Here is a 139,027-nt window from a genome sequence, read left to right on the forward strand (position 1 = left end):
GCTTTACGTTGTATTGATTCGATCCGTGCTACTGGTTGGGTAGCATTTGGCCACCAAACCTCAGATGCATACTCAAGCACCGGTCTGACCAAGGAACAGTAAATCATTTTCACAGTGGTTGGGTCACGAAGTTCTCGAGTAAGCTTAGCAAGCAGACCAACCAGCTGGTTTCCTCTAGAAACGACGTTGTTCAATTGTTTGTCATAATTAAGTTTTTGGTCGAGAAGAACTCCAAGATCGCACACGCAATCTTTACGGGTCAGGGTTGTACCGTTCAATGTGTAGTCGTAGAGACGAGGTTCACGAGATCGGCTGAAGGTTATGGTGACGCATTTCTCTGTGCTGAGATGGAGGCAGTTTCTGGAGCACCAGGAAGAAAAAGTATCCAAGATTCTTTGGAGCCGAACTTGATCGGTTGTATCTTTTACAGGAATGAATAATTTTGCATCATCAGCGTAAAGCAGGTGACATTTAGCGGGAAGGACAAGCGACAAATCATTCATGTACAGGATGAACAGCAACGGCCCTAGGTTGCTGCCCTGTGGTACACCTGATGTAACTTTAATACGGCGAGACAGGCTATCTCCTAATTTTACCAAGTATGCGCGGTCACAAAGATAGGATCTTAACCAGTCCATCATCAGATTGGGAAGCCCGAGGGTGTCAAGCTTTCTGAGAAGGATGGAATGTGGGATGCTGTCGAATGCTGCTTTGATGTCGGTGTAGATTGCATCCATCTGCATTCCGGCATCAATTGAGGTGTGCACGAGATTGGTGAATTCTAATAGGTTCGTTGTCGTTGATCTCTTGGGGAAAAATCCGTGTTGATTTGCAGAGATGTAATTCTTAGCGCTGGCAAGCAGTGGGTCGTATATCAGTAGTTCAAAAGCTTTGGCGCAGGCGCATAAGGACGTTATGCCACGGTAGTTTTTCGCATCAGTTTTATCCTCTTTTTTGTGTGTAGGCGTCAACCAAGACACTTTCCATGAAGCAGGGTACACCCCTATGCGGAATGAAGCGTCGAAAATTTTGCAGAGAATGGGGGCAAAAACATCACGACAGCTCTTCAATATGACCGATGGGATTCCGTCTGGACCAGGTGTGTGCGAGGGTTTTATTTTGTCGATAGCTTTTATGACCGAGTCAGAATTGAAGATAGGGATGCCTGGATTGACTGCGGTAATTGGCGTATTTGTGAGGGCTGCTGTGATTACGGTCTGGTCTGTTACGTCAGGAAGGAAGGAGTCTTGGAACCTTGTGGCAAAAATTTCGCACATTTCGGGCATTGTGTTTCCAATCACGCCGTTGTATGAGACAGAACCAGGAAGGCTTGGCGATTTTCGCTTACAGTTGACAAAGTTCCAGAGAGCACGAGGGCAGCGACGAAACTTGAGCTCCATTCGTCGAGCGTAGTTTTGGTAGCATATCCTATTGTAGCGTCGGTATAACGAGTGGACGGCGTTGTAATAGAATCGTGTATCCATAGTATGGTGTTGCTGGTGGCGGCGGTAAGCAGCACGTTTGTCCCTTTTCAGTAGACGGAGTGTTCTATCACCCCACACGGGCCCGCGGGAGGGCTGCACAATTGGGGTGCAAGTGCGTAAGGCGTTACGTGTAAAGCTTAGGAACGCTTCAACAGCATGATCAACCGATGGAAAGTCAGAGCAGTGAAAAGTAGCATTGAATGAAGAAAGCATCTGCCCGAGTATATTCGTATCAGTCCGTGCAAAATTTAGCCGTGGCTCCATATGTGAACTGATATGCGTGTAGGGGTCTGCGGCGGCTATCAATTCCATAATAAGTGGAGGATGATGAGTGTCAACGGGTAGCAGCGGTGTATCACATGTTGTTATGACAGAAGATAGTTCCGCTATGTTGTAGTTTGCCATTACGAGATCGAGAACGCGACCAGATGAATTTGTCACGCTGTTCAACTGGAAGAGAGCATTTTGCGTCAAGCCATCAATGAGTCGATTAGAACTTGAGCATCGCGAATGAGGATTTAGATACTGAAAGGGAATGTCTGGACATTCGGGAGGTACAGACCAAGCGATCGCGGGCTGGTTGAAATCACCTAGTATGAGTATCCCGTCCCCTGGGAGCATAGTTGTACAGATGCCGTTTATGCAGTCAAGAATTTCTTCAATGACTTGTTCATTTCTGCTCATATCGGGCGGGAGGTATGCGGCTATCCCTACTACCAATTTTGAATGAACTCAGGCCTATCCCCGTGGATCGGAGCGAGACGCAGCGACTGACTTATGCTCCGTCGCATTCGCGCTGCAGGGCCGACAATTTTCGACCCGCCCGCGAGCGTAACTTACCCTACTACCAATTTTGAATGAACTCAGGCCTATCCCCGTGGATCGGAGCGAGACGCAGCGACTAACTTATGCTCCGTCGCATTCGCGCTGTAGGGCCGACAATTTTCGACCCGCCCGCGAGCGTAACTTATATGAAGAGTGAGCAAAACTTGTATGAAGCCTGAGCACGCGTGGATACAAACAAGTGCGAAGCCCTCAAAGAGCGCAATTCGCTCCATACAATTACACGCTCTCCACCGTACGGCAGTGCAGAGAGTGTACGCGAAGACCCCGCGAGAGCCTTAAATGGCCTGCTCTTGGTTGAGGCCTACGCTAGCGATCGCTAACGATGCATGCAAACGCATGTAGCTAGATATATATTGTACATTTAGCGCGCCATTCTCAAGCAAGAGCGCCGGTCTAGTGGTTAGCGTACACAGACCGGAGTTGGAGAGGTTGGGTTCGAATCCCGCTGTGTGCTCGAGGCATGAGAGTGCTGTAGAAGGCAGAAGAGAGAAGGGGGCCCATCAGGGCTCTCCTCTTTTTGTTTTTGCCGGCTTTGCTCCGAATGAATTATCCCGGTTTAACTGGACGATCGTTGAGAGAACCGTTGACAAAACCGGGACCCATTTTGTATGGAGAAATGTTCATTTTGTGTTGGATGGGTATATGAAGAGTGAGCAAAACTTGTATGAAGCCTGAGCACGCGTGGATACAAACAAGTGCGAAGCCCTCAAAGAGCGCAATTCGCTCCATACAATTACACGCTCTCCACCGTACGGCAGTGCAGAGAGTGTACGCGAAGACCTCGCGAGAGCCTTAAATGGCCTGCTCTTGGTTGAGGCCTACGCTAGCGATCGCTAACGATGCATGCAAACGCATGTAGCTAGATATATATTGTACATTTAGCGCGCCATTCTCAAGCAAGAGCGCCGGTCTAGTGGTTAGCGTACACAGACCGGAGTTGGAGAGGTTGGGTTCGAATCCCGCTGTGTGCTCGAGGCATGAGAGTGTTGTAGAAGGCAGAAGAGAGAAGGGGGCCCATCAGGGCTCTCCTCTTTTTCGTTTTTGCCGGCTTTGCTCCGAATGAATTATCCCGGTTTAACTGGACGATCGTTGAGAGAACCGTTGACAAAACCGGGACCCATTTTGTATGGAGAAATGTTCATTTTGTGTTGGATGGGTATTACGTAGAGGCGTGAATTCGAGAGTTTAATGCAAACGCACAGTATCTCAATAGATGAGTGGCACGTAAGGTGTTCATGAGACGGCAGACAATGAGAGCAGGCGATGAGCACTCCTCCCCCGCGAGCGTGAGCGCTGTTGTTGCTATTTCTATCACGGCGGTAGACTCGAAATTCATCGCCAAATACCAGCGAAGATGGCAGACTTGGGTCGAGCCAGGTCTCCGTGAGAACTATGATATCGAACTCACATTCAGATACTGAAAGACGTAGTTCGTTTGTCTTAGTGCGCAGTCCGCGTACATTCTGATAGTAAACAGAGATATTAGAACGATGCGGAGCTGACGGAGTAGTGACTAATGGCGGTAGCGTGCGTGTTTGTCCGGAGAAAGAATGAGATGAGTTAATCGGCGTTTGTGTTGACACTGTTGGGTCAGCTAGGCTGAGCTAGGCGATTGCATTATTTGGTGTTGAGGCCGGCCTGATAGGATCTGGGATAGTAGAGATGATGTTCTGTGTCCCCTGGTGAAATTGGATGGAATCATGCGATACGTTTGTGCTGTTGGAGACAGATGGATTGATGTTCTGCATATTGCTCTGCATCTCATCATGGTTTTGGATGCGCGGGGCTCGAATGTTTGCGTGTGGTGAACGGTGGTCGGTGAATTCTCTGAAACCCACACCGGGTGGCCAGGTCGACGGATCGAGTGCTTTTTCACGAAGCGAGAGCGACAAGCTTACCTTAAATGAAATGAAGGTAGCGGTGCTCTGTGATCGACCCAGTCGAAGTAGCTTGTGCATTCGTACGTCGTTAGTGTTCAGCCTTTGCTTTATGCATGATTCAACCTCTTCGTCTGAAGCCGACGGGGCGATCCTTGTTAGGTAGAGCCAAAATCGTGGTTCATCTATGGGAACTGTTGGTATTGTGGTTGTGTTATCATCGTTGGAAGATGTTCCGAAGAGCATCGGTGGTAGGGTTTGATCCATTGGACGGGGTTTCGGCATGTTACTAGTGTTGTGATTTCGCGAAGCATGAGTTATGGTGGGATTTGCGTGTGTTATGTGAAATGCAGGTGGTTCAGTGTTCGTGTTCAGTAGTGCATCACTTGATGGTCCGGGAAGCTGCGCATTCTGTAATACGGAGCCCACAACCGGGCTTAGCGACCTGCTGGGTTTTGGTAGGTTGCGCTTGATGCCCGCGATCGCAGAAATCAAACGCTGTTCCAAATCGGCGGATAGGTCTCGCTTTAACTCGGCAATGGTCGAAGTGAGAAGATCGCGATAACCGGCCCAGCCACTGCGGTACGAGTCTCGGCATTCGGTACACATCCAGATAATATGCGTGTCAGGACGTCCCAGTGCTTTCACTACACCACTCGCAACACCCAGACATGGACCGTGATACACAGCCCTACAGGATCCTCCGCAGGTGTAGGTGTTGTCGCTGGAGACGATCGCCGACGAGCAGGAGCGGCACACGAGAGCCATTATTGATGTTTGTCACGAAACTCAGTAAATTCACCCGTAATACTGCACTAATATGGATGAACGGTGATGATGAGATTGCGCTCAACAATTGTGACGGTTTAGACCAAGGGAATGTGCCCGATTCGGACTTTATACGGCAGAAAATTAGGGTAAATCGCGGAGTACCGTTGTGCACAACCTTACTGCTTGAGCGTCACGTCAATTAAAAATTACTAGAAATATTTTAATATAAATAGTCAATAAAAATTTAAGGCTGTTAAATACAAGGATACTATTGAACGATAGAACATGTATTGAAAAGACGTATTTCTTCTTCAGCTTGTTTGACTTTTTTTCTTTGTCTATGTGAATACTCTGTTCTCCCGTGCAGGAGAAGGTTAATTCGGTTTTGGGAAGTAAACGCACGCCACCGAGGGTGACTCGTTGGACAATTTTTATCCGTCGTAAGTACCGCATGCGTTAAAATGTTTGCACTATCGTACTAATATGGTTCCGGTTTTCTCTGGGTATACAAATCTTTTGCATTCTTTGCATCCACTTAATCCTTAACTCGTACCAAAATAGGTTGTGAACGAAAAACCACGTTTTACTTAGTTTAGCACTTGCACATAACCAAGTAGCAGTGTTTTCGCGATTTATCTCACGCGCAACTATCGCAAAAACATATTGTCGATGCCATAGAAATATCCCGGTGGAACGTGGGAAAGGTCTTGGGCAGGAGATAAGGTTGGATAACTATCCATGAGACTCCATCCCATCCCTCGAAACGCACTCAATACTAGAAGCAGGAACAGCTTATGTTCTGCTGGAAAGATATGTGGCCACCATGATGGATACCGGGTTACTCAATATGGCGCTTTATGAAGGTTAAGGCTTACTATAAACGCCACATGACAAGCCTCCGGAAAACATTGACCAGTTTTTGGAGAGAATCCGATCTATTTTGAATTTTTAGGACCTGCAGTGCATTCAGCAAGCGCATGGAGACTATAATGACCACATATGGCAACACAATCGAAGACTTACATGTTTAACAACATTGACAAACACGTCACTTTAGAATAAATGAAAAACTACATCCTAAAATGTTTGAGGATATTTCAAATTTTGTTATTGCTAAATGGTGAAACCCTTATCACACATACGGTACACGGTTGCCTCGGAACAGGAGGAACTTTTCACGCAAGGAAACTTTCGGCTGAAGAAAACAGTGGGTTTGGTTAATATGCTGCGGTTCGATTTGATTGTTTGTCCAAGCCATATTACAAAGATTCCAGTGAATTAGACACAAAACGATACGTACCCTAAAAGGTTTAAACTATACAAACGGTTGCATAACTGCAATGCAAACACAAAGAAACAATTTTGATTCTTTTGTTCATTTTTCGTAGCATCACTATATTTATACTTACCTTAGAATATTAAGAATTTTTTGTTTTCTTATGTTGTCAAAGTTTTCATTATTTCATCAAACTGCACCAAAACTATTTGGCTATGACCTATCAAGTCCCAGTTATTATCTCATTCAACGTTTCATATGCGTTCCTATCGTATGATAGCGTTTATTTCAACTATACAAAATAATTTTTAGAGTAATTTATTAATTTATTTACAATGGCAGCACCCCCTTTTATGTTACAGGAAAAAATTCGTTTATATGCGCAAGATCGACGGTGTGGTTTCGAATCCCAACCGAGACCAGACCTTCCCCTGTACGAAAGGACTGACTATCCACGTACACAATGGGGCAAAGTCTAGTAAGGCCTTATCGGGTAGGCATGATCAAGATGGCCGTTACGTCAAGAAGAAGCTTATTTTAAAATTTAAAATAAAAAACAACCAATATTTAACCATGCTGTGTTATAATGCGTTGAAAGATACAATTGATCATTTAATGGCAGCTGCTCATAAGTGAACAAACGCGCCGCAAACCAGATGAAATCAAGTAGATTATTAAAACGTGACTTTAATGCCACCTAGCGTCACACTGCCAACTCTATTAATTTATATTGACGGCTTAACATGGTCCAGTAGGATTTCTACCTTGGCATTGAAATGTGTTACCATTTCCATGTTTTCGCACACGGAGGTTGTTTGAGCTCCGGGTCCTCAACGATGATTTCTGGTGCATATATCGTCTGGTACGGTTACGTAACGCCCAGTAGACCGTTACCGAGCCTTTCACCAAACGAGAGCAAGCCGGTCAAACTGGTAAGATATATTTTGGCAATATCGAGTCATGCGTATCGTGATATTGGATTGAAGTCTCTTCTCGTTAAAATATGAGACCCGCATTTTGCTACTTCGCTTTGCACAATACTTTTCTCCTTTCACTTGGAAACGAATTGGTATAAAAGAGCTCTGAAGTAACCCCTCTGGATTAGACACCTACTGCACCTGCGAGTAACAGGATCATTTCGCTACCGTAACGAAAAGTTTTACAATGTTCAAGGTACTTAATAATTCTAAAATTAATGGCCAGCCAGGAGAAAATCTATACAACATTTTCAATTTGGTTCTTAAGATTCTAGCTGTACTAGCTGTTATCGCCGCCGTGAGCGCGCAAAGTCACTATGGCCACCAAGAACACCACCAGCCTCAGCACTACCACCATGAGGAGGAGCACCATGGTCCCGTCCACTACGAATACCATTACGATGTGCACGATGACCACACCGGAGATGTGCACGGACAACGTGAGGCTCGTAAGGACGAATCCACCCAGGGCGAGTACTACCTGATCGATGCCGATGGCCACAAGCGCACCGTCAAGTACCACGTCGAGGGAAAGAGCGGATTCATCGCCGAAGTCCACCGTGAACCCATCAAGGGATACCAGGCTCCTCAGCCGCAGCATCACTACCAGCCCCAGCACCACCACGAGGCTCCTGCCCACCATAACTACCACCATTAAAAACCTACAATTATAGGTTTAGCGATAGTAGATCAATTCTTTAAAATAAATACAATACTAAAACAAACACCATCAGCTTTTGTTATCAAGAGACAATAGTATCTCTTTCTGTGATAATTTAACATTCTTTGTTTCAATTTTCACGAAAAATAACTGATTTACGACGGTTCATGCCAGTTCTGAACATCTGGTAGATATATCTACCATTTAATTTAATCTCGATTATCGTTCAAGTTTTGCTGGGTTAGCGCAAAAATCACAAATTTGTTCCACCAATTTATGCATGCACCTTCAAATTTTTATGCTGTACAACAAACAATTGTTACCTGCTTATTGTTTTATGGCTTCCGTTTCACTTTGTCAAATGAAAAACATATTAAAAAACGGAAAATGGATGTTCCGTCCGTCTTTTGTATTTAAGAGCGTTTTCTTAATCCAAATTCTGTCCACAATGTAACATGATACATACAAATATGAAATATATTACCAAAATTCATCGCATGTCAATTTCCTATCTTTGAAACTACTGTCGAAATCTTATTAAAAAAAACGGTATTTATGTACAAATGATGCGAATAATAACTCAATTTTTCTACGGAAATTAGAAAACCATGAAGAGAACCAAAACCAAAATAACCATACAAATGACAAACAGGCCATCGAATTTCTCTTTGATATTTAAATGTCCGTTGATACTACTTATTTATTAACTGAAATGATTATCTCTGGTCAACCATATGACTGATTAAGATTTGCATACATGTTCAATCCGAATACATGGGATTCAAATAACAAAAAGATTACAAAAGGTATCCGTACAGAATACTAGTTATTCAACTATTCCGTACGACACTATACGATACGTGTCTTATTTAGTTTTTTTGTCATATTTGAATTCGTTTCACAAATAGCAACATTCCAAGACTCATCCAAATAATTCCTTTGGCCTTTACATCCCATTGAAATCAACCCTAGCAAGTAGACATTTTTCTTACAGTCATAGAGGGACATCTACACATTCTAGAAACTGTAAGCAAAGTACAATGACTTTACGGAACTTTTCAAGTAAGTGGTCCACTAGACATCCTATAGCTATGAAGGGGATCTAGAGCAGTTTAGAGTTGTGAAAAATAACAAAGTATACACATAGTAGGATAAACATCCTAGCATGCTAGAGGTTGCTTTTAACAGTTAAAAAGATTTATAATGTATCAACCAACAAACGAATGCCTAATACTCTGTACAAGTTATTATAGTGGAATAACTTTTAATGATTTTTATTCCAAAACCACCGACTTATAAAAATGCGAAATATTTTGCCTGAAAAAAATAGAATCCTTTTACTTGTAGACAACCACCATTGTGTGACAGTTTTTTCACCATAAAAAAATCCGGTTTTCATTAAATAGCCTAAATCAACGATTGACAATCCCGTCACTACAATTAGAGCGATCTGGTTCAACCGGTTGAAAAATTTGGCAAACCAAAGCAACATTACATCCCTTCTTTTGGTTTCCATTATCACGCTGGCTATTCGTTTTTCAGTCAACTTTCTAGATGCATACATTCCAAGTTAAAGCCTTTTCGTTTGTATATAAGGAAAGGAATCAGTTTCTTGCCAGCATCATAAGCCATTTGCCGATCATTCGAGCAACACAACAACAGTGCTCCAATTGATTCTTTTTCTCAAAATGTACACCAAGGTAAGGATTAAATTGTGAATATTGTACTAAACATATGCTAACTGAATATTCTGCCTCAACAGATCTATGTTGTCCTTGCCGTCATTGCCGCCGTGAGCGCACAAAGTCACTATGGCCACCAAGAACACCACCAGCCTCAGCACTATCACCATGAGGAGGAGCACCATGGTCCCGTCCACTACGAATACCATTACGATGTGCACGATGACCACACCGGAGATGTGCACGGACAGCGCGAGGCTCGTAAGGACGATGCAACCCAGGGCGAGTACTACCTGATCGATGCCGATGGCCACAAGCGCACCGTCAAGTACCACGTCGAGGGAAAGAGCGGATTCATCGCCGAAGTCCACCGTGAACCCATCAAGGGATACCAGGCTCCTCAGCCGCAGCATCACTACCAGCCCCAGCACCACCACGAGGCTCCTGCCCACCATAACTACCATCACTAGGATGTAATCATCAAACACAATAATAATACAATAGTAATATTATTATTTTAACATTAAAAATTTCAAACCAAACAAAACTGATTCCGCTCGCCTCAATTTAGCATGGAATGGCCATAAAGTTTATTCATTCGATACACTTATGAAGTTATGGTTTCTCATCACCATTTTTCTTCACTAATAGGTTTGCATGATTATGCAAGGATTACTAAATGTTTTTGCAACGGTTTTGACAACCGTTGACAAGTTTGAACTATCCGGTCTACAATTAAGCTCGGGTCAACTTAATCTTCATAACTACAGATGCATTTGTTTTTTTTACAAAATACGTGGGGGGACCCAAAAGTAACGGGAATCGGGTTGTAGGGAGACGAGGGGGAAAAGGGGATCGGGTTCAATATTTTATTTTAAAAGCTTAACATGTTTTTGATCAGTATGCAAAGTTTAGTTTCTGTAAGTGCATCCACTAGTCTTTGAGAATTTTTTCAGTGTAACTGTTGGAAACGGTTCCAACGTTGTGCAATAGCAAATAAAGAAAAGAATTCCTTAGGGACCGCTGTGGTGCGGAACCAAAAAATTAGTCTTTTATTAAACGCTTATGTTTGCACCATTCGCTCATTGCGCCCAAACGTGCCCTATTTATAGCCTCCTGCCGGCGAAGCCGACGCCAAGGGTCATCGCTCCTCTCGATCAGCCGATCCGTCAGCTGATCGATGAAGTTCCCTTTTGGCTTATCACTATCATCAGGCTGTCTGTTCTAAGCCGAATTGACAGCTGGCGTTAGAAGCAAAGTGTTTCTAACATTCTCTTCCCCGAGTTAGACACATAGTTGTCTCACTCTTTCTCCAGCTGTCAATTCGGCTCTATGTGCTAACTAATCTTTTGTTATAACCGAATGTTTTGAAACTAATGTTTTGTGTTAACGAAAGCCCTGTCTGCTGGTAAGTATCCATCGCAGATTACTTTTTCTAATCTAAACCTTTTTAAACAGGACGATCGCAAATCGATGCGTTTAAACACGCAAGTGATCCTATGGATCTGGCCGGACAAACAACCACCTCGAACGACGATTCGATGGCTACGGCAACGGACAGCGGAGCTCCATAGCTGGCTATCCTTCGAGGGATCCTCGGTCATCATTGGCGTACGACTGGAGACCTCGGACAGCAACAAAGCGAAGAATCGTTTCCGATGATTTCCGCCGTGAAACCAGGACCGCAAACGCTGCGCATTCCTTTCGCGCTGCCGACGATCGATGCTCTCCGGAGCAGTGCGTTCGTTGTGGGTGTGGAACGGCTGAATGTGTCGCCGATCGCGAAAGGACGCCGGCAGAACCAGACCGCAGTGATCGGGCATCAAATATAGCCCTCCGATGCTGTATCGTTCACCTAGCTCAGCAGACACTAGCAAAATACTGATTTCCACTCGTTTATCCACAGACCGCAACGCTGGGAAACGTAATCGATGAGACGCCGTGTGCCACCAGTCCTGTCGTCGAAGCGCATCCAGTTCACGCTGCCGATGCTCAACGTTTCGCGATGCCACCAATGTTGGAACGGGGGGGTGTGCAGCACAAGTCGTCAACTGAGCACGGAAGCGCCGATAGTGTATCTGGATGGTCCGGATTGCACCGATCTTCCTTTGATAGATCGCTCGCTGCTTACGCATTGCAATCGTTGACCTCCAGTGAGCTTGAATGGCTATCGTTGCTTCCCGGAGCCGGAGGTATTGTCCCCTTTCCTGGATCCCAGCAGCGTAGACTCGAAAGCGCTGCTGGATCGCAATTGCTGCTTGCCGAACGGTTACAAACCGATCGCGTTCTTCGATCATAACACGGTGACCACGGAACCAGCGCTGAATGACGACAGCAGCTATTTTCTTCTGCTTGTACTCCCCCCTATGCAGCTCCATCAACCGTTTTGCTCGAAACCGTCTCTGGATTGAGATGGTAACCTCACGCAACCGCACGCTCGTCGCCCAATCAGACATTGGCTCGTCCTTCATCTGCGGGACGCTGGATGTAAGATGGAAAGTGTACGCTTCTGTGCCGTTCTGTGGTGAAGTGTTTTCTGGTTTCGAGGAGTGTGTCGTTGCAACTATTTGCGAAGAAAGTATCGTGTGCGTAGAAAGTGCCGTGTGTCCTGTGTTTGGAGCGTAGTTCGTGGGTGCCGTAGATCCGAAAGGTGCTGGGTGTGCCGTTCCTGGTGCGTGTCCTTTTTCCGTGGCGTGGTTTTCCGATGATAAATATGAATACGCCATCGCGGGCGTAGTTGAGGTGTCCGCCATCGCAGTGTGCCTCCTTTTATAATCAATGGCGTAACGCCATTGTTCGAACGCGGCCATTTCGTCGCGGCCGTGCTCGTTGCCTGAATAATGTACAGGTGGTTCGCTGGGTCGCAGCTCTTCCCCGTGAGAGCCTGCCATACAGTAGTGGGATGTTTGCATCCTCGCCTTTATCTGCATCGCTTCCAGCTCCAATAGCTCCATCTCCATTTCAATGGCCTTCCTCCTTAAGAGGATCTCCTTCTGCCGCGCCGTGCGATACATTCCGCTACGGTTCCGCGTGTCTCCTTCGTGTCCTTCAGCGAAACGGATGTCCTGGGCCGCCAGTCCAGCTTTTTGCACCAGTGTAGTGCCTTGTGGAGGGACGACCATCCTGTCGCTACGCACCCATTCCGGGACCCAACTCGTGGTGGTATACGCCGATAGGGTAGTGCTGTGCGACGAACTTGGCGTGGGAAATTGACCGCTTTGACCCCGGCGCGGTGTTACGCCACCGATTGTGGCTGCCGCTGCGTGGGTATTCGGCCACACTTGCCCGCCAGTCCCGTGGGGGTACAGCCCCCAAACGGGCATCTCCTTCATCCGAAGTGACGCTGCTTCCATCACTCACTCGCGAACACGAAACGCGGATTACTTACGACCCGAAATGATGGATTTTTCGAAATCCTTTACCGTAACTGAGTTTTATTCATAAAACTCGAAAGACTATAATTTTTTGGAATGTTGGAAACGGTTCCAACGTTGTGCAATAGCAAATAAAGAAAAGAATTCCTTAGGGACCGCTGTGGTGCGGAACCAAAAAATTAGTCTTTTATTAAACGCTTATGTTTGCACCATTCGCTCATTGCGCCCAAACGTGCCCTATTTATAGCCTCCTGCCGGCGAAGCCGACGCCAAGGGTCATCGCTCCTCTCGATCAGCCGATCCGTCAGCTGATCGATGAAGTTCCCTTTTGGCTTATCACTATCATCAGGCTGTCTGTTCTAAGCCGAATTGACAGCTGGCGTTAGAAGCAAAGTGTTTCTAACAGTAACGGTTTTAGTGTTTTCGGCGATTTTGTGAGATGACCAAGTGATACTGAGGTCAACCTCGTTCTGAGCTCCCCACAGCTTCAAAAGCGGACGAAAATGTTTCAGAAATCAACAATCTTGTTCAGCATTTGTTTATCCAGGATGGAGGATAAACTAAAAAAATCCACCAGGCAGATTTGAAAATGTTGAGGGAAAACTGGTTCTTCCACGAAACTGAGACCACGACAACGCACCTGCCCACAAAGCGCTGTCCGTGAGGCAGTTTTTGACCGAAAATGGCATGATACCGATTTTTCCATCCTGGAGGAACACATTCTGAACAAGGTTGTTGATTTTTGAAACATTTTCGTCCGCTTTTGAAGCTGTGGGGAGCTCAGAACGAGGTTGACCTCAGTTTCACTTGGTCATCTCACAAAATCGCCGAAAACACTAAAACCGTTACACTGAAAAAATTCTCAAAGACTAGCGGATGCACTTACAGAAACTAAACTTTGCATACTGATCAAGAACATGTTAAGCTTTTAAAATAAAATATTGAACCCGATCCCCTTTTCCCCCTCGTCTCCCTACAACCCGATTCCCGTTACTTTTGGGTCCCCCCACGTATTCCGCTACATTTTTATTTTAGTTTAAGCTAACCCGTCTGAAAAACTCAGGTAGAGGTATCTATTAAGCCTTGATCGAATATGTTTTCGTTTGTCTTGTTGCCTTCTAAGCTTTCCGATTCACGGACCATCAGCAAAAGTGTGTATTGTTTTTTATTCAAATTATTTTCCTCATCGCTATCCACACTGATAAAGGAATTTAATCATTTGAGATCGGTTTCAATTATGTTGAGTTACCATAAAAAGTTAAAATACCACATGGCAACTTTTGGCACTTTGGGCAATTTGCACTAAAAGAATCCTCTTTTAACAGTAGAATTTGAATTTATTGAAAGAAAAATAAAAGCAAGACATATATAGAAGATAGGTATTAAAATAAGTAGTTTAGAATCGATCTGCTACTTTCAAGATTTTTAGGCCAAATTTAACTGATTAAAGGGAACTTATTTAATTTCATATTATTTATATGTTTAGATTGCTTAAATGATTATGATGAATTTGTAAAATTTGTTTCGTAAAAATATGCAACTACTTAAACAGGAAATGTAAATTAACTAACACATTAGATCGTTGTGTCTGAATCGAAGTCCAGGCAAAAATTGTAAAATAAATCAAAGCTCTTTTGAACTTTAGCATTATTTTTGATTTGTCTATTATAATTTCTCAAGTAGAATCAATTACCACGCGATTTACGACAAGACTAATATTGAGCATTACCCAATATATTGATATTGAATGATTGAATGAATGAAGATATAGAAAGATTTTCATTCAGATTCATGAATTTGAATTACTCTTTGAATGACGTTTTACTGCAAGGTTCATCTAGGATCCCATAGATTCAAAATAACAGAGGACAGGGGCACAAAACTTCACAAAAATACGACAAGAAACCCCGGATTGTCGGTTAATCCACTCTAGTGAACAATCATGAACATTCGTGAAAGATTCATGAAAAATGTATGAAGATACATCAATTTTTCGAACAATTTGTCAATGTTTTAAGAATTGGGACAGAAGATTTAAAAATCAATCTAAATTAATTTTGGATGAAAGAATCATGTGAAAACATCTTGCGTTAAAATTCATAAAGCACAACTCTAATTGATAGGCAATCAAATTTGAATGAAATGCCTTCTACCCTGAATTTAATTAGTTCATATACTCACTTTGAAAAATATATTTATTATACACTCTCATTATATTAGTTCATCACTCACTTTGAAAAATATATTTATTATACAATTACATTTTTCCGTGAAATTTCTTTTTGTAAAAAGTATTATTAAAACTTGATAAAACCAGAAAGATAAAACAACCAACGAAAGAAAGGATGACGCTAAATGATCAATCATTACAGAAAACATATTTCACCCCAAAAGAAACTAATCATCACATGAAAAAATGTTATAACTTTAAATAAATAGAGCGTGAAAGGTTAGATTTGGTGATAAAACATTTTATTTTTCATTTTCAGCACTTGCTTTACTTCATTACAATGTTTTTTATGATAGGGGATGAATGATGATGATGGCTTTATGACTTCCTATTATCTTGATTGATAACTTCATTATCGACAGAACAGAAAGAAAAAAGGTTTTGCTAATTATCTAATGGAAATAATTGCTCTAAAACAAAGGCTCTAGTGATACGACAACTGCTGCGGAGCCTGGTGGCCTTTAACCGGTTCGCGGTGAACTTCAGCAATGAAACCGCTCTTGCCATCAACGTGGTAAGTCACCGTACGCTTGTGGCCATCGGCATCGATCAGATAGTACTGTCCTTCAGTCTTATCTCCCTGGCGAGCTTCCTGCTGCCCATGGAAATCTCCTGTATGGTGATCCTGCACATCGTAATGGTACTCGTAATGTGCGGGACCATAATGCTCCTCCTCGTGGTGGTAGGGCTGATAATGGTTCTGCCCATACTGGCTTTGTGCACTGACAACAATGATCAACGCGCATACAGCAAATACCTGCACCAAGTAAAAACTCTTTATCAATATCTTTTACGACTCGGAAGCCGTTCGTAGTTTTACCTTGATGAACATCTTAAAATCGCGGTTATGTATCCAGCTGTGGTCCTAGACAGTACTGCTCAAACTGATCTCGTTTCAACGTGTGATAGCCAACTCAGACACAATTCACATTTTATACTAAACTGCCCCTCCTTCACATACTTCGCGTCCTTTGAAAAACGAAAATCTCAAAACCAACGAACAACCCCTTTTCCATGCAACCCGACTGTGGCAAACCTTGCCTGGCGAAAGGTGTACACTATCGAAATCTTTCTCTTCCTACTTTCGCAGCTTTAATAACAGTCCATATGGCAAGTATATAATTGCCTCAAGTCGTATGGACTTACAGACACGGAGGTTGTCCTTGACAGGAGCAGGTTATTTTAAGTTTTAAATGTACCAAAAATCAGATCGTGCAACCCAGCCTGGAAAACTATACCTTACATGAACTAGTGCAACCATCATACCTGCTTCTCTGGTGGAAAAGATAATCTAGTTTTTGCCTCAAGAGAAAGTACAGAATAAATTGCTTGTTTTAAAACTAACCTTCTGGTAGCCAGAATGAAATGTATATCCCAGAATATATCAATAGATAAAAAAACACAGTAACATGAACGCTAACTTCCTTAATAAGACATTGCACCAGGTTAAGTGATGTCAATATGAATGATTTGGTAGTTTTTTTTTAATGAACAATAATGTCTAATTATTGTTACCATGAACAGAGAAGATGCTCGTTGTTTTGAATAATTTTTTGATGAATTGCAATCAATCATTCATCGGATAATTCAACTAAAGATGAGATTCAGAATAGTGTTCATCGACCGGCATAGGCTTACATGAATTCGAATATGATTATTCAACCATACATCACGTATAATAAGAAGTAATACATCGTGAGAAACCACTAAACTCAGATGCGAATCTACTTATGAGCGGACTGAGCGGCTGTAGAAGGCACCGAGCCTAAGGGGCATGATAAAAACCCCAGACCGCAAAAGTAACTACCGATTTTGTTTAGTCTCGTAGTGGTACACATACTTTCATCAAAGTTGTTATAGATATACTTTGATATTACTAAACCATTGTTAACTTAACCCTAAATCCTGGGCAGAATATGTTTTCAACAATCTTTTTTCCATATGATATTTCCGTTTTACTTAAAATGCTCCCAATTTACGGACCAACAGCCAAAGGCTGCATTGTTAAAATTTCAAATTGTTTTCCTCGGCACTGTTCAAATTGTTGAAAAGATTTAATAATTTGATAGCGATTTGAAAAACTCTGACCTTGAAAAATGAAGTTATCACACGGCAATTATTTGCACACATAAGAAACTAACTTCAATTGTATTTAATTAAAAAATTTATCGCAGAAAATTATAAAAATGAGTAGTCAATAGATCTGGTTGGTTTAGGATTAGGAGGCCATAACTAACAGAACGAAAGCACTTGTTCATATCATATTCATTCATTGCGATTATATTCAAATAATGGAGGTTTCAATATCTGATTTCCTAAAACATGCAAAATGTGCGAAAGGAAATGCAATTTGTCTATCACATTATTATTTTGATGGATTTATTTATTTATTTTTAATTCTTCTCCTGAATTTATATTTACTATAAGATATGTAACGAAGTTATGGCAAGATTTGTAGAATTTATTCTCATTGAACAGAATGGAGACTATATGCTGAAAACATGTATAAAGGATTGCAAGCTGTTATAAACAAAAAGTCCAATTTTGATCACAGGTATTGAAACATTTAGAGCAATGGAAATGTCTAGTCGATCCCGATTATCCAACCGCTTGGGGCCCCCGAACGTATTGATCTGCTTGTGACTAAAGTACTAGGTTTATCGCAATAATAATTTGATCAAAGTGCATTATTTTATTGCAAAAATTTACGATCAAATTGAAGATTCCCAAGATAACCAAGATAATAACCCATGCGGTATGACCTAAATCACTGTTGGATTCACCTACCTGCACGCTTATGATTTCACCACAACTGTATATTTTTATCAGCGTCACCCAAACGGTTATAATTTAACCACAAACTGTGTAGTTTTACTAATGTTTATGCACGGCTTGTTTTTTTACACATACGTTTTAAGCAGCAGTCTTTCGCGCATTGAAATTTAAAACAACTGAACACGCCACATACATTGAACACTTGTTAGATTATGAAAGATCTTTTTTTTTTCTTTGCTTTTTTTCTTTTCAATTTTATTGCAAACATGACTAAATATTTTGGCTTGAACAATACCACAGATTCGAATAAAACTGAATACACACACTAGTTATCTCAAACACAGCGTACCAGTAGCTATAATCTGTCTACACCACTTGACAAATATACCAAACCCACATTTGAACACGTCTCGCCGGTGCACAGGAGGAGACTGTAAATCGAGTATCTTCAACAGCCACAATTAGCTCGAATCGTACTCTAAATCCCACTGCGTAGTACTGTGAACAGGCTGATGCAATATTTGATCCTCCACAGTCAGCCAAACTTGACCAAAGCCGTACCGTCTACAGAACCGATCCCAAAAATACGTAAGTGAACCTGCTTGCACCTAGCAGCAGCTGCTGTGTACTACATGGTTGGCCCTTTTTCTTTCTGCCCTACTCGCCGTCGATTTTTGGTCGACTTAAATGTCAGGCAGGTTCATGACCGAAATGAAGACTTTCTGTTTACTTTTAATCAGCTGTACATTCTAAAGATTTTATTACTGCTCTTTTAGCCAGGTGTGGTACTGTCGTTCATCTGTCACCAAAGTGCAAATCAGTTACTGATGATATTAAAAAAATTTAAAACCAACTTCATCATGTGACTCTTTTTTAAGTTTATAGTTTTAAGAACTATTGCGCAACACACTTATTAAGGATTTTTTTTTTCATTCAATAGACTATATTTGCCCGGTAACTTCAACTACCTTCGAGTTATAAAATCATAACAAATCTGATCTTGATCTAAATTGAACGAAGCAATCAAAACATGATAGATGGCATTACGTGCGGTTCAGAACCGGACGAGCATTTAGAACCTAGGCTAATGCAAACCACAGCCTACCGTTAAGCTGTAGTCAAGGCTGTTGCAAAGGTTGTCTTTGGTTTGGTAATTTGATACAAGCGATGATACTTGTTAGACATTCGCAGACACAAATGCTACTGGTAAGCAAAAACCACGCATCAATCGCTCCTAGGTGTTACCTTACCAAACATCATTAGCCGAGAGATGGGCGGATGAGCAGAGCTAGGAAATGATAGTCACTATAAAAGTCTGTCACTTCTAGTCCAACAGTATCAGTTTGATCGCAGCTCAAAGATTGTACATTTCTGTAGTTCTGTTTTCACCATCGGCACTGGGATGGCGTTAAAGGTAGGAATAGTTATGGTGAAAAACGTTCACGTACTCATCGTTTAATCCATCGCATTCCAGTTTACCCTCTTCCTGATAGCGGCAGTCAGTGCTGCGAGCCTACAGGACTACCAGCAGCACCAATCCCAACAACACCAACAGCCACAACATCAACAGCACAATCAAGCGGACCCCTGGGAACTGAAGCGATACGCAGCCGAGGCACAGAGCCAGAATGAAGATTCAGTCGGTTATGACTTTGCCTACTCCGTACACGACCCAGTGACCGGCGATCAGAAGAGCCAGGAAGAGTCGCGTCGCAATGGACACGTCCGGGGTCAATATTCGTGGGTCGATGCGGACGGCATACGCCAGATTGTTAACTACCGTGCCGACGATCGCAACGGTTTCAACGCCGAGCAGCGGCGCGAGCCCGCTAACCGACCAAGGTTGAACCGTGTGTTCCAGTTTATTCCGGCTCAAACGGTGGCGCCACTGTACACGATCGATACCATCATTGCACCTGCGTACACCTCCGTCTCCCGAGTTGACCAGCTGCGCCGACGCGATCAGGCACCTCGCGATGGACGAGATGAAACCGGCGATAACAATCGAGAGGACCGTGGCAACCGTCGGGACGAGCTAACCGAACAGCGCGATGAGAAGCGCGAGGATCGTCACGATGACGTGCGTGACGAACGCCGTCGAGGTGATCGGCGTGAGGAAAGCCGGGAAGAGCGACAGGACGATCGTCAGGATGGACGCCGGGAGGAGCACCGTGAGGACCGACAGGAGGAGCGCCGGGACGATCACCGCGAGGAACGTCGTGAAGATCAGCATCAGGACGAACGCCGAGAGAATCAACGAGAGGATCGTCGAGAGGATCGCCGTGACGATCGCCGAGAGGGACGCCATGAGGAACGTCGCGACGAACGTCGTGAGGAACGCCGCGAGGAACGTAGGGACGAAAACCGTGATGACACCCGTGACAATCAGGACAACCGTCGCGATGACCGAGAGAACAGCGAAGGACGCCGCGAAGATGCGCGGGATGAGCGTCGTGAAAACAATCGTGACGAACGTCGTCAAGATGGCTTTCAAGCTGGTGCACAGTCCGAAGTTCGATTCAATGCTCCCTCGGTAACCTATCAGTACAGTAACTGAAATGTCACGCAACTGCCAAGATGAAATGAACAGCATACTCCTTAAACAAGGCATCAACCCGAGACATTCTTCACCCGAGACATACTCGTGAAACATTTGCTACAACTCTACAAGTGTTGCCAATGTTTATTTAAAGAAAATAAAGCAAATTAATTTCAAAAGAAATTACAAAAAGCAAAAAACTCGTTCTTTTTATTTCGATAAACACAACTGAAACGACAAAATATTCTATTCAAACCCAGATATAGGGCAAGTGCACCAAGTGTCCAGGTTTAGTAAAATTCACCCGATTCGATAAGAAGGTTCACACAATGTAAAAATACATCAAGAAACTGAATTTAAAAAAAAATGAGTAACATTAATTGAATTCTCATCGAGGGACCGTAAAACATATTTTAATGGTTACAAACATTTCATATCACAAGTCAGTAACAAACCCACAATAAGAATAAATTTAACCAGAGATGTACAATAAAGTTAGTAAAAACTGTTGCCAGGCAACAAGAAACAGTCACCAATAAAAAAAAACTTCTGAAAATAGTCGAATAAACCACGCATTTACGTTTGCCTGGCGAAATTATGACCTTTTGCACTTTTTTTTCTAGTTTTGCACATGCTTCGTAGAAAAACAGACAAAGAACATATGATAAGCGAATTTCATTGTTATGAATTCTACATACTCTAAAATTGACCGGCGTTTGTGGGGCAGACTGAACTGGCGTAGGTGAGAGTTAAAAAAATAGTTATTTTTCCTGTACTTTTTAATATAACACTAACTACATTAACTCAAAGTTATACATATACTGCGAAGCCCAATTGTTTTCCCCGTAAGTTACTTCATTCAGGTTTAAAGGATTTTTGAACTACATATTGAAGACCTATCATATTAATATATCATGTTCCAGTTCTTTAAAAGTTTTATTGTATCCTGAAAAACTCTAATTCTAGACGACATTCATTTCTTCTTTGTACTTTTTAGGCTGCCAAAAGATTTACTTTTAAAAACGAGCATACCGATACCAAACATGTTTATTTATGGTTGTGTAAAATTGCTCTTCTTAGTATTCAAGTAATTCGGCTAATTGACTAGATACTACATAAATGATAAAAACGTAAAAACGATTCCCAAAAATTTAATTTGATTATTGCCGACTAACCTCGAACAATTTTCTCTTAGAATATTACTTGATCTTTGAGGCAAAATTAATACTCTGTAATGAACGCCTAGTTTACTTAAAAACTTTGTGTATATTGTGATCATCTGACGAACTTTGCATCTCCAATTAGTTTAATATGTATCGCCAATTCCCCTTTAAGCGTTTCAATTGGTAGAATATGCATCGAAGATCGTGTATGTAATCTGTAAGTTAAATTCACCGTAAACCCACAAGTGCATTGCATAAATACATATTTCAGCATGAAAGCCTGCAAAAAGCTGCTGGTGAGAAATTCGCCAAGAACAAGTGCAGCGCAGAAGAAAGCCATGCGAAAAGTGAAAGCCAATCGGAGCCGTTCGGGTCCGTTAAACCGGTTAACCATTGGCGACGACCTTGGTGTGCAGCCAACCGGACTGCCTGCGCCCGCTGTCCCGGAAAGGCACCATTTCTCTGTTCTCATTCTGTCCGTCCCCCTACCCGGCGATGCGATGCTCCAGCACAGCCCAGTTTGCAGTTGGGGCAGGTATTGGGCGACTTAAATGGATACTTCCTTCCACTTGCACTTGGCACTTCCATCAATGTTCGACTGTGCGTGAAAGGGAAAGTACATGCACGGCTCGCGTTCGCTCGGCTGCTGCTGGTCGGCATCGTCCAACCGACATGTTGCACCGCTTTTATGGTTGTTTAATTCTCACCTTTTCGGCTCCCTCCTTTCCCATCGCTCTCCTCTGGTGAGAAGGGATGGATGCAAAAGTAAACAGTGAAACCCTGCGAGCAAAAGCCAACCACAAAAAAAGTGCTCCCCTCAGTCGGGCCGAGCATAAAAATGTTCCCCTGGGGCGGTTTATTCGCACGGTTATGCAACATCTGAACTTGTATCTTGAAACGCGAAACCGGCCGGGTAGTGGACGGGCTGCTGCACGGTTCGCTGACGTTAACAATAACAGCTTAAGAGGAAGAAGATATAACAAGCTTCAGCAAACCAGCCGAAACCGACCGTGTGAGCCGCACTCGGTGGGAGAGCAGAATTTATTTATTTTTCCCTCTTCACATTGTGGGGATGAAACAGTGGGAGAAATAAAATAGCAAAACTCAAATTGAATAGCGCAGACTCGACAGTCGACATGCAAAAAGAACGGCTAATGGCGGTGGAGAGAAATTGCCAGACGCCCTGGTCCGGGGTCCACGGGGTGCCAGGACACGGCTGCTGAGGACCCTCTCGGGTGTGACAGGCGGCGAAGCAATCGATCATGCGACTAGTCAGCCTGGAAAGCGTATAAAAGCGTCGAGTCAATCAACTTAAGTCATCAGTTTAGGTTGGATCTTCAGGTCTAGTACACTTGGCACAAGCTCACGCAATGGCATTCAAAGTAGGTGTTTGTGCTGAAGTCCGAGCTGCAAGCTGCAGGGAACCGATACGAAACGTTCTGCCAACTAACTCTTCGCCTCGTCCGCTTGATTCTTTGCCAACTTTCCACAGTTTGTCGCACTTTTCGCCCTCCTGGCCGTCGCCAGTGCCGGCGTGATCCCGATCGAGGAAGTCCACTCGGCCTACCAGCCGGCTACCTACTCGGCCCATCTGGCCCACCAGCCCACCCTGATCAAGACCGTCGCCCAGCCGACCATCGTCAAGACCATCGCTCAGCCCACGATCGTCAAGACCATTGCCCAGCCGACGCTCGTCAAGCACCTGGATGAGGATCACGATGCCCACTACGACTTCTCCTATGGCGTGCACGATGACCACACCGGTGACATCAAGGAGCAGCGCGAGTCCCGCCAGGGTGACCAGGTGCACGGCCAGTACAGCCTGATCGACTCCGATGGCCACAAGCGCACCGTCGAGTACACCGCCGACGACCACAACGGTTTCAACGCCGTCGTGCACCGCGAGCCGACCGACATCAAGATCCCGCAGCCCCAGGCCATCCACAAGATCATCGCCCAGCCCGCCATTACCAAAGTCATCGCCCAGCCGGCCAAGATCATCGCTGCCCAGCCGACCTACTACCACCAGCCGGCCCCGGCCGTGATCAAGACCGTCGGACTCTCCCACTACTAAGCCGGATGTCACTGACGCAGATCGCTGATTTAGGTTAACATCTTCCAAGTGCACTTCACCCTTCACCCTATCTCATACTCTACACACACCCCCGTCATCTATGAAACTATGTTTAATGCTCGTAGGATTACAGTACAAATACACGTGACGATTTTAAAAGATGAACTAAGGCTCTTTTATTAATTTCCATACAATTTATTTAAGGTTGGAAGCGGCGAATGTTTAATAACTTTAGCTTTTTTTATCATGCAACTATTAAGTGCAGTGGAAGGAAAGAAATGAATATTGTAACAGAATCTTTTTCTTCATTTTCCTTCCGTTTATGTCATTTTGCTCTCTTAAGATGGATAATTATCCATGTAAAAGAGCATATCCAGTTTGGTCAAGATTCTTGTGTTAGGCGATAGAACATGTTGGAGAAAAGGAAAAATTCTTCTCCCACCTTCATTTTTTCGATATTACAACAAAATACTCTGCATGCCCTACCGCGGTGTTTTTAATCCAAATTTGGTGTAATAAATTGTTTGCTTTCTCGTTTTGTTTATTTATCGTCCTTTATGTGGTTTTTTTTTTTAAATATTTACTTTACTCCCTTTTTTTGCTAGTGCTTGTTGCTAGGATGATACCGTTATTACCTTTGTCAATATAACTTACATCGTAAGTTCGATAACCTATTGAGGGACTCCTACAATTAGAGTATGGACAAGGTTCCAACAAATTCTAAATTTACAACAGGTTTTCCAAGACGCCAAAGGTCATTAGAAAAGAAAAATTATGGTATTCAAATTCTCCCGACATTTCCATAAGTTTTACACAGAAAGAACATAAGACATGGCTTTATTTTTATTCTATGCGCAATAAATTGCGAACTCCAACGATTATAACAGGTTTTTTAAGATCGAACCGCTCCAAATGTCAATGTATTTTTTATTACATCAAGAACAGTAGGTATCATATCTGATCTCTTACAATCATTCTTATCGTGAAATCATTGTAATTTTAAGACGAATCGATGCAAATAACAAAATTATTTAAGTACCACGTACTTTCCCAACGATGACTCACAAACATCATTCGCGCGCGTGTGATCTTGACGTGAAAGAAAATTGCTTACCAATGTTCGCACCCGTCGACTGACACGACGCCAACATAAACGCCACCAACCCTTTGATCGTATCGCCTACGAACGCGTGAGAGAAACAATCAGCGTATGCTCCGTCAGCTTCGTCCAGCGCAAATCGAATCAATCCCAAAAACAGCGCGATCCAATCAAGCATGCGTTGCAACGCGCGATACTGCTGTTGGCACCCGCTCGGGTAGTCGCGGCGGCCCCAAACGGCTTTTGGCTGCCCTTGAAGACAAACTGCTCTGTTTTATGCGAGATTGCTTTCGACTTCCGAAAATACGGTACCTTCGTTCTGGTGCTGCGACCGAAGGGGCCCCCGGAGATAGCGGAGACGCTGCTCATGGTTGTCCTCGTTCCCACTCCAGCCGGAACAGAGCTGTTCGCCGCTGCGTACAAGCCGCGTGCAAGGACCTTCCCAGCGCTCGACGCTCGGGAGGAAACGTTTCAAGGAGCTTCAGCGACGCGCGAGTAGTGGGACGCATATATAAAGACTGTGCCGGTTTCAAGAACGGTGTCATTCGCTGGATTTCTCTTGATTCGAACGGTGACACTGGTGAAATCCCATCTGGACACTATGGCTTTCAAAGTAAGTAACCTTTTCCCTTGCTCTTACACTGCATTGCAACGAGCTCGTTTTGAATAAGTGGTTCATGTGTACGTATGTTCTTCCTTCTTGCAGTTCCTGGCAGCTTGTGCCCTGTTTGCCGTTGCCAATGCCGGCCTGCAGCAACCGATAAACCCCGTCTACCATGCGGCACCCATCAACTTTGCCCAGCCGGCTCTGTTCAAACCGGCGCAGCAGCAGCAACAGTACTACGCGCAGCCCACCCTACTCAAGCAGGTAGCGCAACCGGCGCTAGTCCAGACCTATGCTCAGCCGGCCCTCGTCAAGACCTACGCCCAACCGACCGTCGTGAAGAGCTACGCACAGCCCACCGTCGTGAAGAGCTACGCACAGCCAACCTACGTGAAGCAGGTCGAAGAGTACGCACCGGCTAACTACGAGTTCTCGTACTCCGTCCATGACGAGCACACCGGCGATGTGAAGAGCCAGCACGAGACGCGCCACGGTGATCAGGTGCAGGGACAGTACTCGCTGTTGGACTCCGATGGCCACCAGCGCATCGTCGACTACACCGCTGACGAACATAACGGATTCAACGCCGTCGTCCGCCGCGAACCGACTAACGTCAAGATCGCCCAGCCTGTCCAGAAGGTCATTGCGCAGCCGGCATACGTTGGACATTATTGAGTGTGGCACAAAACATCGTGTCAGTGAATTGTACTGAAGCTAATGTAGTTAATTTATATGATACTTTGTTGAAAATTATAATTGTAGCGATAATCTTATGATTCAATGAATTTATGGTAGTGTTTCCTTACTGAGCAGTGCTCAGTGAACACGCATAATCCCCCGCTTATGCGTTTGCAATAGAACTCTACAAACAAATCAGTTAAGTTTACCTCATCAGCAGCGTTTATAACCGAGCTCATGGTAATCCCATCCTTGTTGAGATACGTTACCAAAGCTAATTGCGAACACATTGTCAAAGCTTATTGCCGCTCGATTGTACCTTTTTATCCTATCTTTACTTAAGCGTCATCGTTATCTCGTTAGTAGCGATTTTTAGCAAAGTCGCTATCTTATCGCAACAATTTTCGTGAATTGGAATGAAAGTGAAATCGAGCAACAGGAAGGAGCACGCTTAGTATTGTCCAGACTGCCGAACAATGAACAACGCTATCGAGCCATTGCGTCCAGCTACGCCGGCCGAAATTGATCAGCTAGTGAACATCTACGAACAGCTGCTACCCGAGTCAGTTCAGTTTGTTTCCCTCCTACAAAACATTGTGCGAATTAAAGCAGCACTTCAAGGGACGGCGCTAGAGCAAGCCTCGCACCGCTTTCGGAAAACGATTTACGTCCCGAACAAGACAAATCCTATCCAGTTTGCTACATTTTTGGCCATTGGCATGGACAAGGTACTCACATACAAGATATTTGCAGTAGTACGGTTCTATATTGATGTATGGTGTTTCGACAGACTATATTCGTGGCATTAAACACCCTGGAACAACCGCCCAGTGAGCTCGAGGACGCGATACGAAAAACCAGCTACATCAAGTGGCACCACAACCCAAGGATCGTTGTAGGTGGCGATAATGGAATTCGCGAGAGTTTATACAAAGTAGTTGGTGAGCGTGGTATCCTTGACAGCATCAACCTGAGTTCAGATTCCATAAATTACTGGATGCATCGCGAAAAAGGAGCCACCTTTAGCTACGAGTACAAAACCTTAGAAGCATCGGCAACTCCTGATCTTATTAATTACATTTTTTTGTTATTTCAGCGTACCTGATGATGTCGAACTGAAACCACTGCTCGTAGAGCATGCGAAAGTTATCGACGATTTGTGGCCATATAAGTCCAATGAATCCTTACGGTACTTCGAAACTGTTATACAGCATAATGGAAGCCTTGGACTATTCGACAAAAGAGATGGTCAACTTGTAGCCTGTGTGATCAAAACTGATCACGATGGAATCGGGTTAGTACTTCTTTAATCAATGATCAAATAAGTTTGTTGTCTTACCTCACAATTTTTTTTCCTTTGAGGCATCTATACACTTTGTCTGAACGTAACAACAGAGGCTATGGAACAACGCTAGCGAAAGCCATGGCAAAGGCAGCGCTCTGTGAGCTATCGAACAAGACAAACACGACAAACACGACAAAAAAAAAACGATCAAACCCATGCAATCATATGGAGGTGCTCTGTCAACCTGCATCGAACATGTCAGACAAACACGACACAGAACAAAACAGTTTGATTTTGTCGTGCAGGGCTGTATCCCACTGTGAAACTGTTATACCTTGTGTATTCTGCTACCTTGCTGCTTGGATGAGTGACAGTTCTTCACGACAATTCGCAGAGCACCTTTCCGACAGTGTCGTGTTTGTCTGGTTTGTTGGACTGTTCACAGAGCGCTGCCAAAGTTGATTGCGGCTGAGCACAAACAACACGTCCACACGTTCATTGAACGCACTAACAACCGTTCGATAAAGTTGTTTGAAAAACTTGGGTTCGTGCCAGTTAACCAAGCGCAATGGTTTAAAATTGGTCAAAATCAATAATACAACCATAAAAAGAAAGTATCAGTTACTGCAAATAAGGCAGCGCTCTGTGAACAGTCCAACAAACCAGACAAACACGACACTGTCGGAAAGGTGCTCTGCGAATTGTCGTGAAGAACTGTCACTCATCCAAGCAGCAAGGTAGCAGAATACACAAGGTATAACAGTTTCACAGTGGGATACAGCCCTGCACGACAAAATCAAACTGTTTTGTTCTGTGTCGTGTTTGTCTGACATGTTCGATGCAGGTTGACAGAGCACCTCCATATGATTGCATGGATTTGATCGTTTTTTTTTTGTCGTGTTTGTCGTGTTTGTCTTGTTCGATAGCTCACAGAGCGCTGCCTAAATTGACTGTCAGTCTTATTGGTATAGCTTCTTCTTCCAATGTGAAACAAAGGCATTCATTGCTTGCTATTCAACTAAATTAAAATTAAATTTGCTTATGTTGAAACACATTACTCTCATACACGGGTGAGTTTGGTCTTGTTTGGGATTCGAACCCATGCCACCGAAAACGTGCTACAGGGAGGTGGCCTGATTTTTTAACCAGCGTCTCATTAGTCTATTCTTCGGTATGCTGCGCCGGTCTGGCATACAGGCACTGAGAGCCCACAATGGTACCGACTTCTTGAGGGCGTACAGAAGAGGTGCACCATAAAGATGGCAACCTCATTTAGATTGGTGAGCTATAAGCTTGTGCTGTCCAGTACAATTCCCATCTCATCGACCAAAGTCATCACTGCTCGTTAACCGATGAAACCAGTCGTATCTATCTGAATATCCCGCTTGTTGTATGCTTATCAAAAGCATAAACAACTTAATCATTGTCATCCCTCCCTGGTTCAGATACGTCCAAAACACGTTGCCAAAGACACCATTGTACTTTTTCTCTTCTATGATTACTTGAGCGTCGTCTTTATCTCGTTAGTCGCGATTTTTTGCAAAGTACTCTGAAGGGAACAATAATAGCACCGCCCTGATTTTGGCAAATATATTTTTAATTTTCTATAATATTTTAGCTTTATCCAGATTGAAATTTTATTGTATTCAGTTTCGTAAATGTTCAGTAGGTTTCGATTGTATTCATATTTATGCTGAATAACTTATAAGCAATGTAGGAGTGGAAATAAAAATAGCACCACTCTGGGTTTTTGTTTAGCGATTGCATATAACTCAACAATTAACAAATTGAAATGGGTTTTTAAGATATCAATGTTAATATAAGACTCAAAAATAGATTTTATTAACCGTGAATTCATTGTTCTTTTAACTAATTTAGCATAAATGGGTTAGATACATCATCACTTCGTCAAAAATAAGCTAAGCATTGAAACTGAAATTAATGAAAACCGTTCTAAAAATCTTCCGATCAGTTATCATAACAATACATTTCATGAAAAATGCCGGTAACGATGGCCACAAGGACCAACGAGGGAGCAAACCCCCATTAACGGTGATAGATAGGCGAATAATTTATGAACAAGTAGAGAACTGGAGAAGAACAGCATCGCAAATTCATGCGGAATTCAACTTAAGGTGTCAACACGGCACATACAGCCAATTCTATTAAGCGTTGAAGACTACAAAGATCCACAAACTACAAAGATCCATAGCCACAAAGATTTCACAAGCCCAAAATGACATGGCGACATGCACTGAATAAGTTCAAATTTGCTGTAAGGTATATTTTCTGGTGTGACACATGGAAAAGTTCTTTTCCAACGAAATAAAGTTTATTCTTCTTTTTCTTAATGTTTGACAACAATTAACTGATGATGTGAGAAGTTTTGCCATTGCTACAAAAGCTTAACTTGGATCTCATTGAAAATGAAGTCCAATACACTAGAACCAAATTTACTTGAACAAAACAAATGTTTGACGGGCTTAAACTATATTTTCCAGCAGAATAATCCGGTTCATGATGACTATAAATAGGATCCCAGACAAAAACTTGATATTTCAAAGTGACCAGCAGACACTCTGTATCCTAATCGCATAGAAAACATTTGAACTGTTGCTGATTATCGTGGTTGTTTTCAAATGTTAACAGTAATTAGACTATGATATTGTGCTATGCTAGTTGTGAATGCTGGGAGCGTATATACATACGTATTTATACATACAATCGACGGCGTGGGTTCGAATCTCAACCGAGACCGGACCCTCCCCTGTACGAGAGGACTGACTATCCACGTACAACACGGAAACAAGTTTCGTGAGCCGGCGCAGCCGGCGTAACGGGCAGGCATGGCCAAGAGGTCGTTACGCCAAGAAGAAGACATACAATCGCTGCATTTTGCAGAGATTATTTACAAATACTCCTTTACTTAGTACTCACATCATTAAATCGTATAATTGAGTATTCGTTATACTATCATCAATTGATTACTAAAAAAAACCGAAGTTTACATAAATACGATGTTTCGTATTATTTCGATGTTTCGTATTATCGTAATGTTTTACAAACCAGAAAAAGCTAAAATTTAAAGGAAATAAAAAACAATAACGGCAAAAACAGACTAGTGCTATTCTTCTTTGCATCAGTGTATACTATCTTATCGCTGTAATTTGAGTCAGTTGGAATGAAAGTGAGCTGTTTGAGAATACCATAGCAACACGAAAAGAGCACGCTTAGTATTGTCCAGACTGCCGAACAATGAACAACGTTATTGAGCCATTGCGTCCAGCGACGTCGGTCGAAATTGATCAGCTAGTGAACATCTACGAACAGTTGCTACCCGAGTCAGTTCAGTTTGTTTCCCTCCTACAAAACATTGTGCGAATCAAAGCAGCACTTCAAGGTACGGCGCTGGAGAAAGCCTCGCACCGCTTTCGAAAAACGATTTACGTCCCGAACAAGGCAAATCCTATCCAGTTTGCTACATTTTTGGCCATTGGCATGGACAAGGTACTCACATACAAGATACTTGCAGTAGTACGGTTCTGTATTGGAGTATGGTGTTTCGACAGGATATATTCGTGATGGTAAACACCTTGGAACAACCGCCCAATGAGCTCGAGGACGCGATTCGAAAAACCAGCTACATCAAGTGGCACCACAACCCAATGTTCGTTGTAGGAGGCGATAGTGGAATTCGCGAAAGTTTATACAAAGTAGTTGGTGAGCGTGGTATCCTAGACAGCATCCAGCTGGAATCAGATTGCAAAAATTACTGGATGCATCGCGAAAAAGCAGCCACCTTTAGCTACGAGTACGAAACAAATGAATCATCAGTAACTCCTCATCTAATAACATTTTTCTTGTTATTTCAGTGTGCCTGACGATGTCGAACTGAAACCACTGCTTGTAGCACATGCGAAAGTTATCGACGATTTGTGGCCACATAAGTACAATGAATCCTTACGGTACTTCGAAACTGTTATACAGCATAATGGTGGCCTTGGACTATTCGACAAAAACGATGGGCAACTTGTAGCCTGTGTAATCAAAAATGACCACGATGGAATCGGGTTAGTACTTCCATCAATACCAAAGTGCGTTTGTTGTCTTACCACACAATTTGTTTTATTTTTAGGCATCTGTACACTTTGTCTGAACGAAACAATAGAGGTTACGGAACCACGTTAGCGAAAGCCATGGCGAAAATGATTGCAGCTGAGCACAAACAACACGTCCACACTCACATCGGTCTTACTAATACCCGCTCGATAAAGTTGTTTGAAAAACTTGGGTTCGTGCCAGTTAACCAAACGCAATGGCTTCAAATTGGGCAAAAATTATAATTCAATCACTTCAATGGAAATTTTGAGTTATATTCAAATATTTTTTAAACGACTGCGTTAATTGCACATTTTTCCAATTTTCCATTGTTTTATTTTCCATGTAGAAAAATTCAAATTTTATTCGTCCGCGAATTTCGGGTTAATAAAACAAACCGTCCCGAGACCTTTCCCCTGTCGCTTCCACCTTGTACGGTCGTCGGTGCTATGATCTCCATAATTTGTTATGGCGAATCTAATACTAATCGAATGCCATTCGCCTTAGCAAACGACGAAGTTAATTGCACGGACGACTATACAAGATGGTAGCGAATGTAACTGCAGGATATTTTATCTAATGCAAATTAGAAAATCAAAACAGATCATAGGTTGCCAAAAGAGGTCCGCGACAGCCGAGCGGTAGCGCCGGATAGAAAATCGGCCCATGAGTGTCGAGGCTCAGCACCTCGACGGCGTGGGTTCGAATCCCAACCGAGACCAGACCGTCCCCTGTACGAGAGGACTGACTATCCACGTACAACAGGGAAACAAATCTCGTAAGCCCTTAACGGGCAGGCATGACCAAGAGGTCGTTACGCCAAGAAGAAGAAGAAGGTTGCCAAAAATCAAGCTGCTGTAAGCTTTTGAAAACCAATACACTGTTTTTAGGGCCAGTTTGTCCGCATCAAGCTGCTCTTTGCCAGTAGTAGGCTGTGAATTGCACGCGCAAGGTTTTTGTTTGGCATCGTTAGGAACCAGTTTGGGTTTGTTAAGTTTAACTTTGCCGTTATCGGTAGCAACATTGGCGCGACAGCAACGCGACCTTTTCTCGACGCGCCAATGTTGCTACCGATAACGGCAAAGTTAAACTTGACAAGCCCAAAGTGCTATCTAACGATACCAAACAAAAGTCTTGTGCGTGCAATTCACTGCCTACTGCCGGCAAAGAGCAGCTTGATGCGGACGAACTGGCCCTGAAAACAGTGTAATTAAATATTGTGTACCCGCTGATTGAAAAATACACTTACGCGGATTTTGACGGCATTTTGTGTGTGCCAAAGATTGCATGCGCTTCTTGTAAACCTAGCGTAAAACTGTACAGTTTTTATACTTTTGTTTTTCTCGAACAGTCTAATAATACTAATTTCCCAACTCATACTGCAGCACCAATTAACCACATGTCCGGCTATAGACTATACATACATGTTTCAATATTTTTGGGTAATGTGTAAGATTTTTACTAAATCCATCCTTCTAAACTAAACCCGTAAGGCGCTTGCATTGGCATTTAGGGTAACGATCCTTTCACCAGTACTCAATTTATAAACCGTCTGTTAGTAATTTGTGGATTACAAATACAACAAACATTTAAAACTTTTTTCGTAGCCTAGCGCTCTCTCCAAATCGGTTGCCTTCGATACCCGGATTACAACGAGTGCAAAAAAGTAAAACCAAACATAATTTTCATGCATGTATTTGTAATCTACTCCTTTGAACTATACAACACACTATACTAGATCCATTCCGGAACATTTAGTAATGATGATGGCTCAGATGGCTGGCTCCATGAACGATGCTGGAGGAAGAGTGCGCGATCGGAGCGGCATGATGTGCGATCGGGGCAACATGGTGGGCGATCGGGGCAACATGGTGGGCGATCGGGGCAGCATGATGATGCTGGATGGTGGCGTGAGCTACCGGAGCATGGGCGTAGCTGGAGACATGGACGGGCTGAGCGATCACCTTGTGCACTGGCTGGGCGATCTTCACTCCAGTGGGTTCACGACGGACGACGGCGTTGAATCCGGAGTGGTGGTCGGCGTGGTAGTCGACGACGCGGTGGTGGCCGTCGGAGTCCAACAGCGAGTACTGGCCATGGACCTCATCTCCGTGGCGCGTCTCGTGCTGGCTCTTGATGTCTCCGGTGTGCTCGTCATGGACGGAGTACGAGAACTCGTAGTTGGCCGGAGCATGGTGCTCGTAGTGGTCATCATGATGTCCATAGGACTTCAGGATCGTGGGCTGAGCGATGGTCTTGACGATGGTGGGCTGGTGATGGTACACAGCCGGGGCGGCGTGGATGGCTCCGACGTGGTGGACGGCGGGGGCAACATGATGTTGGATGGTGGAGTGCGACGTGGCAATGCCATGGTGAGCAGCCGGAAGCAGACCAGCGCTGGCAGCAGCAACCAAAGTGGCAAGGAGAACGAACTGAAATATGGGAGGGTGACGTTAAATATGTTTCCGATGTTTACGCATACGTTATTCTTGGAAGAAAATTTGACGATTCTTACTTTGAACGCCATTTTTGTAGCTGCAATGTTTTCAAGTCGACGAACTGTGTGACTATGCCTCCAAAAGCCCCGCGTCAAGCCTTTTATACTCAGGATATTCCCAAAACGTTGTTTTCAAAATTCAGGAATAAGTCAGTCGTCCTTGGAGGGCGCGACTACATATTTGAACTACTTTTACTTTCTGAAAACTGATCTACATCAATGGAAAGCAAGAATGAACCAGTGCAGCGTGCAGTGCAATGCACTCCACATACATGATAAGAAAAACAACAATCCAGAGATGAAGCAGTCGATTTACCGCACCAATCCAATCAGCAGCTCGCTCGCCTTGGTCACACCCCCTCGTACAGCTTTGCTATCGATTCGAATTTGTATTGAGATCACAGCAGCGATGGTTGAAACCAATTGCAAAGAAAAGTATTTACAGCAGTATTATTTAAATAATTACAGCAGGGCAATTGCAATAACAACATAAAACATTTCGTTTATTCGTACATTTTAAAGTACAGTTGTACTGAGTTTAACAATCCGGAGCATGCAAAATAAAATGTTTCATTGCGGCGTTACAACCTATCCATTCACAAGGATAAAGCACACGTGCTTTATCATGGTCGTGGTCATTGGGATAAATCACACGATCGTTTCCAACCATGTGGATGATGTAGTTGGCGAAATAAACAAGCACCGCGATGCGCGTGCTGATACTCATTTCGGACAGCACTGACCAACTTAGATCCGTATGTGATTGCACACTGGTGCTTCACTGTGTATCAGTCTTGGCAGCAGGACACAGAGTAAATGTGTGCCAATTCGGGGCATGTCGTACACGTATCTGAGAATATACGTCTCATTTGGTTCAGCAGTACCGAAAGGTGTAGATTTTCGTTTGGCTACAGATATAAGATAGATCTCCGATGTCACGGGAGTCTTCTGTTTGTCAGCAATAGTTGCCCAAGTCCTCCACGGTGTCGTGGTAGATCCAATTGAGTTAGCGGCACGCGCAGGCCCCTGGCTCAGCTCCAGAGAAGGGAACCTATCATATGATATACCTTCGCTATATCCAGCGCTCGGGCGCCACATACTGAAGCGATGTACCAAAGTTGTGGCAGCAGAAAGGTGTTCTAAACAACAATCTTTTGCGTTAAATTAAGTTGTTTCACCCGATTAATCCAGATAAGTTTTTCATACCCGCATTCCAATTGTGTTCCACGGATATTGCTAGAGAACAGTATCCCGAGTAACCGAAGGCGCTCCACGGTGCGCAGTCATGGGACACGGATCTTGTTGGTAGCGTTATGGCCGATATCGAGGGTGACAGTCTTCCACCCGTACAGCCGTTCTCCCTAAGCATATGCCAAATGCCTCTATCGCATCTCTAACTCGCTCTATTTTAGAATGGAAGGTAGTCATCTCTGAGATGTCGTCGGCATATGCACTGATCAAGTCATCCTGGTCGCAGCAAATGTCTTCGATTATCATGATGAGAGGATGTAAGTCGAGTCCAAACAGATGCATGGAAAGAGGGTCGCCCTGTCGGACGGATCGTTGGATAGAAAAGGAGGAGGAGAGCTGACCATTGACCAGGTAACGAGATGAGGAACGCTCTTCTGAACAAACTTACCAGCTGCTGATTTAAACCCAGAGGCGCTAGTTTCTGAAGAAGTATCTGTCGGTTCGATCAAAGTTCTATTACAGGTCGAAGCAACCGAGCTTGCCACTAAACTTCTTCCTCTTTAAATCCCGCAAACTCTCCATAATCGAGAGAACAGCTTCAAGTATATTTTATGTCTTTTACTGCACTTTTGCTGTGCAAATGTTATTTGCAACTTGTCTTGGATAGCCAGTGGTGGATCTACCTAAGAGCGGACTAAGGCCCTGTGATGAAAACCCCAGACCGCAAAAGTAACTACCGATTTTGTTTAGTCTCGCAGTGGTACACATACTTTGATCAAAGTTATTATTGATATACTGTGATAATACTTAGCCAATGTTAATTTTCACCTAAAGCCTTGGCGGAATATGTTTTCATCAATCTTCTTTCCATCTAATATTTCTGTTTGACTTAAAATGCTCTCGATTTACGGGACACTAGCAAAAATCTGCATTTTTACCCTTTTTAAATGCTTAAATTATCACACGGCCACTATTTGTCGTACACATTTAAAAAAAAACATCTGTTAACAGTAAAATTCATTTGTATTTACTTGAAAAAAGGAAAAACGTGACATTTATTGCAGAAAAATATTAAAATGCGTATTTTCAATAGGTCTGGTCGGTTTAGAATGTGGAGGCATTAATTAACAGAACGAAAGGAATTTTATTAACTTGTTCAGATTGCTTAAATTAGAGTGATTATATCCAGATAAATAAAATTTAATACCTGATTTCCTAAAACGAGTGAATTGTGAGAAAGGAAATGTAAGTTATCTATCATATTATATCGTTGACGAATTTATTTATTTATTTTAGATTTAGATTTGAATTAATATTTACTATAAGATATTTATGATTTTTAACGAAGATATTTAACGAACTATTAGATATTTAACAAAGTTACGGATAGTAACGGAAAGATGTGTAGAATTTATTCCTATTGAAAATCATGATGTATATAAAGGATTGCAAGCTGTTATAAAAAATAAGTCCAATCTTGGGCATAAGTATAGAGAACTTGAAAGCAATGGAAATTTCTGAAGTGATTCCCAAACTGGGATTCGAATCACAACTTGGGATTCGAATCGCTATGGCGACTAGCGACACTTTTCCCAACTCGTTCATTCTTTTGGGATTCGAATCCCAGTTAAGGATTCAAATCAAAGGGAGTCACAAAAACTATCTGTTAGGATTTAAATCGTTCATTTAATATTAAGATTCGAATCGCTCACTCAGAACGCACATCACTAGTGTCCAGTAAGCTGAAAGTATCCGTTTCTGTGTTTCGCTAATAGAAGTTTCGCCAGTACGATTACAATCCCTCCGATTCGAATATTTTGCGAGAATGAAAAAGTCCTTCGGACAAATATCCGATACTTTCTATTTCCAAAACAGTTATCTATTACAAATTTATATTCGGATTCCAAGAAGAACTGGGCTAAATTTTTTACTTTTGTTTTAATTGATTGATGCTTCTATTTCTTAACTAATGTTTGCACTATAACCACACTACACTGGCACTGTTCCATAACGCTGCTTAGTAATGATGATGACTAAGGTGGCTGGCTCCATGGACGATGCTGGAGGAAGAGTGCGCGATCGGAGCGGCATGATGCGCGATGGGGGCAACATGATGAGCGATGGGGGCAACATGGTGGGCGATCGGGGCAACATGGTGGGCGATCGGGGCAGCATGATGATGCTGGATGGTGGCGTGAGCTACCGGAGCATGGGCGTAGCTGGAGACATGGACGGGCTGAGCGATCACCTTGTGCACTGGCTGGGCGATCTTCACTCCAGTGGGTTCACGACGGACGACGGCGTTGAATCCGGAGTGGTGGTCGGCGTGGTAGTCGACGACGCGGTGGTGGCCGTCGGAGTCCAACAGCGAGTACTGGCCATGGACCTCATCTCCGTGGCGCGTCTCGTGCTGGCTCTTGATGTCTCCGGTGTGCTCGTCATGGACGGAGTACGAGAACTCGTAGTTGGCCGGAGCATGGTGCTCGTAGTGGTCATCATGATGTCCATAGGACTTCAGGATCGTGGGCTGAGCGATGGTCTTGACGATGGTGGGCTGGTGATGGTACACAGCCGGGGCGGCGTGGATGGCTCCGACGTGGTGGACGGCGGGGGCAGCATGATGTTGGATGGTGGAGTGCGACGTGGCAATGCCATGGTGAGCAGCCGGAAGCAGACCAGCGCTGGCAGCAGCGACCAAAGTGGCAAGGAGAACGAACTGAAATATGGGAGAACGAGGATTAACAAATTTCCTATGTTTACCAAAATACTATTCTCCAAAGACATTTGATGATTCTTACTTTGAACGCCATTTTTGTAGCTGCAATGTTTACAAGTCGACGAACTGTGTGACTATGTCTCCACAGGCCACGCGTCAAGCCTTTTATAAAATATAAGGCCAGGATATTCCCAAAACATTGTTTTCAAAATTCAGGAATAAGTCGGTCGTCCTTGGAGGGTGCGTCTATTTGAACTACTTTTACTTTCCAAAAACTGATCTACATCAATTGAAAGCCAGAATGAACCAGTGCAGCGTGCAGTGCAATGCACTCCACATACATGATAAGAAAAACAACAATCCAGAGATGAAGCAGTCGACTTACCACACCAATCCAATCAGCAGCTCGCTCGCCTTGGTCACACCCCCTCGTACAGCTTTGTTATCGAATCGAATTTATATTAAGATGGGGGAAATCGCTTGCCAAAAAAATAGCGTGAAATTATTTTTTTTAAGTTATATAGCTTTTCCATGTATAAAAATAGGTTATAGTGCTGATTAGAAACATTCATCAAATGATGAGTTTATTATTCTAGAATAATCTTCACGCATTTTTACTGAATTCTTTTACAAAATTTTCATAAACTCATGCAAGTAATGTATATGGGAGTTCACGTTGTACATCCTGTCCAGTATAACCATAGTTTTCAATTTAACGAGACATTCAATTCAAACGGTTCACACAACGGCATTTTTTCGCTCATTGCATACATTTTTGATACATCCGCTTACGAATAGTGTAACCACGACAGTAACTTTGGCTAGAGTGACTTCATTTGGGTACCCTGATCTTAATTGACAACTGGCGTTATGAACGAAAGGTGATTCAAACCTACATATTTTTCCGATTCACGATAGACTCTTGTCAATCACTTCAAATAAATTGATTATTTTAGCCTTATCAGCAGCGTTTATAATCGGGTTCATGGTAATCCCACCCTTGTTGAGATACGTCTAAAACACGTTGTCAAAGATAATTGCCGCTCTATTGTACCATTTTTATCCTATCTTTACTTAAGCGTCATCTTTATCTCTTCGCATTTTTTTTTTGCAAAGTATACTATCTTATCGCTGCAATGTTCGTGAATAGGGATGTAAGTGTATCCGAAGTTTGAGAATGCTCTAGCAACATGAGAAGAGCACACTTAGTACTATCCCGATTCCCGAACAATGAACAACGCTATCGAGCCATTGCGTCCGGCTACCCCGGCTGAAATCGATCAGCTAGTGAACATCTACGAACAGTTGCTACCCGAGTCAGTTCAGTTTGTTTCCCTCCTACAAAACATTGTGCGAATTAAAGCAGCACTTCAAGGGACGGCGCTAGAGCAAGCCTCGCACCGCTTTCGGAAAACGATTTACGTCCCGAACAAGGCAAATCCTATCCAGTTTGCTACATTTTTGGCCATTGGCATGGACAAAGTACTCACATACAAGATACTTGCAGTAGTAGGGTTCTATATTGGAGTGTAGCATACGCTATGCACAATCTTAACCAGACACACTTTAATTGATCGATGCCACTCTATTCATACTTGATTCAACCGAAATTATAAAGATGCAGCATAAGCAAATTCCGATCAACGCGTCGAAACACCGCAACTCGTAAACAAGTTGCGACTCGATTGTGCGCGAGCATTGCACCCTAGTAATATGACCCATGGCAAGCCGGCGTCAGGGCATTCGAGCCAAGTAAGCATGACCCACAGCAGGCCGGATGTTATGAAACAGACAGGGAACGATGCGCGCAAAAACCTTTGCGCGATCGAAGTCAACAACCTAACTATTCTTGAAAAACATCAATATATCCAATCAGCATTTATAGAACCGATAAACAACTTTTGTAAAGTAGGTCAGCCTCATTACCAACACTTATTCAACCACCTGTAAACTAGCCCTAAGAAACCGTATAAATAAATCGATACCGAATAGACCAGAGAATCATTCGGTGGACACTGATCGGACGTGGTCGTAATGCCCGTCGCGCATCCAGTAACTAAAAATCTCTGAGTTTTCATCTAAGTCCAAGTTGTACACGATGACAAACCCTTCGCTTCGATAAGTCCGCGACCGCGAGTGGTTTCACGCAGTATGCGTTGATACAAGGTGACCACGAATTATGGATACCGAATATCCACCACATGGCGACCGTGACAGGACAGGATGTGCAAAATAATCCAGTGGAACTGAGTGAGAAACAATAGGTCCCGAAACCATCGAAACAAAAGACAAATGTTCCTGAAGAAAAATTATTACAGTGAAACTTCTAAAGAAAGTTGATCCAAAAAAATGATTGCAGTGAGTAAATCGATGCAGCGAGTGGACTAAGTGATCTTAGGTGCTCCATATGGTTCAGGACATGAAAATAAAAACCGTGGTAATTATATTGGTAGCAATCTTTGTTACGGATAGATTGTTAAAATACACCTATAAACTACTGGTAGCCCAGGAAAGTCGCTCTGTACGACTTTTGACGCTTCCCAAATAAAACAGTGAAATGGACACAAGATGCCAAAGTGAAGCTAAAACGATGAAAAACTGAAGAAAAAAAATCAATTCAAATAATGGTGTGCGAAAAAGACAGTGTCAAAGAACTTGGTAAACGAAGCAGTGTCAAGTTCACTATAAAAACAGTTTTGACATGAAGTAGGTTACGCAAAGCACAGTTATCGACAGCAACGATTCGAATGGTTACCGAAAAGGCATAAGCACCGATGGAAATTGTAGACAGCGACAAGAATTTGATCGAATTACTCGAGTAATCGCAACGGCACTCGTATCGAGGGAAAAGATGCACACGCAGCGACATTGAGGCAGTGTCAACCGTAGCAGAGAAGGATGACATCGTAGAACGACAAGGCCAGCCCCCGGCGCAACAACATAAGACGTCGAAATGAAAGATAAGTTTACATTTTTTTAAAATAAGAATACTACTAAATAGAAATCATACGAAATGAAATATTGAGAGAATGAAATATTGATTAGACACCTGGTATGGAACAGGACAAATTTTTCGTATTGCAAATATCGAGATTAGATAAAATCGGAGCTAACTTAAAGAAAACTCCTTATAGAAGGTATAGACCTCAAACAATAATAAATAAGCTGATCAAAGCTAAAGATATCTATAACGAAACTATTGCGCATTTGAAAGACGCTTTTGCATACGAAAAAAAGTTGACAGACAAATTACTGGTATTAAGAACGAGATATTTCGAAGTTAAAAGGTTACTAGAAGAAAGAGTTGGAGAACCAAAGCTGTTCTCATTAAAAACCATATCTACTGTTATTATTGCCTTATTGAGACTAAGAGATACCATAAGAAAAACAAAAATGGCAAGTATACTAGAAGCAATTAAGACAGTTTCATCTGTCATGCCACATTTCGATGGAGATGAGAAGAAGCTAGACGGAGTTGTAAAATCCATCGAGGTATTGAATGCAATTGTTGATGATGGCAACAGAACGATTATCATTAAGAGCATTCTATCAAAACTTGAAGGAATTGCAAAGGAAGCAGTTGGAAACGATCCCAGCAGCTTAGAGGAAATAATAGACAAACTGACAACAAGATGTAGGAAGAAGAGAACACCTGAAATGGTAGTAGAACAGCTCAACGCAGCAAGACAAAAAGGTTCCATGGAGGAGTTCGGAAATGAGATAGAGAGGCTTACTAATATGCTTGAAGCAGCATATATATCGGAGGACATTCCAAAGCCATTGGCTCACAAAAAGGCCACGAAAACAGGGCTTAAAGCATTGGCCGATGGAATAATTGACATCGAAACACGTTGTGTTATTCGATCAAGACAATTCGAAAAGATCGCTGATGCAATTGTAGCAGCAGTCGAATTGGACAATTGAAAGTCAAATACATACGTATTGGAGGCTCGGTAGTCTAGCGATTGCCAACGCTCACAACAAATTTAACAGAAGAAACGAAGCCAATATTAATAGTCAATACAAGAACCATGACGAGAAAAAAACAAGTTTCAGGGCAGACGAAACCAAATAAGCAAACAGGGATTGATCACCCCACAGTTTGGGAAACGGATAGGCCATCCGAGGTTAGAAAACTCTTGAAATTAAAACAATGGTAGTAAAAAAAGAAAATTGAGCTCACGGTGTACAATCAGAATTATAACAAAGCGCTAGGAAAAGAGGAATTATCGATGATTAATAATGCGAAGCCAAGCCAAACACTAGAGTTTGCGCTGCATAATGTATGCCTAATCGCAAAGAATTGAACAAGAAGGGAAAGAAAAAGAGGAAATATCAATGAATAGTAATGCGAAGTCAAGCCAAACACTAGAGTTTGTGCTGCATAAAGTATGCCTAATCGCAAAGAAAATGAACATAAAATGAATTGAATTATCAAATGAAAGACAAAATATTATTCCCTAAAGACAATCAAAGAAGTAGCTAACAAAACTATTTCCGATACTGAAATTGTCATATTTACTCCAACTAGATGGATTAAAAGTCAGGAAGAATGAGAAAAAATTATAAGAGATTACCATATGAGAACACAAAAGATCAGTAAAGATTATACGCTAAATTGCGAAAAAGATACCAAGGGAAGCTAATGACGAAGGATATCCGCAATTACATCAAAAATTGCAAAGCATGTGTTGTTAACAAGACTTTAGTACACACTAAAGAGAAGGCAGTCGTGACGACGACACCTTCAAAATCGTTTATTATAATTTTAATAGATAGTCAGGATACAAATTGCGTTATCAAACACGACATAACAAACAAAACATCAACCATACACAAAAACAGATTGAAGTTACGAGGTTAAAGAATAATGTTACTCTTTCCAATCCTAACATTATTCTCATTAGGAGGGGAGGTGTAGCATACGCTATGCACAATCTTAACCAGACACACTTTAATTGATCGATGCCACTCTATTCATACTTGATTCAACCGAAATTATAAAGATGCAGCATAAGCAAATTCCGATCAACGCATCGAAACACCGCAACTCGTAAACAAGTTGCGACTCGATTGTGCGCGAGCATTGCACCCTAGTAATATGACCCATGGCAAGCCGGCGTCGGGCATTCGAGCCAAGTAAGCATGACCCTCAGCGGGCCGGATGTTATGAAACAGACAGGGAACGATGCGCGCAAAAACCTTTGCGCGATCGAAGTCAACAACCTAACTATTCTTGAAAAACATCAATATATCCAATCAGCATTTATAGAACCGATAAACAACTTTTGTAAAGTAGGTCAGCCTCATTACCAACACTTATTCAACCACCTGTAAACTAGCCCTAAAAAACCGTATAAATAAATCGATACCGAATAGACCAGAGAATCATTCGGTGGACACTGATCGGACGTGGTCGTAATGCCCGTCGCGCATCCAGTAACTAAAAATCTCTGAGTTTTCATCTAAGTCCAAGTTGTACACGATGACAAACCCTTCGCTTCGATAAGTCCGCGACCGCGAGTGGTTTCACGCAGTATGCGTTGATACAAGGTGACCACGAATTATGGATACCGAATATCCACCACAGGAGTATGGTGTTTCGACAGGATATATTCGTGATGGTAAACACCCTGGAACAACCGCCCAGTGAGCTCGAGGACGCGATTCGAAAAACCAGCTTCATCAAGTGGCACCTCAACCCAATATTCGTTGTAGGAGGCGAAAGTGGAATTCGCGAAAGTTTATACAAAGTAGTTGATGAACGGGGTATTCTTGACAGCATCAAGCTGAGATCGGATTGCAAAGATTACTGGGTGCATCACGATAAAGCAGCTACTTTCAGCTACGGGTTCGGAACAAATGGGGCATCGGTAACTCCTCATCTAATTACATTTTTCTTGTTATTTCAGTGTGCCTGATGATGTCGAACTGAAACCACTGCTTGTAGATCATGCGAAAGTTATCGACGATTTGTGGCCATATAAGTACAAACAATCCTTACGGTACTTCGAAACTGTTATACAACACAATGGAGGCCTTGGACTATTCGACAAAAACGATGGGCAACTTGTAGCCTGTGTTATCAAGAATGACCACGATGCAATCGGGTTAGTACGTATTAATCTGTACAGATGTTTGACGTCTACAGCTTTTCCTTTGCTCTTTCCAACATCCCTCGAGATATTCGGGATATCTGGAGGGATGTTGATGACAGACGATGGCGAGGAGAGAACAAAGGAAAGCTGTAAACGTCAAAGATCTCCACAGATTAATATGTGACGTCTACAGCCAGCATTACCTCACAATTTGCTTTACTTTTAGGCATCTGTACACTATTTCTGAACGAAACAATAGAGGTTACGGAACCACGTTAGCGAAAGCCATGGCGAAGATGATTGCGACTGAGCACAAACAACACGTCCATGCCCACATCGGCCATACTAATAGTCGTTCGATAAAGTTGTTTGAAAAACTTGGGTTCGTGCCAGTTAGCCAAACACAATGGATTCAAATCGGCCAAAAATAATTATTCAAGCACTTTGATTGAATTTTTTACATATGACTTTTCCAATTACTACTACAATTTTTCATTGATATAAAGAAATTTAAATTTCATACGTCCTTGAATCTTGTGTTATTATTAAAACCGTTCCGCAATTTAACCCTCCGCTGCAGCAAAGGAATACACATAATGGAAATGTTTGGTAAACCCTTGGCAAGCCATGTGTACATGATCGAACAAGATCGTTACAAGAAAGGACAAAATGAAAAGTGTTTAACCTTCAGATCTACAACCGCCTACGTGGGTAAGTTTTGCCCTTTTATTTTGCAATTACTTCGAATTGCACAGTAATATCGACTCGAAATTCCTGGAATGCCTCAAGCAACATGATTTCTATCATTCTACCGAAAACCGACTTTTTATTTTTATTCTAAGTATTTTTTTACACCATTTTTCTATTTATACCCCTTAAATCTACAACCGCCTACCCGGGTAAGTCATACGTTTTGTACGAGAGTTTTTATTTTTCTGTACCAAGACAAACCACCAGTAGGTGAAAGGAGGAGCCCCTCGGGTATTTCTTTTTATATTTATATTGAAAACAATCCAAATTTATCTAAGACACACTATGAAAGACTGTTTTACTCCTCGAACTCCTCGAGCAATAAGTAATGAGATAAACTCGAAGACGATCTACAAATATGCAAATTATGCTACATTTTGGTCCACACAGCGGCATCGAAAGCATTCTAGGTGAACTTTCATCATTTGTTACACAAAATAATAATTTATTAATTGCAAGAAAATCATGATGCAACGGGTTGAATTAAATACAAAAGAAACTGTTATCATTTGAAATAAAACGATCGAATTTATGTATATGAGCTAAGTTTTAAAATGTTAAGGCTTAAATATCAGATGTAACAATGTATAATGAAGAATTTCCTCCAGATATGCCACTGAATTTACTGAGGAACATGAACATTTCCAAAACGTAAAATTTAGTAGAAAAATATTCCTAAATCTTTAAAATTTCACTTTATAAGCAAAAATGTTGAAAGGCACCTAGAAGTTACTTCACCAGAAACTTAAGAAGTATAAACAAACACAATTACTTATTGAAAATGTATGGTTTACAGAGTTAGCGATTGTAGATCTATGGGAAAAAATATATTTAAATGAAAAAATTACTTACTTATCGAATTTTTAATATTATTATTTGAATGGGATGTGTTAGAAAACATTCTTAAGTATCATCACTGAAAATTTCAACTCACTACGGCATCTAGAACAAAACATATTAGCTTTGAAGCACAGCAAAATGCAAACCCCCATACAAAACGTATGGCCTACCCAGGTAGGCGGTCGTATGTTAACGTAGGTATTTTTGGTCGTAGACCTGAAGGTTAAGCTTTAAAAACCCGTGCCAAAGCAACAAATCTAATCAACAATTTACACCCCGTTTGTTAGGAATTTGTGGATTACAAATACAACAAACATTTAAAACTTTTTTCGTAGCCTAGCGCTCTCTCCAAATCGGTTGCCTTCGATACCCGGATTACAACGAGTGCAAAAAAGTAAAACCAAACATAATTTTCATGCATGTATTTGTAATCTACTCCTTTGAACTATACAACACACTATACTAGATCCATTCCGGATCATTTAGTAATGATGATGGCTCAGATGGCTGGCTCCATGGACGATGCTGGAAGATGAGTGCGAGATCGGAGCGGCATGATGCGCGATGGGGGCAACATGGTGGGCGATCGGGGCAACATGGTGGGCGATAGGGGCAACATGGTGGGCGATCGGGGCAGCATGATGATGCTGGATGGTGGCGTGAGCTACCGGAGCATGGGCGTAGCTGGAGACATGGACGGGCTGAGCGATCACCTTGTGCACTGGCTGGGCGATCTTCACTCCAGTGGGTTCACGACGGACGACGGCGTTGAATCCGGAGTGGTGGTCGGCGTGGTAGTCGACGACGCGGTGGTGGCCGTCGGAGTCCAACAGCGAGTACTGGCCATGGACCTCATCTCCGTGGCGCGTCTCGTGCTGGCTCTTGATGTCTCCGGTGTGCTCGTCATGGACGGAGTACGAGAACTCGTAGTTGGCCGGAGCATGGTGCTCGTAGTGGTCATCATGATGTCCATAGGACTTCAGGATCGTGGGCTGAGCGATGGTCTTGACGATGGTGGGCTGGTGATGGTACACAGCCGGGGCGGCGTGGATGGCTCCGACGTGGTGGACGGCGGGGGCAGCATGATGTTGGATGGTGGAGTGCGACGTGGCAATGCCATGGTGAGCAGCCGGAAGCAGACCAGCGCTGGCAGCAGCGACCAAAGTGGCCAGGAGAACGAACTAAAATATGGGAGGGTGACGTTAAATATGTTTCCGATGTTTACGCATACGTTATTCTTGGAAGAAAATTAGACGATTCTTACTTTGAACGCCATTTTTGTAGCTGCAATGTTTACAAGTCGACGAACTATGTGACTATGCCTCCAAAAGCCCCGCGTCAAGCCTTTTATACTCAGGATATTCCCAAAACGTTGTTTTCAAAATTCAGGAATAAGTCAGTCGTCCTTGGAGGGCGCGACTACATATTTGAACTACTTTTACTTTCCGAAAACTGATCTACATCAATGGAAAGCAAGAATGAACCAGTGCAGCGTGCAGTGCAATGCACTCCACATACATGATAAGAAAAACAACAATCCAGAGATGAAGCAGTCGATTTACCGCACCAATCCAATCAGCAGCTCGCTCGCCTTGGTCACACCCCCTCGTACAGCTTTGCTATCGATTCGAATTTGTATTGAGATCACAGCAGCGATGGTTGAAACCAATTGCAAAGAAAAGTATTTACAGCAGTATTATTTAAATAATTACAGCAGGGCAATTGCAATAACAACATAAAACATTTCGTTTATTCGTACATTTTAAAGTACAGTTGTACTGAGTTTAACAATCCGGAGCATGCAAAATAAAATGTTTCATTGCGGCGTTACAACCTATCCATTCACAAGGATAAAGCACACGTGCTTTATCATGGTCGTGGTCATTGGGATAAATCACACGATCGATTCCAACCATGTGGATGATGTAGTTGGCGAAATAAACAAGCACCGCGATGCGCGTGCTGATACTCATTTCGGTCAGCACTGACCAACTTAGATCCGTATATGTGATTGAACACTGTTGCTTCACTATGTGTTCCAATTCGGGGCATGTCGTACACGTATCTGAGAATATACGTCTCATTTGGTTCAGCAGTACCGAAAGGTGTAGATTTTCGTTTGGCTACAGATATAAGATAGATCTCCGATCTCACGGGAGTCTTCTGTTTGTCAGCAATAGTTGCCCAAGTCCTCCACGGTGTCGTGGTAGATCCAATTGAGTTAGCGGCACGCGCAGGCCCCTGGCTCAGCTCCAGAGAAGGGAACCTATCACATGATATACCTTCGCTATATCCAGCGCTCGGGAGCCACATACTGAAGCGATGTACCAAAGTTGTGGCAGCAGAAAGGTGTTCTAAACAACAATCTTTTGCGTTAAATTAAGTTGTATCACCCAATTAATCCAGATAAGTTTTGCATACCCGCGTTCCAATTGTGTTCCACGGATATTGGTAGAGAACAGTATCCCGAGTAACCGAAGGCGCTCCACGGTGCGCAGTCATGGGACACGGATCTTGTTGGTAGCGTTATGGCCGATATCGAGGGTGACAGTCTTCCACCCGTACAGCCGTTCTCCCTAAGCATATGCCAAATGCCTCTATCGCATCTCTAACTCGCTCTATTTTAGAATGGAAGGTAGTCATCTCTGAGATGTCGTCGGCATATGCACTGATCAAGTCATCCTGGTCGCAGCAAATGTCTTCGATTATCATGATGAGAGGATGTAAGTCGAGTCCAAACAGATGCATGGAAAGAGGGTCGCCCTGTCGGACGGATCGTTGGATAGAAAAGGAGGAGGAGAGCTGACCATTGACCAGGTAACGAGATGAGGAACGCTCTTCTGAACAAACTTACCAGCTGCTGATTTAAACCCAGAGGCGCTAGTTTCTGAAGAAGTATCTGTCGGTTCGATCAAAGTTCTATTACAGGTCGAAGCAACCGAGCTTGCCACTAAACTTCTTCCTCTTTAAATCCCGCAAACTCTCCATAATCGAGAGAACAGCTTCAAGTATATTTTATGTCTTTTACTGCACTTTTGCTGTGCAAATGTTATTTGCAACTTGTCTTGGATAGCCAGTGGTGGATCTACCTAAGAGCGGACTAAGGCCCTGTGATGAAAACCCCAGACCGCAAAAGTAACTACCGATTTTGTTTAGTCTCGCAGTGGTACACATACTTTGATCAAAGTTATTATTGATATACTGTGATAATACTTAGCCAATGTTAATTTTCACCTAAAGCCTTGGCGGAATATGTTTTCATCAATCTTCTTTCCATCTAATATTTCTGTTTGACTTAAAATGCTCTCGATTTACGGGACACTAGCAAAAATCTGCATTTTTACCCTTTTTAAATGCTTAAATTATCACACGGCCACTATTTGTCGTACACATTTAAAAAAAAACATCTGTTAACAGTAAAATTCATTTGTATTTACTTGAAAAAAGGAAAAACGTGACATTTATTGCAGAAAAATATTAAAATGCGTATTTTCAATAGGTCTGGTCGGTTTAGAATGTGGAGGCATTAATTAACAGAACGAAAGGAATTTTATTAACTTGTTCATATTGCTTAAATTAGAGTGATTATATCCAGATAAATAAAATTTAATACCTGATTTCCTAAAACGAGTGAATTGTGAGAAAGGAAATGTAAGTTATCTATCATATTATATCGTTGACGAATTTATTTATTTATTTTAGATTTAGATTTGAATTAATATTTACTATAAGATATTTATGATTTTCAACGAAGATATTTAACGAACTATTAGATATTTAACGAAGTTACGGATAGTAACGGAAAGATGTGTAGAATTTATTCCTATTGAAAATCATGATGTATATAAAGGATTGCAAGCTGTTATAAAAAATAAGTCCAATCTTGGGCATAAGTATAGAGAACTTGAAAGCAATGGAAATTTCTGAAGTGATTCCCAAACTGGGATTCGAATCACAACTTGGGATTCGAATCGCTATGGCGACTAGCGACACTTTTCCCAACTCGTTCATTCTTTTGGGATTCGAATCCCAGTTAAGGATTCAAATCAAAGGGAGTCACAAAAACTATCTGTTAGGATTTAAATCGTTCATTTAATATTAAGATTCGAATCGCTCACTCAGAACGCACATCACTAGTGTCCAGTAAGCTGAAAGTATCCGTTTCTGTGTTTCGCTAATAGAAGTTTCGCCAGTACGATTACAATCCCTCCGATTCGAATATTTTGCGAGAATGAAAAAGTCCTTCGGCCAAATATCCGATACTTTCTATTTCCAAAACAGTTATCTATTACAAATTTATATTCGGATTCCAAGAAGAACTGGGCAAAATTTTTTACTTTTGTTTTAATTGATTGATGCTTCTATTTCTTAACTAATGTTTGCACTATAACCACACTACACTGGCACTGTTCCATAACGCTGCTTAGTAATGATGATGACTAAGGTGGCTGGCTCCATGGACGATGCTGGAGGAAGAGTGCGCGATTGGAGCGGCATGATGTGCGATCGGAGCAACATGGTGGGCGATCGGAGCAACATGGTGGGCGATCGGGGCAACATGGTGGGCGATAGGGGCAACATGGTGGGCGATCGGGGCAGCATGATGATGCTGGATGGTGGCGTGAGCTACCGGAGCATAGGCGTAGCTGGAGACATGGACGGGCTGAGCGATCACCTTGTGCACTGGCTGGGCGATCTTCACTCCAGTGGGTTCACGACGGACGACGGCGTTGAATCCGGAGTGGTGGTCGGCGTGGTAGTCGACGACGCGGTGGTGGCCGTCGGAGTCCAACAGCGAGTACTGGCCATGGACCTCATCTCCGTGGCGCGTCTCGTGCTGGCTCTTGATGTCTCCGGTGTGCTCGTCATGGACGGAGTACGAGAACTCGTAGTTGGCCGGAGCATGGTGCTCGTAGTGGTCATCATGATGTCCATAGGACTTCAGGATCGTGGGCTGAGCGATGGTCTTGACGATGGTGGGCTGGTGATGGTACACAGCCGGGGCGGCGTGGATGGCTCCGACGTGGTGGACGGCGGGGGCAGCATGATGTTGGATGGTGGAGTGCGACGTGGCAATGCCATGGTGAGCAGCCGGAAGCAGACCAGCGCTGGCAGCAGCGACCAAAGTGGCAAGGAGAACGAACTGAAATATGGGAGAACGAGGATTAACAAATTTCCTATGTTTACCAAAATACTATTCTCCAAAGACATTTGATGATTCTTACTTTGAACGCCATTTTTGTAGCTGCAATGTTTACAAGTCGACGAACTGTGTGACTATGTCTCCACAGGCCACGCGTCAAGCCTTTTATACCCAGGATATTCCCAAAACATTGTTTTCAAAATTCAGGAATAAGTCAGTCGTCCTTGGAGGGTGCGTCTATTTGAACTACTTTTACTTTCCAAAAACTGATCTACATCAATTGAAAGCCAGAATGAACCAGTGCAGCGTGCAGTGCAATGCACTCCACATACATGATAAGAAAAACAACAATCCAGAGATGAAGCAGTCGACTTACCACACCAATCCAATCAGCAGCTCGCTCGCCTTGGTCACACCCCCTCGTACAGCTTTGTTATCGAATCGAATTTATATTAAGATGGGGGAAATCGCTTGCCAAAAAAATAGCGTGAAATTATTTTTTTTAAGTTATATAGCTTTTCCATGTATAAAAATAGGTTATAGTGCTGATTAGAAACATTCATCAAATGATGAGTTTATTATTCTAGAATAATCTTCAAGCATTTTTACTGAATTCTTTTACAAAATTTTCATAAACTCATGCAAGTAATGTATATGGGAGTTCACGTTGTACATCCTGTCCAGTATAACCATAGTTTTCAATTTAACGAGACATTCAATTCAAACGGTTCACACAACGGCATTTTTTCGCTCATTGCATACATTTTTGATACATCCGCTTACGAATAGTGTAACCACGACAGTAACTTTGGCTAGAGTGACTTCATTTGGGTACCCTGATCTTAATTGACAACTGGCGTTATGAACGAAAGGTGATTCAAACCTACATATTTTTCCGATTCACGATAGACTCTTGTCAATCACTTCAAATAAATTGATTATTTTAGCCTTATCAGCAGCGTTTATAATCGGGTTCATGGTAATCCCACCCTTGTTGAGATACGTCTAAAACACGTTGTCAAAGATAATTGCCGCTCTATTGTACCATTTTTATCCTATCTTTACTTAAGCGTCATCTTTATCTCTTCGCATTTTTTTTTGCAAAGTATACTATCTTATCGCTGCAATGTTCGTGAATAGGGATGTAAGTGTATCCGAAGTTTGAGAATGCTCTAGCAACATGAGAAGAGCACACTTAGTACTATCCCGATTCCCGAACAATGAACAACGCTATCGAGCCATTGCGTCCGGCTACCCCGGCTGAAATCGATCAGCTGATGAACATCTACGAACAGCTGCTACCCGAGTCAGTTCAGTTTGTTTCCCTCCTACAAAACATTGTTCGAATCAAAGCAGCACTTCAGGGAACGGCGCTGGAACAAGCCTCGCACCGCTTTCGGAAAACGATTTACGTCCCGAACAAGACAAATCCTATCCAGTTTGCTACATTTTTGGCCATTGGCATGGACAAGGTACTCACATACAAGATACTTGCAGTAGTACGGTTCTATATTGGTGTATGGTGTTTCGACAGGATATATTCGTGATGGTAAACACCCTGGAACAACCGCCCAGTGAGCTCGAGGACGCGGTTCGGAAAACCAGCTTCATCAAGTGGCACCTCAACCCAATATTCGTTGTAGGAGGCGAAAGTGGAATTCGCGAAAGTTTATACAAAGTAGTTGATGAACGGGGTATTCTTGACAGCATCAAGCTGAGATCGGATTGCAAAGATTACTGGGTGCATCACGATAAAGCAGCTACTTTCAGCTACGGGTTCGGAACAAATGGGGCATCGGTAACTCCTCATCTAATTACATTTTTCTTGTTATTTCAGTGTGCCTGATGATGTCGAACTGAAACCACTGCTTGTAGATCATGCGAAAGTTATCGACGATTTGTGGCCATATAAGTACAAACAATCCTTACGGTACTTCGAAACTGTTATACAACACAATGGAGGCCTTGGACTATTCGACAAAAACGATGGGCAACTTGTAGCCTGTGTTATCAAGAATGACCACGATGCAATCGGGTTAGTACGTATTAATCTGTACAGATGTTTGACATCTACAGCTTTTCCTTTGCTCTTTCCAACATCCCTCGAGATATTCGGGATATCTGGAGGGATGTTGATGACAGACGATGGCGAGGAGAGAACAAAGGAAAGCTGTAAACGTCAAAGATCTCCACAGATTAATATGTGACGTCTACAGCCAGCATTACCTCACAATTTGCTTTACTTTTAGGCATCTGTACACTATTTCTGAACGAAACAATAGAGGTTACGGAACCACGTTAGCGAAAGCCATGGCGAAGATGATTGCGACTGAGCACAAACAACACGTCCATGCCCACATCGGCCATACTAATAGTCGTTCGATAAAGTTGTTTGAAAAACTTGGGTTCGTGCCAGTTAGCCAAACACAATGGATTCAAATCGGCCAAAAATAATTATTCAAGCACTTTGATTGAATTTTTTACATATGACTTTTCCAATTACTACTACAATTTTTCATTGATATAAAGAAATTTAAATTTCATACGTCCTTGAATCTTGTGTTATTAATTAAAACTGTTCCGCGATTTAACCCTCCGCTGCAACAAAGGAATGCACATAATGGAAATGTTTGGTAAACCCTTGGCAAGCCATGTATACATGATCGAACAAGATCGTTACAAGAAAGGACAAAATGAAAAGTGTTTAAGCTTTAAAAACCCGTGCCAAAGCAACAAATCTAATCAACAATTTACACCCCGTTTGTTAGGAATTTGTGGATTACAAATACAACAAACATTTAAAACTTTTTTCGTAGCCTAGCGCTCTCTCCAAATCGGTTGCCTTCGATACCCGGATTACAACGAGTGCAAAAAAGTAAAACCAAACATAATTTTCATGCATGTATTTGTAATCTACTCCTTTGAACTATACAACACACTATACTAGATCCATTCCGGATCATTTAGTAATGATGATGGCTCAGATGGCTGGCTCCATGGACGATGCTGGAGGAAGAGTGCGCGATCGGAGCGGCATGATGTGCGATCGGGGCAACATGGTGGGCGATCGGGGCAACATGGTGGGCGATCGGGGCAGCATGATGATGCTGGATGGTGGCGTGAGCTACCGGAGCATGGGCGTAGCTGGAGACATGGACGGGCTGAGCGATCACCTTGTGCACTGGCTGGGCGATCTTCACTCCAGTGGGTTCACGACGGACGACGGCGTTGAATCCGGAGTGGTGGTCGGCGTGGTAGTCGACGACGCGGTGGTGGCCGTCGGAGTCCAACAGCGAGTACTGGCCATGGACCTCATCTCCGTGGCGCGTCTCGTGCTGGCTCTTGATGTCTCCGGTGTGCTCGTCATGGACGGAGTACGAGAACTCGTAGTTGGCCGGAGCATGGTGGTCGTAGTGGTCATCATGATGTCCATAGGACTTCAGGATCGTGGGCTGAGCGATGGTCTTGACGATGGTGGGTTGATGATGGTACACAGCCGGGGCGGCGTGGATGGCTCCGACGTGGTGGACGGAGGGGGCAGCATGATGCTGGATGGTGGAGTGCGACGTGGCAATGCCATGGTGAGCAGCCGGAAGCAGACCAGCGCTGGCAGCAGCGACCAAAGTGGCCAGGAGAACGAACTAAAATATGGGAGGGTGACGTTAAATATGTTTCCGATGTATACGCATACGTTATTCTTAGAAGAAAATTTGACGATTCTTACTTTGAACGCCATTTTTGTAGCTGCAATGTTTACAAGTCGATGAACTGTGAGAATATGCTTTTAAAAAAGTCGACCGCGGTCCTTTTATACACAGGACTTTAGCGACAAATTTAACAACATTGCGTCCTTGAAAAAACTCCTTTCGCTTTGAAGTTTTTGAGTAAAATCGCGTAAACACTTAAAAAAACTAGCTGGTAAACCAGTTTTTTTTTTATTTGTTTAAATAGTTAGGGAACCTACCTTCTTCGCGCAATCTGTACTTCAAATACATGTTGTGTTTGTGTCTGTCAATTATTTAGTTGGTCATCAAGCACCCCAGAAGAGGCTAGCATACTTTTATCAAAAATGGTTGGTTTTATTCTAATCTAACAAACTAACGCAAATCAGCGAGATAATAATGCCTGCTATACCTTTCTATACATTGTTTACAGTTAGAATATTAACCAGAAAACACATCAACGCCGTAACAACTGTTTCAATTGTCTAATGTTACGCTGATCTATCACAGATAGTTTCCTAGACAGAACGAGAACAAAAGGCTACAATGCAACGCAACGTGAGGCCTGCATAAAGTGTGCCGATCCTTTATTTGCTCAGGTACTTGGCGGCCCAATCTGTCCGTCCGGTGTGATCATTCCCGGTTCCGACGTACGCCAATACTCCTGCAACAGGGAAAAGGGTTAAAATGATGCCGGGTGCGTGACTGTTGTGTGGCGTTCAAAAGATGAGCGCCGTACTCACCACCCTCCGGTACCCATTGCTTCTTTTCGCCCGCGTTTTTCGGCGCTATATCGTCCCAGGGGAACAGCTTGAAGGATGCATTAATGCCGGTAAACTCGTTGCTGCCCAGATTGCTGTGGGATACCCATGCAAGCATTAATCCTTCCGGCGTGCATAGTTAAGAAGTAAATTCCATATACCATACCCATTGTTGGAAACGAAGATCTGCTGCGGGTTTTTCCTCCGCGGCGCAACGTTTGCACTTGAGTGCGACGGTTTCGCCGCCGAGTTATCGAAAATATCCGCCATCGTTCCGCCAGCACCGACGTTCTTCGTACTTCCCTTTGCAAATGGAACCGTGTTCGGGTACTTGGAGGTGGTCGTGTCCTTGCTGAACGACATGGTGCCAAATAGGTCCTCCAGTTTGAAGTCGTTCGTGGTTTTCTTGTTGGTCGCTTTAACTCGGCTCCTGGAATTGTTATTTACGTCCTTAATTTATCAATTTGCAACTTTCATGGAAAATTAATTACTAGATTTTAAATTTCTCCTTCATTAGTTTCTTGATACATCCAACAAACTTCTGATAGATTGTGATTGAAACAATGAATTTCTGAGTAATGAAACTGTTTTAAAACAATATGGCTCGTAGGTAATGGCTCCTAGGTAATTAATAAGGAAGTTTTTCAGTCCCGTTTTCAATCGTTTTTGTTTTTGTAACACACTTTAATATTTGGATAAAATACTTGTTTGGAACCATGTTTAACGTTTGGAAAAACACATTTGAAAACAATTCCAATTCGATCTATTTTTGCTGTAAGCCAAGCTACTGGAAAGATGTAGAGGTACCTCAAAAAACAAACAAACTCAATAAAAAAGGTCATCAAATATACTAAAAAGTATTCATTTACGAATTGAAAAATTCTTCACAATTGACAAAGTCATAACGTGTTATAGAGAGCGTGCAAAATAAAAGCAATAAAGCAATGTTTTCTAGAACTAAGCAATTATCATGGAGATTCTTATTTAATGTTTATCTCTTTTGTGATTTTGAAAATGGGAAAAAAGATATTCAACGACACAGATATATTAATGGTAAGCAAGGATTCGAATCTCCAAAGAATCAATGAGTACATGAAAGATCTGCTAGTTGGCACAATGATTCAAACGCACATCAGGGGTTTTCAATAGAAAGCAATAAATATTCGCGATGATTTAAATGTTAATCTCTCGCTCATAAGGAAAATATACACGATTACTCAATATATACATTCCAATAAAAACACATTTTCTCACATTCACAAAGAATTAACTTTTGGTTGGTTTAGCTACAACAAAGCAAGTGTTCATTGATTTGCTAACGACAACAGGACGTCTCACTTTATATGGCTTAAAAGTCTGTTCAATCATACATGTTGCTACAGTAATTTCTAGATGTCTAGCTTATGTACGAGAATAAACCTAAAACATACCCCAGAATGTCCTCTAGCGCATCGTCCTCAAAGCTGCCACCCTGCTGGTTCGTGGGCTCCCAGCTTTTGCTGAAGTGGCCATGAATCGCGCGGTTCATTGTCCCATTGCGGTTCCGATACAGCTTCAGGTCTTCGTCCGTCTTCCGCGACATCAGCATCGGTTGCTTCGAGAACGCATTGTACACCTTGCCATCCTGAGCAAAACCGTCGCGAAACATTCCACTCCCACCGGTGCGCCCCGTACCACCCAGCGCACCATCGCTACCACCCCCGACACTGGCGGCACTGGTGCCCGTTTTCCCCGTCGGGACCGAGTTTTTCTTGTGCAGGTAAAAGCCACTTCCGAAGAAGCTCGAATCGTCACTGTCTAGCACCGGAAGGACCCGCGCCACGCCTGGCTTCGAAGCACCCTGCTGATGATGGTAGTCGGGGTTTCGTGTCACGAAGATATCGTTCACCTTTTCCTTCCGCCCGCTGGCCACCCCCACCGGTACTACCGGCAACTCCGTCGCACCCCGTTCGGCCACGCTCACTATCGCGGGTTTGATGATGGAGTAGCTGACCACCGATCCGACCCCGTTCGTGTTCGTGGTGTGACCAACGTCGGTCCCCTGGGCAACACTGTTCGGCTCGGTTGCCACGATCGGCTTGCTGAAAGGAGCTACTCCATCGCTCCGGAATTGTCTGCCCTGCGCCGGAACGCCGAGGCCCGCGTTGTAGCTGTTGAGCATCTCGTTCAGCACACTGTAGTTGATGCCACTCTGGAACCGTGTTGCTTTACCCCCGCCGTCAGTGGCGTAGGGTGCTTGCGACTGCTGGGACGTCACGTTGGACGGTACCTCGGATACGCGCGACAGGCTCAGCATCGAGTTCAGCTCGTTCAGCTCGCTGTTGCTGATCGGTTTGTAGTTGCCATTGCTCGCATCGGCGTCCCGCGGGTGCTTGGCGTTGGGAGCCAGCTCCATGATGGACAGTCGCCCGTTGGAACCGTTCGCAAATGCCGGCTGATTATGCTGGGATAACGTGTTAGTTGTGGACGCACCGTTCGTCGTATGATGCGCCGACGTGCGGGACTTTGTCGAGCCGAAGTACGGGTACTTCATTGATTGCTGCGCAGTTGGTCGCTTTTCCGGGTCCCACTGGAGCTGATCCTCCAACAATTGAATGCCGGCGGTGCTGGCACGTGTCACCAGGGTTGCTAGGGGAATCCTTGGGCACTCCGGAAATCGAAACTGGATCGTTGCGGCCAGCTTATGGCCCTCCGCCCAGTCCGTCTGTAAGCAAGTTCGAATTGTTTGGTACAGACGCCATTCTCAACAATACGGATGGTTCCAAACATACCTTGTCGGGCGTGCCCAAGACGGAGCATATCTTAAACAGTTGGTCGACCTCGCTGGAACCGGGAAACAATGGCCGAAACGTGTACAGCTCCGCCATGATGCATCCCACCGCCCAAAGATCTATGGAACTACCGTACCTAGTTGAGTGTAGAAGTACTTCCGGAGCACGATACCTAAGTTATGGAAAAACAGAAGAGCAGAAATGTTCGCAGACACAAATAAAAACCGATCAAGTAAGAATCACGTAGTTTAAAATTAGAATTTAATTTTTTTCTATGAATTTTCAAGAAGAACAACTTGTTTTCGTTCTAAACTACACCATTGAAAACGGTTTTTGAAAAGCATCTCCTTCGAAACTGTTCAAATAGTTTCTAATTCTGACGAGTAATTATTATTATTTTTGTTGACTGTTTTGATATTAATCATATACATCTCCAAACACAGGAGGGAGAAAATTTGAACTTCTTTTGTTAATTTTTTTTTTTTCACTTAATGCCGATTTTATCCGTTGTTATAGAAATGTGAGCGAGACATTTAAAACAAAAATACAGCAAATTTCTTGCTGCCGTTCATGAATGTTTAACTATTAAATACAACTTTCTATTCTAATAATCTGAACTAGGAAACAGAAAATTTTAAAAATAAATAAAAACAATAATGAAACAATACCCACACACCGTAAAATACGATTTGAATGCAGAACAAATATTTGAAACATTGATTTACCTAAATTCAATTTCAGTTTCATTATAGTAACATTTATACATTTTAAATTAATTTCAAATTTGCTGGAGCAATAACCAAGTACCTCAAAACACTTTGTTGACTATTGTTATTGCTTATTATTACTTTCCTATTGTTCAATTCACAAAAGATGTTTAGTTTTAAACAGTCCAGGCGTTTCCTGCCCATTTTATTCATCATCATCTCCATGAAAAAGATAACATGTTGTTCACCAGACAAAAGGTAATTTAGTTTCTTTGAGAGCAAACCATAAACAAAATTAATATTACAGGTTTTTACCCTATCTGGTACTTCAAAAGATAGATTAACATGAAATTTTCTTCATTTTTACATTTCATGCGTCATTCCCAAATAGTGGTCTTTACACAGAATATCGTATTACACAGCCCTCGGCATCACGAAGGCTATCATGTCTTAACCGTCCGAAAATAATAGTATAACCTATAAGGAAACTATGTTTTGACACTGATCACGCAACACGCAATATGTTTGATCCCACTATCTTACTCGCCAGGTTGGGGTACAATAGAACCCTCACGCCAACAATGCCCGTACGCTCATGAATAAATCAACCAACGACAGCTTGCTATTAGCGCACGCCACCTCCGGTCATGCTTACCATCGCGTCGAAACGTAATCCGTATACGGCGGACGGGAGCGTATCTCCCGCGCGAGCCCAAAGTCGGCTATTTTTACCGTTTCCGGTCCACTGCAGAGCACGTTCTCCGGCTTCAGGTCCCGGTGGAAAAAGCCGTGCCGATGCATGAACGCCAGACCGGTGAGAATCTGCTGCAGTATCAGTCTTATCGTCGCCTCCGGGAAGTGGGTATCGCGATCCTTGATCAGCTGGTAGAGATTCTCCTGCATGTACTCGAACACGAAGTACAGGACATCGTTCTCCCGTATCACCTCCTTCAGCTTCACTACGTTGGCATGGGAGAGCTTTTTCAACGACTGCAAAGCAAAGTAGACCCCCGATTAGCCATCCCGACGATGGAGTGGGGAAGGGGAGAAGAGTCCATGGGACCACAAGCGTTACACTACCTTCACCTCCCGAAGACTCATGGCTTCCTCCCAGGAGTAGTATTTCCGCTTCATGCGCTTGATGGCGACCTTTTCACCGGTGTCCTTGCGCTGGCCAAGGACGACGGTACCGTACGTACCATCCCCGAGCTGGCTGAGCGTTAGGTATCGATTCATAGTTCGGCCGTGCCTTCGCCTCTCGTTTCAGTCTCGTTTGGTCGCCGGTACCGGCAAACGTTACATTCCAGATGCCTACTCGGAGGACTTTGTTTTGACCGCAATGCACTGACAGCGTAACACGGACACCACTGCTGGCGCTGTTGTCATTTTCTATTCCTTCCGTTCCGTTGTTTACCTCTCCGGTGCACTTCCGGTGCATAAAAATTTCAGTTCACTAGCACACCACCGTCCACCGTCTTCGTTGATGCGTGGCACTCGGGCAAACTTCTCATCGACCGTGATTCCATGCCAGCTGGTCATTATTCTTAAACATTTTATGCACTTCCAGTTTGACTTCGCCCGAGGCCACGAGACGCTGAACGACCAGGGCGTTCTCTTTTTTTTTCTTCTCCAACTCAATAGACAAACACTCCTTCTTTCACCACAGACGTATAACAAATTCTTGTGGCTCGCAGGTACTCAAGAGCAACTCGCAATAGCTAGATGGACATGTCTTGAACTGAATTATTGATTGATTAGTTATAAATGGGGAAATGATAAAGGCAAAACGCAGTTTATAGACACTTTTGCCTTGACATCGCTTGTACTGGTCTACTGAATATTGACCGCTTACAGCTTTCTTACTTTTTATGAAGGAAATTTTTGTTGGATTTGGTTCAAAGTTATTTATTTTTTAATACTTAGTTATATGACAATCTTTCCGCTTATCATAATGCTTGCTTGAAGATTGTAGCTTATTAGAGACTTATTAGAAATTAGAGGGATTGTAGTTTGAATACAAAATGCATGACAAACCTGTCGCCATATGGCGAGTAATAATAACCTAACCATAATCAATAATATGCTACCGTAGAAGCACCATACTTGGCGCGGGTCCAAACTTGGCGCACTTTCTAATATTTTCTTCGATATTAGACTATTTCCAAAACATTTCAGCCTAAAATATGTAGTCAAATATTTGTTTATGTTTGTACAATACTTCCGCATCAAAACATGTGATTGATTTTTGGTTATTGAATGTAAATTTAATTAAATGAAAAATTCCATCCTACAAGTGCGCCATTTTTTACCCGCGTTAGCAACGCTGCTAAGGAGTGGGTTCAACTGTTTCCAATAATTTAAAGGCAAAACAAATATTATCAATGTTTTTTTTAACCGAAACTGTTAAAATGTAAGTATTTTCACTGAATCGTGGTTAGATTCGGTGCTTTTTGAGATATTTATGCTAATTTGAAGCGACAACATTTTGCGCCAAGTTTGGCTCACAGTGTTCCTAATTATTCTCCGTGGAGAATATGAATGTTTGCGCTGCTAGATATTTTTGAATCATAGAAGGCTTTGATGAATGAAGATTATAAAAGCTAGGGAAGAGATAGTTTCATTTGCGCGAGATAAGCCAAAGTCCGCGGCAAAAAAAGCCAATTTGATTTTTTAATTGCTGTTCAAATGTGTTTCTATTGTTTTAAGTTGACTTTTGAATAAAATTGTTGAATGTCATGAACCTACATCCAATTTGTTTTGAGTGCGCCAAGTTAGGAACACATCGCGCCAAATAAGGAACATTGAAAAAATCGTGCGCCAAGTTAGGAACATAATGTACCACACAAAGAGTTTCTGAAACATGAAGAAATATTAATTTAAGAGTTTCTCACTTATTTTTCTTATATTCTATGGTAGTTAGGCCAGCACTGTGCAAAAAATGGTATGATTTGACCGAACATTGCTTTTGTTATTAATTTTTTTATGCAGAATTTCCTTAACTGCGCCAAATATGGTACATCTACGGTACCCTTGAAATCATTCATCTGAAACAACCAACATGAAAGTGAAACATGCTACCTCCCCTAACCGGAACGGAAATTGAAGGACTTTGGTAAATAGAAAGCCGATCAGTTCGATCGAGCGAACAGGGGATAATGACATTTGCGATTGTAATTAGAATGACAAAGACTAACCCAAAACGGTATAAATATTACCTATACAGTCACGAACACTTGCGAGAAGTTTTGTTTTGATTATGTAGGAAAATTTTGTAATTTATTCTGCAATGCTCATGACGTGCAAATTAACCAAAGGCAAATTCATCCAATTTAAAAATTGTATACCAAGTTTATACATGGTTCATTTGAAAATTGAAAAATTAGTAGTAAAGAAAAGTCAAAACCTGATGGCACGTAAATTGAGTTGAAAAAAGGGTACATTGTTAACATGTATTTTAGATTTAATTTAATTGAATAACCACTCAAACTAAAAATGTAGATGCAAAGATGGGAAAAATGTAGATAATAAAACATATTTTAAGAAGTCTGAAACTACCATACCATAATGATTATAAAGATTATAAATCAAAACGAACCTGGAGCTTTGATGTTTCTATTAAACCATACTACTGACGGCCAGTTAAGATTCCTCAGTGTGGGAATCATAAGAATAACTGAAAATCTGATAAGACTTACAAAAATTTACTTTCTTGATGTTTTAGTTATGGCTTCATTCTGTAGGCGATGAAAATATTTAATAAATAAATAAAAACTGGTAACCATACTTTAACATACTCTTTTATATAGCGTGTAATAAACACGCTGAAGAAACAAACAATTTAACGAAAATTACCGATGAGGTAACATGATTCGTATTAACAAAGTCAACATAATTGCTACCATTTAAACTGTAACTTTAACCGATTAACCTACAAAGTCCAAGCATCGATCTAAATCGAGCTAAACTTTCTTTGGCGTGTGTATGGAGACGCACGTACTTGCGCCTTCAGTGTCGCCGAACTTTTCACGCAAATTAGCGTCGCCGAAACGGAAAAAGTTGACCGCCACGACGCTCTGCCCTCCCTCCGATCGCGAGCACTCGCAAGTTTTTCCTGCGTCGGCGTCTGATGGCGTCAAAGGGAATCGACACCAACGTCAACGTGATAAAAACAAGAACAAGAGCTTCCAAGACCACGGCTACGTTTCCTTCGGGGGTCCGTAGCGCCGTATGGCAGGAGCGTTGAACGAATTCGAGTTCTTGTTTGACCTCGTTTTTCGTTTCCCCGCCGAGTAAAACAGTTTTTCCCTAGCACTGCCCTTTTCCGATCTCGCCACTCCCTTCCCATCGCTGCAACGCCCATACTGTGCCACCTGCACGTTCGCATGAAAGGAACAAAACCCCGACGAAATTAAGGACTCACGATACTCGGGGGTAGTTGTTATTGCTGCCCTGGCGTAAGCGTGCCCACCGTGCCCGTTTGCTTCGAGGGAAATTTAAAAAAAAGTAAGAAAAAGACCATGACGCCTTCCGCGGAAGGTAAATACGCACTGAGTAAAATTGATTGCGAGCGAAAGTAAGGCGAAATGTAACACGGCTTGCAATATGATCCAGCGGAACGAGGCCAGCAAGTCAGCGAACCGTTTCGATTTCGAGCTCAACACAGGCATTCACATTTCACTGTCGCGTAGATTTGCCATTGATGCAAACAATCGGCTAACGTTGGTCACTTTAATGCACATTTTTGTGATCAATATTACATTTCTCATCCATTTACCTCTAACCTCAACATAGAGCCATAGGAAGCTCACACAATTTATTCACAATCAACACAATTAAATGCTCACGTATATACAATTACTCGGGACAAGGTTTTCCGTTAACCACTTGCTTATATTCTCTTGTTTGACATTTTTTAATATTCAAATACTTTAAATTTCACTTTATCAACTGCACCTCCACGCAAGAGTTTTATATCCAGTATTCGGAACTATACGCACTGCTCCCTAGAACGCCACCGTATGGGACCGAATCGACCACCATTGAAGACCGAACTCTGCGAACGGGCCACAAGAACACAGACCCGTCGGCCATCGTAGTCAGTTCGTGTATGTTTACCCGTCGTCCGGGCAACCGTTGCTCATCGCAGGACCAATCAAACTTTAGTCTCGGCCAGCTGTCGTTAAAACCTACCCAAAGCTGAGCTGAAACGTCCAGCACAAACGGCGTGCTAGGGTGTGGAGGTTCTTTCAAAGTTTGTACTAAACGCTATCCTTCGATGCACCCGACAGAAATTAGAAGGTCCTTCCGGTCGTTTGCGGTCCGATTGAACCACGATCGACTGTCCAAAAAATCTTAACTAAATCGGCGCATGCGTGTGACGTGACAGTGACGAGTGAGAAATAAAAATCTCATCACCTGCGTCCAACACCTGATAGAACTTTAGCTCACCAGACCAGACATTACGGTATATTTGGCGCTTCACTGCTGCAAGTTTACAGTTCAGATTGAAATCTAACGTTTTCGGAAGTCACAACAAATAACTGAAATTACGATTGTACTGAAAACAGTAAAATGTTAAACCGAGTTATAAAATAATGAATTGTGCTGCACCGACGTAAAAACTTTGAAAAGTTTGTTTTCTATTTGATAAACAACAGCTAGACGATTCGAAATTATTTCTTCTTAGATCGAACTGATAGACTCCATGATATTAGATAACTTAAAAGCCGCAACAAAAGAAATAATAAAGTTTGCGGAGGAACTCTGCAGCTTTGGTTTTTGTTAGGCGACAGATATTTGTGTTACTGCCTCAATTCCTCAAAACATACTTTTCTTGATCATGTATGAGACACACATGCAATTACGATGTTTTATTTAAAGCAGAATTTGGGGTATCCATAAAAGTAAGCATGAAATGAGGCTTCATGTTGTTAACCAAAATGTCGTACAACTATTTGATCACCGCTACCATAATACAAATATTGAAAACTCGTAGACATTATGGAATTGTAAATCTTGTTGTATGAGCTAATGTATCCTAGCTTGAAATTCGAAATGTTAATCATATCAAAGAATCACAAGATGACAATCCATGTTGTTTAGGCAACTAACTCGAGAATCAATTTATTATTTATGGCATACGTATCCTTTCACAAAAATGTATTTTTCTTCCTCTGAATTTACTAATACGAAACATAAGAATTTGAACAGTTTTTTATTTGGGCTGTGGTAGTGAAGTGTCAACTTTTTATGGTCATATGAATAGAAGCATGCGCTTATGGACAGCAAGTTAAAGCTACTTTTACGGTTTATCTTCATTTTGGGATCTCAAGGTCACGTTTACCCAATATTGGCGACAAAGACACACCTACAGCATAAACAAGCTTTCCCACGAAAACAAGTTTCAGCGCTGCTCCCGAATCCAACCGCGGCGCGGATCGTTAAGAATTCTCGCAAAAATGAAGGTGCCCCGGACAAATTCACCTTTTCGACACTATAAAGGAATGCCGAATGCAACTGGGGCACATTGACACTAAATAGAGATTTTTTTCTATATTTATTTAGTGAAAATAATGTATATACCACTGTGTAAATATTAAAACATAAAAATAACAAAATAAAATATTTATAACTTTTGCCTTCTCTTTAAACTCAACTGGACCACTGTTTGTGCTGTGTGAAGTAATGGACAAAAGAGATCAATAAACTGAGACAGATCAAGTAATAAAAGCAAATATTCAGGAAAGGTTTCATTTGCGAGAAAGTAGATCCATGGCGTCAAGGTCGTCTGGAGGCTCGAGCTAAGAATACATAAATAGTCTGGTCACTATATAAACCGTGCCAAGCCTCCCAAAACAGCACATCAACTCGAAATTCCTAGCTGGAAGCATTGACGAAAAGTATCTTTCTCAAAACACCAAACACAAGACAAATCCCCTGCGGTTGCCAGTTGGGAAAAATGGCGTTCAAAGTAAGAAAAAATACAATTTTAATGACTTGCGGTGTTCCTAACAAAATCAACATATTTCTAGTTCGTGCTCCTGGCCACTTTGGTCGCTGCTGCCAGCGCTGGTCTGCTTCCGGCTGCTCACCATGGCATTGCCACGTCGCACTCCACCATCCAGCATCATGCTGCCCCCGCCGTCCACCACGTCGGAGCCATCCACGCCGCCCCGGCTGTGTACCATCACCAGCCCACCATCGTCAAGACCATCGCTCAGCCCACGATCCTGAAGTCCTATGGACATCATGATGACCACTACGAGCACCATGCTCCGGCCAACTACGACTTCTCGTACTCCGTCCATGACGAGCACACCGGAGACATCAAGAGCCAGCACGAGACGCGCCACGGAGATGAGGTCCATGGCCAGTACTCGCTGTTGGACTCCGACGGCCACCACCGCGTCGTCGACTACCACGCCAACCACCACTCCGGATTCAACGCCGTCGTCCGTCGTGAACCCACTGGAGTGAAGATCGCCCAGCCAGTGCACAAGGTGATCGCTCAGCCCATCCATGTCTCCAGCTACGCCCATGCTCCGGTAGCTCACGCCACCATCCAGCATCATCATGCTGCCCCGATCGCCCACCATGTTGCCCCGATCGCCCACCATGTTGCCCCCATCGCTCATCATGTTGCTCCGATCGCCCACCATGTTGCCCCGATCGCACATCATGCCGCTCCGATCGCGCACTCTTCCTCCAGCATCGTCCATGGAGCCAGCCATCTGAGCCATCATCATTACTAAGCAGCGTTATGGAACGGTTCTAGTGTAGCGTGTTTATAGTGCAAACATTAGTTAAGAAATAGAAGCATCAATGATATAAAAAAATCGCCCAGTTGTTCTTGAAATCGGAAAATCAAATCCATCACGGTCCCATTGGCCTCCGTTGTTTCACAAGTTTATAACAAACTCTCTTTTTCGGTAGTCTTTTGCAGTCCTGCGCTCACACGTTTCATACTCATTTCTTGTGTTGAACTTATTGTTTCATGCTGTCCATCTGGTGTAGTTTAACCTAACCAAACACTTCGATCTCTTACACCAGGGGTCGGCAAAGTCCGGCCCGCGGGCCAAATCCGGCCCGCCAACTGATTTTATCCGGCCCGTAAGAAAATTTTAGTGGTTCATACAAAAACCCCAATTCAACTTTTATCGGATTTGTCAGGTTTGTTTTCTTGCCAAAAATTGGATTAAAATTGTTCAACAAGGTGTTCCTGTTATATGTTGGGATCCAAAATCAAAACTCAACAAAAACAAGTATGAAAATGTTTTAAAAAGTATAATGCTACAATTTATATAACTTTATATCACTTTTTATATAACTTTACTATTTAGAAAGATGATACTCCATTAAAAAGGTGACTACTTTGAAAATATTCAGACATCGTTTAAGGTATCCGGCCCGCGGTTTCAGTTTCCTTTGAATCATTTGGCCCTTTAGGGAAATGTATGCCGACCCCTGTCTTACACTGTCTTGAGGGCCAGTTCGTCAGTATCGAACTGTTCTTTGCCGCTACTAGGCAGTCAATTGCACGAGCAGGCTGCAAGAGGCTTTTGCTTGGAATTGTTATGAAGCACTTTCGGTTTGTTAACACTTTGTTGACGGGGCCCGAGTATACTCGAGCTAGCTTGGCTTAACGTTGTGAACAAAAAGGTGTTTGTTATAAATTTATGCAAAAAGGCCCGTGGGCCAACGAAACGGTGTTCCACCATGTTTATTAAAATTACTCAAGATCAATGAAAACAGAGGTTCCAGCATACCATGTAACGAGTCAGAAACAGGCTCTAGGCGATTTCGAGCAAATCGTCCTAAAACACGTTCTACATGAAACAAACATCGAGTAGTTTTGTATGGTGAGTAGAACGAAGTAGGACGACTGCTCGAAAACGTCCTACATTTGTTTCATCCCCATACAAAAAAGTAGGACGTTTGTTCGCGTGTAGGACGATATTTCGGGTTGCCTAGCGGGAGTTGAAATATTGTTGACAGTTGGTTTGAATTTAGTTTACCTCTTACGAGCATCCACGAAATAGAGGAATAAAACTGCAAATTTAATATGTTTCATCAACAGAACAAGCAATTGAAGCGTTCAGTACATGTTATGGAGAAAAGAAGATCTCCCACATGCTGCAAGTATGTTTGTAAACCCTTTTCAAACCAACTGTCACAACAATGGCGAAGCAGAAACCCGACGATTTGACCCGACCTGTCTTAAGATCACTCTTGATATTTACTAATTACGTAGTACTTGTCGTTATGTGCTTTTACCAAAAATCCCGGATTAATCCCTAACTATTAATCTGCTGATAACCTATGAATAACCTATGAATCTCTTGTTAAATGTTTGAGGCTAAAATTTACCAGATTGTTTTATTCCCAACACGCTTGAAGCACTTGCAAGTTCAAAATACAAGTCTAATCATTCGCTTATATTTCAAGTTATCAGTAACGTAAAATCCTTGACTGAAAAGTGAACCTGATTTGGCGTTATCAGTCGTGTTTTAACAGTCGGCGAGAATGGCTGCAAGAGTACTAGTTCTACTGCTGAACTTATATTGTGTGTATTTTGTTACGTGTGCGTCAGAGAACATTATACGGGATCGCCCAAAATGGAGTGAGGGAGAATCTTGCCGAACGTCAGCTACGGATGATGGGGTTTGCATGAAGGAGGAGGAATGTGATCAAGCTTTTGTTAACGGTTTGCCATTCGACGCCCATGATAGCAACTGCAGACAAAATCCGTTTACACATGTTTTATGTTGCGAACCTTTTCTGAACTATTGTAAAAATAAGGTACATCCACACATTATCGGTGGCGAAGAAGCCCCTCCAGATTCGTTTCCTCACCTTGCAAGAATAGGAAACAAAGACGATGGCATTCGGTGGAAATGTAGCTCGAGTATAATCTCCGATCAGTTCCTGCTTACTGCTGCTCACTGTTTGTCGGCCGATGTTGCTGGATTGGGATGTACCAGTGCAAAAGAGTGCAATCAAGTTATTGACGTGGAGGTAAAATCACAAATGGCAATTTTCTTTAGGTTTGCCTCATAATTGCGAATTTTTTTTTCAGAAATTCATCAAGCACCCGAGGTACGGTGGAAGAAAAAAGTACAACGACATTGCACTGGTGCGTCTAAAAAAGAAGATAACATTTAATTCTCATGTCCGCCCAATATGCCCATATAATAAAATGGATGATTTAGACGAACGGGTCACCATGACGATTGCCGGATGGGGAGACACAGAAAGTAAGTAATTGAGACGGTACCCAGTTGTTACGTACTATAAGTATGTTTAACACACTCCCTCTATAAACGTAGTATGTTAGTTCTTAACAAAGTACAACCTCCTTTTATTTGTTTAATGGGAATTGACTTGGGATTATCTTTATTCCCTTTTATTTATGCATAATGTTTATATGCGAACCATGAACATACTTTTGACTGCGATGAAATGTTTGTGCAAATTGATGTGAATATTAAAAATTCAATATATTTTATGCTTCTTTGCAGCTGGCTCCCCTTCACCAACTTTGAGGTTTGCGCATTTAGAAACCGTACCGTTGATATCATGCAATGCGTCCTATGCTCCTCTGGTACAAACAGTTTTGAGAACTAAATTTCCTGAAGGAATAACAAACACGATCTATTGTGCGCAAGGATCTTTTGTGGAAGAAATTTTTTCGTACAAAGATGCATGTCAAGGCGATTCTGGCGGACTGTTACAGGCGCCAAGTGACAACTATCCAGTTTTAGTGGGTGTCATCTCTACAGGAATGGGATGTGGTGGTTCCAATCCTGGTATCTATACCCGTGTTGCTGCTTACTTCGATTGGATAAAAAAAACCGTCGGTGAATTTTGAGAACAAAACATCAAAACCAAAAACATGATGAAAAACAAAATGGTCTTGCACATATGATTAACAATGTTTGTCTATTGTAAACTGTATCTTATTGTAATCATTCTTATTGAAGGCCGAAGTCGTAAGTTGGAGGATTTATATTGTATCAAATACATGACTAACTTTTTCATTACATGTTTAAAGTTTTACATCTTTTCCTAAAGCCTAAGAATTTTGTTCCTTAGATTATTGCTTTTTACAACTGGTAGAATGTTTTTGATAAAAAATTCATAATTAGTTTACAATTGTCATATATTCAGCAACAATACGGGCTGCATGAACATATTTTGCATCAAATAAACACACAAATTAAACATTACCATTACCATTGCACATTACCTGAATGCTTTGAAATGTTCAATTTGACCACTGTTCTTCAAAACGATAACTTCGTCACTTTTGCTGATCTGATCAACAAACGACTTCGGATAATTTTTTAGTTTACTTTTTCACTTCAATATAATCAAAAGAGGGGAAAGCGACAGCTGAGCGGTAGCCCCGGTTAGTAAATCGGCCCATGAGTGCCGAGGCTCACCACATCGACGGCGTGGGTTCGAATCCCAACCGAGACCGGATCCTCCCCTGTACGAGAGGACTGACTATCCACGTACAACAGGGAAACAAGTCTCGTACGCCCTTAACGGGCAGGCATGACCAAGAGGTCGTTACGCCAAGAAGAAGAAGAAGATAATCAAAAGAATAAAATGTATGCACAATATCACGTAAGTGCTGATTTTTTGATATACCGAAATAGGTCAAAACCATCCGAAAAAATAAAATTTTATTACTATTTCACAAATTTACAAACTCCCAGTTTCGGTAGACCTAGCACAGTTCGCTTGCTGTGCTCGCTGCGAGGTTGAACTCATTGGTTCATGATGTCCATCCTGTGCAGTATAATTAACAAGGAACCTTAAGATGTAAAAGTATAGTAGCCTACATTCAACATCCACTTATTTGAAACCATTAAGTTCTTTTAAGTAAATCGTTAGCGTTTAAAAATTTGAAAAGGATGCATTTGCCGCGTCTTGCACAGGCTCAAGCGCAAATGTAAGCCAGTAGGAAGACGAAAATATCTGCCGGGGCCTCATTTACTCTTTAACTAACACTTCTTCCACATTTTTCTCAGACATGGATTTCCATCATCGCTGCTGTGATCTCAATACAAATTCGGTTCGATAGCAAAGCTATACGAGGGGGTGTGACCAAGGCGAGCGAGCTGCTGATTGGATTGGTGTGGTAAGTTGACTGCTTCATCTCTGGATTGTTGTTTTTCTTATCATGTATGTGGAGTGCATTGCACGCTGCACTGGTTTATTCTGGCTTTCCATTGATGTAGATCAGTTTTTGGAAAGTAAAAGTAGTTCAAATATGTAGTCGCGCCCTCCAAGGACGACAGACTTATTCCTGAATTTTGAAAACTACGTTTTGGGAATATCCTGAGTATAAAAGGCTTGACGCGTGGCCTGTGGAGGCATAGTCACACAGTTCGTCGACTTGTAAACATTGCAGCTACAAAAATGGCGTTCAAAGTAAGAATCGTCAAATTTTCTTCCAAGAATAACGCATGCGCATCGGAAACATATTTAACGTCTCCCTCCCATATTTTAGTTCGTTCTCCTGGCCACTTTGGTCGCTGCTGCCAGCGCTGGTCTGCTTCCGGCTGCTCACCATGGCATTGCCACGTCGCACTCCACCATCCAGCATCATGCTGCCCCCGCCGTCCACCACGTCGGAGCCATCCACGCCGCCCCGGCTGTGTACCATCACCAGCCCACCATCGTCAAGACCATCGCTCAGCCCACGATCCTGAAGTCCTATGGACATCATGAAGACCACTACGACCACCATGCGCCGGCCAACTACGAGTTCTCGTACTCCGTCCATGACGAGCACACCGGAGACATCAAGAGCCAGCACGAGACGCGTCACGGAGATGAGGTCCATGGCCAGTACTCGCTGTTGGACTCCGACGGCCACCACCGCGTCGTCGACTACCACGCCGACCACCACTCCGGATTCAACGCCGTCGTCCGTCGTGAACCCACTGGAGTGAAGATCGCCCAGCCAGTGCACAAGGTGATCGCTCAGCCCATCCATGTCTCCAGCTACGCCCATGCTCCGGTAGCTCACGCCACCATCCAGCATCATCATGCTGCCCCGATCGCCCACCATGTTGCCCCGATCGCCCACCATGTTGCCCCGATCGCCCACCATGTTGCCCCCATCGCGCATCATGCCGCTCCGATCGCGCACTCTTCCTCCAGCATCGTCCATGGAGCCAGCCATCTGAGCCATCATCATTACTAAATGATCCGGAATGAATCTGGTGTAGTGTGTATAGTTCAAGGAATAGATTACAAATAAATGCATTAATGTCATTTTTGTTTTTCAATTGTTGCACTCGTTGGAATCCAAAAGCAGACGGCAACTGAGTTTGACAGATCGGAATGCTTCAAAAGGCTTTTTGTTTTTGCATGTAAAAAATCGCAAATGACCAACAGACGGATCTCAAATTGAGTGTCGCTAAAAGGGGCGGTCATTGCGCTTCTACTTGCATCCATTATGTTAAACATGTCGACTTATACGCCATTAGAGAGTGCTCGCGTTACATTTCACACGTTCACGCACACATAAATCGGTACAGTTTTCTGCGGGATCAAGAATGCATAGCATGCTGGACAATTAAAAAATGGTCGAAGAGTCTTTGGATAAACTGCGGTGAAATATAATGTTAGCTCCGTTATAGAGAAATGTACAGGGTATTCTTTACCTCTTCCCGATGGTCCAAATATTCCAGGACAACTTACGAAAAAGCATATTCCTAGTAACAACAACCACCGTGGATGCTCATTAAGTTTTTCAAGAAGCAGGCTAAACCAAAGTTTATATAAGAACCTATAGTGAAACGATCATGAAAGATTGGTTGGAACAAGGTAGTTCTACGCCTGACGTTAACAACAATAAAAATTCAAGAATCAAAGTATCTCTTTGCGATCTGGGAAAACAGCACGACAAGGCTATGCGAAGAATGTGTGCTATGTGCTTCAAAAAATGTGCAGAAACTGCAGAATGTGAAAAAATCAGAAAAATATTTCAAAAACAAATACTTTCTCTACGACATGTCCATTATTGCTACTCATATCTTTGATACTCTTAACAATAAAAAAATATATTTGAACAAATATAAATTTACAGCTCTTTTTGAACGATGGCAGCATTCACTTAGTGCTGTCAAACTGTTGAAATACATCAATCTATCAATATCTGACTAATGGCACGCTGGTTGAGATAGCAGACCACCACCCAGTGGGACGCTCTCAACGGCATGAGTTTGATTCCCAAATGAGACCGGACCCACCCGTGTATGAGAGGATAGTGTTCAAACATACGCAAAGGGAAATTTCATAGTAAATAATGAACATGCGTTACCGAATGCCTCTAGGTAGAAGAAGCAAATTAATTTTTTTGCAGTTATTTATTTGAAAATTTCCGATACATTTATATACTACTTTCTTTTAATGATTGTATTATTGTTTCTGACCGATTACAAACCATTGCGTTTGGTTAACTGGAACAAACCCAACTTTTTCAAACAATTTTATTGAACGGTTGTTAGCGGGATGAATGAACGCGTGCACGTGTTGTTTGTGCTCAGCCGCAATCATCTTCGCCATGGCTTTCGCTAGCGTTGTTCCATAGCCTCTGTTGTTGTATTCAGATAAAGTATACAGATGCCTAAAAGTAAAACAAATTGTGAGGTAAAGCAACAAACTTATTAGGGCACTGATAGAAGACGTGCTAACCCGATTCCATCGTGATCATTTTTGATAACACAGGCTACAAGTTGGCCATCGTTTTTGTTGAACAGTCCAAGGCCACCATTGTGCTGTATAACAGATTCATAGTACCGTAAGGATTCATTGTACTTATGTGGCCACAAATCGTCGATAACTTTCGCATGTTCTACAAGCAGTGGTTTCAGTTCGACATCATCAGGCACACTGAAACAACAAGAAAAATGTAATTAGATGAGGACTTACCGATGCCCCATTTGTTTCTTACCTGTAGCTTAAGGTAGCTGCTTTTTCGCGATGCATCCAGTAATTTTTGCAATCTGATATCATTTTGATGTCGTTAAGGAGACCCCGTTCGTTAGCTACTTTGTATAAACTCTCGCGAATTCCATTATCGCCTCCTACAACGAACAGTGGGTTGAGGTGCCACTTGATGTAGCTGGTTTTTCGAATCGCGTCCTCGAGCTCACTGGGTGATTGTTCCAAGGTGTTTACCATCACGAATATATCCTGTCGAAACACCATACTCCAATATAGAACCCTACTACTGCAAGTATCTTGTATGTGAGTACTTTGTCCATGCCAATGGCCAAAAATGTAGCAAACTTTATAGGATTTGTCTTGTTCGGGACGTAAATCGTTTTTCGAAAGCGGTGCGAGGCTTGCTCTAGCGCCGTCCCTTGAAGTGCTGCTTTAATTCGCACAATGTTTTGTAGGAGGGAAACAAACTGAACTGACTCGGGTAGCAACTGTTCGTAGATGTTCACTAGCTGATCGATTTCGGCCGGGGTAGCCGGACGCAATGGCTCCATAGCGTTGTTCATTGTTCGGCAGTCTGGGCAATACTAAGCGTGCTCTTTTCGTGTTGCTAAAGTACTATCCAAACTTCGGTTTCACTTTCATTGCAATTCACGCAAATTGTAGCGATAAGATAGCGACTTTGGGCAAAATCGCGACTAACGAGATAAAAATGACGTTTAAATAAAGATAGAATAAAAAACGTACAATCGAGCAGCTATTTGCTTTGACCAGGTGTTTTGAACGTATCTCAACAAGGGGAAATTACCATGATCCCAGTTATTAACGCTGCTGATAAGGCTAAAATAAGCGATTTGTTTGAAATGAATGGGAAGAGTCTATCATGAATGCATAAGCGAAGAATTATGTAGGTTAGAACCAATTTTCGTTTCTAAGGTCAGTTGTCAATTCAGAACCAGAAAAAATAGCCACACGATTGCAATAAACGAAAAAGGATGAGATCAGCTAACGGGTCGTTTTAATAAAGATCCTTAAAATTGGGAGTTTTGGGCGAAATAAGGGACAGAGTAAAACCGAGCCGTAATAAAAAAAATACTTTTTTTTGGTTTCGATGAGGATATCATTCTTAGAGAATTTATTGTTTGTATTCGATTGTTCAAAAGTTGAGTAGTAGAAATTCAGACTCTGAAATAAAAAATAAATAAATCTTAATCGATTAGTTGAAGAATAAATAAATAAATTAATTAATTAATTACAAAAAAGTCAAAAAGGGAAAGGGTGAACATAAACAAAAAAAAAACATTATTCATTGATAACAAAATTGACAAAAAGTCATTACCATTCATGAAAGTTTCACAAGATTTATCAATGTTGTGAGTTTTGAATCCTAAAACAACCATGAATCAATCTCAATGATTCTTCGAAGAAAGATTCTAAACCATGGCGATGTGAAGTACATTTCTGACCTACATCTTTATTTTATGCTCGGTTGTTCAAATGATGTGTGGCAATACTTAAGTTGTAATTATTTTCCCTGTTTATTTAGAAGTAAATAAATAAATTCAGACAAATACGTCTAAGATCAACCGACTTTCAATAACACTTCTTCCACACATTGTAATGGATTTCATCCATCGCTACTGTGATCTACATACAAATTCGATAACAAAGCTCTACGGGGGGTGTGACCAAAGCGAGCGAGCTGCTGATTGGATTGTCGTGGTAAGTCGACTGCTTCATCTCTGGATTGTTGTTTTTCTTATCATGTACGTGGAGTGCATTGCACGCTGCACGCTGCACTGGTTCATTCTTGCTTTCCATTGATGTAGATCAGTTTTTGGAAAGTAAAAGTAGTTCAAATAGTCGCGCCCTCCAAGGACGACGGACTTATTCCTGAAGTTTTAAAACAACGTTTTGGGAATATCCTGAGTATAAAAGGCTCGACGCGGGGCTTTTGGAGGCATAGTCACACAGTTCGTCGACTTGAAAACATTGCAGCTACAAAAATGGCGTTCAAAGTAAGAATCGTCAAATTTTCTTCCAAGAATAACGTATGCGTAAACATCGGAAACATATTTAACGTCACCCTCCCATATTTTAGTTCGTTCTCCTGGCCACTTTGGTCGCTGCTGCCAGCGCTGGTCTGCTTCCGGCTGCTCACCATGGCATTGCCACGTCGCACTCCACCATCCAGCATCATGCTGCCCCCGCCGTCCACCACGTCGGAGCCATCCACGCCGCCCCGGCTGTGTACCATCATCAACCCACCATCGTCAAGACCATCGTTCAGCCCACGATCCTGAAGTCCTATGGACATCATGATGACCACTACGAGCACCATGCTCCGGCCAACTACGAGTTCTCGTACTCCGTCCATGACGAGCACACCGGAGACATCAAGAGCCAGCACGAGACGCGCCACGGAGATGAGGTCCATGGCCAGTACTCGCTGTTGGACTCCGACGGCCACCACCGCGTCGTCGACTACCACGCCGACCACCACTCCGGATTCAACGCCGTCGTCCGTCGTGAACCCACTGGAGTGAAGATCGCCCAGCCAGTGCACAAGGTGATCGCTCAGCCCATCCATGTCTCCAGCTACGCCCATGCTCCGGTAGCTCACGCCACCATCCAGCATCATCATGCTGCCCCGATCGCCCACCATGTTGCCCCGATCGCCCACCATGTTGCCCCCATCGCTCATCATGTTGCCCCGATCGCCCACCATGTTGCCCCCATCGCACATCATGCCGCTCCGATCGCACACTCTTCCTCCAGCATCGTCCATGGAGCCAGCCATCTGAGCCATCATCATTATTAAGGAGCGAATGAAAACGGTTCTAATGTAGTGTATTATATACTTTACAAAAAAAAATTGAAAATATGATAGCAAATAATGCAAACTAAAATTCACAATTATGTTTCTTTTATAACATTTTTTCTTTTTTTCGTTCATTATTTCTGATGAGGTGTTATTTGAAGAAGCATTGTTTTCAGTACTGAAAGTATTGTTTCAATATAAGCTTCCACAGCGTCATGGATATTGGTGGCGTGTACCAATCGCATCGGACAAATAATATCCAGAAAAATTGGAATCAGTCATTTAGTACATAGTACACATCATTCAATTTCCACATTACTTTCTAATATGATTTGTCCTATCATTTGTTAAAGAAAATAACCAATTTGGGAAAAGAGTTTACATTGTAATCAAAGGAATACAATTCACCATTTTATTGAAGTTATGGCCCGTGTTTTGAATAGAATTCAAATCAATGTGTTCAGACTTATTTCTAGTGAAATATCATGAGAATTATGATAAAGCTTTTGACAATCACACAATAAAATGAACACAAAACTACAGTGAAAAAAAAATTCTATTCAAAAATTATTATGTCATTCAACTACTACAGTGAAAAAAAACTCAATTTAAAAATTATTCAAAAAAATATTGTATAAAATAAATTATATATTAATTATTCCAAAACGGTTCCAAAAGCGGGAGATTAAATTTATTAAACTTCTAATTTACTAGCCACCTCGTCCACGGCGCTCATGAAAGTCTGACGATGTTGGTCCAGGAAGTACGTTATTTCCAGCACTTTAGCGCGATTACGTATGATTTCGGAACTGTGAATAGAAAAGTGCACGGTGGAAGAAAACATTTAAACTATCAGGCTGAGAAGGCAAATTTCATTGAACATACTTTTGCAGATCGTCACACAGCTCCTTGACCCAGTTGCGGCTACGGGTGATCAGTTTATCCTCACGAGAATCGATCAGTTGCATATGTTGATCACGCATCCCTGCTGCCATGTTGCTTATCACGTCCTTATCATCTAATGACTGCAATAAGTTTTTTATTTGAATATGGAGGGTTTTTTTTATTTTTGCTTTTAAAATTTACCTCTTTCAAAACCTCTGGTAACTTGTCTGCTTGCCCCGCGGCCGCCTTAAATGTTACAAACTGCTGAACAGTGTCAACGAGAGCATCGCTGAAGTTGATCTCGGCCTCTCGTAACAAGACGAACTGGGCTTGCGCTAGTTCGATAAACTCGTTGGTCATTTCTTTGATGGTGTTTTCGAAAGTAGAATTTCCTTCCTGAAAAAAATGAAAAATACAAAAATTCATGAGATACCCATTTTTCTTTCTACGAAGGTTAAATACGAATAAGAACCTCCGTTCGCTCAAACAGTTGCATTTCTATCCCCATGAGCGTATGCCACGTATCTTCAAACAAAGAGTTGAAACCGCTCTTGCATAGATTCAGCTCATCAAGAAGTTTTTCCGTCTCAGCGTTATATGTTTTACTATTTAAGTCTCTTCCCCTCAGGCCAACAACAATCTCCTTGGCAAGCACGTGCAGATTGTTGAAGGATTGCAAAAAGTTGCTTATGATTCTACAAACAAAAAAAGTGGTAAAGGAAAAACATGAAGAGGAAAAAATGAAAGAAAATGTTATCTCCCGGGCATGAAATACTTTTGTCCCATCAGCTGAGCCTTTTTCCGTTCGTCTGTAATGCAGCGGCTGTAGAGTTCGATTTCCGCTTGTCGCTTTTCCTGCTGCTCCAACCCCATTTTGTAGATACTTTGCGTGAACACGTACGCTTCATTCCGGTAGCTATAGAAAAAAATGCATAAATAATTATAATAAACCTAAAACTGTTTCAAACACATCCAATATTTACTCATCCTTCAGGTCCATAGCTTCACTCCCGATGCTCAACAATGCCTCTCCTTCCGAATCGCCCTCGAACAAGGAATCAAACAGTTGGTGGCCGTTCAAATGCTCCACAAAGCTCTTGGATAATCTAACTTCATCATCCCGTTCCTTGGCAGCATTCGTTCGTTCGATGATTTCAATGCGCTCGTGTTCCAGAATATCGATCAGCTCTCGTCTGTCGATTGGAAAAGCATGTAGGAAATGTACGGAATATTGCCATAGGTTACATACTGGAATATATCCTTCCCAGCGTCACGCTCGTTTGGCCGTACAAGTATGTACTCGTAGTACTTCAGCTGCGGCAATAACGTAGCCAGATACAAACGCAGCGGCTTGGAGGTGTCTTGGGCGATAGGATTTTCTGCTAAATTTAGCGACCTTAGTTCTTTCAAGAACCTCAAACGTTCCAACCCTTCCAACGTTTTGATGTTGTTCCTCCCAGCGCTGAAAATTACCAACCGCTCCAGATTGTCGATGTTCTCAATGCGTGAGATACGATTGCCGTATAGGGAAAGTATGCGCAAATTTTCCAATTTATCCAAATTCTCCATTTTTTCGATGTAATTAAACGAAAGGTTTAATTCTTTTAGCTTTGGCAAGCGCGAAAGATTTTCGATTTTGTCTATCTTGTTGAAAGACAGTGAGAGCACTTCCAGATTTTTCATCACCCACAGATGATCGATTTTTAAAATATCTACAAAATTGAACAAAATCCATTTTTTAGCATGCACCAACTCATCGATACTGTTTTTCCTTACTTTGAAACTCTAGTCGAATCACAGTAACCGTCTCCAGCTGTAGCTGGCTAAGTTGGGCCAGGCGACCAGCTTCGCCTTTATGCCCTTGCTCCATTATCGCTTTGGTAAGCATTTCATTGCTGATCACCCCGGGCTCGAGCTCGCGATTGAAGGTCGTATCAGTCGAAAGTGTACTTTCTTCACCCATGGTTCTTTCTCAGCAAATAATTCTTCGAGGATCGTTTATATCGAAAACAACCAGCAGCACCTACTGTATGTTAGTTCTCCAACAAAATACAGTAATAACCAAACTCTCCATGGCAACGTGATGACGCCACGTTTCCTTTCGTGCTTCTTGCAGTGCTATAAAATTATAACACATAAACATTCCTTTAACATTTTTACAATAACATCGACAAGCGTTACTACGTGCACAAAAAGAACAATTAAAATATATTTACATTCAAGCCTCTACCAAAATTGTGAATGGTGCTCTCTCATTCTTCTAGCGCCTGATAAGATTAGCCGATTACTACCACCAGTGTCTTTCTAGATAAGCGTGGTCAATCGTCGCAATGATAATTCAAATTCTACTCGACCAGGTGGACAAGCAGGAGCAGTTAACGCTCTTAAATCCTCAGAAATTGCAATAAAAGTCGTCTAGGGACACGTCTAGAGAATCACGGTTTATCTGCTGCATTAAGGAAGGCCAATATGAAATAAGTCGTTTAGTACTGGTTACGCTACCAGTGACGTTGACTTTATTCGCTTTTATGTAGAAAAATATTTCATAATAAATGCCTAGTGGATATTTCCGATACATCCAACAACTTCGTAATGCATCTGATCGTGATCACTTTTGAGCGGCCTTTTTCTTAAGATTTTCCAAATACACTTCCAGACCTTTCTGAACCATTGGCTGATTAACGGCATACACGAACAAATCAATATCCTGAGTGCGATTGTCCTCCAGTTCCACTATATCTTTGCTTCGCAGCGCTTGTTTAGTCATGGCCCGGGCCACCGGAGAAATTTTACGGAACAAGTTCAAGAAATTCGTAGCTCGTTCCAGTGCCTTCTCTTTACTCTCCACGATTTCGTCAATCAAGCCAACTTTCAATGCCTCTTCGGTGCTGTACATTTTACCCAATGTCAATGCCAATTCCGATTCGCGACGGGAAACAGTGTTTCGGAGAGATGCCTGGAACCAAGTCGGTGCCACAATTCCCAGCTGCGTCTCGTTCAATCCTATAGTATATTTGGGGCACATGATGCGGTATTCGCAGCAAAGTGATAGCAAACATCCTCCAGCAGGAGCGTGGCCCTGTAATAAATCGAAAAATATGTTCAACATATTTTCTAACTCTTTATATCGACTAACTAATCCGTACATTTATGGCAGCCACAGTGGCGAACGGTGATCCGTACAGCTTGAACCATACATCTTGCAGGGTAGACCAAAATTCTCTTAAACGATCCTGATTGGGTTTGTACATTTCCATAATATCCAACCCAGCGCTAAACACGGTATTAGATGACTTCAAAGTAAAAGAAAAAACAATTTGTTGCCCTAAACTGTTGAAACACGAAATATGTGATTTTCTATCTTATTCTTACCGATGTCAATATCATGCCACGGGATTTGTTATTTTGAAGATCATCTAATGTTTCCGAAATTGCAGTCAACAGCTCCAAGTTCAAGCTGTTCACTGGAGGGCGATTTAGAGTCACCGTTGCATATCCCGTTTTGTCGTCTACCTCTGTAATGACCAGAGGCTTTTGCTGACCGGCTGCTTCACTGCTGAACGTACGTACACCTGGTGCTACCAGTCGAGAGGTACGATTGAGAATACGCAGCATTATTTTACCTACAATAGAATTGTTAATTAGAAACATGGTGTGTTACGAGTTGAAGACGAACGTCTGGTGCACGTCCAAACAAAACTGGACTTTGAACTCTGTTTCTTATCGTCACTGGCACTAGTTATTTTCTGCATTAAACTTACCTCTGAATGCGTGTGTTAGATAAAGCAGAGCTTTCAGGTTTGTAATAACGGTACAAAACCCGTAAATTCCAACAATGTTAAAATGATATATAAAAACCGGCTAGAAGACCGTGGGGACGTTCGTTTTGCTTAGTTGCCTCAACAGGAGTGATGATCTTTATTTACGTACAATATTTCTACAAGATTTCAAATTATGGCAACAAATGTCAAAAATGAACCGCCGGTACAATATTACGTTTTATGGCAACATAACCATCTTGAAACAGCCGCCGGAATTTCGTGATGTTTTGCATTGTAAATTGAACTACATATTTAATTAAATGATGCAGCATACTTCAATTTGTAATAAAGAGATCACACACACACATTGTTTTTGAGGACATTTCTTTTTCTTTGCTGCCGTCTGGCGGAACCTTTTGTCGACTCCTAGCTTTGTCGACTTCTAGCTGTCAAACGACGAACAAAAGAGAAACCCACGGAGACTTTAGAAAGAGGTAAGCTCATAGAAGCACTATGGCAGCCATATTGAAATGAAGTAATGACTATTGCGATGAGCTTTTATTGAAAAAACCAAGATTACTAAACACTAGACAGGTTGCGACAAGCAGAACATTTTTACCGGTTGACGATAAAAAAATTAAAGAAAAATTTGACAAACAAGTTGGAATGGTTTGTTGCGCTGCTATTTTCAATCAAAGAAGGCTTTAACCAGATTATTAAAGTTAGCGGAGGGACATATTCACAGTTCCACGAGAGCAGGCATTAAGAGAACTCGAAATCTATTGAACACTATCTTTGAGTACCGGTGTGCCTGTAGCCGGGCTAAATCCTCGATAAACTTCGTAAACGATTTTTACTGGGGACGTACAAATGGATGAAGTTCATATCATTCTTCAAGATCAACTCATTGTACACGTTGGGTCCTTCCTCTGATTCTACGATTTAGAGCAATGTTTTTTCTCACATCTTACGCATATCACAACCTATACGGCCATGGTCCAAGCAAACCAAAAAAAATAAAAAGAGAAGCATTTTTATACGAGCCACTAAATTATCTCCATCGTTCCTGCAAACCACAACAACACCACCGTTATTTTGACAGACAAATTGTAAACAAGATATCCAAAATGGTTCCGAGCAAAACTGCTCTGTCGCAACCTGTCTAGTGTTTAGTAACCTTGGAAAAAACTATCATCTTATCACTTCTACTATAAGCGATTACACAAAAAAACTGCTACGCTGGATATTAATATCAACAGAATATCTAACTAACGTAAATAGCAATAAGCGACATGCAGTAAACTTAACACATCTCATCCCTATTGTCAAAATTTTTCTTTATTTTTCTAAAGAAACTAACGAAATTTGCTCAGGATGAACCCACCTGAATAGTAGATAGACCGTGGAGAAAACTGTGTTTCCAGAAGCGAATCGTGAAAAAACATCAGTTTCACTTTTGAAGTGGTGCAAAGAAGTTATGAGCATTCCGCCTCGTGGATACAGCATTTCGAGAATTAAAAGCAAAGAAAACAAGAAAACATTAGCCAGCAAAATGCCGTCGTTAAGTTTTAACATGCGGTAAGTTTTATTATTTAAGGTATTCTCGTTCTTTGTTGACCGCAATTGCTTGCCTCGGTTCGTGACTATCGTCATCCAATAGTATATTTTCCTTGTTAGGCAGCTTATTTTTTCCCCCATGCCCCTCGCAAAAACCTTCTGCCAAGTTGATCTAGCTATTCAAAGTCTAGTAATGATTCAATAGGCAAGAATTTGTATATCTTTTGCCCCAATTTTTTGCAATATTTTCAAGTGCGTAGTGATTCATTTACATGCGCTACGAGACATAATCGTATCGCCATTTTGTTCGCGTACACTTGTATGCAGCACTTTTTCTCTGTGTGCGTGGTTGTACTACGAGTTTCTGTCGCGAGAAAAACGGAATTTTCCTGTCGATTGAAAGGAAAAAGATCGCTAGCAAATATTATATAATTATTAGTTAATTAGTTTCTTACTTTTTACCACAGTCATATCTGACAACATGAACGATGTAAGTGGTACACTTTTTTCTGCTTTTCTACGCTTCTACGAGCCTGCGTAGAAGTAGTTGCTGGTTTATTTCGCGAAGGGGACACAACGTCACGACGAAGGAATTTGGTTGTTTTCATACGTTGTTGTTGAGCTCTGCTGTATCGCGAAAGTTCAACCTGCAGAGCACCAGCGCTGCTAATTCACGTGCGGCTTATTGGTTTGCTCGGGTGATTGATAATGGCCACGGCGAACTAATAGCGGCTGCATTGACATAGGTCATCACCTACGTGGTGGTGTGTGTACGTGTGCAACGTACCACTTTTCCTGGGTCGCTTGCTTTGTTCCATTGCTTTCCGGTTCTCGATCACCGATCGCATCTAGACGTTTCGATCAGTTGCTAAGGATGTGCAGCGACCGTAGTTTGGACACTACAAGGGTACCGTTCTGTTAATGTTGTTACATTGTTGTTGCTTCAATTTAGTTATAATCGTAAAATGGTCTGCATGAGACGCTGATAGAGATGTGAGCCAGACGGTATCACCCTTCAGAAATCGAATAAGTCGCGTTATAGTTGACCACGGTACGCTCGGAGCAATTGCTTGACTGATAGTGCACGACGCCATCGTTGGCCGAATACGGCGATATTCCCTCTATTTTTAGCTGCGATCAGATTTACAAACTAGTTTTTATGCGGTTCGTCGTACACACTGATCGAATCGCTTCTGGGAATTAAACTTCGACTGGCGTAACGTGTGTTGGAGGATAGATAGACGATGCAATATTGAAACTACGTGATGTAAGAACGTACAAACTAGTCGCGAGGCATTAGATTTATTGAGCAATCTAACAGTATATGCCTCACGTATGTGTGCCAGTGTAAACATCCCATTAGCGCGTGTCTCGTCCTCCAGTAACGTCTACAAATGCATGCTCAAAGCCACGGCCGGTGTCTGGTGATAACATCAATCAGTGATGTGAGTCATTGGAGTAATTGGTTCAATTGATGGTATAATTGATTGCCAGCAGCTTGATTTTGATTTTGTGAAGCAAAAACGATATAAGGCTCAACACAATAAATACTTGCGATCGAGTGCAGCGAACGTACACTGACATTTTTGTATCATCTATGCCTTCTGAACTCCAGATCTCACTGAATAGTACTATAATTTTCCGCGTTTTTAAAGTAGAAGGGTTAAACCTGTAGAATCGCTTCTTGAAATCAGTGAAATGAGCAGCTAATCTATGCCAATTATCTCAAAATATTTGTGAAAACATGAAGCACAAATATTCACTGTATTCAAGAGAAAGTGGGGCAAGATGCCTCGATGGGGTAAAGTGCACCTGCATGTTTTGAATTAATTATGCAATTCGAACACAACTGGAGTGAATGTGAGTTAATGTTCGCTAACAATAAAACACATCATCCTATGTACTATGTATGGATTAGGTCGTACGTAAAGCAAACGAGATAAAGTAAACAAACTATGAAACCATGCAGTTAGGTACAATGGATTAAAATGAGCTACATATTGCAATCAATCAGACATTCATCGATACGAATACTGAAGAAAATTAAATCATTCTGTGGAGATGAAAACTTCACCGAAACGATTAATTATCGTTTTCTCATGTTGAAATTGACGAGGTTCATGTTGAAATTTTTAGTTCGAACGATGAATCATAAATACATAAAATATATTAAAACGTTATTATCAGCGCTATTTGAGTAATTATTAAGAGATGCATTCTGTCCCACGGTACATTCCACACTTTGCACTGGCACGTAGAGTACAGAGGTGTCTTTAAAATCTTGTTTGAAGTTACCTTTTGTGATTTAATATTTTTTGCGAATAGAACAAACGCAAAAAATCAAACTATTAAATTTTAGAGTATACGTCATGAATGGACTGCAAAAAACGATTCTCTTTCTTTTAGGTAGTCTTTACTGCCTCCTAAAATTTGCAAATCTACACTGTTTTTGAAGTTCAATTCGCTTTTGATAATGGTGCCTTGGGTTAGCAAGTACCATCAACGATGGTTTTGAGTGCGGAAGTAATGAATTTACATTTGAACTAATTAAAAATATTCGATTCTTGAAGTGTTGGGAGACAAGCGTGCGATTTGAAATAGACTGAGGGTAAACTTGAAATTCTTCCTTTCCATCGCATCTACGTTAAGTCTATCAGAATAAATGTATCTACCAATAGTTAATTTGCTTGGTGGCCTTAGCTTTATCTTATCGCTTCGCGCCTTTATCTTTATTTGTTTGGTCGATTCTTCAATAATACGTCGCATTCAGCTACGCCGACACAACAATGTGACAGTGAAAAAGGCACTAAAAACGCGCGCACGCTCTGCCCGACATTGATAAGCATTAAATTATCTCTAGCAAAAGTTCCCCCATTTCGCCATTGTCACGCTTCCAACTGCGTCACATAGCAAAAAGAACGGTGTGTTGTGTTTTGATCTGGGACTTGCAGCTCGCTCGTCGCCGGTGGCATCTTTAAACAACCTGCCCGCCCGGCCTTCCTTCGCACATGATGCTGCCTTTGCTCACCTTTCCGCCGAAGCCGCTTCCACCGACTTACACAGGTTCACCTTGAGAGAGACACCCATATAAACTGCCGGGTGCCGACGGCGCGAGCGAAGAAGCATTTTTGGCAAATTTTGACCTTCTGCAGTTCCCTCGTCTCTCGTATGTTTGTGAGGATTTGGGCGCGGGTGTGTTTGAATCTGCTTTTCTTCAAACACACAAACACAAAAGCGATGTAGGAAAAAACCAAAACAATAACAGAAGTTTTTAGAAGCACCACCAATCCATCGCGTAATTTTCCTCAACGGTGATAAAAATAGATTTTTTAGGCATCACAGACCGCGTGCGTTTTATCGTTAGAATGGCTTCCTAACATGGATTATTTAGAGCAGCAAACGGCACGGAAGACGTGAAGTAATTGCAATATCAAAAAAAAAAAAGCTGAGCATCAATTTTACAGGGTTTCGATTCATATAATGGAATGTTTCAATAGGTAGAGGGAACATTTCAAAAGCATAGGGGATATTTTCAACCAGTAAAGATAACTTTGCAATCATATAGGGGAATGTGTCAGACAGCTAGGGGAATCGTGCAATGTCACCGGGGAGCTTTGCAACCAGTTAGGGGAGCGAGCTGTCAACCTAACAGTTTGTTTACTTTGACTTGATGGAACCGACAACGTTCGCGCCAGAAACAGCTAATCAGTATAGTTTGGCTCATCTACTAAGGTAATTTCATAATAGCATTGCATCAAATTGTTATTTATGTTAAACATGTCTTCTCTTTAGTTTTTTGTAATTGTAGGATAGCAGTGCTAATTACAATGCCTCCACGGCAACATATTTCGGTAGAAAACAAAAAAAAGATAGTGAAGCTGTACTTGGATCAGTACCGTATGACCGATATAGCAAACATTATGGATTTGAACATCCAGACAGTGTCACGGATCGTTCAAAAGTATCTCAAAGATGGGGAAGTTCAAGATAACTCCCACAAGAAAGGTGGCCCACACACAAAGAAGTTGAACGAGGAACAGCTTCAAATCGTGAAGAACTGGGTGGATGAAGACTGTTCGCTAAGTCTCAAAACAATTACGGAAAAGTGTCTTGCAGAATTTGGTGTACGCATTTGTATCTCAACAGCTAGAAACTATTTGACAGGATTCAACTACACACTAAAAAGAATTAAACTACTTCCTGAGCGTCGCAACACTCCGCAAACAATAGAGGTGCGTAAGCAATACGCCCTTCGTTTTATAGAGTGGCAGGCGGAGATGAACGACTCCAATTTCATGTTTTTAGATGAAGTGGGATTTAATGTATCAATGAGAAGCAAAAGAGGGTGGTCTGCTTCAGGAAAACCTGCCACTCAGGTTGTTCCATCAATCCGAAGTCGCAACATTACCATCTGTTGCACTATATCTCGAAATGGAATAGTTACTTATGAATATGCGGATGGAGCATTCAATCAGCATTTGTTTCTTAATTATTTAGATAAACTGAAACAAGATTTTGCAACACACAATATCAGCGAGCCAATAATTATCATGGACAATGTGGCTTTCCACAAAACCGGAATTATTAAAACGTTCGCAGAAGAAAATAACATTAGGCTCGAGTACCTACCACCTTACTCGCCTTTCTTAAATCCAATAGAAAACATGTTTTCTAAATGGAAAGAAATAGTCGGAAGAGCAAAGCCGCAGAATGAGACGGAGTTAATGCAAGCCATCAAAGATGGGGCTAATTTAATAACAAAAGAAGATTGTGATGGATATTATCGTAACATGTTGCGATACGTTAGAAAATGTTGTAACGGGGAGGAAATAATAGATTAAGTTGTATACTGTACTGAATTAATTGACAAACATCATAAAAATTGAACTAGTTGAACTCGGAGCTGTGAATTATTTTCAATAAAATACTATTTTTTCTTAACATTAATAAGTGTCTTGAAGTAACATGCACATCATTCTTTAACCGTCACCCGTTCAACCAAACCTACATACGTAGACGTTCAACCGGACTACCCGGGTAGTCCATACATTTTGTATGGGAGACTCCGTTTTGCTGTACTTAAGACTTAATAACTTTTTATCTAGACGTCGGATCGATTTGAAATTTTCAGTGAAGATACTTGAGAGTGTTTCCCACAATGTTGTGTAGTTTTTATAACTTTAAAAATTCATTATTTATGTTAATTTGAGGTTCCAAAAAATGTCACCCTTCACATCTATGACCGAAACCTGTGTAGCTTCAACATTTTAGATAAGAGTTTGCATTTTCTGTATTTCAGTATACGTATCTTTGATCATTGAATCTTAATTACTTGAAATTTTCAGAAATTTATTAAATTTTTTTAAACATGTTTTAGAAATGTTCAAGTAGGATTGTTTCATTCGAAAACACGAATCCGATAATTTAAACATTTATGCCTTACGTTTAGGCATTAAAATCTTAGTCTAATATTAAACACAAGTATGTATCTTAGTAATATTAAACACATCATTTTGTTCAGAAAATGTGCGCCACAAACACGTTTATTAATCCGTTTCTAGTCGACTATGTGTGTGATTCAAAGTACAACAAAAGTTAAGTAAAAGTGAGCGTTATGGAAAAACTCAATTCTTTGAATAGATAAAACCGAACAGACTTATAGAAGAATTACTAGGAACAGCATTTCTGACGAAAAAAGAATTAAATAACGGACAAAACTTTGTTCTCAGTTGAAGCATGAAGATAGCATGAAGCGACTGAGAGTTTATTAATTTTTACAATATTTTATGCAATTTTCCAAAACATTTCAAGTAGTTAAGTATCTACGAGCAAATATATCAGTACTAAAATACAGAAAAAGCAAACTTCTATGTAAATTATATGAACTACACAGATAAATGGTTGTAGATGTGAATGGTGAATTTTTTTGGAACCTCAAATTAACATACTTAATGAATTTTTAAAATTATAAAAACTACACAATATTTTGGGAAACACCCTCAAGTATCTTCACTGAAAATTTCAAATCGATCCGACATCTAGATAAAAAGTTATTAAGTCTTAAGTACAGCAAAACGGAGTCTCCCATACAAAATGTATGGACTACCCGGGTAGTCCGGTTGAACGTTTGAGGGGTATCAACCGAAAAACGCAAATAAAAATTATTTAAATTCCTTGGAAAATTTTTTTTCTTTAGCAAAACGATCGAAAATGAATTTTTCTAGGTATTCTAAAAATTTCATGCCGATACGTCAATCCAATCATAAGTTAGAACAAAACAAAACTCCAAAAACTACCCGGGTAGGCGGTTGAACGGGTGACGGTTAATTCCTTCGATTTAAACCCCTTCACAATTTCCCCCCAACCTGACGGGCAGTTTTTGTCGCCCGTTTATATTTTCGCTGTGCGATGTTTATTCGAAGTGCACCTGCTTCAAAAACACGTTATTACTTGTTTGTGCATTTTTATTAGTTTATGCAATACTAATCGTTGCAATTAAACCAAAGTTAACACAGTTTAATTATTGATCTAAAAAATGATACTTTGAAGTGGTTAACAAGCACGAGAGTAACGTTCTTTAAGCAACGTAGTCGGAACGATAAACGTAGAGAACCTCGCATCGAATATCACATATTGACTTGGCATTTTGCGTTTACCTCAGCGGATCGATTGTTTCACAGAACCCTTCGTAACAAGTCAAAAGAAACAGATGCAAAATTGGAGAATGTTGTTGTATTTTAGTTGAAAATAACTTACTCGATTTACGAATATTTTACTATCCATAGTTATAACATTCCTTGACATAAAAATGATGAGTTTAGTGAAATTACCAACTCGCTCCCCTAACCGGTTGTAAAGCTCCCCGGTGGGATTGCACGATTCCCCTAGCTGTCTGACACATTCCCCTATATGATTGCAAAGTTATCTTTACCGGTTGAAAATATCCCCTATGCTTTTGAAATGTTCCCTCTACCTATTGAAACATTCCATTATATGAATCGAAACCCTGTAATGCATGGCTTCACTGTGATTTATTCGCCCTGCGGTTTTGATCTGGATATTTTTAAACGCAATGTAAAATTGTATTTGCGAAGGTATTCTGTTCCTCATGCACGTCGGTGTTTGGTGGTTTAATTTTAAACAAACCCGAACGCTGATGAGCAATTGAAAGTTATTTTCTTTCACTTACTTGTGTATGTTTTGTCATTAATACCAGTATAGATGCCGGTGGGAAAATGGTATGGCACATTAAACACACGTGTTTCCCACCCGCCCATGTAGGGACGTGGGGTCATGACTTGCGATTTATTTGGCGCAAGTTCAAGGTATATCTCCACAGAACCGGGCAGTTGCGTACGCCACATGTACAGCAAATTGCATAGAGACAGACTGACGTAGTTTCAAAAACAAGCCCACCAACGTTTTCCGTGTTGTTGTGTTTGTGTGTGTTGACTTTTACAAGATTGTCATGACGCGGATTGTAGGTGAAATACTCGTATTGTTTGATAATCGATGATTTGCATATGCCATAATATGAAACCTTTCATATTGGTTTGGCTAGTTATTTTCATTATTTAGAGAGATTTTTTCTTAGGTACCCAATTATCTCCTCCCAATGCAACCAGGAAATTTTTTTTACCCCTCGCTTTTTCTCTACCGCTGTACGGAAGATCCATCCCCCATGACCATCCTCACACAATCCTATTTTCACTCATTTTCAAGCCCACCATATTGTGTATGGCAAGTGTGGGACTACACAAATTCACCCCGTTTCGAGCGTTTCTTAAAGCACGAGAAAAAGTTTGTTTGTGTTTACGCTGCTTTGGACGCCGTGGCTGTTTTCAAAACAGCAAAGTGCGCAATTCCTCAAAACCATCCTCGGCCCTCGGTTGCTGCTGCTGCTGCTGCTGCTGTCCTGTTAAGTTTCTTTAACGCGACCGAGCGCTAGCGGTCGAGATAAAAATACACACACGCTCTACGTGGCACATTTCCGCCAGTTCGGTTGTCTTTATTTTTCGCAAAGCAATTTACATGCCGAAGATTCTTTCCTGGTCATCAAAGAAAAAAGGCGAGATTATTCGGTGGAAATGTTGCGAATGGTATAATGTACGAATTTTTCAAATATACTACCACCAATTGCATCTTCAATTTCTTTGCGCCGCCGCCGGCACGAGGTGACGAAACACGATGATCTGGTGTGACATATTGTTTCTCGATCGGTGGCCATCGTCAATCATGTCTACCTTTGCCCGGATCGTACGATGCGCGTTTTTATTGTTGTGCGCACTTGTTTTTTTTTTTTTTTTTTTTTTTTTGTTCGACACCGCAAGTTTTTCGCTCACGTTACAGTTTCGCTAAGTCATAATGCTTTGCAAACTTGACAAATGATATCCACCCGGGGGTTGGGGTCGTTGGTCTCAGCCGTCTTGTTGTGCCAAACCACCAAAAAAAAACCCTTCCTTCGCCTTGCGAAAAGGGCAACCAGCGAGACGAAAATTTCGCCACAGAAAATGACTTTTCATATGCCGAACATCCGCGACATGGCTACTGAAAGTCGCCGTCGTGCACAACAAACAACGTCAATTACACTGTTGCTATTAACAAATGAGAATGTAAGCAGTCCGCCTGACTATCGTTGTGGTGGTTTTTCCTCTCATTGGCCGCCAACCAGGATCGATCATTCTTCTGCGGCCTGAGAGGGAAAACCGCCCCACCGACCGCCGAACGCGGGTTCTCGCTAGTGTTTGGCTCCGTTCTGCTGCCGATTGGTGTTGGTGGTGGTGTGTGTTGTTTGTTGTTCGGTTAACTGAACACGACACAGATCTCGTGGCGAGGCAATAGCACGACCCGGTCCGCGAGCGACAATCAGTCGGATTCTGTCCGCGAAAATGTGCGCCATCATCATCGCTGCCGATGAGATCTCTTAAAGTGATTCGATAAAAGTTGGAAAAGACATTTATAAACTACAGCACACGAGAGAAAAAAAGCTCACTGTAGCGAAGCAAAGAACCCAACGCCACTGAAAATAATATTCAAAATCGAAGTGTTTTGTCGCCGCAAGTGCACCGCAATCGTCGCTTGCCGTTCTGCAGCTTGTTATTTATTGTTTGTTTGTGCAAAGAAACCCCGTCGTTTGGACGCATTTGAATTCTCGTAAAGAAAGGCTTGTGTAAGGTAGCAGATTTTACCTACCCATCCCGCTGTAACTATCAAAAAACGATCATTATCGAAATGAAGGTTCCCAGCTCTTCTTCGCCCATTGCCGTTCCCACCGTTGGCGAACCGGCCGGCAGAATGCAGCGCAATCGGATGATGTACGTATACTAGGAAATAACGACGCGCGATAGTCATAATCTCCATCGGCGACCGTCAACACACTTTTACTGACGGTGAGCTAGTCAGTTAGTTGAGTGCAGGTCGCAGATTATTTCGATAAGGCCATACAAGAGAAGTTACGGATGTGCCCCGGCGACGAGATAATAGTGTAAATGATGTAATCTTTGTTTGAAAAACGTGTCACATACTATGACAGCTTTAAAACCCTGCCGTGATAATGCGAATGCAATAAACTGACCGTAGGTTACAATTGCGAGAAAAAGTTCCCTTCCAATCAGAACTGAAATCTAGTGAAAGGTGATGATAATGATTCACTTATCGATAAACCTTTAGGTTCCACAGAGGGATAGTGTATGCTTACAAACTTTTGAGTTTATAAGGATTAACATTTTGCATTACTGTAAGGCGATTGTTGAAAAGAGTTTTGTTTCGATTTATTTTTATAATTTGCTGCTTGTTTACTCAAATGGTTAAATGGTTGGTAGTGTTGAAATTCCATTGGCATTGCTGTCAATTGTTGTCGCAAGACTGTAATTAAAACCGAGATAATTGGTGGAATCGCATACGGATTTTTTTTTTATTGAACGATGGAATTCCACCCAATGTGTTAAATATTAAACAAGAAGAATGTAAATTTGCTGTCCTTACATAGTCTGTCTGTCATCTAGAAAATTATTACTCAACAGAAGATTTATGTGCGAAAGAATTGAACATGTTTATTTTAGTAGTAGTACAACCAATTTGTCTATTTTAATCGTAATGTACATAAATCCATTTAACTAAAAGCACTTTTATTTTTGTTTAATTTCAGTGAGCCGAGTCTTAGTAGTAGTAATCGTATGAGTAAACGTACGATTTCTTCCTCCTCCTCCTCGTCTTCGGCGGCCTCCGACTCCTACTGTGTTTCGTTGGCTGTAGGACCGCTGTGGTGGTCCTGATGTCCCAACATTCAGGACCGATCACGATAGGGCCTCTCCCTTGAAGGGTAAGCCACCACCACCAAGCCACCATGTTAACATTTACTTAATATCTGATGTTTTCTCCACTCTCTCCTCCTCGTTCACGTGCCACAGAATACAATCGCAAGGATTCTTTCGATTCGACAACGACCACTGCTTCTTCCGAGTACAATGATCTGGATTTCACTGAATCAACCGTCGACTACATGAACCAACAGGAGGCTGCCGTCATCCAGGAGGTACTGAGCCAGTCCGTTCCGACCGCCATCACCCTGAAGCTGTTCGTCACGCCGCAAAAGTGCAGCAGCTGGGAGACGATCTTCAATCCGAACGACAACATCCTGTACGTGTCGCTCCCATCGGCCATGTCGCACGAGGCCTCCAAGCACTCCTTCATTTCCCTGCTGGAGTTTGCCGAGGAAAAGCTGGAGTGCGATGGCGTCGTCCTGTGCATCCGCAAGGATCGGCTCGACCGTCCCAACCTGGTGCGTACGTTCTCATTCGTCGGTTTTCAGCCGCTCAGCCCAAAATCTCCGCTCGCTCCGCCCCACATCGAGGAGCAGCAGCGGAATGAGTATCTCTTCATGATTTACAACATCGAGGAGTAAACCACGGGAGAGCACGCGAACAACAAAACAACACCCCCCGACCAAGCGCAACAAGATCAACCGCTTGGGTGAAATCCATATCATGTGATCCGCCAGATCCAACATCAACGCTTGGCGGATCGATACGAAGAGGAGCGGTGTGCGTTGGTACAATCGTATTAAAATTAAGTTCGTGCCATTTGACCAGCGACAAACGCTCACCTAAATACCATCTGCAGCCGGGAGCGTCTGTTGGTCGTGGTTTGGGCGAAAACAACACCCCTCTCCGCCCTTCAACGATAAGGTTGAAGTTTACCCGCCGAGCTTCGATTGGTGGCAGAGATCGTTGCATCCCAAATCGGTGCGGTTTACGTTCAACCGTTTTGATACGATCGTATAGAACACACAGCATAGCGTATAAAAACAATGCAACCGGAAAGACAAACGAAAAGCATGGATTAATATCATACTACATCATCGATACAACACAACACACATGCGGACTCATTGCCACCATCCATCGCCATCCAGCAACAATTGATGAACCACACGTTTGAATGGTTTCTACCTGTGAAAAATCCATCGCTTCACGTCCATCTATATCGTCAAAGCAAGCAAAACCAACCAGCGGCCAAACTAATGGCATGAGACATATAAAGTTAAAGAAAGATAACATTTCCCTTTTCGAAGATTACAATACCAGCTCGCGGTTCTTTGCAACACAAAACAAACACTACTTGCAAACGCGGGCGAACGGCGTGTGCATACTCTCTAGAGCGTAACTACCAATACTAGCACATAGTAGAACGGAGGGAAAAGTGAAGAGAAAACAACAGGCATTATCAGATTCGGTATCGCGATCTAACCAGTCGATATACTTGCGATTTGTAATTGTTTAAGAGATATGCTACTATCATATGGTAATCATAACAAAAAATTTAAAAAAGTTAAAAAAAATCATAAAAGCTATAAAAATCGCAAAAAAATCGATAACGAACTGTATCCTACGTATATTTTTTTTTTACAAACAACCAGCAATAACTGATTGAATGGGATAATTAAAACAAACAATCTTGAAATAGAAACAACTGACACAGAAAAACGCATTATTTTGCAGACGATTTTTATACAAAAAAACAAACAATGAAACTGACACAAGAACTAAAAATTTATCGTCATACAAAGAGGAGATTGAAATTAAATTCTGTCGAAGAAATGCCAGCTATGGAGCGCCCCGGATGTGAATCCTTCATCCTTGGACATACCAAACGATCAACGTAACCGGCAGTTGACACCTGCGGTCGAGTTAGTAGGGAATCGACGCGAGAGATAGAAGACTTCTTCGGCGCGAGCCTCGGCAGCCCTGTGCCAACTAGAGAAATGTTTGTTGCAATCGGGAAAACAAAGTGCAAAGGAAAACAAAACAAACAACAAAAAAGGGACACTTTGAAAACGGGATAGTGAATGGTCAAACATAAAGGAAGTGCTCGTGCCGAAGTCAAGTTGATATAGAAGTCGTTAATTAGTTTGTTATGTTGATTAGTTTAGCTGCCATTTTTTTTCTCTCCTGCTTTTTTCTTTTGAATTGACATTTTTCTGAAAAGCAGTACTTATGAAATAGAATATTTTGTATACATTACTAGGAACAGTTACGTTAACCGCAAACGATGTCATCTACCCACAACATTTATTAGTGCTAAGATTTATTTACTATTCTTATGTATCCTAGTTGTATTCATTGTCTTATTATCGTTTTCCTTGATTTGATAGGATTCCACCACCGAAGATGGTATTGTAATGCTTTAATTTGTAGCGGATTTTTGCTTACGTTTCTCTGCATCGAACCTCCCGCCTCCGGGAGGATCTTCTTTCGGGCAGCACACGAATTAATCGTTCGATGCGTGATATATGTCCCCCATCACCGTGTTGTGTATTCCGAGCACGATAAACCGAACGGGTACGGTGAGGAACATGAAGTAGAAACTTGCAAACATAAGAAAAGGGAATTTTTTGAACAAAACAATTTAACGAAAATGGGAATGTATCTCAAAGCATGTAGGGAAAAAGTAAACATGAATCAAAAGTGACGACCTAGCGCGGTCACGAAGACGGAAAGAGAGAAGCACATGAAGTGGTGCGATGTAGCTAATGGAATATTATTGTTCTCGTTTACTTTTTCCCCAACTTTATATGTTGTTAATGGGTTCAGTTGAGAATATACTGTATAATCAACCCTGTCTTACTATTTTATCTACTGAAAATAAGAACAAGCATACAGCTTTTTAAAAATACACATCAACTAGCTTTTATAAAACGAATATAAGTTTTTCTTCTTTCTGTGAGATGTTGACAATTTCAGCAAATAATAAAAACAATTTTGAAGTTGATAAATTTTCAAGCAGAATTCCCTTTTTATGACTAACAATTCTAACCAAACAAGAGAACTAAGAGCAACTAACGATTCATATAATCTACAGACCTTCGTAAAAAGGTATTCGATACTTATTCTTTCAACATGGATTTTATTTTATCACTAGTTTTGTTCATTCTATCGGAAATATAACAAGAAATATAATTTCTAAATACTAACCAAACAACACTGCGCAATTTTATTTTACTGAAAGAAAGTCGACCGACTTTATACTATACAAACTAACATCGTCGCCTCGGCTACGCTTCAATAGTGCGAATTTATGAATGTGAATAAACCCTTATCAAACAATTAACTTAGTAGGTCGATAACAAGTACTACCTTCGTGGTTCACGTCATTGTCAAAAATCGTCACGCCATCTAATTTTGCTTTGAATACTACTACCATCGAGTTTCAGAAACAAAAAGACTTAAGATTACTTGTTACTCATTTAAATTTTACGAAAATTCCTACATACTTCAACAAATTTGAAAAACGATTCATTCAACGGCCTAATCGAATAATAAACGAAGTAACGCACATTAAATAAAACGTTCTTGTTGAAAGTGGGCGCATATTGTTTCAGCCGGCGAACACCAACAATTTAGTGATTAAAACATACTTTTCGACAAACAATGTAATGTGGAATTGCTGAATTTTAAAGCAATTAAAAAACGATTTTATGGGAATCAAGATCGGCGACAATGTATTAAACTTAATCTACGCACCCTTCCCTTAAACACATTCATGAAACAAGTTCAAATTTTTGTACTCTAGTTTCAACAGTGATACTAAGCACTTGTCACATTCAGCAGCTCTTAGTGCCGGTACTGAGTTTTAAAGTTAAAAAACAAAGTTTTTGAGTTCTAATGCGTTGGAATTGTGTTCATTAAAATTTATTTGAAGGAGGTTTGATAGCGGTTATTGTCTATATCAGGGGCCGGGATACGTTTCGTTTGCGGATAAATGTTGTTTACGACTACCTTACATGAATGGTGATTGTAAAATCAAACATTTTTCTTATCTGTCGTGAAAAATATCCAAATATCCAAACATATTTTAGAGTTTTAGTTTTGTAACTGCCTGTAAAAAAAGTGTGTGCTATACTGCTATAAATGATGACACAAATTGACTCAGAAGATGTAGATTTTTCAACTTTCCATTGGTTGTTTCCGTCCTGTGCTTTGGACAGGATTCCGTACGCGAGCATGCGAGATACGTTACAACGGGAATTGGCGTTATTTCCGATCTTTGAGGCCAATTTATGTCGTCATTTGTAATTGCAAAACAAGATTTTATTTTTGAAATGTTCCTCAACATTATAACTTTCTAGCGCGCACTGTTTATCCGGATTTGTATTATAATTTTGAATAGATAAAAGCTAAAAAAACTCTATTTCGACCGTTTTTGCTTTATAGCTTTTATTTATGGATTTGAAAAATCTTCAAAATAGTGAAGTTATAGCGTTGTAAAAATAAAGGTCAAAGTGACCCCTTTTATTTTAGTTGTAGCTTTGGATTTTAAGAAAAGTCTTTTTTTTGTAATAATATTTAGCCGTTTTCGAGATATTAAAATCGGAATTGGATTGTGAAACGTGTGTCCACTGTTTTCAATGTATTTAAAAAAGAAAAATGAAAAGTGCTTAATGTACTGTTAAGCAAAACAACAAAATTACTTAAATGAGCTTAATAGAAATGATATGAAATGAACTTGCCCAAAATTCGCTTTTTGGTAGAAATTGACTCGATGGAATTAAGAAAAAAAACCTTGACCGAATACAAATACGACGGTAATTCCAATGCTTTATCATACGAAGCTTTCATGAATCCCACCCCCCCTCCCGGTAGCCCTCATAAGCCAAACGTAAGGAGTTCTCTTGGATTTATAGTACATCAAAGTTAATGCAAACAAAACAAATCTTAAGGTTAAATCTCAAGTAGCTAAACTCAATCCTTACCTCATCCAACAGCTGCCAACGGTCAAAAGTCTACCCTCACTAATAGTGCAACGTTTTAAAACAGTGCTTTCCGGTGCGAACAGTAAACGGTGAGGGCAATAAATTACTTCTTCAAATAAGATCACTATCGCAAAAGAGTAGGGCCAGCGCTTTACCGTGCGTAGTCGTCACCTCATTGGTTGGGGGCTGGTTATCGGAATACCGCTGTAATCCGTTGATTCATCCCCGCGTTTCTACGATCCATGAACGATAAGGGTGACCATTATTGAGCACTCCCACCTCACCTTCTCTTGCGACCTAGTCGTTATTGACGCGTGAGTAAATTATAAAAAAAAAAAACAAACAACAAACATGTGGGCGGGGATAATGGTGGGACTTCGACGCTGGGTGTGATTAGTATTTATTTTTACATTTTTGCACACGGCCATGCATAATTGAAGCAATGCCGTTTTGGGTTGTGTAGTAAGAGATTTTGGACACATTTCAATTTGAATTAGATTTGTTTCTTTTTTCTGGTGTAACACCAATGCATCTCGGGCAAGAAGGTGGCATGAAGAAATAATCAACCGATCACTGTTGTCAGGTGGCCATAATGTGTCAATTATATAATAAAACATACCCAACAGGGCAAGCAAATACGATTTAATACAGTTGCTGTTATTCATCTAAGTGCAATTTCATTTTGAAATTGTTTTCTTATGGCGGAATGTTTTTTTAATGATCTACAGCAGAGGTCGGCACACATTTCCCAAAAAGGGAAATGATAATATCTATAATATTATCATCCCAGATGGTAATTAATGTTTTAATAAAGGATGATTTAATGTTTCCTTTTGAATGTAGTATCCTTTTGAATGGAGGGTCAACTTTGTAAATAGCAAAGTTGCATAAAAAGAGGTTCGTCAATCATCGTTTAAGGTATCCGGTTCGCGCTTTCGGTTTCCTTTTAATCATCCAAATTCAATCATCAAAACTAAGCAGCACAGCATGGGGAAACATAAGAATTTATACTGTAGAGTAGAACGAAAGTTTGCATCGTTCCACATTATTTAATGAGCTGAACAGCTTGAGGGTCAAACTTACCATAAGATTTGTTATAGGTTCGTTATCAATCTTTTGTTTTGTTAGCAAATTTTATCATCTATCAATCGTAAGAAATATTACCCGAAGAGGTTGTATAAAAGATTTCCCAAAGATTATGTCAACGCATCCACTGTATGAAACATCAAGGACGCTCGATATTGTGCTCATCCAGACCGCCAGTCGGTAACAGATTTTGATTTCGCCAAATTTTCTTTTTTTACCATTCTGCTATATTTTCACTGTGTGGATCACTGGTACATTTTTGAGTGTAGCCTATAAACTGTAAGGTGTACTACGATACGATTATTACGTAGCAGATAGCGTTATCACGACCGGTGCAGTGATATAAACACAGAACCAGCGAAGAACAACAAGACAAACTATCGCGCGGATTACCTCGATCGAACAGATTATGAGTCCATGGGGTTCCGAGCGGCCGCCGATAACCCACCTAATCGGTTTACAGCGACACAGGCCAGTGTATTGTTCTGGCTGTAACAATCACAGCCCTGCCTCAACCTGCCCCCGATCGGGTCCTATCCCGGAGCAGCAGGTTTATCTTTATAACCTTAAAATTCGTTTCCCAAAAGCCGGCAAAAGGGCAGCGGGAGAAACAAAACAAACAACACCTTTACCCCGGCCGTCGAGAGGGGTGGAGACGTTAGTGGACGTCGATAAAGGCATTAATGTTTCTTCTTTATCTTGCCCCCCGATCGGGGCGAAAGGCCAGTGCACCAACCCCGGGGAGCGAAAAGGTACACGGCCTCCAGTTGGGACCATTGAGGTGGTGCTAGTCCTTTGGAGAATCGCGCCGCGTACGGACACGCTAATCCGTCGCAGCGGGAGACGTCGCAGCAGTGTCGCAGTTCGGCCTAAACTCGGCGTAGGACAATCCCGGGATTTTTACTCGATAACCGAAAACACCCCCAAGGGTCGCTAGGAACCATGTGCTGCTGCTCGAAAAAGTACTCCAACACCGCCAAAAAGCTGTGGGCGTTCGGCGGTGTGGTGGCCATCTTCATTGCGGCCGCCTTCTTCGGGTTCGGCCTGCCGGCCATCATCGATGCGGTCGCACTGACCGAGTTCCGCATCAAGGAGGGAGCGCGCGTGTACGAGAACTTCTTCGACGGCGAGGTGCCGATCTACTTCGACATCTACGTGTTCGATTGGACCAACCCGGAGGAGATCCGCAATCCGGACGTGCGGCCGAACTTCGTCCAGAAGGGACCGTACGTGTTCTCCGAGCGGCACGAGCGTGGCATGGTGTCGTTCAACGACAACGATACGCTCACGTTCAACCAGAAGCGCATCTGGCACTACGTCCCCGAGCAGTCGAACGGTGACTACTTCAACGATCGCGTCACGACGCTCAATCCCATTCTGGCGGTACGTTTTGGCGCCCGGACCGCGGGGACATTCCGTACGAGGTCCCTTGATTTCCCGTTTCTCTCTTTCAGACCGTCGGCAAAACGCTGGAAGGCGACCCACTGCTTCCCTTCCTCGATAACATCATTATGCTCAACAATCTCGCCACCTTCCTGTACGAGGACGTGCCGGTGCACGAGATGCTGTTCGATGGCCATCCGGATCTGCTGCTGAGCACGCTGCGCGATTTACTTGGCGCCCTGCCGCCCGGTACGGTACCGGATATCACCCTCCCGCCGTGGGAAGGCTTCGGGTGGTTTGTCGAGCGCAACGAAAGTCTCGAGTACGACGGCACGTTCCAGATAGGCACGGGTACGGACAACCGGATCAATACGGGCGTGATGCGCCAGTGGAACAACGAGCCGCAGGTGCCCAACTATCGCGGCGTCTGCGGTCAGGTCCGTGGCTCGGCCGGCGAAGTGTGGCCCCCGATGGGGCGCAACCTCGGGGATAACATCCGCCCGCTCCATCTGTTCCTCCCGGATCTGTGCAGTGCCATCACGCTGCAGCACGAGCGCGAGTTCTCGGTGCACGGACTCGACGGCGAGCTGTGGGTTGGTGATGCACGCAACTTCGACAACGGCCACACCATCCCCGAGACGGAATGTCAGTGTACGGCGCCGGTCGAAGAGTGTCCCGTGTTTCGGCCCGGTGTGATCGACGTGTCGGAGTGTAAGTTTGGTGCCCCGCTGGTGGTGAGCTATCCGCACTTCTACCTCGCCCATCCCAGCTATCGGATGGCCGTCGATGGCATGAACCCGGAGAAGGGCAAGCACGAGTTCCGCTTTGCGCTGCACCCGTTCTCCGGCATTCCGATGACCGTCAACGGTCGCCTCCAGTACAATATGCATCTCAAAGATTACGGAATGCAGTAAGTGCTTACTTGTTGCCATACTTGTTAATCGTATGATAACTTTACCTTTTACTCTTCCCTCGCACGCAGACTGTTCCAAGGTGTGCCAGATATAATCATTCCGGCGTTCTGGATCGAACAACGTGTAGTGCTCACGGAGGACATTGCCGATGATCTTAAAGTAAGACTTTCAGGATCCCGAAAACATCCCGAAAACAAAAAACACTAACCATTAACCCGTTTCAGCTTATCGAAAACCTCCGGTGGGGTTTCATCATCACGGCGTACGTGTTGTGCGGAGTGGGTGCCCTTCTTCTCGGACTGTCCTTATATGCCGCCGTTTTTGTGTGGAAAGACTAATTAATTCGTAAGCTTGTATTAACCGTTAGCGGGGTACATGGAGGGGATTGCAGATTTTTTCGATTTATATGACGCAGAGATGTCGCTACGACAAGTCTGATAAGGTGATTCACGTTTGAAAATGCTGATAGGAAATAAAAGGCTCGTTACTTAATTGATACTTCGTTACTAAATTGATATACTCAATTGATACTTAATTGAAGAATTGATGAGTTATTTTTACTTTTCACACAAGAATGTCAGCTTTTTTAACCAGTTTGGTACTTTCCTCCATGTCTTTATACTTTCAACGAAGATTGCTTATCGCTTAGTGCACATGCGCTAAGTTACACCGTAAACACCGTGGCTGATCAAGATTCGCTTCTTTCGCTTTCTACTCCTTCCTCCTACGTTCCATATCTTTTATCAAATGCCAGCGCAGCCAACTTAAGCCCGACCAGTTGCTCACATAACTGACTCGGTCTAATCGGGAATAACCGACCGAGCAAATTAATCGATAATAGAACAAACAAATGTAAATGTGGCCACTTCCAACTTCACACACGGCATCCAGATTCACAAGCGACCTTGTGTTACTTCTTTTCGTTGACGTCCACCTACAACCCCAACAAGATTTGTTTTGTGTCCAACATTATCTTGCTTTCAACAGTCATTCTTTCTTCGGCTTAGCTTATCTAAGTACATCGTACCGTAAATTACGGGAGTTGTTTCAAGCTTTTCACTTCTGAATCGTTCTCCTGTGCCATGCCTTACGCATTTCTGAGCGCATGTGTTTAGTGACAATTCGAAATGCGCAGGCATTTAATTTGAGACTTTGGATATTATGTTCGAGAGTTTATTGGTTTAGATTATGTGACACATATACTCGTGGCAAACGTTTTTTCTTCTTCTTATTGTTCTGCTTCTTCTGGCGTATCTACCATCTTGGTCATGCCTGACCTTTAAGGGCTTATTAGTATTTTTTTTCCCATCCATACGTAGATAGTCAGTCCTCTCGTACAGGGGAGGGTACAGTTTCGGTTTGGGATTCGAACCCACACGCCGTCGATTTGGTGAGAGCCGCGGCGGCGCTCTTGGGCCGATTTTCTAACCGGCGCTTCCGCTCGGCTGTCGCAGACCCCCGTTTTTGCGTATGCTTAAATTCCATCAGATGATACTAGGCCACCCGATGTGTTTTTAACGGGCCATTCATCTATTGTAGGTTTCAGCACAAAGTGACACAAAAAAATGCGATAGGGCCTGAACCTTTGCTAGAATATATAGAAGAGAAAGATGAAGCGGAGACGTTTTATGGGGATCTGCTGGATGAGCTGGATGAAAAAAAGCATACCGAAATCGACGCCCTACAAGAAAAACAATCAAAGAAGGATGAGGCCGCCTGCCATGGATCGGTGTTTGGCAGCGTTACTTATTTTATTATTTTGTAACTAAAGCATGACCATAACTAAATTGAACCAAGGAAAGCGCGCTACTGTGGCGCCTCTAGCGGCGCCAGCCAGAAACTAATATTTTTAGTAGTATTAGTAAATAGTAACAATGAAGTTGTGAAAGTTTCAGACCTGTACTATTGTTTTTCGCGAAATGCCGTATAATGGAAATTGAACGACCAAAAATGAATCCGCACAAATAACTGGAGCGTCGGTGGACAGATTGAGAAGGCCTGTAATCCATATTAAAAGCAAAAAACAAAAATTACATGTATTTTTCTTTTGTACAGTTATACATAAGGTTAGTTATAAAAATAGATAATTACTATTTACGTGTTCCCGGTTCCTATAAATTCACGTACTTTTTTATGCAGATTTTTCGACCTGCCATTATTCCAAGGTTGTCTTGGAGTGGTACTGGGCCAATAAGATCCACTTGGTACCAAAACCAAATTTCCCAGAGTTTCGCTCCATCGAAAAAATCTGGAAAATCACAAAACTTCAGCTTAGACGAAGTGGTGGAACAGTTAGAGATGTTCTTGGCAAGAAGAAGTGAACGGACGTTGCGAAAACGGTGTCCCTTTCCACGATACGAGCGCTAATGCGGGAACCAAAACACAAAATACGTGAATTTATATGAACAGTGAACACTTGAATACTAAAAACCTATTTTTATAACAATCGTTATGCATAATTGTACAAAAGAAAAATACTTGTCATTTTTATTGTTTTTTTTTTACGGGTTCCCGGCTTATTCAATTTGCTCAATTACCTTGGTATTTCAGTTATTTGTGCGGATTTATTTTTGGTCGTTCAATTTCCATTATACGGCATTTCGCGAAAAACAATAGTACAGGTCTGAAACTTTCACAACTTCATTGTTACTATTTACTAATACTACTAAAAATATTAGTTTCTGGCTGGCGCCGCTAGAGGTGCCACAGTAGCGCGCTTTCCTTGGTTCAATTTAGTTATGGTCATGCTTTAGATGTAGTTAGATTTATTATTGTATTGTTTGTTAATTGTTTATGTATTATTGTAATTGTTTTGTAAAAATTAATAATTTTGTAATTTAATCATTTACGATGTGTTCATTTGTTTCAAACAATTTTAATTGAATAAAAATTTAAATCGCTACACAAAAGATGTTTTTGTTGTTTTGAATTAATGCGAACTACGAAGTAATTGGAAATTTGGTTTAGTTTACATCTTTAATTTCTTTTCCTTGAGTCTGTTATATTCGATCCTTTCCGATTTCTATTAAAATATTTTTTCAAAATGTGAATGGACTAGGGGATTTCGTACCACATAATAATAATTAAACAATGGAAAAGATAAATAGAAGATTCTCAGTGCTTTTAAACTAAATAATAATAAACTTATGTTCACCTAAAATTAACATGTTTTACTTACTTACTTACAGTGACCGGCAGGAAAAAGTGCCCACTTCGAATTTTGTTGATTTTCGCTCAATATTTTTTACTCAATCCAACTAAATATACTGCAAGTATTTTTCGTATATTGATTAACATATTTCATATAAGATCCATTAATGAGTAAGCGAAAACAAACATATTTGGATTTTGAGAAAAAAATAATAAAAAAAAGTATCTAAAAAAATAGTGACAAGGAAAAGTGCCCTCTTTGAAATTTCGAGTTTTGTATAAAGTTTTGCATTGAGGGCTAACCAATTTATTGCGTTTTCATATTTTTCAGGTTTGTTAGCACTATTTCTGACATTTTTACACGTATGATCACGTGTTTAACTCATGTTTGGTTGTAAATATACAATTTGTTTATATTAGGTTTAGGTATCTCATTAATTTGAGTGTTACAAGAAATTAAATAGCATAAAATATGTTTTATGGCATTTATCTACATTAAAATAACTTATTCAAAGCACGAAATCCACAACGCAGCGGTAGGAAAATTCATAGTTACATTTTAAACGCACCGATCGGTGGAGGATCGCCCTCGTAGAGGAGACAAGCGCAAAACAGATGCGCGCATGGGCGCTAAGATCATTCGTGAGGTCAAGAAAAATTCAAAAGTAACTGTCAGGGAGATCTTGGAAATACTTCAGCCATCAGTTTTTGAAAGAATTATCCGTCGCCGGCTTGTTGCATACGAGTTAAAGAGCAGATTTGATAGGAGGCGCCCTTATATCAGCAAGGCCAATAAGCCCAAGCGTCTTAAGCTCGCTGAGGAACATGCTGCTGTGCCTCTAGACTACTGGATAACGGTTCTGTGGTCATACGAATCAAAATTTGAACTTTTTAATCGAAGATGGCATGAACGTATACAGTGCAGATCGAAGGAGGCAATGCTGCAGGTTCGCCACATCCAGGGCACAGTATGCCATGAAGGAGGCAATATGGTGGTCTGGGGTTGTTTTTCGTCCAGTGGAGTGGGGAGCCTTGGGAACATTAACGGTGTTAAGATTGCAGATTACAACATAAACATAAACATCCTGCAACAAAATCTGGAGATTTCACTGATCCCGACAGGCCTTGAAAAGAAGTTTGTTCTCCCGGCTGGGGCAAGTTCCACGCAGCCCGGCGGGGTCAAGTTCGACATACTGCCAAGAAGACGAAGTCTTTCTTCCCGTCTTGTCGGACAAAACTGTTGAAATGGTCTCCTTAGAGCCCGGAGATTAAGAATTTGTGGGCAGTTCTCGATGCCAGGGTGGACAAAACTGATGTATCGAATAAAAACGACAATTTTGAAGCTCTAATGCGCGCTTGAGAAGAATAAAGTCCCCAAAAACTAAAAATCCTAGTAGAAAGCATGCCAAAGTGCCTTCAGCAGGTTGTAAAAGCTAAAAGAGAAAACATAAAATATCAAAATGCATTTATTATTTCTTATTTTTATGTATAATAATGAATAACTGAAGTGGGCACTTTTTCTTGTCACTGTTTTTTTAGATACTTTTTTTATTATTTTTTTCTCAAAATCAAAATATGTTTGTTTTCGCTTACTCATTAGAGGATCTTATATGAAATATGTAGATCAATATTCGAAAAATACTTGCAGTATATTTAGTTGGATTGAGAAAAAAATATTGAGCGAAAATCAACAAAATTCGAAGTGGGCACTTTTTCCTGCCGGTCACTGTATGTGGGGCTACAACCACTGATCGGTTTTGGTTGGGATCGGTTCGCCACACTAGTTCAATTCTGTATCCCGGCTTTACTGGCGGCTTCGTATAAACCATCCTTCCATTTAGGCCTACCACGCCTTCTCTATCCTTGGGGAGAGCCTAAAACGACTTTACGGGCTGAGTCGTCCGGTGCCATTCGCATGACATGCCCAGCCCACCAGAGCCTGACGAGTCTAATTCGCTGTACAACAGTGAGATCTCCGTAGAGCTCGTAAATCTCGTCATTATATCGGCTCCTCCATTATATCTCCTCACATACAGGGCCAAAAAACCCTTCCGAGCATCTTCCTTTCGAACAAGGCTAAGAGGGTTTCATCAGATTTGGACAGAGTCCATGACTCGGAGGCGTATGTGAACACTGGTACTATGTATGTCCGGTCCGGGTACTATGTACTATGGTTGGCTGCCCTAGCGCCAGTTCGATCTTCAATGTTGTTGTCGGTGCTGACCTTTGACCCAAGATAGGTAAAATTTTGGACGACTTTAAAAGTCCGTTCACCTATTTGTACGTTACCCCCGTGTAGGCTTACATTGAATTTATAGTGTGTTCTATATTTATTTAAATGCTTCCCAGTTGGAAGCCAAGATTAAACTTGCTTGCAAGCTGGCGGTTTGCTTTTTATATACTGTTGCACAGCTTGCTTGACTTATAATGTTTTACTTAGCCTACCTATTTCGATATTACTATGTTCGCTACAAATTTTTAAGAGGGTCAGAAGGTAGGCCAAAATAGAAAAAGCCATAAGGTAGGCCAAAAATTTTTTAGTGAAAGCATAAAATAAACTCAAAAATATTAATTTTTTTGCATGTTCAGATAGCTTCTCTACATTACCATATCAAGTTAAGTTAGTGAAGTGGAAGGTGGAGGAAGTGGAGGAAGTGAATACAACGATTTACTCTAGTAAGTTTTGCACATCAATATACATATGTTAGTTTTATTTTTCTTTTCTTCGTTTTTCACACATCTTTCGTGTGACGATGATCACGTACAAACAAAGACAAGATAAATTTCGTCCTAGTCGCTTTGTACCATGCTTCTCCACTTCCAGGAACCGTTTCTAGTAGGATAAACACCTTTTCGTAAGAATCTACCCATTTAGGGAAACTTGCTAAACAAGTGGATATTAGTAGCAGCTGCTTAGAAGAAGTTTGCTCGTTCTAGAAAAGCATCCGCGTGTCCCTACGGTTGGGTTAAATTCATCGGAATGATTTGAGCCGAATTTTTATGTTTGTTTTCTCCTATTCTGCCTAATTCTTGAATTCTTCAAATGTCTGAGGGAAACGCAAAAAACGACACCGATCGACTCTGGGGAAACGTTTTTTCCTGTACCGTGTATGAATATTCTGTACCGCTCCGTGCTTGACTAGTGCTATGATCTTTCCGCCGATTTGGCTCGAGGTCCTATTAGGCGGTGCAAGTTGTATGAGGTGTGAAGTTGGAACTGTTTTTCGTAGCTGCATTTTACATCAACAAGCCTGGTGCCGTACTATATTCTCTTTAGTATTCGAGGCATCCAACAACATTTCAGACAATCGTGTTCACGGGTATGCTAAACACGATTTCGGGCTATAGGGGTTCATTTTGCTTCAATGGAGAAACATTTATGTTTAGTTTTTATGTCAATTCGCTACACTCAGCACAAATTCATTCAAAAGTTCCTATTGTTGCTTCTGGGTTCGATTCATATTGTATTATTGTTGACAGTTTTTAGTACGTTCCCAACGAAGTCTTTATAAATTCTGTCCTTGATTGATGTTTACTTATCGGCAACACTTCACCAACGAGCCGAGTAAAGGCAACAAATTCAACAGCCACATGACTAGAATAAAGGAACTAGTTTTGATAAGGAAGGAAACAAATCAAACCGTGCACGTAGTAAGTTTACACATCAGATGTTTTCCCATGTTGAACGCTGGTGCTAACTGAGATCTAAATAGAAATTGCGACGATTGTAAATCTCTGGCAACTGAGATCTAAATAGAAATTGTAATACTTTTAAATCAAATTGATTGAATCTAGTAGACTATGAAATGCAATTTGCTGCCTTCAAAACAACCTATAAATCAATCGCAGCATACATAATTCGTCATTTGAGCATTTGTAGCGATTGGATACAGATGTTCAAAAACTACACAATGGGTATAATCGATTTTTTACGTCTTTTTAGGTGCTGTAAAGATCCGGAAGAGGAGCAAGATGTCCTGGAAGTCCTGGTAGAGCCGGAACATTTTGTGGAACAAGAGGAAGATCTTTTGGAAGAGGAGGAGTACATTACGAAAGAGGCGGAAGATCTTTTGCAAGAGGAGAAGTATATGGAAGAGGAGGAAGATCTTTTGGAAGAGGGGGAGTACATTACGGAAGAGGAAGAAGTTCTTCTGAAAAAGGAGAAGGAGAAGGTTATGGAAGAGGAGAATGTTATGGAAGAGCAAGAAGATGTTATGGAAGAGCTAGAGAATGATTTAGAAGATCAAGAGAAAGATTTGGAAGAGGAGGAGGATGAAGGAGGAAGAAAAACAGGGAGAGTAATGGTAAGTAAGAGAAACAATAAAACCTTACACCGCGTCTAGACTCCAGCGTCGCGTAACGCGACGACGCGTGACAGGCGCTGAATTCAGACAGAATTCGCGCTACCCTGGTGGCAAAATCAGCATGCTTTCTCGTTCTGTCCAATTGACAATTGATACAAATAGAACGAGAAAGCATGATGGTTTTGGCACCGGGGTAGGTTTTTTTTTGTATGGAGTTCAGCGTTTGTCAGGCGACGTCGCATTACGCGATGCTGCAGTCTATAAACCGTGTTACGTGTAGAAAAACTATACATTAACATGTTTTCTCTCATTTCCAGGGCTGGGGACCTTCCCTGGAAAATATAGAAGAGGAAGATGAAGCGGAGATATTTTTCGAAGATCTACTAGATGAGCTGGATGAAAAAAAGCATACCGAAATCGACGCCCTACAAGAAAAACAATCAAAGAAGGATGAGGCCGCCTGCCATGGATCGGTATTTGGCAGCGTTACTTATTTTATTTTTTTGTAACTAGATGTAGTTAGATTTATTATTGTATTGTTTGTTTATTGTTTATTTATCATTGTATTATAATTGTTTTGTAAAAATGTAATAATTTTCTAATTTAATCATTTACGATGTGGTCATGTGTTTAAAAAAATTAAATTAAATAAAAATTTAAATCGCTGCACAAAAGGTGTTTTTCTTGTTATGAATTAATGCGAACTACGAAGTAATTGGGAGTTTGGTTTAGTTTACACCTTTTATTTCTTTTCCTTGAGTCTGTTATTTTCGATCCTTTCCGATTTCTATTAAAATATTTTTTCAAAATGTGAATGGACTAGGAGATTTCGTGCCACTAATACAGCATTTGCCGGCTTTTTATTCCTAAGTCCCATCAAAACACTAACACGGGGTCCACACTACAGCGCGACGTCCCGTCACGAAACACGACGTCGCCTGACAGGCGGCCGAACTCCATAAAAAGCAAGCCGTAGACGTTACATATTAATCTGTACAGATGTTTGACGTCTACAACTTTTCCTTAGCTCTTTCCAACATCCCTCGAGATATTCGGGATATCTGGAGGGATGTTTGACAGACGATGGGTACGAAAGAATAAAGGAAATCGGTAGACGTCAAAGATCTGCACAGATTAATATATGACGTCTACGGGCTGCTTAAAAAAAGTTTCGCTCAAATCGCGCTAGATGATACCTAGTGTAGAAACTCGGGGTCCACACTACAGCGCAACGTCGCCTGACAGGAGCTGAACTCCATATAAAAAAAACCTTGTGCTATGTCGTGCGAATCACGCTACTCGGGGTCCACACTACAGCGCGACGTCCCGTCACAAAAAGCGACGTCGCCTGACAGGCGGCCGAACTCCATACAAAAAAATGTCGCACAAATCGCGCTAGTGTAGAAACAGCGAAAAACGCGACGTCACGCTAGCCCTTGTCAAATGTCAATTCGAAACGAAAACAAGCCGACAGCTGGACAAAACATAAACAAACCGAAACACAAACGAGAACAAAATGAGCAATATTCTCCACGAAACATCGGATTTTTCGTTGTACTACTTATTTCCAGCTTTCACAAATGTAATTCAGTTATGAAACTCCGTTTTAATTTATATTTTTACCAAAGTTTTTTCGGGTTCCGAAACGTAAACAAACTGCTCTTCAACAAGTAGGAGATGACGGAGAAATATATACCTCCTACGGCGGGCCAAAATATCGTCGTTGTCTGTTTAAGTTTGTTATCTAATTGAATTTCAAATGTAGAAGCGCCAAACTCACTCAGGGTGCATAAATACGTAGCTAAACAAATATCATGCATTACTACCTCAAAATTCAACAAAAAATTTTAGCCGAGTTTGCTCCCCAATGTGATACATATTTCCACATGCTCCCCTACCTCTGTCGCGCTTGGCTTGCGCGATTGTTTTGCCGAAACTGGGCTACTTTTGAAACGGGACGTCGCGCTGTAGTGTGGACCCCGAGCTAGGTTTTTTTTGCATGGAGTTCAGCGTCTGTCAGGCGACGTCGCGTTCTGGAAAGCGTGTGTCGCGCTTCTACCTCTCCGCTAGCGTCTTTTGCCCTTAAGCCGGTACGCGTTCTCTCGTCACACTCGTTGTTCCGCCCGATTCTAATTTCAATAGATGGTTCGCACTCCTACCGTTTCCACTCTGGTATGCTTCACCCAAAGCCGGTTTAATACCGAACACTTTTCCTTTTCGTTGGTTCTCCCGATTCTCGTATCACCGGGTGGTTCGCACTCCTACCGTTTTCACTATGTAACGTTTTCCCAAAACCGATTAAGTGCCGAACACGATCCCACTTCTGACACCAAATGTGAGAATCAGCAGAGAACACTGGAAGAACAACGCGGTTGACTTCGACTGTCTGTCGCCCCGCACTTTCCGGGCTTTTATTCACAATTCTTATCACCCAGCGGCACCCACCTTCACACAGCGGCACCGCTCTCCGCTCTCTCTTTACATATATACTTCCTACGGTGGGGCAAAATATCGTCGATGTTTTTGTTACTCGGGATCCACACTGCAGCGCGACGTCCCGTTTCAAAAGTAGCCCAGTTTCGGCAGAACAATCGCGCAAGCAAAGCGTGACAGAGGTAGGGGAGTATGTGAAAATATGTATCACATTGGGGCGCAAACTCGGCTAAATTTTTTTTGTTGAATTTTGAGGTAGTAATGCATGATACTTGTGTAGCTACGTATTTTATGCACCCTGAGTGAGTTTGGCGCTCGATTATTGCTCGATTTGTTCGCATTTGTGTTTCGGCTTGTTTACGTTTTGTCCAGCTATCGGTTTGTTCTCGTTTCGAATTGACATTTGACAAGAGCTAGCGCGACGTCTCGTTTTTCGCTGTTTCTACACTAGAATCGTCTAGCGCGATTTGTGCGACACTTTTTTTGTATGGAGTTCGGCCGCCTGTCAGGCGACGTCGCGTTTCGTGACGGGATGTCGCGCTGTAGTCTGGACCCCGAGTTAGGTGGTTTTCTCAGTGAATTTCAAATGTAGAAGCGCCAAACTCACTCAGGGTCCATAAAATACGTAGCTAAACAAATATCATGCATTACTACCTCAAAATTCAACAAAAAATTTCAGCCGAGTTTGCGCCCCAATGTGATACATATTTCCACATACTCCCCTACCTCTGTCGCGCTTTGCTTGCGCGATTGTTTTGCCGAAACTGGGCTACTTTTGAAACGGGACGTCGCGCTGTAGTGTGGAGTTACTCTAGGTTGAAAAATACGCCAAATTCAAACATGATAATGATCAATCAAATGCAAAACACATTTTGTGGAACTTTGCGTTATTAGACTAGCGGACAGTATTTTTATGTCAAAAACCAATTTTGGCAGAAAAATACTGGGCAAAGATGACAGAAAAAGCTCTCGTCTAACTCGGGGTCCACACTGCAGCGCGACGTCCTGTTTCAAAAGTAGCCCAGTTTCGGTAGAACAATCGCGCAAGCAAAGCGCGACATAGGTAGGGGTGTATGTGGAAATATGTATTACATTAAGGCACAAACTCGGCCCAAAAATTTTGTTCAATTTGAACATAACAATGCATGATACTTGTTTAGCTATGTATTTTATGCACCCTGAGTGAGTTTGGCGCTTCTACATTTGAAATTCACTGAGAAAACCACCTAACACAAACATCGACGATATTTTGCCCCACCGTAAGAGGTACATATTTCTCTGTCATCTCCTACTTGTTGAGTGCAGTTTGTTTACGTTTGGGCACCCGACAAAACTTTGGTAAAAATATCAATTAAAACTGAGTTTCATAACTGAATTACATTTGTGAAGGCTAGAGACAAGTAGTACAACGAAAAATCCGATGTTTCACGCTTTCCAGACTGCACCGTCGCGTAACGCGACGTCGCCTGACAGGCGCTGAACTCCATGCAAAAAAAATGTAGCGCGATTCTCGCGACATCGCGCAAGGTTTTTTTTATATGGAGTTCAGCTCCTGTCAGGCGACGTCGCGCTGTAGTGTGGACCCCGAGTTTCGTGAAGAATATTGCTCGTTTTGTTCGCGTTTGTGATTCGGTTTGTTTACGTTTTGTCCAGCTGTCGGTTTGTTTACGTTTCGAATTGACATTTGACAAGAGCTAGCGGGACGTCGCGTTTTTCGCTGTTTCTACACTAGCGCGATTTGTGTGACATTTTTTTTGTATGGTGTTCGGCCGCCTGTCGGGTGACGTCGCGTTTCGGGACGGGACGTTGCGCTGTAGTGTGGACCCCGAGTTTGACAAGAGCTAGCGGGACGTCGTGTTTTTCGCTCAGTTCCAGTTCGGCGTCGCATCAGAGCGGATGGTTAGCAGTGTACGTGGTTCCTGAAAGGGTTAGCGGAAAAGTAAGGTTAACTTAGGCACGACCGCGTGGTGTCGCCGAGCTGGAGCTCAAGTCAGAGAAATTCCAGCCGATGCACATCTCGTGCTGTTTGAGTAATTAAGCGGATCACGAGTTTCGTGCGATCTGACAAACGGAAGGAAATATTTCTTTCGTTACGGCGGGTGAACAGCCGCATTTGGACTGCGCACTAGCGTGGTTGGCTAGCAGTGCTCCTGGCCGCATGGTGGCAGTCAAAAGGCGACGCCTACAGAAAATCGAAAACCACAGAAAACCAGGACATATGGCCTTTAGTTGCCAGTCCTTAACCAATAGAGGTCTTTGTCTCCAGGCTAGCTTGAGAAGGCCCAGGAAGCTGGATTCAATAGCCGTACTGGAGTAAATCCTCGACGAAGTGAAGAAAAAGAAGAAGAAGTGTTTTTCGCTGTTTCTACACTAGCGCGATTTGTGCGAAATTTTTTTTGTATGGAGTTCAGCCGTCTGTCAGGCGACGTCGCGTTTTGTGACGGGACGTCGCGCTGTAGTTTGGACCCCGTGTAACCGCAGGTCCACACGGCGCTGCGACAATCCTGCGACCGGGAGTTTCTGCGACACTTTTGACATACGAGATGGCCGACCTAGGCTATTTTTTGATTACTTTGACACTTCCGTGGTCGCAGAAACCCCGGTCGCAGGAAAGTCGCAGCGCCGTGTAGACCTGCGGTAATAAGGGTATTTTGTAGAGTTGTGTAAATCGGATTCAGATTCATGAATCTGAATGAATCTCTGCCTTATAAGGGATTCATGAATCTTTCGCCGCGAGATTCATGAATCCCAAAGACACACCAAATGGTGTAAAGTCACCAACCAAAAGTCGGTTGAGGGACCACCTTTTTTTTTTTTTTTTTTGGTCTCATTGTCCACGCCTATGACAGAATCGGGGAGATTCATGACAGAACCATGAAAGATTCATGAAGATTCATTAAGGTTTCGAAAAATTCATTAAGCTTTGAATATTCGAATCCGCAAAGATTCATGAATCCATCTGAATGAATCTTAGGTAAAAGATTCATATGAATGAATCTCGCCAAAAGATTCATTAAGCACAACACTAGTATTTTGGTCATAAGTATCAACAAGGTAAAGAGACATGAAAAGCTGTTACGACCAACCTCTAGTTCTAGTAATCTTGGTACTGGCTAGACCTTTTTGTCCTGCATGGACCTTGGTTCTGAAAATGATGTTACTTCGTTGAATTAACCTTGGTTCGACGTCAAAAAACGAGACTCGATTTAGCGCAGTGGAATCGTGGATAGTAAATTTAAGCATCGCTTAGCGTAAAGTACCGTACCGTAGAGCATAATAATGAACTGAACAGACACAAACCTGTGCGAGCCAGCTTTCTGGGCATTGAAAAAGAAGCCCCATCCGAAAACGTCCCTCGCGAGCAAATGTTCTTTGTTCCTGCCACGGTGGTGCATCTTCAATCGCGAGATGCGAACTCGCCCTTCGCTTCGTAGTGAAACTCGTTGCATGCTCTAGATATAGTGCTGTAGTCCTGTGTGCTGACGTTGTGTATCAAAATTTCGAAACGCTTCCTCGCTGCTAGAACGAAGTGGCGAACACATTCCATTCCATTTCCAAATGGTTGCAGGATCCAGAACGCCGTCAGTCCAGGGTTTTGCTCTTCGTATGTCATACGTCGGATGTGTTTCTTCTGCGAAAGTGTCGGATCAAGTGGGATAGCAAAAGAAAAGTGCCTTGTTGCCCCGTGCCATATCGGAGCAGATTTTTGTTTGTTGCTTGCTCGTTTGGTTGCTCTGGGTTCCGGTTCCTAGTGTGAGGTGTTACTTTCAATCCCTCCATGTTTGACGGTGTATCTGCTTCATCCCAGTCTGTAAATGATCACACGAATTGAAGCTGCGATATAATCATTTTTGAGTGCGTAGTTGGTGTGTGGTTGTTCTTCTATCGAAGCTCGTTAAAAGTGAAGCCCGCAAGAAAGTCATTTTAAATACCATTCGCCATACCTCGTCGTCCACGAAGCCCTGGATCGTTCAAACTAAGTAGTGTGCTCCTGTTTTCACAATCCTCCTCCCTGCACCCATCGTAACAACTCGCGTTATCAATGAATACTTCCGCGGTGGTGTTGGAAGGACTGGCGGATCCAGGAACATCCCTCGTTGCCGGGGAAGGCAACACGGAATGGCAAACGCTTCACTGCAGCAAAGATGCGTTGACAGATTTGTTCGGCTGGTTTCTCCAGGGAATATTGGCCACGCTCGCCTTCACCTGTCTTATCGGTAAGTTTCCGACTGACGGCACCCCCGTGTTACGTGTTTGCTAATTGGATTGTTTCTTAGCTGCAAAATTACCCTCATGGCGTAGTAATTGCGGTGCCGAAAGTAAACGGAGTCCGCTGGCCGTTCTTCCGGGTGTTCGGAAGATTGTGACTGCAGCAGAGCTGGCGCCGATGGTTTGTTGAAACGTTACCATGGCAATTTGTTGATCTTCACGAAACCGAAGCGAACAGGTTTGCACTCGGTTTGATCTCGTTGCGAAGGTTAAACAAATGGTCAGCGAAGAGAATGTCATTGAAAAGATCTTGTGCAGCCTCGAACGAAAACATTGATGTAGCTGGAATATGCTGGAAAGAATCTCCGCTCCACTGGCGTGAGAAGAAAACAGTAACTTGAACCTTCAGTTACACAGCTCAGATAAAGCAATGAATCTACGGCCGATTAGATAATTTCTCATAGTTATTAAATCGACCCAGCATTCGTCGTTGTGAGAAATGATGTGCATAGAACTTCCATCGGAGTATTTTGATTCAAGCTTCTGAAGCAGAATTGAAAAAAACGTGCTGTTTTGAAAGTAAGGTTTAAAGAGGATTGATAGTTTATAGAATTGAGGCAAGAGTCACTGGGAAACTTTGATTCAGAACGAATTTTAGAAAAAGATTCCTAAATGTTTCATGATTCTACATTCAACATTTTAGGTATAGATTCATCATTGAGTTTGGCGTTTGAATAAAAGACATTGTCTAATTTGTTGCCATCTAACTTTATGGGGTGGAAAAACATACACAGTCCGAAGTAGGGTAAATAAATAATGACTGAATACTGCACCAAATGGCCAGCAGGTACTTTCTTCTGTCAGACAAATGAACAAATGAAAGTGATGCATTTTGGCGCCCTTACCCGCCACCTAAACGCTGCAATTAACCGTGCGGTACCCGGCGCTTTGCTTCCCTTTATTAACTATAGTGCGCTTCTATCTTTCACTTTCAGCTAAACGGTTCTGCGAACCGCAGTACAATCGGCGCTCGTGGGAAACCTGGTGGTATGACACGTCCAAGCAGGGCATCGGCGCCCTCGTGATCCACATGGCGAACGTTTACCTGGCCCCACTCTTCCAAGGGGACCCCTGTACCTGGTAGGTAGTCGTAAGAGCAGGACTGTCCGGCGTCCCGGTCGCAACCAGGCGACGTTCCATCCGCCTTTGCGCCAGACAATGCTTGCCGCCCGCTAACATCCATAATGCTTGGCGTTTGTCCGCAGATGTGTTAATAATGTGTTTTTTTTCTTCCTCGATAAAACCGCGAACCAGGTATATCATCAACTTCCTCCTAGACTCAACGATTGGTCTGTTTATTATTTACATCGGCATCAAAACCTGCCAGTATTTGGCGCGAAAGAAAAAATGGGATGCCATCAACTTTGGTGAATATGGTAAGTAAACGAAAGGAGAGGTGAAATGCTTCGGCTTCAACTTAATCCGCTTATAGTAAGCAAGATGAAATTAAATGTGATATAACATCATTTTAACGTTATTCCTCAGTTTTCTAAGAACGAAACCTTTAAAGATTTCGATGATGAGTATACAACTGAATTAAAAGGAAGGCATAGCACATAAGACAGGTTTATCAACGAATGCCCATAAGCGAGACGCACCATCTTGTGAAGTGCATGGATTGGACTGAAGCCTACAGAAAGCCAACGGTTGCCATATGCTTGTTGATCAGACTGCTCCATCGATGGGTGGTCGGCGAATAACTTACTGCTCGATGCAACGCCGAAGGCAATAGCGGCTGGGCCGAATATGCCCCAAAGCAGTCAGTAAGCGGGGCGTCTACGGGCCAGATTTGCCATCCTTGTTTGCAATTGTGATTACGAAATAGAAAGTGGGGCCGTGTGGCTTCGAAAGCAAACATGAATGATGGCTAGGGGGGGCGGAAAAAGATGGCCGCGGGTGGCGACTGTGTAATAGATACATTTACGCCGGTTGGCCTACCGAGGAGCCCGCTGGTGCATGTTCAATTTGATTACGTTACCCTACCAAAACGCACCTCATTTTGCCAACGCCAAGGAAGCTAGTGACCAGTGGTCGTAAAGGCTCGACGGTGGTTTCTCCGACCCTTACAATCGATGACGTCGATCACTGCTGATCTTTTATCGATTTCCGGTACACCGCTTTGATAATGTTGTATCATGGCGGTGTGTGGGAAACGACGCCAGAATGATACGTTGAATACGTGCAGAAAACTCTTGGGTAATTTTGTATGGTATTGTTTTTTTTCATTTTCGACATACTTCTTCATCCACTTAGCTTCAATTGCATCTGTTAACGACCATTATCGCCGAGGACATTCTTTGGCAGCTTATCTATATCGCTAGTTCTGGCGGAAGATAAGGAAAGTCCACACGATAATGCGATTACCGTCGGATGGTGCCAATGACGCGGGCTTTATTTGCATTGCGCTCACGGGCGGGCGGCACTCGAAAGGGGATTGTTTAAATAACATGTACAATATCGTAGATATTGATCTCCACATTTTTTTTTATAAAATATTTCTGTTGAATGAGTGCTACAGTATGCTTAAAGTTCTAGAGCAAAAAAATGGATGAATATTAAATACTCTCAGAATGCATGCATGTATGTATATGCAAAGGATGATATCAAAGAGATTGAATTTTAATGAGGTTTTAATGAAAATGTATTTTAAATTATGTTGATATTGGTACGATTTACTAGAAGCATTATATGTCGAGTTAAAATATGCTAGTAGCTGTTGTAATGGATTAATCTATTTTTTTAAAATACTGCCGAAAAGATGATTTATATATCTAAGCTAGCTTAATATTCAATATTATCTATTTTTGTTATTATTTTCTTTAAGAAATAGCTTCACGGATCAGGAATCTAATGAAAGTAGAATTTAATTATTTATGGTTTCACTAGATACAAAGAATCGTTGAGCTGAGAGAAGAAGCACTACTTAGCGCTGAGCCAGAGTCAACTTTTGGATTGGTTCAAATCTTTGAAAAAAGAAAAGATCATGAGGTTCCACCGAGACTTGAACTCGGATCGTTGGATTCAGAGTCCAAAGTGCTAACCATTACACCATGGAACCACGTTGCGAAAGGGGCGAAATTTACAAAACAAGAAACGAGTGGACCATATAACAAATTTGGTTAGTCCATTCTCCAAACTACCTGCCATGTTTGATGATACTATTAAGGAAACTTATTGGTGGAATTACTCGTTATTTTCGTAACTGATAAATTTTTTTGGTGATTTTTGTCATATTTGCAGGCGCTCCGAAATCGTGGTTCTATCAAACATGCATCTACGTGTGCCTGATGGTGGTCGTTAAGCTTATAACAACCCTAATCATCCAGTTCGACGTGTGGGACAACGTGAAAAACTTTGTCCTGTCCCCCTTCAAGGATCCCCGGATAGAGCTGGCCGTGGTGATGCTAGTAATTCCATTCTTTGTCAATGTAAGTGGCGGGCTTCTTCACTGAAATTGTCATTTGCTAAATGATCCCGTTTTCTTCCTTGCTTTCGCAGATACTTATCTTCTGGGTGACGGATAACTTCCTTATGAGACATACGCGCAAAAAGCGTGCCACCGTGGCGAGCAGCTCACACCATGTTCACGGTCGGGAGCATAGTTTGCTGCAAAAAGTAAGGGGCCATTTTCAGCAAAAAACTAACGAACTGTAAAGCCAAGCCATCTCTTGACGTGCGTTGATTACGTGCAAGTAGAATAGCAAGGATTGTGACGAAGTATTTTTTTTTTGTTTTGTTGTTGCTTGTTCTATCTTTTACCTTTGGCAACTCTCCCAGGCAGCTAGGAAGTAAGTAATTTTAGGACACACACACGCTCGTGGTGCTTAGTATTCCCCGCCTTTTGTAAGCATAAGATTGAAGAGGTGATAGAGAAATGAATGTTTTTTTTTACTATTTTGATTATACTTTCTAAAGTCGACTTCTTTCTAAAAAATACCACCAGGTTCCTCGGCCTTGACCTTTGTGGACATTTATATTTTTTCCCAATTTTCTCCTAGGGATTCCTTATTGAACAATCTATGATTTGACCTGATTCTTTTTTCATATAATATAATTACCATGGGTTGAACTCAACAAGAAACCCATATAACCAAGCTCCATGTCGGTCCAGCTAAGAATTGGTAGTGCCTTAATTATTAGTACGTAAGTGCCTTTTGTTTGCTCAACAATCGATTGTAACGAACGAATTTGATCTTTTCACAACATGAATTTATTGTTTCCCACCAACCAGAAGAATGAGTGAGAAAACTGTGTAATGGAAGAAAGTCCAAGGATATAGTCTGAAGGGGAGGATTTAAAGCAACTCTAGTAGTATTTGCAACCCAAGGTATCCACTTTTAAGACGAAGCTAGACGAATATGTGAGTTTAGTAGTTTTCTATTCTCGGCCAGTAGCAGGATGTGCTTGTTCGTTTGAATCTCCGTACAATCACCAATTGCCACCACCATCCAACTCCTGTGTCCATCCTTCCATTCATTGCCCTCGTGCGTTTGGGTACGCTCTCCCATTGAACTCATTCCACCCTATCCACCCCCCTTTCCATCTCTGCGAAACCGAGTAACCGAGCTCTCACATGAACCATCATACTCTTTTGCAGGTAAAATACAAAATGATACAAAAATCCAAACCAAATGACTCAGAATCTGATACTCTTTTGTCAGGCGATGAAGAAATTTTAAGCTTCAGTGCGCCCGGCAACGGTAACGGTGGTAACGGTGGGGGGACCCACCGGTCGGTAATGGGACGTCACTATCACCTGCAGCACCACCACCACCATCCGACGATAGCGGATGCATCTTCGTCGCTGTCGGCGACGACCGCGATGCACACCGGCGGTACCGGTGGTGGTGCCAGTGGGGGTTCCTCCTCACTACTCACTTCCATCGACATGGACACGGCAATCATACTGAGCTCGTCGTCGAGAACATCACCAGCCACGAGCCGGACGACAGTTCAACAACGCACCAGTGTCATTAACATCTAGACTTGTGTACACGGAGCAAGCACTTTCTGTAGAAACGTATGGAAGAGAGACGCACCAATCGTACATGGACAAAAACACAGCACTCTTAACCTCACATCACCAATCCGTGCACATCATCAGTCTGCTGCATATCGAGCCCGGAAGAGACACGGCCCGGTTTCCAGGGATCCATTCCTATGACTGCTCCCACTCGATTGAACCTTGGCAACGAATAGTCCTGTCCTGTATGACTTGCCAAAGAAGAGAGAGAGATATGGTACATCAAGAGGATAATAGATAGGCCAAGGGAAGAGTGTGTGCCCTTCGCTTCAGTTGTTCAAGTAGATGTTGGGGTTACTAGAAGAGAAGTTAGGAAAGCGATGGATGTAGATTGCCGGACTACCGGCTCAACATACAATACCACAAGGGATATTCCATTGAGATGCTTATAGCCACATATACACGTACGTAAAATTGTGATACAAACCTCTGAAACATGTTAGGTGTGAGTCCGTGCAACCCCAATAAAGGTGCCTGCGGTAAAGTCCCGCTCTAATGCCTGCAAATCAACGAAAATTAAACCGCAATAGGATGAGTGTTTGTTTTGGGTGGAGGAGGAATCTGACGACTAATCTATAATGGCTAATCGAAGTCAGTGAAACAAAAATTATGGGTCGGCTTAAGGTTGCACAGGCCAAAAAACCTGGAAGAAGGAAGAAACAGCTAAACCTCCGATTAAAACATTTATAAAAGACACTTCATGCACCTGACGGATAAATAAGAAGCAGAGTTGCTTGTTACTGCAGGTGAATATACATTTTTTCTTGATTTGAATGTGATGCTATTTAGCGTATTAGGGATGAATCAAAACCAGCTGATAGAGGTTAATAACGTGAGAAAAGTTACTTGTTAGAGGCAGGCCATTTTAACGGGACAAAAAAAGTAAGAAGCATAGGCAAAGAAGCTACGTCAATGGCGGGCAGAATTTTCTAATGTACAGGTGAAAATCCTGCTAACTATACAACGACGAAATGAAACACAGCCGTATCTTAACAAAAACCGTGCGAAAGAAAACCTTGGCTGAGAGGGTGGAAGTCTTAGACCGGTCTTAGGCATTAAGTTTAAGCTTAAGAGTGCGATTATATTAGGTGGTGGCGGCTGATAGGTTGTTTTTACCGCTTCCTGCTACCGACAACTCGTCCGTTACTATTGTTCTATTTTATATATAATTATACATCCAACACACCAAGTACTGTTTAAGACGAATCGGAATTGGAAAGGGGGCGCAAATGTAGGCTACGTAATATATGTATACACAAACAAAAAAAAGATGATGTTGAGCAGAGGAGCATAAAAGAATGTTATTAAAGAACGGCAGTTTATGCTCGCCAAAAATAAAGGAAGCTAGCGAAATTTTATATGGAAAAAAAGTAAATGTGCGAAAACACGATTGGAAAGTCCGAAAATATTCCCTTCTTGGATGTTTTAAGAACCAACCCCGAACCTGTTTTCCACACCATGGTCGAACTGGAATGGGGACAGTTAGGTCGTTGCCAGATTCGTTCGCCCATGGTAGATAAAAAAAAACAGAACACACAACAAACCACAAAGAAGGGATAAGAACGTTTCGCATAAGTGAAAGGTGAAAGCATTTCCAAGAGGCTTACTTTTTTGGCCACCATGCCACGATCGCAACGAACCTCTCGATCATTTTATCGGTGCAGTTTGGCCTGTAAGGACGTGCCCGACGTGGTGTTCCCGTGGTGAAACTTACTCTGAGCAGCTTGGCACAATGGTAGGGAGTGTTGCTCGTTTTGAACAAGAATACGATAGTAAGTGGTTCAGTGGCTCAAACGGTGCTCATGAAATTGACAAACTGTCGATACAAATCGGTAGAGATGATGTGTCTATCAACATGAATAATGTGACGGTTGTGCCGATAGAGTTGAAGTAAGTATTTTACATACAAACAAACTCAAGTTAATCTGTTCAATTGTATTTATTTGAAATCATTAGACAGTCTCTCTTTAGTGAGTTTATCATTACAATGGAACGGTGAATTTTATTGATGTTGTTTTTCGTTTTACATACAACTCCAATTAAAGACGGAAAGTTGCTTCCCTTGCACATCTTATATGTTGACCGGTTGGTCTCAAAACAGCAAGAGATTCATCTGGAATATGCGAGGGACAGGCAAAAGACATAAACAGATGTGTGCGTCGTTTGTTCGAGCAAATGCCTTTCCTACTGGGAATGTCATTATGCGTTTGGTGAACTTGTATTTTATTCTTCCATTAATTTTACCCAGTATCATCTTGCTTTTTTCCATCATCTTTTACGCGACTTCTCGTCGCGTTTTAAGATTGCTCTCGTATGAAAGGGAAAAATATTGAAAAGAAAACAAAGTAGAAGGTAAGGGATTTTTCAGAGCGGAAGGAATTCGCTTTTATTATGCTATTTATTTTTCTGTTACGAATGCGCTTGGAACATATGTATATAACATGTTACAACAAGGGTATCTACCTCACTAGATGGTTTATAAGTTTCGAGTTTCTGTGACTAATTGTGACTTCAAACTAGCTAACTGCCAAACAACTTCCTCATGGCTATGATAAAGTTCTATGCCATTAGAAGGGAATAGCTGAAGGGAGTTGAAAGTTATGATCTTTCAGATGATGGCAGAGAAGTTGGCGGATCAAAAGTCAACTAACTAGACCTGTTTATTCATCGAAACAATTTTCATACGTGTAGTACATTCTTTTATTTTTGCGTAACGATCGTAACTTACTGTGGCTTAGTTGTCGAAGTATTAGTTTATAGTTTTCACCTTTAATTTCCTTAAAAATCCTGTTTCCGGTATTTTGTAATGTTGTCGAAATATGTATTCATTTGGTAATTTTTTTTTTCTAACCGATTATCTTTTTTGTTGTGAGGTTATGAATGAATTAATTTATTTAAAATTGATACAATGAATTTCAAAAATTAGCCTAGCTTTACGGCAACAGATAAAACAGTAAAATTTGGAAAAGTTGAACAAATATTAAAAACAAATATTAATTTCATAGCTTCATAATAGTTCCACTTTTGCTTACAAACAACAATCTCATAAATTAAGCATTTTAAACCTTTTGATTGGGCAATTTTTCTAACATAGCAGTTGATTACTCGAAATGATTGTTTGATGGTTTGAACTCATTCAAGGTGAGCGATTAAAATAAATTGCATCGCTCCAGGTTTGCCGTCACCACAGTCTGCCTAAGTTCACTGGAAGGGAATTTGTCAGCCCATGATTCGTGCAATGAATCACACAAGATTCCACCGTACACGATAGATGATCTTGGGACGCACACACGGACGCGATTCTCCCGATCCGTCGCGTGATCCGTCGCAGCATGTAGCAGGGTAGTTGGTTTTGCCTGAATACCTAGCGGTAAAGCCGCCGTAAACGATGTGCGAGCGAGAGACCGGTACAGAGCAGAACCGGGGAGATTTGTGCGATAGCGCAAGCAAGCACGTCGGCGCACATTGGAAAAAGAACCCGCGCCGAGCCGGTCCCGCGCACCACCACGGCTTCCGGCGCCAATGAGAACTTCCCTCAACCACGGTTTGGGTAGGGTGATGATGGCTGGTGCTGGCAGCTCGGGAAGCAAAAACCTGTTGTAGCTTCTTCATTCGACGCTCAGTCAACGGCCACGTCGGTTGTGTCTTTGCCGTGCCGCCCCGGTGTGGTTCTGTGTGCTGCTTTCCGACGGGTGTGTATAAGAGAGTGTGGGGTCTAGAAAAGAAGAAGACGTGACTGCAACAGTGATCTTGACCGTGTGTCAATGGGGCGGGTATGGCTACGTGAAAGATGTTCGAAAAGACAAATGGAACAACAAAATTGTTCGATTGCTGTTTAGCCAAATTGAACAACCCTTCGACTGATAACACGTGATGATAAACATTTGCTCGCTCCTACAGCATAGGCTGTTAAATATGTTTGTGTTCCGACACGCCATCCACATCTGCCGTCAGTCTGTAAGAACAGCCGAGAAAACACGCCAAAGATTTTCGTATATCGAACCCGTGTAGTGAAGGCAGCGTGGAAACTGGAAACAATACCGTTCTGAGATGGAGAACATCCCCTCCACAAAGCGTGAAGAAATGAGGTCCGATAACGGTTCTTGCATGGCGCGTAGAAAACTAGTCGTAACAACCTGTTCTTTGGAAGGGATTTTGTTTTGTAAATCTCCTTTCCTCTAGTAAAACGTGCCGTCATAAATTACGGACATCTTCTTCATGTTGCCTGGGCGCCATATGTGCAAATCAATTCAATGCACCAAAACGCGAGTGTGAATGTGCTTTCCAGCGTGTTTCTTGTGGGCATTCATGTTCCGTCGGCTTGACAGCGTGGCATTATTGGGAGCACGAGCTGAAGATGAACCAGATTTAATGGTTGACCTTGGGAAAGTCCGAACCTGTGCGGCAGCGAACGTAAAGTTTAGCTGTACACTTTACAAACCCCTAGAAGAACAAAAAAAAACAATAATGACTACAATCGGAATGCCACAAGCGAAGATAAAGCATGCCGCCGACATATCGCGGAATTGAAAAATGATGTTTTCCGCAGCCGTTTCTAACCTTTTACCACCAACAAATAATCTTGTCGCTCGAAACCGGTCGGTTGGCTGTGTGGTAAAAGATAAAACTTACGTAAAAAAAAAGAAACTAAAACAAATTGCGTGTGCGTCCACAAACACCGCGCTGACCCAAAATTCCAAATGCCACACACATAAGTGCTTTCCCAGTGGTTTGTGCCCCTTTTCCATTGCGTGCTGCTGCGCCACCTTGTTGGCGTCATTTGCATTTGAGGGCTACACACTTTCCGACGACGATTGGCGTCGCGGGATTCGCAAAAACAGGTTCATCCGGAAACGAACGGCCGAACAGGCAACCTGCTTGCTGGCATGCCACGGAACGCTAGATGTTCGAAACGTGCGACATTTCATGATGGAACAAAGACAACCATTAATGTGATTGCTCGCTACCGAGCGGGTAATTAGGCATCACGTACTTGTAATATCTAACAACGAGTGATTGATGGTGAGACCTTGACTTTGATGCGACCAGTGACCTTCGATTTTGGTGCCATAAAGAAACACAACCATATCCTTGGCTACTGGATCTACTGGAATTTTTGCTTCAAGCGTGGAAGAATGATACAAACAAACCATGTTCAAGTTCAATGTCGAATTGTTTGTTAATCGGTCCATCGGTCGATATTAATTCGATTCCGTTGGATGTGTTGCGCAAAGACAAGACGTTCTTACGCAACAAGCATTCACTGTGGACGGACAAGTTTGTTTAATATTTTACTCGCTCTCTGTGAGAACCTACATTTCTTTACGGCCTGTGTATTTCTTTACGGCTTAGAATTTAGGCAAGCATGTATTGTACGGCTAAGGATGACAAACATTGCCTTCTGAAGTGCATATGCTATCGTTAAATCTCCAATGGTGGGCGAGTAAACAATAAACATTTTTCATTACACAAGTTCATTGACAATCAGGTTCGCTGGCCTTTCTTCGGAGCGGAATGGAGCGGAATTCCAACGCATCTTCTTGATCTAACGGCGACAGAAACCTGTTTGATTTTGCCGTTCATTTCTGTTCGCTGACGAACATGTTCTCGATCACGTATTTGTTTGCTGCGGTGATTAGTACCTAGGCAGATTACCGTAAGCTCGCAAGAAAAGTTCAACGAAATTACGTCAGGTGATCACATGGACCGTGCATGTGTTTTTCCCTTAGAGATTTTTCACTCGCGAAAGCTCATGTTTCGAATATAATTCAACACTTTTCAATTCCACCACATAGTTGAATATATTAATAGCCGCTGCATCATTAGAATATATTTATTAAATAATTAATTCAATTATTTTATTCAAGACACTGTGGGTGTGCTAGAAATAACGTGGCCGGCCTAGACAGGCTAGCGCTAAACCAGCCGATTGTTATAAACTTCATCCTGCTATTGTAATCGTTTTAAAAAAAACCAAATTGTTTTACCTTCACCTGTTCATCCAAAATTACCGCTTCTATTCGACTATGTGTGTGATTCGAGGTACAATAATAGCTAAGGGAATGTGAGAGTTATGAAAAAACTCAATCCTTAGAGTGGATAAAACCGAACAGACACATAGAAGAAATACTAGGAGCAGCATTTCCGACAAAAAAAGAATAAAGTAACGGACAAAGCTCTGTTCCCAGTTGAAGTGCAACAGAACACTACGACAGCATGAAACGACTGAAAGTTTATTAATTTTTACAATATTTATGTAACTCTCCAAAAAAATTCCAGTAGTTGAGTATCTACGACCAAAGATATCAGTACTAAAATACGGAAAATTCAAACTTCTATGCAACATGTATGAACTACACAGGTAGATGGTTGTATATGTGAAGGGTGAAATTTTTTGGAACCTCAAATTAATATACTTAATGAATTTTTAAAATTATAAAAATTACACAGGATTTTGGAAAATACCCTCAAGTATTTTCACTGAAAATTTCAAATCGATGCCGCATCTCAATAAAAAGATATTTGCTCTAAAGTGCAGGCAGATTTTACATTTGATTTCATAAGAATGATTTTACATTTGAAGTATGAATAACATAATGGTTTCACATACCTTTTTGCGTCCATTTTCGTTTCTTTTTTCCAGTTCCACCATTATCGACATGACGGGTGAGCACAAAGGAACCGTCCTGGTGACGGGCGGTGCCGGATATATCGGTTCGCATACGGTCGTATCGCTGCTCGAGGCCGGCTACAGTGTGGTTGCTCTGGACAACTTCACCAACTCGGTCAACTCGGCCAAAAATGAATCCGTCGCTCTCCAGCGAGTTGAGCAGATCACCGGTAAGAAGGTCCATTTCTATCGGTGCGATCTGCTCGACAAGGACGCCCTCGAGCGAATCTTCGCTGCGCACCACATTGACTCGGTGATCCATTTTGCTGCACTGAAAGCGGTCGGCGAATCGATGACCAACCCGCTGCTGTACTACAAGAACAATATGATCGGCATGATCAACCTGCTGGAGGTGATGGACAGTCTGGGCATTTACCGGATGGTCTTCTCGAGCTCGTGCACGGTGTACGGCGAGCCGGAGCGATTACCGATCACCGAGGAGAACCCGACCGGAAACGTTACCAACGTGTACGGGCGCACGAAGTACTTCATCGAGGAAATGCTGAAGGATGCGGTGCGAGCCGACCCGAAGTGGAACATTATTGCCCTGCGCTACTTCAACCCGGTCGGGGCACACAAGTCGGGCCGTATCGGGGAAGATCCGACGAAGCAGTTCACCAACCTGATGCCGTACATCAGCCAGGTAGCGATCGGAAAGAAGGATGTGCTGACCATCTTCGGTAACGATTACGACACACCGGACGGAACGGGAGTGCGGGACTACGTGCACGTGATGGATCTGGCCAGTGGACACGTGGCCGCTTTGAATAAACTAGACAAGGAGCACCTCGGTCTGAAAGTATGCTGGTAGAAAACCTGGTGATAAGGTATTACATTTAATCAAGCTTCCTTGCTATTTATAGATGTACAACCTTGGCACCGGAAAAGGCATATCGGTATTGGAGCTTATACAAACCTTCGAGCGGGTGAACAAAGTAAAAATTCCTTACGTTGTTGAAGCCCGCCGTGCAGGTGATATCTCGTCCATGTTCGCAAACGCCACCCTCGCCGAAACCGAACTTGGATGGAAAGCAGTACACAGCGTCGAAGAGATGTGTAAGTACACTTTAACTGCATGTGATGCACATTAACAGTCCGTGGAAATCACTCCGTAATACTTTGACTCTGCTTCAATTTGTAGGTGAAGATTTTTGGCGATGGCAAACGATGAACCCCAGCGGCTACAAAACGGAACAAGCGAACGGCCACCACTAGAAGTTGGAATGAGTCCGCACATTCACAATTTGTTCTATTTATTATTTTATATGCAACCAAGCACATTTTTCTCCTCCATGGCCAGTTCGTAAAGACGTTTGTTTTGCAATTTTAACACTTCCATTCCGTACGAGGTGCAACCAGTGTAGAGGCTTCGAGCGAATAACTCCAAGCAAGATGATGCTTTCGGTAGGAATTTTTTGGTGAATAAATCTGTAATGAAAGACACATTTTGAGTAATAAACGACAATAATTAAATTTGTCCTAACTACGGTTACCGTAAATGGGTGGTTTGTGGGAGTGTATCGCACTGGGAACACTGTAAAGAAAACATTCGCTGGGAATAGATTTCGCCAACGGAGAACCAGCAGGTAGGCCTATGAAAATTCGTTCGTACGGTTGTTTCTTGCCGGGTTCATTGAATTTACACACCGGCTGTCCCCCTGCGGTGATCTTTATCCAGTACCACGTTGCGACCAGCTCTAGGCCCCATTTGGGGAAGAAGTTTTTCTTTACAGCATCAATATGTGTCGGTGCGTTAGTACACCAAACAGCCACGAACGTATCGGCATGCAAATGCCGTTCCAGTGGTATTGCTTGGATATCCTCGTTTGTGAGCATCCGGTAACCAATCTTTGCATTTGCAGCTTTTACCCGTCGAATGTATTTATTCCACCAAGGCGGATCTAGCAATATCAGGTCAAACTTTTCGTCCTCCATTATGTACTCAGCAAACCGGTCGATGGAAGAGTTAATAAACTTTACGCCCGGCGGTATAAGGTAAGTTTCACCGTCCATCTCCGTCAGGATGGTATTGTTGGTAGCATTTTGACCACGGAAACAACGTACACTGTCGTAGTTGGTCGACGAGTTAAAATTTTCAACAAATTCAAGCGCCTTCGAGTTGGGTCCTTCTTTTGGAGGTTCCATCGTTTGCAGTTTAGAGAGCACGAATGCATGGTTGTGCAAAATCTGTTAGGAAAAGAGGTATTCAATTTATATACGATAACATTCTGGTATTAACAGGTGGTGCAAGCAACAAACCTTCTCGGTGACTTCATCAAGAATGCCTACAGTTTTTATTCTCTTGGATTTCTTTGCGAGTACTTCCGCCACTTCCCTGTGATCGTATGGCATGGTAATATCGAACAGAACATTGTTCAAACATGCTGAGCGTACACTTTTATCACAGAAATTGGTTCTATAAAGTTGAACTATACTTTGCGCATGGTTTAACAGAAATGCATTCTCACTTATCACAGCAACGCTTTCCATTGTTCAAACTAAAATTGTACTTGTTTATACGGCAAACACTCAAATATTGCTGATTTTTTTCTGATTTCAAAAATTTGACGTACGGAAACGTCAAAGGGTTTGAATGTAGGGTGACTTGGGGCACTAAAAAGTTTCAAAGGTTACGAAAGGGGATGATTGTGGAATTATTTTAGGTTCTTTTCTGTTTTATGCTGATAAAATGATGTTTTCAAACAGTTGCAAAATTATCCTGCTGTATAAAACCATACTGAAAGCAATTACAAACATAAAACATCTACACAAAAACAGAAAATATTTACCGACCTTGGGCATATTTCATCTTCAATAATGCATTGTATTTACCTTGATAGCCTTGTAATGTCAAACGATCGGCCGATGCTTTTTTCGGAATTTGCACGCGCGGATTACGCAAAAAGAATAAAGTGTCCATTTATCAATTTGACCGGTCTATCGGATCCCTTGTGCTTGTGTATTTTGCGTGATTAGTGACACTAGAAACTCGTGTTCGTAAAGTGCAAGTGTTTCATCAGCTTGAGTGTCCTGTTTAGCCCCCGGTGCATCAACGATTGCAACGAGACTCGGTTTGAATGCAGTTTTGAAATGCAACAGCTGATTACCTACCGCAAGGCAATGTATGCTGGTAAGACCAAAGTGATCCCGAGCGTAATGCTTAAAGCTTTAATTCTTTCGAAATTAAGATCTACGGAGATGACTTGCAGAACAGTGTGACATCATCACTTCATTTGATAAGCATTAGAAGATAAACACTACAACACTTTCTTATCTTCTGTACTTGCCGTTTTCACCAATCATTGAGAAGGTCGGCATGTCTTACAGCAGCTCCGGCGTCTATTCAATTGAAGTCAATTGAATTCGTAAATTATAATTAGAACAGAGGAAAAAAAAACCTACTTCCTGAAACAGCTCTCCATTGTATGGTATGTGTGGATTGCTGCAGGTCTATTTGTGTTTTCTTTTTGGCCATATTGTGATTTATTCCTCCACCGGTTTATGATATTTTTTTGCATTGATCTGTTAAACTCAAATCTTTCTGTTATTTTCCTTTAAAGGTTCTTACCATATTATTTCTCACAAACATTTTATCGATAAAAATATATTTTGAATAATCGTGCTTCAACGAGATGTTTTGCATCACTCGATCATTCGACTTTTCCCTTTTCATAAAGCTATATTTAAAAAACTTTGCAAGTTTTCTGGTTTAGCTGTATCGACATATGCAGTATTCATGTAGGATAGCGTGTTGGATGAACATAAAATAAACAGCAAAATCCGGGCCCACAAATCCAGCGAACAATCCAGACTCCACTCAACAGGTGGTATGTTTTTTATCATTAAAGATCCATGCAAACCATGCCAAGTATGCGTCATACTCGAGCACTGGCTATTGCATTGAACTTGAAAATAAATGAACCGAATCTATTGTGCACGATACGATCACATCATTCATTGCTTTAGCGCATGCAAAGCGAGTTTTTTTATGTACATTTGTCCATCAGTTTTGAAAGTGTCTTGATAAGTAACGTGCAAACTACAAATATGCAGCTATTAAAATGACGGTGCATAAATTAAAAATAAGAAATTCATAAAACCGTTTCGACTTTGCCGTCACCTCAAATTGGTATTTGATGCTACTGTAATAAACTAAAAATCATCAAAGCAGATGGTCATTTAATAATATTATGATTGTTTGATAATTTTGTTATTTTAATTTGCATACCAACCAGTTTTATAGCTTATCTTTCGAATTTTGAACTGTTTTCCTAATTTGTATTTATTCATTTCACATCTGCTAGATGTTATTCATGCTGCGTTAGATATTTCCCTATTTAAATAAATGGAATACATGCTGGCTAGTCGTAAATCGTTACTTTGTGTTACGTGTGACACTTTCCACAGCAGTCACACGTTCCCTCATAACAATCGTGGTTTATTGGCATCACACAGATATAAATTATGCTCTCTTATCCAGGATCGATCGGCATATATCGATGGGTGTTGGTAGACCGAGAAACATTTCGGGTCCGTTTATTATCATTGCCTATTAGCATCATAATTGTGCGCTTTAGATAGTTATCGAAAACCGATCCACAAGCGTCGTCTTGGACGGCTCACCCAAATTCCACCGTTTGCTTCAATATCCTCCAAGCAGCAACCATTGTCTAGCGTACCTCCCGCTGCTTACCGAAAGACGCACGTTCGATTCGAACAGAAAATGGGTATCATTTTCCTTAAAGGCATACATACAAAAATGTGCGCGGGAAATTAGATAGCCACCGGGGCAGAAACCTAATGATTTCTTGCTGGCGAGCCGATCAATGACCCGCAGCTTTAATGCATCCATTCAATCACTGCATCAAGAGCATGGTAACACTTGTGGGCGCGCCCATTGCCTTTGGCAAGGTGGGGTGTGCGCTACATTGAGAGGGGAAGAGGCAAGATCTCGCCAGTGGCAGTTTGCATTTATCTGAGCAATCAGTAATGGGTTTTTGATCCAATAACGTCTGGCCATCAGGGTGTCTGGTTTCAAGCGCCCCCTCTTGCCCATACGCATCTGATCAGGGATTCCTCTTCAGTTTTTATCAGTAAGATGAACACAAGGAACGGTCAAGACGACTAAGAATGGCTGGGGGTTTTAATCGTATCTGGTGCAACCGTTTTTTTACCCTTCAAACCCCCACCCGTGGTTCCATGAGTACAATTTAATTATCTAATCCATTTACTTCTCGAGTGTTGCTTTTAAGAGCAATAATTATGTTCTCACAACCCTTCCCGAAGGCAGGAAAACCGGCGTTTGGCTTTGCTTCTTTTGTCGTGGTCTCGATCGAGAGGAAGAGTTGTTGTTCGTCGATACCCACGATCGGTCCGGAATGGTGGCATACTTCGCGTCAGTGGCTGCCGTTGATTAATTTAATAACTTCGGATACCGTTTCCAACGACGAAGCTGAAACCCGATAGCCGTCGCTAGGTCTGGGTCGGCCCAATCGTTGGGCTTTGGTACTTGCTGCTACCGCAACCGCCTTTGGTTGCGTCTTGATCCAGTAAAGTACCAGTATAGTCAGCATTAAAGGGGTGGAATGAATAGTTCTTCCCTTAAACGGGCAGTTTAGTATCAATTATTATGAGTAAGTTCTGCTAACTTTTGAGTGTGGGGGCTGTGTAAGGGTATTGATATTTTTTGAAAGCAAACGGTCGCTTTAAAGGGTAAATCTCGCAGGGAGTCAAATTGTAGAAACATATCTATGCAGCACTACATACGTTTTCTAAAAACGTCTAGACACGTGAAAACGCCAAGTTTGGTTTAAAGTGAAATGTGTGCGTAACAAATACTTCGGCTCAAGATTAATATTTATGTTCTTTTTAATTAAATAATAAATAAATTATACTGCGATAGGATAAAATGAATAAAAAAATAAACAGTAAATAAAATAACCACTCAAAATATTTATTAATTTAAACCAAGGATTCATGTATCTTGATCCGTACAAGTTTTTTTTAGTTTAAAAATTAAAAAGATTGGCATCGGCAAACCTTGGAGTGGCTTTACCGATAAAATATTAGAAGTCAAATAGAACTGCTTTTTGCTCAATTCCAATATTTTCATTTAAGATTAAGATTTATCATTTTTTCATTTCTTCGTATGTACGGTTCTATTTGATCGTTGTTTATTCATTTTTAATAGTTATTGATTTCGTAGTCGAATCCATTATTTATCCAGTTTCCTATCTTGTTAGCTGCTTTAATTTGGCGTGAATTAAAGTCAGGCAAGAGTGTAATTTTCTATCGGAGGATATCAGGGAAAGCTTTTACCAAAAAAAAACTGTAGCTACCAAGTTTTGTACATTTACTTCCGCACCTGCATCAGCGTTAATAATACTTTCAGCTAACAAGACATAAACCTATGCCTTCGTTGTCTTGATCATTTTTATCTATTGGTATTCCTTGTTTTTTTTTGTACCTATCTTTTAAATGTGAATGTCAATGCCAAAATGTCACAGAACAGAGGATTCAATAAATGGATTAATTCCATTTAATGCTAGTTAAACGTTCAGTGCTTCAAATTTGACCTAGAGACTTACCGGCTCTTTACATTCTAATCCGTTCTTCGTTGCGGTTGTGGGTTGCAAACTAGGTTGCAACAGCCACGCACAGACCCAGTTCCGCTCTCAAACCGAGCGAACCACCGCACCGTCGGCATCGATTAACGATAGAGTGCGTTTGTTTGTTTTCTCTTGTTTAGGAAACCAATAACGCACCATCGAGTGAACCAAGTGTTTCGTAACAACCTTGGCTCGTTGACATCAGGCTTTGCTTCTTGCTGCCTAACGAGGGTTTCCTCCCCAATAGCTGGAGTTCACTATACTTATCGCTCGGCAGACTATTTATACTAGTCTTTGCGAGAGTCTGGGCTCGAGTGAAGATTAATTGAATTAAAATTAACAACTACTTCACCGCGATCGATAGCGCAGCATCATCGTCGCAGCTGCGGTAGCATGTTTCCTTGGGGCAATTAGGTTGTTTTTCTTGCAACACTCGCCGGTTCCGAAACGATCTCTTCCGCTGATTGTGACTGCCACAACCGACATGCTAGCGATAGGGGGGAGATGCTTCTGCGTCTGAAGATGATCTTAGAGAGACTCTGCAAGCGATCTAACAACATACGAAGTAGTAACCAGGAGTTGGGAGCACTTGCGGCAACGGTTGGCCAGAACGGTCATCATGTAGCAACGGGATGGGTGAGTTTATTTTAATCACTTGAAAAATGACATGGTCACCATGGGCCCACCGGTCGGACGAGAGTTCTCCCGGAGGCACCAGAAAGGCTCTTGCAACAATGGAGGTAGGGGGTGAGCGTTAAATGAAGACGAGACTGTGAACTACGCGCGGCGAAGAAAACAGAGCATACCTAAAGGTTAGAAGTCAAGACACTCGCCCGAACCCTTATTATTCCATTACGGCGTTAGCGTTTAATTGGGCGATTCGTGGCGACGAGCCAACTCTGAACTAAAGATCGCTCCAGGAGCTCGAATCCCGGATTGTCCTGGGTTCATCTGGGCCACAATGCATATATGTACGCCTGTGTGTGTGTCGATAGTAATTTGTTTAGCGAGTCGAGAGGCCCCTTGGCTATCCGCAAGTCCCGTGTCCGATGAGGATCATTTCAATGCTACTCGAGGCGTTCCGAACCGTTCCCGATAAGCATCGCGAACCGTCGGGCCGTGGATTATTTCTTTTTCCGGAGCGAGAAGGAGACCTTTCCAGAGGGCGTTGGGCTAGTCCCTCTCATCGGTGGCGGCATGTCTGAACCAGACGGCTGTACACGCTTCAATGTAATGGGAAGAGTTTTATTTTTATCCCTCCCCTACACCCCTTTCCCTTGGGCTGCTTTTGAGCCCAAACCACTTCCCGACAGTGTGATGTTTTTGGTTATGTTTTATTTGTTTGTTCAGCTCTGTTTTGTGTTGTAAATTTATTGCTCCCGTTGATGAATACACGACAAGTTCGGGGAAAATTGAGAGAATTTTATTGCTTTGAGGGATTTGTTCCGCGGCCTGGAATGTGCGGATTATGTATTTTTTTAAATTTTATTTTTCTTTTGTTTGCGGAAGCTGGAGTTAGAATGGTTTGAATCAGATATTAACCGGCAATTACGTTAGGTAGTTTTTCGAAGATTTTATCTTTTTTTAGTCTTCTTTTCAATGGATCGGAATGAAACTTATTTGTTCAAACTTTTGTGTTATTGAAATCCTAAATTTATTTTTTTTAAGTCTGAAGTTTAATTTAATTTGTAGAATTCAGGTTTGAAACACTCTAATGGTTTAGATGAGAAACGATTTATTGATATTGAAGCAATTACCCGTATTGCATTATGTTCGGTGTTTCTCAAAACCCTCTGATGATTTGAATTATATATACATTCTCAAATTTTTATTCCACAATTTCCAAATTTCGAAAAATCTAAAACAAACTCATTCAAAAGCTTTAATCTAAAATTATGGTTCGAAACTTTGAAAAATGAGTTACACTTCAAATCAAATAAAACTGAGTATCAAATAAGATAACTTCTTGCTACTATTACTTAAAAATTGAATGTTATTATTATTACTTTAGCTAATTTTATACTGTTCATTGTACTGTCGTATTTTATACTGTTTATTTTATATATTTTTTGTTTATTATATTTTTCTTACTTTCTTGCAAATGCTTCAACCCTTAGTATTATAACACTGTACGTAACTTCAGTATCATCATTTCTGCAAACTTGAGGGTAATCATAGAAAGAAATCTGAATTGAACAACCATTGTCAGTTTGAAAAAATATAAATGAAACGTTAATTGTTAAACGGTAAAAGTTATCATTGGTTTACTACCTACAACATTCTGAAATGTCATAGCCACACCTTGCATCGCTGGTACTCGACTTGCACAACGAGTGTCACGCACTTGCACGACTAATTGCACGTCGTTTTACGAGCTGGTTGTATCTTAAAACAGCTGTTCAACTGGACGTCTTAATAGCACTGGCGATTTTACGCATGTCGAGAGACTCATAAGCCATGGTTCTCTTCCGGCTCATGACTCGCGGCACATCGCCTTCAGCCAGGGCGGCAAACTGTTCGCCGAAAGGACAACGTGAAGAATGTAGCGTCAGTTTTTGTCATTCGGTTCAACGGCTGCGTAGGATCGAACGTTAAATAGCTGCCGACAGACTTTGTGACGATGATGTCAAGGTACGAACGTTCCGATATACTGTTTTCCAAGCAATTGCACCGATTGCAATTGCACGCCTTTAAGGTGTCGACAATTGTTTCGGAACTTGGCAGATACAGTTGCAGTTCATTTCATGCTATTTTGCCCCTTTTAATGCCTTTACAGCAATTAAATGGACATTTGTTGATTAGTGTATTGTGTTTGTGTCACCAGCTGTGTCAAAATTATAGTGAGAAAAAAATGTCATTTCATTAATTAGTCTCTTTTTTCTGACGTGTTGAGCATTTGGATGTGAACTGTTTGGTAACAAAAATAGCTTTAGTTTGATTCCATTGTTAGTTATTTTGTTTGACAGTTTTGTTAATTGGTAAAAGTGTTTTAATTTAAAATTATTTATACACTATTGCGATACTTAGTTTCATCAATCTATTGTGTCATAGAAAACCGACTGAAGTAACCTTTGATATTTATACATCCAACAACGATTATTTGTGACAAAAAACACTACACAATAATGCAGCTATCGTAAATATTATATTTATCCATATCCAATTCCCTCGTGCATTGTGTTTGATCGCGTTGATGATAGTTTTAGCTGTACTTCCAAACAAGGGCTATGTTTATGTCCATGGCATGAATTTCTTTCAATTTTTATTATCCTCGGCATGCATACTAGAGCTGGAAGACAAAGCAACGTTAAATGCATCGATCGCCACGGGCAGGAATGTGTGAAAAATGTGTATGATGTTTATTCTGTGCTGGTGATGATTATAGGAATGGATTTTATTATCCCTGCACAATTGGTGCGCAGGGAATCGATCCAACGTTCGTTTGGTTTGATTCAATCCCTGCCTTTTCTTTTAAGGCTTTTTTCTGTCTGTTTTAATTCTCCTCCCCGAAACCTTCGTATGCCGAAATGTGTCCATCGGCTTTAAGCCAATCCCTTTCCACCATTTCCTAAAATCACCAACCGATCAGCGGAACTGAACAAAGTTGTTATTATCTCGAATGGATTTAAGTTGGGATGCGTAAATCAACCTCCAACAAGCACAGATTAGACCTTTTTTTTCTGGCTGGTGTTTGAACTGCTTCGTTCAACCTTTTAGCCTGCTCTTGCTATTTGCCGATCTCTCCATCAGCCTTCGAATGATCCGGCTTGCAATGGGAAAAAAATGGGAAAACATCTTCAGATCTCTAGAAGGAAAGATGTAATGACATCGGTCTTTCTACGGTTCCCATCTTCCTATCATCGTCACAGTCGACAGCGATGATGGAAGGTGTGGTAAAATCATAGCACAGCCAAAGATATATTTTTCCATCCAACATTCGCTTGGAAACGCAATGAATCATTACATGTAACAATTGCAGTGGAATAATAACTAAACATAAAAAATAGAAACCAAAAGAAACGAACTTGGGCATTCCTTTTATCCCTGCCCTATGGAATGATTGATCCTTTTTCACTTTCACAAACAACTTCACGCCCAGTGATAATCGCAGGTCAAAGGTTTTTTCAGGTAGCCCATCGTAGACCCCTGGCCCAAAAAGAAATGGATTTGAAAAGGAAGAACACAAAGTCCGTTATGACGTGCCAGCCTCATATCAAGGCTACTATAAATATACATTCAAGAGAATGCTGTAATACGACATAAAATCCCACTTGCTTTGCGATGTTATCATGGAGACAACAGGAGCACAAAAAAAATTGTTGCACAATGACGAATCCAAATTTTGTTTAACAATGAAATGCTATTTTTCTACTGGGTACTCTTTAAGTAAATTTTGTTATCTGAATAAACAACATGCATGAATTTGTTTACTGTTTTAGCCGCTGGACTTTGCAAATCACTTACCCAAACATCACTGCAAATGTGTCATCAACGGCAAACGCTTTCTTGCGTAAGATGTAATATTATATATTAATCCAATGCTAACATGCTGGATAACTAAATAATTATGTTCAAAGCAAACAAAGATTGTAAATATATTTGCTATTTATTGTTATTATTGTAGGCTAAACATAGCTTGAAACAAGAAAAAAAAATTTTATCCTTTCGTTCCTATTTTATACAAAAAACGAAATACAAACTTACCAATCAACCGAACAACCAAACCAACCAAACATATAATGAAACAGGCTGTTGAAATATCCTGAATGAACAATCGGCTAGTCACTCATTACGCGTGCGCTCACGTTGTTCAAAAGTGCACAACGGGCCACTTCAAGGGTCTTTTGGAATAAAAAATATTTAAATTTAAATAAAATTAATAACAAAATTAATTCATTCCTTTTCAATTAACACCGATAACACAGGTGTTTTTCTATCGCTTGTACAAATCAAATATCGATTATATTTATATGAATATGAAGCATAATTTTTATAAGATTAAAATGTTTAAAACATGTCTGGATGTGGGTTTAAAGTTTTTAAACTTTGTTAGGTCAGATGAATAGAATTACAACAGGAATGAATACTTGTTCTTATTATTATTGTATTTATGTGGCACAACATCCCCTAGTGGGAAAAGACTCTCCGAAGAGAGTTAGTGTGACCGAAAGATGGTATATTATGGATCGGTGATCAGCCGTTCGTAATACCGGAGGGTGCCAGTTTTTTAGTACAATAATAATAAAGTATACTATTAAAATTG

At 41.9% G+C, this 139,027-nt stretch overlaps 26 protein-coding genes and 1 non-coding gene across 27 annotated transcripts; 15 read left to right on the forward strand and 12 right to left on the reverse strand.

Annotated features, from left to right (window-relative positions):
• Positions 1-3,934: 3,934 nt before the first annotated feature.
• On the reverse strand, positions 3,935-4,975 carry LOC131293560 (uncharacterized). The gene has a single exon (XM_058321637.1). It carries the CDS (start codon positions 4,973-4,975, stop codon positions 3,935-3,937), a length of 1,041 nt encoding a protein of 346 aa, XP_058177620.1.
• A 2,115-nt stretch (positions 4,976-7,090) lies between these two features.
• On the forward strand, positions 7,091-7,889 carry LOC131293561 (histidine-rich glycoprotein-like). Its single transcript, XM_058321638.1, has 2 exons — positions 7,091-7,186; positions 7,428-7,889. Exons 1-2 carry the CDS (start codon positions 7,091-7,093, stop codon positions 7,887-7,889), a joined length of 558 nt encoding a protein of 185 aa, XP_058177621.1.
• Positions 7,890-9,580: 1,691 nt separating this feature from the next.
• Positions 9,581-10,044, forward strand: LOC131280972 (larval cuticle protein A2B-like). Its single transcript, XM_058310223.1, has 2 exons — positions 9,581-9,592; positions 9,655-10,044. The coding sequence occupies exons 1-2, from the start codon at positions 9,581-9,583 to the stop codon at positions 10,042-10,044; spliced, it is 402 nt and encodes a 133-aa protein (XP_058166206.1).
• A 5,558-nt stretch (positions 10,045-15,602) lies between these two features.
• LOC131293562 (larval cuticle protein A2B-like) lies at positions 15,603-16,010 on the reverse strand. Its single transcript, XM_058321639.1, has 2 exons — positions 15,999-16,010; positions 15,603-15,935 (listed from the first exon to the last, which is right to left on the reverse strand). The coding sequence occupies exons 1-2, from the start codon at positions 16,008-16,010 to the stop codon at positions 15,603-15,605; spliced, it is 345 nt and encodes a 114-aa protein (XP_058177622.1).
• Positions 16,011-19,418: 3,408 nt separating this feature from the next.
• On the forward strand, positions 19,419-20,559 carry LOC131293563 (trichohyalin-like; the record flags this gene model as incomplete). Its single annotated transcript, XM_058321640.1, has 1 exon — positions 19,419-20,559. A coding segment is annotated over one exon (1,092 nt), but the record flags the coding sequence as incomplete, so codon positions are not given.
• A 2,466-nt stretch (positions 20,560-23,025) lies between these two features.
• Positions 23,026-23,729, forward strand: LOC131282286 (cuticle protein 7-like). The gene is made up of 2 exons (XM_058311700.1): positions 23,026-23,037; positions 23,148-23,729. Exons 1-2 carry the CDS (start codon positions 23,026-23,028, stop codon positions 23,727-23,729), a joined length of 594 nt encoding a protein of 197 aa, XP_058167683.1.
• A 1,700-nt stretch (positions 23,730-25,429) lies between these two features.
• LOC131282287 (cuticle protein 8-like) lies at positions 25,430-26,107 on the forward strand. The gene is made up of 2 exons (XM_058311701.1): positions 25,430-25,441; positions 25,535-26,107. The coding sequence occupies exons 1-2, from the start codon at positions 25,430-25,432 to the stop codon at positions 26,105-26,107; spliced, it is 585 nt and encodes a 194-aa protein (XP_058167684.1).
• Positions 26,108-26,586: 479 nt separating this feature from the next.
• LOC131293565 (uncharacterized) lies at positions 26,587-27,991 on the forward strand. Its single transcript, XM_058321641.1, has 5 exons — positions 26,587-26,838; positions 26,901-27,142; positions 27,207-27,404; positions 27,473-27,542; positions 27,854-27,991. The coding sequence occupies exons 1-5, from the start codon at positions 26,587-26,589 to the stop codon at positions 27,989-27,991; spliced, it is 900 nt and encodes a 299-aa protein (XP_058177624.1).
• Positions 27,992-30,650: 2,659 nt separating this feature from the next.
• On the forward strand, positions 30,651-31,738 carry LOC131293566 (uncharacterized). The gene is made up of 4 exons (XM_058321642.1): positions 30,651-30,902; positions 30,965-31,206; positions 31,268-31,465; positions 31,531-31,738. Exons 1-4 carry the CDS (start codon positions 30,651-30,653, stop codon positions 31,736-31,738), a joined length of 900 nt encoding a protein of 299 aa, XP_058177625.1.
• A 1,509-nt stretch (positions 31,739-33,247) lies between these two features.
• LOC131282285 (cuticle protein 8-like) lies at positions 33,248-34,020 on the reverse strand. The gene is made up of 2 exons (XM_058311699.1): positions 34,009-34,020; positions 33,248-33,925 (listed from the first exon to the last, which is right to left on the reverse strand). Exons 1-2 carry the CDS (start codon positions 34,018-34,020, stop codon positions 33,248-33,250), a joined length of 690 nt encoding a protein of 229 aa, XP_058167682.1.
• Positions 34,021-37,198: 3,178 nt separating this feature from the next.
• On the reverse strand, positions 37,199-37,991 carry LOC131282284 (cuticle protein 8-like). The gene is made up of 2 exons (XM_058311698.1): positions 37,980-37,991; positions 37,199-37,897 (listed from the first exon to the last, which is right to left on the reverse strand). The coding sequence occupies exons 1-2, from the start codon at positions 37,989-37,991 to the stop codon at positions 37,199-37,201; spliced, it is 711 nt and encodes a 236-aa protein (XP_058167681.1).
• Positions 37,992-46,067: 8,076 nt separating this feature from the next.
• LOC131282283 (cuticle protein 8-like) lies at positions 46,068-46,861 on the reverse strand. Its single transcript, XM_058311696.1, has 2 exons — positions 46,850-46,861; positions 46,068-46,766 (listed from the first exon to the last, which is right to left on the reverse strand). Exons 1-2 carry the CDS (start codon positions 46,859-46,861, stop codon positions 46,068-46,070), a joined length of 711 nt encoding a protein of 236 aa, XP_058167679.1.
• A 3,147-nt stretch (positions 46,862-50,008) lies between these two features.
• On the reverse strand, positions 50,009-54,464 carry LOC131293567 (histidine-rich protein PFHRP-II-like). Its single transcript, XM_058321643.1, has 4 exons — positions 54,453-54,464; positions 53,736-54,369; positions 50,811-50,830; positions 50,009-50,728 (listed from the first exon to the last, which is right to left on the reverse strand). Exons 1-4 carry the CDS (start codon positions 54,462-54,464, stop codon positions 50,009-50,011), a joined length of 1,386 nt encoding a protein of 461 aa, XP_058177626.1.
• A 573-nt stretch (positions 54,465-55,037) lies between these two features.
• LOC131282279 (protein kinase shaggy) lies at positions 55,038-59,925 on the reverse strand. The gene is made up of 7 exons (XM_058311693.1): positions 59,770-59,925; positions 59,345-59,679; positions 57,983-58,154; positions 56,642-57,915; positions 55,378-55,641; positions 55,194-55,306; positions 55,038-55,114 (listed from the first exon to the last, which is right to left on the reverse strand). The coding sequence occupies exons 1-7, from the start codon at positions 59,923-59,925 to the stop codon at positions 55,038-55,040; spliced, it is 2,391 nt and encodes a 796-aa protein (XP_058167676.1).
• A 5,722-nt stretch (positions 59,926-65,647) lies between these two features.
• On the forward strand, positions 65,648-66,440 carry LOC131282281 (pupal cuticle protein Edg-84A-like). The gene is made up of 2 exons (XM_058311694.1): positions 65,648-65,659; positions 65,721-66,440. Exons 1-2 carry the CDS (start codon positions 65,648-65,650, stop codon positions 66,438-66,440), a joined length of 732 nt encoding a protein of 243 aa, XP_058167677.1.
• Positions 66,441-71,115: 4,675 nt separating this feature from the next.
• LOC131282282 (cuticle protein 8-like) lies at positions 71,116-71,905 on the forward strand. Its single transcript, XM_058311695.1, has 2 exons — positions 71,116-71,127; positions 71,207-71,905. The coding sequence occupies exons 1-2, from the start codon at positions 71,116-71,118 to the stop codon at positions 71,903-71,905; spliced, it is 711 nt and encodes a 236-aa protein (XP_058167678.1).
• Positions 71,906-73,125: 1,220 nt separating this feature from the next.
• Positions 73,126-74,204, reverse strand: LOC131293568 (uncharacterized). Its single transcript, XM_058321645.1, has 4 exons — positions 73,965-74,204; positions 73,661-73,902; positions 73,402-73,599; positions 73,126-73,333 (listed from the first exon to the last, which is right to left on the reverse strand). The coding sequence occupies exons 1-4, from the start codon at positions 74,202-74,204 to the stop codon at positions 73,126-73,128; spliced, it is 888 nt and encodes a 295-aa protein (XP_058177628.1).
• Positions 74,205-75,656: 1,452 nt separating this feature from the next.
• On the forward strand, positions 75,657-76,471 carry LOC131281314 (pupal cuticle protein Edg-84A-like). The gene is made up of 2 exons (XM_058310591.1): positions 75,657-75,668; positions 75,752-76,471. The coding sequence occupies exons 1-2, from the start codon at positions 75,657-75,659 to the stop codon at positions 76,469-76,471; spliced, it is 732 nt and encodes a 243-aa protein (XP_058166574.1).
• Positions 76,472-77,165: 694 nt separating this feature from the next.
• LOC131281311 (dynein regulatory complex subunit 3-like) lies at positions 77,166-79,319 on the reverse strand. The gene is made up of 8 exons (XM_058310588.1): positions 79,133-79,319; positions 78,606-79,068; positions 78,340-78,549; positions 78,132-78,272; positions 77,829-78,051; positions 77,558-77,752; positions 77,357-77,496; positions 77,166-77,280 (listed from the first exon to the last, which is right to left on the reverse strand). The coding sequence occupies exons 1-8, from the start codon at positions 79,317-79,319 to the stop codon at positions 77,166-77,168; spliced, it is 1,674 nt and encodes a 557-aa protein (XP_058166571.1).
• A 547-nt stretch (positions 79,320-79,866) lies between these two features.
• LOC131281312 (enoyl-CoA delta isomerase 1, mitochondrial-like) lies at positions 79,867-80,974 on the reverse strand. Its single transcript, XM_058310589.1, has 3 exons — positions 80,729-80,974; positions 80,503-80,649; positions 79,867-80,435 (listed from the first exon to the last, which is right to left on the reverse strand). Exons 1-3 carry the CDS (start codon positions 80,969-80,971, stop codon positions 79,965-79,967), a joined length of 861 nt encoding a protein of 286 aa, XP_058166572.1. The 5' UTR covers positions 80,972-80,974; the 3' UTR covers positions 79,867-79,964.
• Positions 80,975-86,344: 5,370 nt separating this feature from the next.
• On the forward strand, positions 86,345-94,578 carry LOC131293570 (ornithine decarboxylase antizyme). The gene is given in 5 exon segments (XM_058321648.1): positions 86,345-86,406; positions 86,483-86,615; positions 92,826-92,945; positions 92,947-92,995; positions 93,084-94,578. Coding segments are annotated over 5 exon segments (858 nt in total). The 3' UTR covers positions 93,578-94,578.
• A 5,374-nt stretch (positions 94,579-99,952) lies between these two features.
• On the forward strand, positions 99,953-101,660 carry LOC131282313 (protein croquemort-like). Its single transcript, XM_058311729.1, has 4 exons — positions 99,953-100,393; positions 100,465-101,303; positions 101,376-101,466; positions 101,532-101,660. The coding sequence occupies exons 1-4, from the start codon at positions 99,953-99,955 to the stop codon at positions 101,643-101,645; spliced, it is 1,485 nt and encodes a 494-aa protein (XP_058167712.1). The 3' UTR covers positions 101,646-101,660.
• Positions 101,661-107,604: 5,944 nt separating this feature from the next.
• Positions 107,605-109,270, forward strand: LOC131293571 (golgin subfamily A member 6-like protein 25). The gene is made up of 3 exons (XM_058321649.1): positions 107,605-107,660; positions 108,401-108,761; positions 109,079-109,270. The coding sequence occupies exons 1-3, from the start codon at positions 107,605-107,607 to the stop codon at positions 109,268-109,270; spliced, it is 609 nt and encodes a 202-aa protein (XP_058177632.1).
• A 5,752-nt stretch (positions 109,271-115,022) lies between these two features.
• On the forward strand, positions 115,023-120,475 carry LOC131287391 (store-operated calcium entry regulator STIMATE-like). The gene is made up of 6 exons (XM_058316439.1): positions 115,023-115,411; positions 116,399-116,543; positions 116,718-116,839; positions 118,704-118,891; positions 118,962-119,078; positions 120,061-120,475. The coding sequence occupies exons 1-6, from the start codon at positions 115,237-115,239 to the stop codon at positions 120,445-120,447; spliced, it is 1,134 nt and encodes a 377-aa protein (XP_058172422.1). The 5' UTR covers positions 115,023-115,236; the 3' UTR covers positions 120,448-120,475.
• On the reverse strand, positions 118,450-118,521 carry Trnaq-cug (transfer RNA glutamine (anticodon CUG)). Its single transcript has one exon. It is a non-coding gene; the product is annotated as a tRNA-Gln (tRNA).
• Positions 120,476-127,128: 6,653 nt separating the features above from the next.
• Positions 127,129-129,169, reverse strand: LOC131290463 (N(6)-adenine-specific methyltransferase METTL4). The gene is made up of 3 exons (XM_058319615.1): positions 128,650-129,169; positions 128,073-128,584; positions 127,129-127,960 (listed from the first exon to the last, which is right to left on the reverse strand). The coding sequence occupies exons 1-2, from the start codon at positions 129,167-129,169 to the stop codon at positions 128,418-128,420; spliced, it is 687 nt and encodes a 228-aa protein (XP_058175598.1). The 3' UTR covers positions 127,129-127,960; positions 128,073-128,417.
• LOC131290473 (UDP-glucose 4-epimerase-like) lies at positions 127,137-128,510 on the forward strand. Its single transcript, XM_058319624.1, has 3 exons — positions 127,137-127,955; positions 128,020-128,212; positions 128,298-128,510. Exons 1-3 carry the CDS (start codon positions 127,146-127,148, stop codon positions 128,369-128,371), a joined length of 1,077 nt encoding a protein of 358 aa, XP_058175607.1. The 5' UTR covers positions 127,137-127,145; the 3' UTR covers positions 128,372-128,510.
• Positions 129,170-139,027: the final 9,858 nt, after the last annotated feature.

The sequence above is a fragment of the Anopheles ziemanni genome, chromosome 2, assembly GCF_943734765.1.
Source record: "Anopheles ziemanni chromosome 2, idAnoZiCoDA_A2_x.2, whole genome shotgun sequence".
Lineage (NCBI taxonomy): Eukaryota > Metazoa > Arthropoda > Insecta > Diptera > Culicidae > Anopheles > Anopheles ziemanni.

What these genes read in the sequence shown, in the direction of transcription:
- LOC131282313 (XM_058311729.1), top strand. Translation starts at nt 99,953, where the DNA reads ATGTGCTGCTGCTCGAAAAAGTACTCCAACACCGCCAAAAAGCTGTGG. An exon ending in CTCAAAGATTACGGAATGCA is followed by an intron (nt 101,304 to 101,375) that starts GTAAGTGCTTAC and finishes CCTCGCACGCAG; the next exon opens with ACTGTTCCAAGGTGTGCCAG. An exon ending in ACATTGCCGATGATCTTAAA is followed by an intron (nt 101,467 to 101,531) that starts GTAAGACTTTCA and finishes AACCCGTTTCAG; the next exon opens with CTTATCGAAAACCTCCGGTG.
- LOC131293566 (XM_058321642.1), top strand. Translation starts at nt 30,651, where the DNA reads ATGAACAACGTTATTGAGCCATTGCGTCCAGCGACGTCGGTCGAAATT. An exon ending in GCAGCCACCTTTAGCTACGA is followed by an intron (nt 31,207 to 31,267) that starts GTACGAAACAAA and finishes TTGTTATTTCAG; the next exon opens with TGTGCCTGACGATGTCGAAC. An exon ending in AATGACCACGATGGAATCGG is followed by an intron (nt 31,466 to 31,530) that starts GTTAGTACTTCC and finishes TTTTATTTTTAG; the next exon opens with GCATCTGTACACTTTGTCTG.
- LOC131293567 (XM_058321643.1), bottom strand. An exon ending in GATCGCGCACTCTTCCTCCA is followed by an intron (nt 50,831 to 53,735) that starts GCATCGTCCATG and finishes TAAACATTGCAG; the next exon opens with CTACAAAAATGGCGTTCAAA. An exon ending in CTACAAAAATGGCGTTCAAA is followed by an intron (nt 50,729 to 50,810) that starts GTAAGAATCATC and finishes CCCATATTTCAG; the next exon opens with TTCGTTCTCCTTGCCACTTT.
- LOC131293561 (XM_058321638.1), top strand. Translation starts at nt 7,091, where the DNA reads ATGATTTCTGGTGCATATATCGTCTGGTACGGTTACGTAACGCCCAGT. An exon ending in AGAGCAAGCCGGTCAAACTG is followed by an intron (nt 7,187 to 7,427) that starts GTAAGATATATT and finishes ACAATGTTCAAG; the next exon opens with GTACTTAATAATTCTAAAAT.
- LOC131287391 (XM_058316439.1), top strand. Translation starts at nt 115,237, where the DNA reads ATGAATACTTCCGCGGTGGTGTTGGAAGGACTGGCGGATCCAGGAACA. An exon ending in CGCCTTCACCTGTCTTATCG is followed by an intron (nt 115,412 to 116,398) that starts GTAAGTTTCCGA and finishes TTTCACTTTCAG; the next exon opens with CTAAACGGTTCTGCGAACCG. An exon ending in CAAGGGGACCCCTGTACCTG is followed by an intron (nt 116,544 to 116,717) that starts GTAGGTAGTCGT and finishes ACCGCGAACCAG; the next exon opens with GTATATCATCAACTTCCTCC.
- LOC131281311 (XM_058310588.1), bottom strand. Translation starts at nt 79,319, where the DNA reads ATGGGTGAAGAAAGTACACTTTCGACTGATACGACCTTCAATCGCGAG. An exon ending in GCTGGGAAGGATATATTCCA is followed by an intron (nt 78,550 to 78,605) that starts GTATGTAACCTA and finishes TCCAATCGACAG; the next exon opens with ACGAGAGCTGATCGATATTC. An exon ending in TACCAGAGGTTTTGAAAGAG is followed by an intron (nt 77,497 to 77,557) that starts GTAAATTTTAAA and finishes AACTTATTGCAG; the next exon opens with TCATTAGATGATAAGGACGT.
- LOC131290463 (XM_058319615.1), bottom strand. Translation starts at nt 129,169, where the DNA reads ATGGACGGTGAAACTTACCTTATACCGCCGGGCGTAAAGTTTATTAAC. An exon ending in CCACAAACCACCCATTTACG is followed by an intron (nt 128,585 to 128,649) that starts GTAACCGTAGTT and finishes CTTTCATTACAG; the next exon opens with ATTTATTCACCAAAAAATTC.
- LOC131281312 (XM_058310589.1), bottom strand. Translation starts at nt 80,971, where the DNA reads ATGCTGCGTATTCTCAATCGTACCTCTCGACTGGTAGCACCAGGTGTA. An exon ending in GTGGCATGATATTGACATCG is followed by an intron (nt 80,650 to 80,728) that starts GTAAGAATAAGA and finishes TTTACTTTGAAG; the next exon opens with TCATCTAATACCGTGTTTAG. An exon ending in CCACTGTGGCTGCCATAAAT is followed by an intron (nt 80,436 to 80,502) that starts GTACGGATTAGT and finishes GATTTATTACAG; the next exon opens with GGCCACGCTCCTGCTGGAGG.
- LOC131293571 (XM_058321649.1), top strand. Translation starts at nt 107,605, where the DNA reads ATGATCTTTCCGCCGATTTGGCTCGAGGTCCTATTAGGCGGTGCAAGT. An exon ending in GGCGGTGCAAGTTGTATGAG is followed by an intron (nt 107,661 to 108,400) that starts GTGTGAAGTTGG and finishes ACGTCTTTTTAG; the next exon opens with GTGCTGTAAAGATCCGGAAG. An exon ending in GAAAAACAGGGAGAGTAATG is followed by an intron (nt 108,762 to 109,078) that starts GTAAGTAAGAGA and finishes TCTCATTTCCAG; the next exon opens with GGCTGGGGACCTTCCCTGGA.
- LOC131282279 (XM_058311693.1), bottom strand. Translation starts at nt 59,925, where the DNA reads ATGAATCGATACCTAACGCTCAGCCAGCTCGGGGATGGTACGTACGGT. An exon ending in TCTTGGGCACGCCCGACAAG is followed by an intron (nt 57,916 to 57,982) that starts GTATGTTTGGAA and finishes ACTTGCTTACAG; the next exon opens with ACGGACTGGGCGGAGGGCCA. An exon ending in ATCTTCGTTTCCAACAATGG is followed by an intron (nt 55,307 to 55,377) that starts GTATGGTATATG and finishes GGTATCCCACAG; the next exon opens with CAATCTGGGCAGCAACGAGT.
- LOC131293565 (XM_058321641.1), top strand. Translation starts at nt 26,587, where the DNA reads ATGAACAACGCTATCGAGCCATTGCGTCCAGCTACGCCGGCCGAAATT. An exon ending in GGAGCCACCTTTAGCTACGA is followed by an intron (nt 27,143 to 27,206) that starts GTACAAAACCTT and finishes TTGTTATTTCAG; the next exon opens with CGTACCTGATGATGTCGAAC. An exon ending in TAGCGAAAGCCATGGCAAAG is followed by an intron (nt 27,543 to 27,853) that starts GCAGCGCTCTGT and finishes GCGCTGCCAAAG; the next exon opens with TTGATTGCGGCTGAGCACAA.
- LOC131290473 (XM_058319624.1), top strand. Translation starts at nt 127,146, where the DNA reads ATGACGGGTGAGCACAAAGGAACCGTCCTGGTGACGGGCGGTGCCGGA. An exon ending in AGGAGCACCTCGGTCTGAAA is followed by an intron (nt 127,956 to 128,019) that starts GTATGCTGGTAG and finishes TGCTATTTATAG; the next exon opens with ATGTACAACCTTGGCACCGG. An exon ending in ACACAGCGTCGAAGAGATGT is followed by an intron (nt 128,213 to 128,297) that starts GTAAGTACACTT and finishes TTCAATTTGTAG; the next exon opens with GTGAAGATTTTTGGCGATGG.
- LOC131293560 (XM_058321637.1), bottom strand. Translation starts at nt 4,975, where the DNA reads ATGGCTCTCGTGTGCCGCTCCTGCTCGTCGGCGATCGTCTCCAGCGAC.
- LOC131293568 (XM_058321645.1), bottom strand. Translation starts at nt 74,204, where the DNA reads ATGGAGCCATTGCGTCCGGCTACCCCGGCCGAAATCGATCAGCTAGTG. An exon ending in TGGCCATTGGCATGGACAAA is followed by an intron (nt 73,903 to 73,964) that starts GTACTCACATAC and finishes GTGTTTCGACAG; the next exon opens with GATATATTCGTGATGGTAAA. An exon ending in AATGATCACGATGGAATCGG is followed by an intron (nt 73,334 to 73,401) that starts GTTAGCACGTCT and finishes TTTTACTTTTAG; the next exon opens with GCATCTGTATACTTTATCTG.